The following is a 144,179-nucleotide window of genomic DNA, read 5'->3' as shown; positions in this document are numbered from 1 at the left end:
TATGAAGTGACTGCTGCAAAATCTGCTCTAGGCTTTGAAAAAGGCCTGTATTGGAAGCTGTGTTCCTTCAAGCTTTAAAAAAGCCTTGAGAGAAATGCTAAATGCTTCAAGTAGCATATATGATAATGAGGTTGGGAATGCCAGTTTACGTACTGACTATGAAGTAGGCTTTTATGATCCTGTTGTATCAATGCTTTTGTTCATTATTCCCCTGCAGTATTTTGCTGAAATGTCACCATAAACACAAGCATGACAACTCTGTTGGCTGTAGGAGGCTGTTTGGGATGCTTGACTCGCGAGCATCTGCAATTACTTAGAGTAGGCTACTTAATAGTCAAATTTTTCTGAGAACAGAAAATTGCATGAAAATTGTATTGATGGTACAAGAACATGAAGATGGTATATCTGTGTAACAGGAGCTGAATTGAAATGGCTTCCTTGCTCTGCACATCTCTTCAGAAAGATGCTGTTGCTGAACTGAGCTCACTAGGAAATTGGACTGGTAGACTAAACAGGGCTAGAGAAAACTCCTTGGCAGATTTTTTTTTATGGGGTTACACATTTAAAGTAGTCCCTGTCATCACTGTGATCCAGGTCAACTAGCATCTCCTTTCCAAATTTTCAGGCACATTTAGCAGGAACGTTCCCAACAGGATTACCCTGTTTTGAAGGCTCTCACAGTTAAATAATGGGGGTACATGCATTCCAGTTAGATTGCTAGAGGATGGTCCTGGGGACATTTCATGATTTTTTTGTTGATGTAATCTGACTGGAATAGTTTAATAAGTTCCATTTGTTTTGTTTTTATGTAAACATGTGCTGCCACTCCTTTAAAATTAAGGGCAGCTTAAATGTATGGATGACTATATCAGTGATAATTCTAGGCTGTTTTTTTCATATGAGCAGGTGTCTGACTCATTAAGCCCTTGGTGCATGTATTCATTATAATGCACACAGATGGACGTGGTAGGTACCCAGCAATTAGGGTAATGCATAATTAAATGAAGCTGTGCTTAACTGTTGAGAGTATTCAGAGATAAAAGATAGTCAAAAGCAAGTCTTTAGTGTCCTATTTTTAAATTTTTATTTCCATAAAGTACATCAAAGTATTTTATTTAGGAGACCTGGTACCTTTTCTTAGGAAAACCAAACATCTAACATTTTAATAATAAAGTTGAGTATAATGCATATCTTAAAAATGCTGTGCTTGTGTTAACCTGTTTAGTCCTACAAAGCTGCTGTGAGAAAGGGCAGTATTTCTAGATAGAGGTATCAAAGCTGAGAAAATCCAAAAGTCTTATAGGATTTAGAATAGGAATAGTGAAGTTAAAGCTGTGATGCTGAGACCACTAGAAAAGTAACCTTATTTAGTTTGCCAATCCCAATTCAGAACTTCTTCCCCAGCTTTGCAGGCTGGAAGATGACAATGTCTGCTCAGAGTTCCAATGAAGGTGGCTCAAGGTGGTATGAGTGCAGCAGCATGCATCTCTTTCCAGTCACAGCTTCAATGCTGAATTTTTCTTTTCTTTTTTCTTTTTTTTTTTTTAAATTTTTGGGTTTTTTTGTTTGTTTTGCATGATTCATTTTTAGAACCTGGTACATACAATAATAGATTTTCCAGTATGACTGGAGATGCAGCAAAAGCTCAAGATTTATATTATTAAAACTGTACTTTGAATTGAGAGCTGAGGAATAATGTGTATTCACGTAAATCTTAGTCAAATAAACCTTCTGACAAGGTTAAACAAAACCTGATTTTTGTTCTGGAAATAGATCATCTTCAAGAATTTTCACAGGTTCTTGTCATAGCATAAATTTCAGTCTTTGTGCTTGCCAAAAGACGTGTATCTTGTTTCAGGTTAAATTTGGCTAATATCCTCAAGGACATGCAGTCAGCACTAAGGAGAGTAGATTAACAAAGAGATAGATGGAGAGACATTTTAAAAGCTCCGTAATGATTTTTTTTCTGTGGGGTCTTGTATATCAGGCAATCATGACAGCTCTGGAAAGAGCTAGTTCTCTCCAGAGCACACGCACCTTGTGCAATTTCTTCACCCATCACCCTTGAGCTTCTTGCTCCTCCAAAGGCCTTGTGCATTCAGAGGGAGTAGGTGGACTATGGTAATTTTATCTGGGGGTATGCGCTGATTGCTACAAGCAATGTGTGTGCAAATTTCTCCTGCTTAATGAGTCCACTGCCTTTTTCTACTTTGGCAATGAAGAGAAGGTCATCAGTGGTGGGTCTATCCATCAGTGGACAGAGGAGATTGTTTGCAGTAGAAATAACAGAAAAAAGGAAGAAGAGGTCAAGGGGTTATAAACGTACCCAAGGCTGCCTGGGCCAAACCTGATCCTCAGAAACACCTTGAGACGTGTGCTGCAAATGTCTGGCTCTCATGCTGTCATTCTGGTAGGCTGCAGGAAGCCCCATCAGGCAGGTGCTGACCAAAGCCATCTTCTGATGCTCACTCAGGAGTGGTTGTGACCTACTGGAAGGTATTCCATTTCCTGGGCCTGGGGCACCTCATGGACACTAAGGAAGAGGGAAAGATTTGCACTAAGTTGTACATAGGCAGGTGTCCTTCCTTTTGAAACAGCGTGGCTACAGAGATTGTAGATATATCTTAAAAAAGCAGAACTTGAATCTCCTTCTTACAATACCAGGCCACATGCAGACACTTATGTACAGCAGCTAAATTTCTCCCATTTCAATTCCATCTGCAAAAAATATGAATTTCATTAAGTAATTTGTAGACATACAATATTCTCAATCCCAAAAACATTAATTTAAGGGCCTTGGTTTGGGTGGGATCTCCAGGCAAACCACATATGTTTTATTTATAATTAGGAGAGCATGCATTAAGATTTACCATGGCATTGTTGTCCATGGATTGCAGCACACATCCTAGAAAGGTCTTAACTAAGAACTTAAGGATGCAGTTTCCTCATTGATGGGGATTTCTCTGAGAATCTCTTTTTTTCTCATGAGTGCCCTTTCATTTCGGAACGTAGGCTGCAGAAGAGGAAGGACCCTTCTGTTTATTAAGCACAGGCCTCCACTTTAATGTGCAACTGCATCGTATAATACCATGACCAAAATTTAATCAAACTGTGTCCTAACGTTGCTTCTCATGCAAATAGCATTGAGTGCAGTTGGAAGGGACTATAGGAATATAGGATGAATCAGAGCCTCAGCGTTTCCATGATTGTTTAACATAACAAAAGCTAGCAGGTCAAGCAAGCTAATGGAGAGCCACATGTTTAGAAGGAGAAGGCAGACAAAGGATAAAGCCTTCTAGGATACAGTGAGATTCTGTGCCATGTGGTGGAATATCTCTGGTTTGATGAGAACAAAGCACCCCTTATTTTTACAGAGGTTAAAACTGATTTTAAAAGGGAATGAGTACAATAAACACTTGTATTACATCAAGAATGACTCTCATAGGTGTAGGGGAGATTGTTTGAAAGTGTATCTTCAAAGTGAAACTTCACACTCCACTGGGAAATGGAGCAATTTTTTTTTCTGACAAGCATTACCTTGAAAAGCCTGAAATAAGAGTTTCTGATGCAGATAGATTGCTCTTTGAAGAAATCCCTGAATGTACAGAGCAGTGAGATTGGAATTTGGAAAGCAAGGGGAGAGGGATTTTTCAGTTAATGTTCGCATCTTATTTATCTCCGAATATTGCATGTTGAGAAATACAAACCAATTACCACTGAATGACTCTGATAATGTATGAAAAGGAGAGACATTTTGAAAGTGCCTTGCCTATTTCTATTAGTAAAAGAAAATATTTGCAGAGCCTGTATTGTAAAATTAGTAAGCTGCTATTGGATGAAAATGGCAGTGAACTTGAGAGGCTTTCTAGTCTACTGGTTTAGCTGTGTATTTGTCTGCCACAGGAATTATAAATTAGATTCTCCTTGGCAGCGAGTTCTGGCTTTTGTTGGAATGCCTACCTAGCACAGGCACCTCTGTGAAACACTGCACCATGCCCTTTCAAGAAAGGTTGGTGCTTATTAGCCTGTGCAAAGCATTTGCTTCTGGCTCTAAGCTGGCTTCCTACACAACAGGTAAGGCATATCTGTCTTCTGCTAAATAAACATACACTGAGTGAAACTGAACAGAGTTAAAATACTTTAGAAAGCCATTTCATGCTGAGACCTACTTAGACCTATTTAGTTCATCTTAAGCTGTCTTCCCTCACTTCAGGATGTGTCATTTGCTGAGGTAAGCTAAAGTAATATGAAGTGGCTTTAAATCTATACACACATGCATGCACTCAGTTCTGCAATGGTTTAACTGAAGTGTTTTTCAAATCAATTTAATTGATCAGGTACAGCCTAAGTATCTTTCCAGGCAGTGAAATCCCACTGCTTTGAGATCAACTGGACTTCCACCAGGTTATCTGCAGATAACCCTGTTAGAATCTGTAGAATATTTATGCTTTGCCAGTGCTGAAAGTGCCATATAGAAAAAGTGTGTTATAGACACAGAAGCTTATCAGGAGGCAGGATCTGGATTAACATTATCAGTCATCAGCTTGTGTCTTAAGAGTAATTAAAACTGGTAATTTCCAAACTCATAACACCACTGAACTCTCCCGAGCCCTGCTTCCCTATGAATGTCTGAAAAAAATAGTCCACACTCCAAGAAAAGAATAAAGCCTTTAAACCTCATGTAAATAACAATGAAAATAAAGGCAATCAAACTTCACTGGGAAAAAAAAAAATGCCTTGAACTATACCATATGGCAGTAAATCATTGGTCTGGATATAGATAAACCACAGGGCAAGAATAAAATATTCATAGCAATTAGTGGTATAGGCAGAATAGAACCCCCCTCTTTGCACTTGCCGTTGTTATGGTGATTTCTTCTCCCAGCACTCACTCTTCTCACCCCCGATGCCATTGGCTCTCTCCATGGCTTTCCATCTGGCTCTTGCTTTCTTGTTTATCCCAATGAAATTAGCTCAACTGCTCATTTGTCACCTTGGAGGTGTAGTAGCTGTGAACATGTGCTGTGCAAGAGAGCAGGACAGGCAGATGGTGCTTGAGAATAGATAAACAGACAGATGCATTAAAGAGACAGCAAAATGGTTGGTATGAAATAGTGTCTGGAAGATGATGAATTGGGTTTGAGTGTGATGAGACATGGCCACCTAACATATGCAAAGAGTGGTGTTTTCTGATGCTTGTTTTCTTTTAGGCTGTGGGCACATGCTAGGGATTGCTGGAGCTCATGGATCAGAAAATCAAAGTTACCAAATTTCAGATAGTACGCTGAGACTTCATGTAGATTGCTGGAAAATGTGATATTTTCCTGGCTGCTTTTCCTTCGGAAAATGAAAAGTACAGATCCACAAATCAGCACCAATCACTTTGTTATTAATGCTTGCTCTTTGTTGTAGAAATGGCTTGACTCAGTGCACCATTTCTGAGGTCTGTGGTACCTTATTTTTGTGCATCAGAAAAATGATAGTTTCATTATACCCACATTTCTGCATCCAATGCACTGCTATCGGAACTCATGTCAGAATGATTGTGATCAAAATCTATTGTCCAGAAAGGAACAGTGAGATTTATCCTAGAAAACCACTGAGGAATTAAAGCCACAGGTACAGGAACAGCATAGATGGAGACAGCAGATATGAGTAGAGAAAGAAGAGTGACCATATATAATAATGTGACCTGTTTGGCCAAAAACAATCTTTTGGCCAAATCAGATTTTTAATACTAATGAAAATGACATGCATACGTGTATGGCACAAGAAAAGTACCTATTGAGAAAGGATACACAGAATCACACAGAATCACACAGAATCACACAGAATCACACAGAATCACACAGAATCACACAGAATCACACAGAATCACACAGAATCACACAGAATCACACAGAATCACACAGAATCACACAGAATCACACAGAATCACACAGAATCACACAGAATCACACAGAATCACACAGAATCACACAGAATCACACAGAATCACACCTGGTTGGAAACGACCTGCAAGATCATCTAGTCCAACCACCCTCCCATTCCTATTAGTACCACAAGCTACTAAACCACATCTCGTAGCTCCTCATCCAGGCACCTCTTGAACTCTGCCAGGGATGGTGACTCCACCACCTCCCTGGGCAGCCATTCCAGTGCCCTGACCACCCTTTGAGAGAAAAAGTTTCTCCTAGTGTCCAACCTAAACCTCCTCTGGTACAACTTCTGGCCATTTCCTTGGGTCCTACTATTTGCCTGGGAGAAGAGGCCAGACCCTTTTACACCACAACCTCCCTTCAGGAAGTTGTAAAGTGCAATGAGGTCTCCCCTGAGCCTCCTCTTCTCCAGACTGAACAATCCCAGCTCCCTCAGCCGCTCCTCATAAGACTTGTGCTCCAGACCCCTCACCAGTTTCGTTGCCCTTCTCTGGACACGTTCCAGGGCCTCAATGTCTTTCTTGTAGTGAGGGGCCCAAAACCAAGGCAAAAGCAGGGGATTATTTTTTTTCAGAAATTAACATCACGTTAGTCTTAGTTACTGAAGCCAAATTCCTGTTTCCTTAAACCTGAATGGGGAAGAATTAGATACTAATGTCCAATAGTTAACAAACTTTACTCCAAAAAAAATGTCAAAGCGAGATTGCCAAGTTGCAGCTGTCTAGACTCATGTACAAGCGGTCACACACACACACAGAGATTGGATTACTGAAAAGGCAACTGTTTAAAGAGGCCAGCAGTGGCACTTCCAGCCCCTGTGCACTGTTGGGAGAGAGGGATGGGCTGGAGCTGGAAGGTAGATAGAGAGGAAGAGCAAGCCCAAACCTGTGCACCTCATAATGGAGCAAAACAAGGATGTGGATGAGGAGAAGAAGGGATGATTTTCAATATCTATTAAAAAAACCTTCCATGTTTTCCATGAACTAGACTTATAAGAAGCAGTGATTATATTTGGTGCCATTTGTTGAACTGACTTTCCATTGCCCCATCCACTCTTGCAACCTAAACTATCAGTTTAAAACTTCAATTATCAATTATTTAATGTATTCCATTCTCAGCTGGTCACCCCAAAGGCTTATTTGTGCACAGATGAGTTTTCAAACAGCAGCTGGAATAGCTGAAGTAAAACCTGGAGCTACCTTGAAGCCTGATTCTCCCAAAACCAAAATGCGTTTCACAAAAATGAAAGCATACCTTGTTAGAGTCAGTAGCTGGCCATGAAGATAAAACTTATCCATATTTTTTATTAAAACAAGTTTTCTGCTCGTGCAGAGTGCCATAGTTCTAAGTGCTGTAAGAGCACCAAAAAGTTTGAGAGTCTCGGAAGTTACTGGGAACTCCAGATTGCACCCAGTGCCAGATGTGCTTCTTTCTCCATGGCTAACACAGATCTCTGCATGGGGACAGGCTCCATGCAAGTTTTCAGCCAATCTGGAACCATGGGCCTGAAAGTGAGGATGTTCCAGACTTGGTTTTGTTTAGCTCCTTAATGCTGCCAGAGCTGCAGGCTTTCCTTCCACTGAGCCAGAAGCACTAAGCCAACTTCCACAATGTTCAGTGTGCATTTCAGATCAGGGAACACTGGAGGAATTGTCTGGTGAATACCTTCATTTGATCTTCATTTGTCATCACAGGGATAAGCACACTGCTTCTCTGAACTCTCCACAGTGCACAAAGTGTAGGCTTAGGATTCCTGAAGTGTCTCTTCATTCCGTTCCACTGACTTCTTTGTCTTTGTTTCGAGTTTCAGGGAAGCAAGATGGATCTGTCCATGTTTGAGCCATGCTGGTTCTTCTTTCCTTGAAGCAAAATATCTCTCTAACACAAATAATGGATGTATGTGGGGAATTAGACTCGATGTAAGGCCAATCTATTGTCTCAGAAACAGTACCTTGATATATTGTGTACCTTGAACCCCAGATGAATTATTTTTGTCCTTGGATTAGTTTTGAATTATGTACACTTCTATCAAATCTCAGTTGAAGATGAAACAAGTGAACACATTCAACACACTTGACACACCTCAGTCAGCCAGGCTCCAGACATCTCGCTGCTACACCAGAAGTTCCCAGTGAAGGGCAAAGCTTAGCCACATTCCTTGAGGTGATGGATCAGACACTGCTCCCCCCACCTCAGCTCTGTGCTTGGAAAAATAAGCTTGAAAGCTTCTGCTTCTGTGAGATGCACCCTTTTACACTGTATCTAGTGTTATACGAGGTGAATTCTCCTAGCTCTGTCTAATTTTGCTGAGAAATTCTGTTTATGCCAAACATTTGAGGACATAAGTTAAGAGCTGCTGGGCTACCTACTTAATTCTGCTTCAGCTGACAGACACATCAGCAGAACCATACCTCTGAGCAGCTTAGAAAGGTAAGTTTAAGATTTAGAGACTGCAGCTGAACTGTTTGGAGACACTGTGTTGAAGTGATGGGAGGCTGTATAACCGGTGAACGTAGAGCTCTTATAGTTACGAAATATACCAGAGAGTTTGGCTAAGCAGCTATTAAACCAAAAGAGAACAAATAGAATGCTTACCCATAACCTGGACTTGTCATAAAACTCCAGAGGAGGGATTTCCAGAAGAAACCCTTCCCTAGTGGCAGTCAGCTCTTAAATGGGTCTAGGAGAGGTGCAGCCAGGTTCCACCCCTTTGGCAGCACAGCTGAATTGCCTTCACCTGTGCTCCCGTGGCTGACTCATTGCTCTCTCAGGTGATCAATCAGAGGTTCAGGCCATGATTCAGCAGTTCCCATACAGAGGCCAACAGGCTTCAGATATCTAGTGCACAAAAGGGAAAAAAAAAAAGGTAACTTGGTACCTTAAATCCAAAGTTTGTTTTAAAATAAGAACATGGTCAATTTCTCTTGAAATTTCAGTTTGTCCCTTTCTATAAAGGGAGTGACATACTGATAACATTTTCATACATAACATGATTTCCTCTGTAAAACATATTTAAGAATTAGGAAATGGAGAGGAGAACGCTGTATACTAAAGGGATTTGCATAGATCATAGCTTTATTAGTGGGTTTCCTGGTTCACAAATAGCAAATAAGATTCCCTAGCACTCAGGCAATGAGAAGCACCCACTGGTGGAGCTACAATAGTATCATTATGTTGATGCATTTCATTCTCAAAATGAAATGATTGGCTTTTAGCTTTAGGGTCATTTTTTTCTAAGGAATTTCAAGGACATATTAAATGGGATGGAGAAAGGGAAGAAACGGTCAGGAAGAACACACCCTCCAGCACAATTTTCTTCAGGGCTGAACATGAAATCCAGGGTTTCCAATATTGCTTCAGATCTTGCAGGACAAATAGATTTCATTTTTATAATGAAATTCCATATTTCTAGATAAGTATGTACTTCATGTTAATGCTCTTGGCTATGACCAACAGCCAGAGCACACAAAAGAGATTTCAGTAAGAATTTTTAAATTAACCTGTCTGAACAAATGATAAAACATATGCTGGGGGGCCATGTCCTGCTACTCTTTTATGCTCACTGATACATGGCAGATTGATCTGTACTTCAAAGTGCTATGAAACTCAACGGCATCTGAAAAAATATTCATTTCTAAATCCTGACTTTCCTGAGGTACAAGCTCATTCTCATACTGGTATGTTACTTCTCTGTAAATTACATGCCAAGCTGAATTTGTTCTATGAGTGTGAAAACCAGGAGGATGTGTCATTAGGCCCTGTGGAGAGCAGTGTACTGAGGATGGCAAAGGCATGGGAGCAGCCTAATATCAACTGTCAGGCCCAAGGGTTGTAGTCGCATCCTCTTATCATCTATGATTTATGTATCTTCTTAGCCCTTTCATCTTCTGAAGAGAGAACTGACAACATCTGGCAAGTGCTGAAGAGTACTCGGGAGCATGGATACTGTCACACTGAATAAGGCAGTTTGTCTGTTCGTGACCAGCCATTCTCTCTGCAACGCATGCATCTGTTCTCTGAAAGCATGCCATACCACACGCATCAGGAGTTGGAAATCTTCTATAAGGTCTCTGTGGGATCTGAGCATAATTGTGAAATCTTTACTAGCATAGATGAGTAGTGACTGACTCGTGTGAATCACTGCAGTTACTGCAGCTGTTCACCATTACGAGTAACAGCTTCCCAGTTTGACATTTTTTAGCTGATCACTGCTTGTTTTTCTTGCAGTATGTTAAATCTTCCAGGTGAATTTGTTACCTGGGTAATGTTATGACAGCTCTTCATGGAATATACCAGAACGGACAAAAAAACCAATATGGAAGTATAAGAATATTTTTTGTTTGATCAAGGGCTTACAGCAGCAGTTCCTTTTAGCGCTGTCATGTCATTTGAAAGATAGGAATATTGTGCTAAATTAGAGGTTACTTAGTCACAGTCTTTACGTCTGCAGAAGACAATTTTAATATGATTGCTCTTTTTAATGAGTAGGTGTGATGCTATAGCCTGAAGGTATGGCAAGATTTAAATGATGGCAATTAGTCCAGAGGAGAAAAATCAAAGTAGGAGAATATGAGATGGGAGGTTTCATTTCACAGAATCCCAGAATTGCAGCATGGCTTGTGTCTCTCTGACCTACCCTCTGCTCCAGCAGGGCTACCCAGAGCAGGGTACCCAGGCCCATGTACTGGTAACTTCTGAAGGTCTCCAAGGAGGAGACATCACAGCCTCTCTATTCTGCTGTGCCAAGGCCTTTTTCCTGCATAGAGAGTGAAAAGATAAAATGAGACCAAGGACTGTCTAGCCTGAAATTTGTGTGTGGAGTATCCTCATCTTTAGCCTTTTCACTATTTCTGTTCAGTGTGCCAGTGGTTTGAAGAGATGCATTTTATGCCTTTTTTTCATCCAGTCAGCAGAGCTGGAATGAACTTGGTGCCAACTAAGTGACAACTGATAACTGTGATTCTATGAGTGACCAAACTGGATCCTTACCAAAATTCTTACTTTGACCCTGTTCATGGTAGATTGCCATAATGTAGTCCTAGAAACATATCTGAAGCTTGTAGTAGTATTTTTGCATCTGCTGATTTATTAGAACAAACAAAAGATGGGTCACACACTTTGTGGTCTTGGAGAGGAGTAAGTCTTATCAACATAGCAGAAGCACGTGCTTACTGGTTACCATCTAACTTTCCATTGATAGCTTTTAGGTATAACAACCTATTAGGTACTTTTTCCATCTAGCTCTTCCAGGGAGTACTCTCTCCTAGAGCAGTTCCACCAAGGCAAACTACCTAGAGTACTTAATTGTTCTAATAAAAGGTGTACCTTTCTTTCAAACTCTTACATTCCACTAAGTTTGATATTTCACATTACCAGGCATGACAATTACTTTGCACTTTCCTACAATTGGAGAGTAAAACAGGTCAATTTGAGAGTAGCCTGGAACATGGAGTAGGTAAAATACCGTGAGACAACAACAGTCTCATTAACTGCATGTGTGCCCTTCAGCAAGAGAAAAGGTTTTTAAAACACTCATAAAAGACAAATCTGAAAACTCAAAAATGCTTTGGATGCCTACAACTGCAGTCCGATGACTCAATATTAACAAATAATTCATGGTGAAATCAGATCGACTCACTTTGTCTTTTTATTAAATAAATTTTCCTTTTCAGTGTATCTACACTGAAAAATTCTGCTTAAATGGGATGATTCAAATGAAAAATATGTACTCTGTTCCATTCTATTGCTTATATATTATTGTTGCTGTGTCTTTACTAGGTGAATCACTGGCATTTATGAGATTTGGATTAAGCATAATTTAGAATTCATAATTATAAGCCTGCTCTGTTAATGATTACCAGTTTAATTCTGGAGAGTAGTCAGACACTGTTCAAATACTTGTGCCAAGATTTATAATATATTAAGATTTTGTACAAAAGAACTCTCACTTCTTTACCTAGATGTACTAAATAAATAGAAAGGCAAAATAAATCCTAATAACCGAGAGCCTTAAAGAAATGCAAAATTGGATTAGAGGTGTTCTCCTGGAAAAAATTCCTTACAGGACAGTTATGCCTTCAAAGTAAGTTTGTTTGTCCCTATGAAAGAGTATCTGAACTATATCACCTCACTTCTCAACTGCTGTAGAGATAATAAAAGTGAAATAGCTTTTGGGAATCTTAGGCAAAAGTACCCATTAGTTTAGTCTAGCATGTTTCTAAATAAGAAAGGTGGAGCTGTCTGCAGACCAGTCCAGAATGTGGTAAACATGTCACCTGGAATGAAAGAAGAATGAAACTCACCCTGAGTCACCCATGCTGCCAACCTCACGCTAAAAGGGAAAGAGAAAGACCTTACCATGTTTCATGGGGTGTGTGGGGGGAAGAACTGCACTGAGAAATCAGCAATGATTAACAAACATTATTTAAGCACAGGGTAGGAAAATGAGCAGCTTTCCAAATAACTCCCTTTACTACAATAGCCAAGTGGAAAGCAAGCCAACTCCTTTAATTAGGATATGATATCTTGTTCGCTTGTTACCTCATCAGCCAGCTGCAACTTATCATAACCTTGTTGATGAGCTCCCAAAGTAGAGCATATTTTATATGAGGCTGATGCAGTACTTACTACTACGGAGCCTGCTCTATAACCGACATTGTTAACACTAGTACTGCCACTAATCCCAACAAAAGTTTTGTATTGGAGACAATATTACCCCCAGGAAAACACGTACACACAGAGCTAACAAATAAGCCTGGTTATATATTAACTTAATAATAAATCCTAACGCAGTTGGAATCCAGAAGAAAATGTATTTTCTTTCATCTCATGTTGTATATGGGGGAATGGTCAGATGACGTGGAGAAAACCTTATGCAAGGTCAGGCTTACCCACGTAGCTAACGTTGAGAAAAAAATAACAAAAACCACAGTAAGAGTGCCTTCTGGAATCAAAATTTTGTGTACATTGCAGAGAGGTGCACTTCCCTTGCCTTTGAGACATGTTATACATTATTTATTGCCCATGAATAATTTGCTGGAACAGTCCCTGTGCACCTTCTGTTATACAGGCAGCGCTGATGCCGAGAACATTTCATCACGTAATGTTCACCTCATGGATGTTTCTGGAAATAAGTAGGTACTTCAGTCTGTTACAGAGCTGCGGTTTTTTCCTTCCTCTCAACAGAGCAAAATGGATAGAACCTTAAATGAGGTTTAATTGAAGATAAATATAGCTGCACACAAATTTCCTGGTCTTTTGAGATGATCTCTTTGCTCTGTGTGTCAGTTTAGGATTCTTGCTTCCTCTTTTCTTCTCTCCATTTTCAAATAGATTTAGTTTTCACGATTGCATGAGGGCAGTTTGGTGCAGTGAATCACTCTTGCATTCCTGGTAAAAAGAGTATTTGTCTTCATTCTGCAGGAAATAGGAAGATCAAATAAACGTTTCTTCAGCTCTTCACAGCTCAAGGTACTTCCTTCCAGGGTTGGTTTCATCTTTTCTCCCTTTCTTTCCTTCTGTTTCACCACTCAAGAACTTGAAATACTCAGGACCTCAAAGCCTGCCCAGTCCCACCCCGTGCCATGGGCAGGGCTGCCCCTCAGCAGCTCAGCTGCCCAGGGCCCCATCCAACCTGGCCTTGAGTGCCTGCAGGGATGGGGCACCACAGCTTCACTGGGAAGCTGTGACAGCGCCTCACTGCCCTCTGATTGAAAAATCTCTTTTATTTTAAAGCCATTCTCCTTGTCCTTTCACTGTCACACAGTGTAAAAAGTTGGCCTCCTTCCTGTTTATAAGCTCCCTTTAAGTACAGGAGTACCATTCAATCTTCCTGATCAAATATTGGTTTTGGGTGCAAGAATGATGACTAACTTGGGAAAACAAGTCAACTACATAGCACCTTTTGGAGACAGACATCTGCCTAACACATGGGCTTAGGTTTGAAAACATCATATTTTGAAGTCCATGCAATAACATTAAGAATTGACTTGACTATATGACATTTCATATCCGATTTCAGTTGACCCAAAGCAAATAATCTGATCTCTACTAATGATGTTGCTCTGAAATCCAAGTGTTGTTGGGTTTTTTGTTGGTTGTGGATTTTTGTTTTGTTTTTGTTTTGTTTCTGATGTTGAATATTGTAAGTATTTAAGCTCTCAAGGGCGAATTAGGAGAATACTAAGAAAACATGTTAGAGCAATAATGCACCAAGAGCTACTATGTGGGTAGTATCCATAATAAGTAAGATCAACAATATCTTTTACAACAGAAAGAGAACAGAACCAAAGTAGGCAAGTATTTGCCCCTCAAGATAATGTTCCTAAGCCATCCTTCTTTTTTTTTTTTTTTTCTGGGAACCTTCTCAGTGATGGGGTGAACAAAAGAAGAAAAATATCAAATAATTTGCAGAGTAAGCATCATGCAATAAAGCAAAATATTCCTCTAAGGGATAACCTTCCCTCTTTTATTTAAAAACACCTGTTTCTCTGCTTCTGAACTTTTACCTTGTGTTGGAGGAGAAATGCCTTCCAAGAATAGTGCCTGAAGTCAAGCATCACAGTAACAAAAACTGCCAAGCACAAGGCACGATATACTGATACTACGTGTTTGATGTGAGAAGCTGGCTACAAGTTCTGCAAAGAAAACTTTCCCCCTGAAATATGGAAGCATTCCTAGTCTGACTTCATGCAGAAAGACTTGTGAAGTCTTCAGCTTTGTTCTTGTACTTAAGGCAAGAGGTAGAAGGGAAGAAACAGCATCTCTTTTCCCAAGACATGGCCCTTGCCCACTCTTGACCCAAAGCATGTCTTAAAACTTGCAGCAAGCCATTCTAAGAGTCTGTTAGAAGCTACCTTCAAAGAGAGCCAATATCCTTTGTAATAAGGTGGCCCAGATGTTTGGCATCTGGTGGACAAATTTGCCTTTCATTCTCACAGGAGCCGATGTTTGGGGTTCAGCCTCTCACCAACCTTTGTAGATAACTTTTAGAAGTGCTTCAGAAAGGAGAACGTTGATATTCTGTATTTCTGCATGAAAATGTGAACTATCTCTACTGTCTGCTACTTCCAAGAATAGCTACAATGCCTGCTCCTTCATACAAGTACCTTTTGTCTAAAATTACATGCATCCATGACCTTCTGTTCACACCTGTCATCCTTGTCTATGCCCTTAGATGTCAGTTGCTCGCTTCTGGCTGGGCATACCGCAACCTGCTTCAGGAAGACATTGCTCCATTAGTCCATGGAGTTTCTTTATCATTCACATCTTCCCTCACTCCAAACATCATGTGCAAACCAAACAAAACTTATATTAACAAGACTCAGAGACAAGGTTACAAGTAACATAGGAGTTTAACATAAGCCAATCCTATCCACAGTGAAAGTTCTTTCTATTTGCCTTGACAACTCACACCCAGAGACCCTGAAGCATCTTTTAGCTTTGTGTAGCCAAGGTGTTGAGGTCATTAAAGTGTTTTTCTTGTGTTGCTACTCAGTGCAGCTGGAGCTACTAAAACACATTGTTTTAGTAGATAGCAGTTGTACATGTGTTCTGTACAGCTCACAATCTCAGTCTGTCTGACCAGCTTTCTATAGACCACACAAGATGTTATTAACTTGAGAATGGGTTGTGCTACTTTTCTGTGTTACAAGTTTATTAATGCCAACAGAACTGAGGTCTCTTCTTACCTTTGTTTATGATAACTCAGACACTACAAATTAGTTTAAGACAGAAAGAGAGAAACTGAAACTGCTGAAGGACTGAAGCATGACTGCTATTACATAAATCAGCACAATCAATGTGTAAACAAGCATGCAGTCTATCGAGGCTTCCTTTCTAAAGATTTGGAATGAACTCATTTAACATCTAGTGTCTGACAAATGTTTATAGAACTTATGTTGTATACTGAGGATTTGAAACAAAGCCTAAAGAAAATAGCTACACAATAAACAATTTATTTTTATAATGGTGCTGGTGCTTATTTTTATGAGAGCATATGGTGAATGTTTAGAAGACAAATCTATGCAATACTATTTCATCTCCAATATGCACATTTTCCAGTGAGTGGCTCAAGGCCAAACAGAATAATATCCCTTGTGGGGTCTCTCAATTGATTCAAGACAACAAATTTAATGTGAGCTGCCAGTCATTCAGTGGATTCTATAAGTTGAGCGCTTTCCCAGATGTTAACCTCCATGGGACTAAGCACTCCCCTCTCTCTGGTTCATGGGGGAGAGCTCCTGTGATACCTAGATGTATTATTTCTGATATTATGCTTATTTACAGTTAGGATATTCTCAGAGCACAGAGCCTCCGTGACATCTCTGTATTTAAGAAATCCCTTAAAACAGTGCATTTGCTCTTATCAAGAGTTAACAAAAATCAAAGCCTGTTTGTCTGTAATGGCATTTTCCACCTTAATTCCGCCTTATTCCTTTTTGAAACCAGAATCCTGCAACAGGATCAGGATGAGTGGGTGCCCATGAAAACCCTTCCTTGGCAAAGCTAACTGAAGAAACAGGATTGCACTACCACTGTTTAAAAGGTTTGGAACTTCAACTGGTCTTCAAAGCATTTTTCTTGACTATCCTTGACTACAGGGAACACTTTGAACCTTTCTTTTTCTCTTTCTTTCTTCCTTTCTTTAATTCTTTTCTTTTTTTTCCAGTGCAAGCCCCTCCTCCCCCGACAGAGTGTCTGTCATGCCCAAGGCACCATATTTTTTGGGCTAATGACACAACTATAGAAAAGCATTTGTTGTCATATTGAATTATCACAAATTTAGTATAACACAGCTGAAATAATGCAAGACTGATAGATATTTAACAGTCTAGGAGGCAGTTCCTGGAACAAAAATCCCTGCAAATCAGATACAGATTTCCTTTGTTTCTAAAATACCTCTCACCAAAACTTAACCTTTTAATCATGATGAAAATGGGGAAGATTTGTCCCTCTGGCTATGTTTGGAAATTGAATGGAAGGGAACAGAGCTTTAGATAAACCCTGTTCTCTGCATTGCAAGTCCTGCAGATGTGGCTGACTGTGCCCCATTCTATGCTGCTTTCTTTCCCCCACTGCTCAAGAAGCACAGAGTTCATACTGAATTGAAGTGCCTGGACTGAACTCTCTTCCTGAGTCACTTCAGTGGAATGAGCAAAAACATTCTACAAAGAATTTTGCCCATGGGCTTTTTGCATGGATGTAAATGCTTTCAGGAGCTGCCAGGAGAATCAAGCCTTGCAATATACTCTTTTGCCAAAGTTTTAAGATCAGGAAGAATGTCTGGAATGATCCAGAGTCTTAGGGTAAATCTGAAAGGTTTGCATTCTGGTGAAGAATGGGAAGTGGATGAGCATTAGATTTTGACTGTGAGTAAACCTGAGCTTCTGGCCTGGACTTACAATTGAATTAGAACTATGTGTAAATTAGTCCTAATGCTGAGTGGACTTTTAACAATGGCAAGGCTTGTCCTCACAATGGGGCTTAATGTTGCTTCTGGAAAAGTAAGATGAAAGTTAATATTGGGCACTTTCTTGTCCTAGGTTGGATAAAGGGTCATAGAATCATAGAATTATAGAATGGCTTGAATTGGAAGGGACCTCAGAGCCCACCCCAGCCATAGGCATTGTTGCTACCCAGCAGCTCAGCTGCTTGGGGTCCCATCCAACCTGGCCTTGAGTGCCTCCAGGGATGGGGCACCACAGCTTCTCTGGGCAGCTGTGCCAGCACCTCACCAGTCTGAGTGAAAAAGTTCCATCTAATATCTAATTTAATTTAGGGAGCTGATGAAGATTGTCCTAGAAATAGAGCATCAGCTCAAACTTGAGCTGGAAATAGAAGCATAGAATCATAGGCTCATTTAGTCTCCAAGGTCTTCATGCCCTGCCTTTAACCTGACTGTAGAGTCCAGTCACCAAATCATGTCCCTTAGTGCCTTAGGGAACTGCTTAGGGTGAAAGTTGTGGGATGGCTGTAGTCAGCATGTGGGATGTGTACACCCATGGAGGGACCAGAGGGTTGCACTTGGGAGGAGGAACAGCAGCAGATAAAGGCATCTGCTAGGGTCCTAGTTTCATCACCACAGCTTTCAGAGGCACAGTTAAATCCTCCGCCACTCCATTTCTTATGAAGTGATGAAGGTTTCAGATGTGCCAAGTCAGTTATGTTTCTTTTCAGCGGAGCGTATGTAGTCTTTGTTCTTTTAAAATGCGGTGCAAAATGAATTAGGACACCAATAATGAGTAGCCTGGGTGCAAACCTCATAGGCTGAGAAGTGTCTCTCAGACCCGTGTGACTTTGTGCCCTGCTCTCGTGCCACTGCTGTCCTGCAGCAGACATGGATCCTGCTGCCAGAGCAGCTGCAAATGCCTGCAGCTGCTGGCTGAGTGGAAAGCGGCTTTCTACATGTCATGCTCCGTCCCTGGCCATCATCCTGTATTGTCCACTTGGCCAAATCCCTCAAGTGTCTCAGCTGTACATCGGCTGGAGAGCTGGTGTGTAAGAGCAAGGAAGAAAAAAAATCCTATTTCTATAAAGAAATGACTGAATTGCCAGCAATTCTGGATCCCAAACAGTGCAACTGAGAAAAGCTATTGAATCGCAAGAGGAAGAGGCAATCTGTAATATTCAGTGTCTGCTTTCTTCCTATTTCTAATTTGTATGTTTAAAACTTCAGTGAAGCATTATGAAGAAATACAGAGGTGACTTTTGAGAAGAATAGGGAGGATTCATTTTTTAATAAATCAAGCAAAATTAGATAACAGGACTCTCAGAGTATGATTTTTTTACTCTCCTCATTCTTCTGGGCAGAATTTATCCTCCTGGTGTAGATGTTGGAGGAGAGTATGATTGCAATGGCACAGCTGCTCAGTCATAACCAGATCAGTATTACTTAGAAACATCTCTTTTAAAATTAAAGTTTTGATCTCATGAGGCAGGCATGTGTTGTGGGTTAACCCAGCAGGTAGCTAAGCACCCCACAGTCGTTTGCTTAACACTCCCTCCACTCCAGTGGGACTGGGAGAGAAGTGGGGGAAAGAAAAGAAAGTAGAACTCATGTGCAGAGATAAAATCTATTTTCTAAAACAGAAAAGGAAGAGAAAAAAAAAAAAAAACACAAGATAATAATAATGATAGTTATATATACAAAACAAGTGATGCATGAGCAGTTCCTCACTACTCACTGGCTAATGCCCAGCCAGTCCCCAAACAAAAGCTGCCCATCAGGCCAACTCCCCGCCATTTTCAAGATTTTTCCTCATGATGTCACATGGTATGGAATATCCGTTTGGCCAGTTTAGGTCAGTTGTCCTTCTTCTGTCCCTTCCAGCTCCTTGTGATTCCCTCAATCTGCCTCCCTGCTGGCAGGACAGTATAAGAAGCCGAGAAACTGAAATATCCTTGGCTCCATATAGCACTGTTCTGCAAAAGCTAAAATGCTGGTGTGCTATAAACATTGTTTTTTTCCTAAAGCCCATCGCATCATACTGGACTCTAGGAAGAGAAAAACCAACTCTGTCCTGACTAAAATCAGGACAGCATGAAAGAATCATTCTATGCACAAAGTCACCCTCAGGTATTGCTATAGCCAGCATCCTCATTTCTGAGGACAACCCTCATTTTGCAGGAGTATCTTGGCCGCTGTTTCCCCCAGAGGAAAGCAAAGCCCAGCTGATTTTAGGACAAGAAATAATGACATTAAGCTGTACCAGGGAAGGTTCAGGTGGGATATTAGGAAAATCTTCTCAGAAAGAGTGGTGAAGAATTGGAACAGCCTGCTAAGGGTGGTGGTGGAATCACTGGCGGTGTGCAAGAGCCATGTGAATGTGGCACTGAGGAATGTGGTTGAGTATGGTGGGAATGAGTTCATGGTGGACAAGATGAACATAGCGATCTTTTGCAGCCTTAATGATTTCATGATTCTTTGAAGAAGCAGGGAACACAAATACAGGCAGATCACCAATACTCCTACTCCTGCTGCCCTACTCATCTTGCTCTACTCTGCTTCCATGCTGATCCCACTGTGCAGCAGTGTGATTGAAGTGAATCTGGGCACCAGGGAGCTGCAGCTGGGTCAGTAGTGTTGGTTATGACTTGTCTCCTTGGGAGTTGAACTGCTTTTTTTGGGACCTCTGCCCCAGTGTCTTCTCCTTGACCAGGAGCAGAGTCCCCTTACAGAGGCTGGAGGTGACACCAAGGCCACAGTGCCTTGCTCTCAATTTTAGGTTGTAAAAGACAAGTTTCAGTAACATTTCTTAACACACTTAACAGCTAAAGTGCTCTGCAACATCAAGAGATCTGCTTAGTTCCAGGGGAATGCTTTCCTCATGCAGACTGGTTGGTCTTCTCTAGCCTGATGGCCCCTTTGTACTTCATGGGAAAACACACAGACTCTGGAATTTGTTCTTAAACCTTGCCGTTGGTCCATTGTAAGAGCAAAGGCAGCCTAGCGAGATCAGCTCAGCACAGGAAGGAGCAGGAAGGTGCTGTTTTCCAAGCCTTGCCACACCTCATTAAATACAGCATTTAACTTCTAAACCCCTCCATTTCCCAGCTGGCCAAACAGCAGCCATCACCACCCAAGAAGCAAATGACAGTGTAAGCATTGTCTGGGCTCATGCAGCATCCAAACAGGGAAAACAGTTTCAAAATTCCAACAGTTACTGAGAAAAAAAAAAGACTTAAAGTCAGATGCAGACCTTCTGGTTGTTCTGGCCTGTTCTGGAGATGGGACATGAGACTGTAGTTTCATATGTCAGCAATTCTTTTTTTCACCTGGGGTGCTTCCGACTCCTCCTGCTCCAATCTGCTGGGCCACTCTGGCCCTGTGGGTCAGCAGCTTTCCCACTTCTCAGTTCCCACTCAAATTTAAAAATTGTAAAGATGTCTTGACAGCGAGCACATACCTCTGAAAATGGTCAAGATGCAGCCAATTACAGGGCATCCAGACCGCATTATGAGAACAACTGTTAAGTTGTTCATTTCTTGAAATGGACAGATAGAAATGGATAGAAATGGAGAGACAAAGAAATACCCTTTTCCTGCCTGTGCTTGCTCAAATATAATTACAGTGGCAGCATCTTCCTATGCCAAGGAAACAACTCCTTTTTCTGTTGGTAGCACAGCATTGAACAGAGGTTCCTGCATTCATGTAAATACGAGATCCCAGTAAAAAAATCTTGTTAAATGAAGTGAACTCACAGAGGTGCCTGTGCAGAACTGGACCATTCTGGGGCACTCCTGGCTCCACTGCCTCATTCCCACAGGAAACAAGGGCCAGTTCAGACCTCAGCATGCCCTCATCTGAGGTGGAGACACCTTGCCTTTCATCTTTCCCTCTCCAAAAAACCTATATTGACATGTCTGTACTTGTATAATTATTTTTTGTGTATATTCATAATAAACAGTCTCCACTTCACACAGGTCTTCCCCGAGGGAGAGGATGAGCACATGAGTTATGGGACAGATGTTAGTCATGTTGCACATTAGCCCATGGGAGGGTGGTGTTCAAATACTCATGTGGTTAGTGTGGCAGGACTAAATGGAAGAGAGAAATACTTTCGGAGGTGTCTGTTTTTGTATAACCACATCTTCAGGGGAGATGAGCAAACAAAGCCTTCTTCATTTCACTTGGGACAGAGGTCTTCATTTCCATTTCTCACCTGGAAAATATGGGGCTAACTACTTCAAGAGATACATCCTCCCCCAGAGCATTTGCTTCAACCAGATTGCCTCTGGGCTTTCCAAAATCTCAGAGAACACCACTATCTTTTGCCCGATACAATTTTTATCCTCCTGCTCAAGCTGTTTCCCAGCAAATCCAATTGATGAACTAAACCCCATTTCACTGTATTTAAATTGAGATACCTGCATGTTTTCTCTGAATTTCAATTTGGTGTAAAGCATCTGGAGGACTAATTACTGTTCCCTATGTCTTCTGAATATTACTGCTGAGGATATAGGTGTCTCAGAGGTTTTACAGAACGTATCTTCTCTTACTGGCATAAGGGCTGTTTTTAGCTGCCATAGCTCTTCAGCATTAAGCAGATGTTTTGTGTTTTTACAATCTAGTGGCACACTATAAACCGATTCTTCAGTGGGAAGGATTTGCATGCTGTTTGATGTACGTGCCAGCTCGTGGCCTGCTGCTCCCTAAAGCTAAGACTTGCATAAAGCCTGCATCAAAAGCAGCTTTACATATGTGGTAGCACGCTCAGATGCTGGCTGGAAAAGGGTAAGGCTGTGATGAAGGTTGAAAGCCAATGCACGTATCTTTTGATAGTGTCTGTATGCTTCATCTGACCAGATACGGAAAAGGAATTGGAATTTATCAGTGCAAATGATTTTAAAACAGAAGCGACAACAAAATAAAAAAGCCATGACTTCTGTGCTATTTCCTAGACATTTCTTCAGTCACCACTTTGACCACTCCTTCAGCAGCACAGAAAGAAATACTAGACTTTAATCACAAAGACCTACTAAGTAGATTAAAGGGCAATTTTCACTGTTCATTTAACTTATCTGTAAAGCTCTGCATTGTATTTATCTTCTTAATCTGAGCTGAGCTTTTATGCACAAATGCTGTTTAAAAGGGAACAAGCGCTGTGTAATGACTCAGCTCTTTAATTTTTGAAGAACAGCTTTGTACTAGTCTGCAATTAAAAGTTGAACGATACTGACATGGGATAGGAAGCGAGGCTAGGAGCTACGGAGAAGTCCAGCTGGTCTTCTTCAGCACTGGTCTGAAGCACACCTCCTCTGCCCTGTTTTGGAGAAGGATATGCCATAGACCATGCAAAGACTCCGCTTTTACTCCTGTATGTATGCATAAACAGAACATTTCTGTAAGGAGGTGTAAAAAGATAAAATGGACTTTCTGTTTTAAAGACAGACAGACAGGTAGATAAATAGATAGATACAAAGATAGATGGGTGGATAGATAGATGGATAGGTAGGCAGACATATATATATTTATCTGTCTTTTTTAGAACCTTGCTTTCGAAATATACATTTAATTGTGTTCTCTTCTGTGGCTGAATCGGCTGTTTATAAATGGCTGCTCTTTAACTTATGTACTTTAAGAAAGATTGAAGTCCCAGTGTGTTGCCTGATGTGTTTTATTTCTGAGCAGTAGCTGTGGAGGTCCTGCCTCCAGGCGGCTGGCAACGAATTTTCTGCATGTAATGCATTATTTTCTGTTTAAACTATCATTTCTAGGCTGTAATTACTGTCTGCACTGCAATATGTACCAAGGCTAATCAGTTCATCTGTCAGTGCTGTCTGCTGCCCTGACAAGAGACTCAAATCATTGCAGGGCCGACCTGATAGATGTCAAGGTTAAAAATGTCTCATTGCTTTTTCAAATTGGCCGTTCTTTGCTTTAAGCCTGACACAGGCTTCAGAGAAATGCATGTGAATTTTTAATCTAGATTTTACTGTGTGACCTGACTCCCACAGAAAGAAGTATTTCCAAATATCTAATGCTTTCTGGTATGTAGGTCACAGTCAACTTAGTTAACTTGTTAAGTAGCTCAACTGATAATTTAATTTTGGGGCAGGTTTAATTTTTTTAAATTGCATTCAGGTCAGAAGTGGCCTCAGGTGACAGCGGGCTCATTCCTTACCCATCCCGCTTCATTGGGGAGCTGCCTCCGCCTAACCTGAAGAACCAGCATGGAGGGATCCTCTGCACGGCTTTGGGGTGGTTTCTGGGTAACTTGCCCAGCTGGGAGGAACCAGATGGTTTGGGCCATCTACACAAACCAGTCCGGCCACTGAGAGCCAGCCTTGGCTGATCAGGGCCTTACAGGAGGGGGTCCACAGCGGGTGGAGGCTTTCCAGTTCTTCAGGAAGGATTAAATTGACTCATAGGGCTGCTAATCACTTATCCCTGAGCTCTTCCGACAGAGAGCTCAGGCAGATTCTGCTAAGCAGGGAAACATTGCTGCTAAATAATTTAGCTCTGTGCTGGGAAGATACACTATTTGCTGAGCAAAAGGGAGATGGTAATACCGATGTAGGACCATTATCACAGAATTGGTTGGAAGGTACCCTTAAAGGCCATCTGGTCCAACTCCCCTGCAATGAACAGAATGCCTACAGCAGATTAGGTTGCACATGAACAAGTTATACCATCATGCTGCAGCTTCTGAAAACGATTCTGCTAGTTGATGTGAAAAGGCTGTGTAATTCAGGAATGGCGTCCCACTCCCACCCTCCAGAGGAAATCATCTCCAGGACCATCGCCATTCCAGGATGTCACCCTTGGCAGGACAAGCTCTGGCTGTGCAAACTCAAGGCTGTTTAACAAGTCCAGTAGAGAATGGCTCTGTCAGTGTTGGGTTTCCTGCCAACCAAAGGGGCTGATTCTGACAGATGCTGTCAGTACTATTGCAGTTGAGGCCCATGCCTCATGAGTCTCACGTACTGCAGCACAGCTCACAGTTTACTTCCACTGAGCCATGGTTGCAGGCTTGATCTCAGGGAAACCACCATCATGCCTGTTACTCGCTAAACACAGCCTGGGTGCTGGTTCCCACGTTAGTGCTGCTGTTCTTCAGTTCTTATTGCTCCTTTTCTCTTAGCTACTGCATTGCTCTATTACTTTATAGAAAATGCCTTTAATAAGTTTTTTTTTGCCAATATAACTGCACATCAATTCCTATTTGTAAAACATTTAAGAAACCTGTAGAACCTGATGTATTGCATTTTATGTGCAAGTTGTGAAGTTCTGATGTTGTCAGAAGCATCACAGACTGAGGGAAACACAGACATTTGTGAAGGCAGGGCTTTGGTTTTGCCTAAGATGTGATTTCCATGACAAAATACAATGACATTGTACTAAGAAAAGACCCTCTCAGAAGTCTTTGGTTTTGTCATGGAAATAGATGTGACAAAATCATGGCCTTCATTGTTCTTCCTCTCATTCATATATGCAAAGTGGATTTTTTCCTGTCCTACCATTGCAGTCTGTGGAAAATCTAGCAAAGAACAATACAATGCATGTCTTCTCTAAGACAATATCAGGAATCGAGTCCATGTTTTAAACACTAACAGTCTGGAACCATAGTCAGAATAATAAAACAATAGAATAATAGAATCACAGACTGCTTTGGGTTGGAAGGAACCTCAAAGCCCACCCAGTCCCACCCCGCACCACGGGCACGGCTGCCCTCCAGCAGCTCTGCTGCCCAGGGCCCCATCCAACCTGGCCTTGAGTGCCTCCAGGGATGAGGCACCACGGCTTACATGGGCAGCTGTGCCAGCATCTCACACCCCGCTGAGTAGAGAATTTCCTCCTAACATCTAACCTAGATCTCCCCTCTTTTAGCTTAAAGTCATTCCCCCTTGTCCCACCACTCTCAGACCATGTAAATATGTTGGTTCCCTCCTGCTTCTAAACTCCCTGCGGGTCAGGTACTGGAAGGACACTTGTGATAAAAATTCCCCATTCATCTAAGTTACCTAAGCCACTTACACGAGAAAGAAATCAGTGAGACTTATATTCTTAATTGCCTAAGCACTTAGCATTGCATTTCTTGGGAGATAAAATGGTGGCTCCTCTCCTATGTATCACCAGTTCCAACTTTTTCAGCATCCAAAAATGGTGCCTACTTGCAGAGCATGATATCTTGGGTCCAGTTTGGTTCCAACCAAAACCACAAGAAGGCCAAGCCAGTTGAGCAGTGCCTTTGGGATGAGCTTGTCCACTTGCAATCAGCTCTGTGTGCTGCAGCCTGACCCAGAGGGATTACAGCAGGGAGAGAAGCAGCTGCAGAGTGAGCAATGTACTCACGTCCATGACAATTTGTGTGTAAACCTCATCTAAAGTTTTACTGTAGGGATTAAAAAATCCCATTATAGTACATTAAAAAAAAATTAGGATTTAGCAAGACAAAACAAAATGTACTGGTCCTGGCATTTATTAAAATTCACATTGCACAGCCTAGCTGCGCTCTTCCCCTAGTGTGGTATCTGCTTACATTGCTCGGCCAGACTTACTGCCAGCAAGAGACGTGTAAAAGTCAATATCCAAACAACTTTTTTTTCTTCCTGTTAACATATCCATCTATTTGCAGTTTTTTTTCCCTTCTCAGATCTCAGTCCACCACCTGCAGACCAGCCTTGGGATATGGCGGGCCTGTGCCCAGTTGAGAACCAGGGGCGTTTGTGCCACCTACTCCGTGACCTCCTGCAGCTCCAGCCCACATCTGGTGGTTGCCAGAGCAGGGATGTCTGAGGGGCTTCTTGAGTCTGTGCAACCCCAGCCCTTCCTCTGCCTCAGGGAGCAGTGCCTTCCTTTGTGCCAGCTTCAAGTGGAGAGGTCCTGCTGGATTTGTGCCATCCCTCACCCAAAAAATCTTGCCCTGATCACTGAGTGTTCTCAGGATTTCTGTTGCCAATTTTTCAGGTGATGCTGATATTGGTTGGCGCCTCCAGAAGGTGTTTGTGCACCAGAAAAGAATGAGTAATGAAAGGCAAGGTCCTATCTCTGCTCTGCTAAGGAAAAAAAAAGGTCATTCTGAGCAACAGATGTTGATTTTTTTAATTCAAAGACACCAATAGCAGGACAGTAATCTCCCTCACCCAGACCTGAGGGCAGTGTGTCTCATCCTCCTGCAAGATGGATTAGAAGATGATAAACAGGGAAGAGAAGCAGACTTTGCTCAAAGCCATTAAGCTTCTCCCGAAAGCAGGCTGGGGTATGTGGAGACTGAAAAGACATTAGCTGTCATTTCATATGAAAATTATATGTACTCAGCTGCTTAATAGTACTCTGTGAGGTTGCAGTGATTTACTTCAAAGGAAGTCAAAGCAGGTGAATAGGGATCAAACAGGAGATGTGGTACCTCCAAAGGGAGCACGAGGCAGCTTGGGGGCTCCAGATATTTGGGAGAGTAAGGGGGGAAGATTCACACCTTGTACACATGGGGGTTCCTCTGCAAAGATGGAAGTGCTGCTGGGATGGGTAGTGCATACTTGCTCCTACCAGGCTGAGGGAGCTGGGCATGTTCAGCTTGGAGAAGAGAAGGCTTTGGGGAGACATCACTGTGGCCTTCCAGTTCTTGAAGGAAGCTAACAAACAGAAGGGGGTTCAACATTTTACACAGTTTGAGTATGATAAGACAAGGAGGAAAGGTTTTAAAACAAAAGAGGAGAAATTTAAATTAGGCACTAAGAAGAAATTCTTTACTCAGAGGATGGTGAGGCGCTGGCACAGCTGCCCAGTGAAGCTGTGGTGCCCCATCCCTGAAGGCATTCAAGGCCAGGTTGGATGGGGCCCTGGGCAGCTGAGCTGCTGGGGGGCAGCCCTGCCCATGGCACGGGGTGGGACTGGGTGGGCTTTGAGGCCCTTTCCAGTACAAAACATTCTATAATTCTATGATTTCTATCTCTGTCAGCCTTGTCAGGAGAATCTATAGCAGAGGCATCTGCATCCCCTTAAACTAATTTGTGTGGCAATTTTCAAGGCTTCTACTGCCCTGATTATTCATGAGGCAATAATTCAGCTACCATACAGACATGGAGTGAGCCACAGACCTTCTGAAAAGGCTTTCTATTTTGTCTTAGAATCGTTTAAAATAACCTCAGAAGGACTATAGACCCATTATTTATGTTATGATTTATGTTAGTAATTACAGAATGTGATGGAGTAATGGGAGAGGAAAAAAATCCCCCCACCTCAGCAGCAGCAGTATGGGAAGATAAAAGCCCTGGTGTTTCCAAAGAGCCAGTTGAAACATGAGACATTTTTTATGTCACTGAAGTTGCTAATTAGACTAGAAAGGAACCTATGTTTAATTAATGTGATTCTTTTTAAGGTCACACACAGAATTTCTATGTGTGCTTAACCTCCTCCTTCCTGCTCTGCTATGCAACCGCTGCTGTCCCGTAAGCAGTTTACCTGACAAACCACAGGTAGCTGCTTATTCCCATATCCCTTCCTATTTCAGACTGGCAAGTAGCTAATTCTCCAGGCTGGCACATCCTTGATTTGAAAGGCAAATGTCATTTCCTGGTCTTAAAGCTACTCATCAGCCACCTGAATCATTAAAAAAATTTACAGCTGTCACAAGAAGCAGAGCAGCATTTCTGCTCACTGGTGTCTAGCATTGCTTGTTGATTTGCAACTTCCAACTTGCTTCATGTAGGAAAAACAGCTTTAAAGGGAGCAGTGAATCCTCCCCCTCTGCCTTCAAAGCTACTGCTGGTAATTAAGATTTTGGAAATAAACAAGGATCTTTCATTTGTGGTTTAAGCCTTCTATAATAACCACTGTGACTCTACTTTGACCTTCTGAGCAGCTCTTGTGCACGCTCTTCTTTCCCTACCCAAACTGAAATTTTGGCAGCAAGTCATGAAAGTGCTGTAGCCACAAGATTTTCAAGCACTGGAAAAATAAGTGAGGTGGACTCTGTGTATGATTTTAAGGATTCAGACTTCTGGGGAGGCCAATGAACAATGTTAACAGCAAGGGTTTGCAATATCTGTGAAGATAATTTGCACACAATAGAAGCACTGCTACCCATGAGCAGCACTGGACACCGCTTCATTTGGTGGGGGCACCAGACAATAGGACTTTTCAGTCACTATGGGTCCCAGTAAGCAGCAATTTTCATAATGATAACCCTGAGGTGGCCATCTCAATTTTGACTTAATGGCCACAGACCTAACTTGTGGCAGAAAGAAGACCTTGAGCAGGTGGAGCTTGGGAGCTGACCTAAGAGTTGGGGTTTGCTCTCATTCAACAGCTGAATTAAAGTTCCTAGAAAGCCAGCAGCAGGACAGGATGAGAGGGACTTAACGCTCAGCAGAGCTAATGAGGAAGGCTTCTAGGGATCCCAGATGGTGCTTTTAAGTAAACGAGCATCAGAAAGCCTTGGCAAGGGAAATCAAGCGGGCCCCTTCAGCCCTGAGATAACTAGTCAGAGCAGACCTGAGGCTCCCAGAGAAAGTGTGTGGCCAAACAGATGGTGCCAGGCAGAACTGACAGGAAGGTTCCCCCTCTTAGGAGGGCACTTAGTTCCCAGTGCTAGCCACCTGTTTTATTCAAGCCCAATGTGGACATGACACAAATTTGCACTAAGATTTGACAGAGGTTTTTGATACTTCATTAAGGTGGCTGTTTCTCCTTCACATGAATGACAGAAAGCAACAAGCAATATCACCTCAAAAGGGATTGAGGAGACAAGTCCTGCTATCTCAGTGAGCAAGCTATTGTGCAGAGTTCAGTGAGGAAATATGGAGACCTTCCCATGGCCCAATCCAGTACTCGCATGAATCTCTGGAGCACAGGATATTTGGCTTTGCCATGGCTTATTTCCTGTCATAGAACCATTAAGGTTGGAACAGCCCTCAGCGCCATATCCACACAGTTCTTGAACACTTCCAGGAACCCCACCACTTCCCTGAGCAGTCTGTGCCACTCTTTCTGACAAGAATTTTTTCCTGATATCCAGCCTGAACCTCATCTGGTGCAACTTGAAGCCATTACCTGTCATCCTGACTGGAACAGGATAAAGACACATTTTCTTCCCCTGTGAAGGCAGGGGTTTGGGAGCTGCTTCTCCTAAGTAAAATGAACTTGGGAAGTACCATCAGAAATAATCACCATGAAGCACTCAACCAACTTGTAAATACTGAGGGTTTTATTTCCACTTCACATGGTCTCCGACAGACTCCTAAACAAGGCCAGTTACAAGTTGGTATGCCCAGAGTTCTCAGTGGTTTTCCCAAAATGAAAGAAGTTCTCAGTAAACACTGTACATAGCCAGTTGAACTGCTAACAATAATTTAAAAACTCCTTTTGTATAGTCAATGCAAGAATATCAACAATAAAAGTACAGTACAGGTAAATTCACGACAATATTACAGTGGAACAGATGGACTCACGTTTATGTGACGGCAGAAGTACAGTAGCAGTATGTACATGCACTAAAGTGCGAGGACCCAGAGGCATGCAAGTCAAGTATCGTAGGTGTATTTTACAGCTAACGCCATACGACTTTCTGAGGCATTCTTTTTTTTTACACTTTTTCTTGTGTATACCTGTATTCTCCTCCATTTCAGCTAATGCAATTCTAGTGAACTAGCTTAATGGCTTTCTTCACTACTTAAAAGGTATTGCTTCAGACAGTTGAAGCACCTTTAAGAAACTTACATTTAAAAACTGATAACACTGACATTAAAATAGAATAAAATTAACTTAAGACTCTAGTTTCACATGACGAAAACAAAAACAAAAACAACCCAAAAAACCCAAACTGAAACTGAAAAAATAACAGTGCAAATATAACCGAAAGGCAGTCATTATTTGGAGAGAGCGTGAGCACGTATTCAAATTCCCTTAAAACTTAATTTACATTTTATTTTAAATCTTACTTTATATCATTTTTACTTTTTTTTTTTTTTTTTTGTTAATATACTGTATGTAGAAAAGATGGAGACAAAAATAGTTTTCTCAGCTATGAAAAAAAATTAAGTTATTACAGGCACATTAACTGTTTCATTCTAGAAACACCTCGATTTCACGGGTCGGACATTCAGCAGCTGCGTTTGAGAACATTCTTTGACCTCCACTACGGGACTCCTCCGTCAGGCCCCCTGCAGAGGCCAGCCCTGGCGCGGTGCCTGCAGCCGCTCACGCCAACTGGTCTCCCTGGCTCACAGCCTCCGCTGGCGGCTCCTTGCCTCCACTTTCCTTTGAGGAAGTCAGGTCTCCGGTTGACTGTGACTGTGAGGCAGTAGGGGAATGTGAAGCCCATCGGGATGGTGGGCGCCGGTTCGCTGGTCTCTCTGGCCGGGAGAAGCAGGGTTCAAGGGATGGGGCTAGTGCAGAACAAGGCAGTTCCTTGGCAGCCAAAAGAGCAAAACAGTGGTTAGTGACTAGCATTAGAAGCCACCTGCATGTGTAAATAATTAAAAAATAAGTAGAATTCAAGCTAAAGCTAAGCATCTGTCATGACCCAGGACAAAAACAAGCAGTGAACATCTTTCTGTGTATGGGCTCCGATATTTGTGTACATGTCTGTGATTTATGGATCAGATAAGGAGAGAATGAAAGAAAGAGGTCTGGGATGAACTGAAGTAGCTGACAAGCTTCCATTTACTAATTCTTTTCGAGCTAGAAAAATACATTTGCATGATAATATCACGATACTGCATTATACTCATTGCATTGCTCCAAGTGTAGGCCAGGTCTGGCATTTGGAAGTAAGGTGAAAATCAACTACTGATTCCTGCCTGCCTCAGATTTCAGACTCACATGCAGGAAACACCTCTTAACACAAGAATAACGACTGTAGGGCCAGCTGTGACCACCCTCAGCTGGATTAAGGATGAGGCTTACCTCTAGATTTCAACTTCTGGAACATCACTCCTCACTGCCAGCTGGTTTTGCTTGAATTACAGGAATCAGTGTTACTGTACATTAAAGATGACATTTACAGAAATGGAGGAAAACTGAAATTATATTTCTCCACCAGTTTTCCACCATTCAGACTACCTGTCCTACTAGAAATCATATGCACTTGTCATTTTTAACCCTGGCACTAGGTTGATAATTGCTTCTTGTATTTATGGGCTCTGCTAACTGCACAGCCAGGCTTCTTGCCTGACTCTCTGTTCTCACTGCATCAAGGTGACTGACTGTAGGAGCAAGCTTGGCTTGTAAAGTAAAAATTCTGAATTTCTCTGCATACTTCTGCATTTATCAAAACAAGTCAGAGGAGTCTAAACAAGTCAATCTATAGATCTGCATACATTGAAGAGAGTGAAATAAATACCAGTCTATACAACAGAATACAAGCTGGTGGTAAATGAAGAGAGAGATCAGGAGTGACACAATGCAAAAGACAAGCTCTGGCACAGTAAGCCAAAGGGAAGCCAAGGGAGGAGTAAAACAACACAGTTGGAAGCAGCAGACTCAGTGCAGAGTTTCAAACAGAGAAGATAATGGAGAATATTGGGTTAGGTAACATGATGTGATGGGCAGTGAACAAACACGGTGATATGCCATCGAACGTCTCGGTTGGGTTGGGATGTTACATGACAGAGAGACTGATTTCAAAGACATGGAGCAGTAGTACTGGAAATGGAGCCCGTGCAGGTGTGTGCAGTCTGTGGAAAGTGCCTCAGAGGGTTGGGGCAGGGAAGCCTTGTGAAGGGCCAGAGCTCAGTGTCTTTGAGCAATACGCAACCAGCTCAGCTGCAGCCCATTCCCAGGCAGAGCCGTGCCTGTCAGCCCTCAGTGCTGGGCAGCAGGAGCACTGGGTGGGTGCTTGGCCATGGCTTCAGGCCTACACATGCACCATCACTGCACATCCTCTCCCCCCACCCCTGTGCTGCAAGCGCAGATGTGGCCCTCGCTGAAACATAAACCAGTGCTAAGGAGAAATCTGACTCCGTGTCCTTACTTCACCCTATCCCATCACTCCTGGGGTCTGAGAGCTGCCACTCATTTTTGGAATCTTTGTGCATAGCTGTACCTACCAGCCATGCAACATGATGAATCCAGGCTGTGTAATTTGTGGGCTTTGCTTTTGACTCCCTCTAACAAGAAGCTTAAAATGGCATCTTCATAGTGCTGCTTGCTTCTGGCTGCTTTATCCTGGTTTCACAGCAGTAAATGAGAGTCACCAGTGTATAACAAATATTTATTTCCACTGCTGCCACCCAGTTGGTAAGTGTCTTTGTGTACGGAATGGTTTGGGTTGGAAGGGACCTTAGGGACCACCCAGTCCCAACCCCCTGCATGGGCAGGGGCACCTCCCACTAGATCAGGCTGCAGAAAGCCCCAGCCAACCTGGCGTTGGCCAGGTTGGAGCATACCCACAGATGTAGGCCAGCTTGTTCAGAATGGCAGGTTTAGGCTCATCCTATCTCATTGGTGCCAGGCACTTGCCCAGCGTAACACCATGCTACACTGCCATCTTGCAGAGGAGGGAGCGGCAGCCCAATGCTGTAGGTATCATGTTGGATGCAAAGGCAGATGCTAACTTTCTCAGAGAGTATTAAGGAAATCAAGCCATCTAAAGGGAACTGCCAGGAGTGGTTTTTGAGATCCCAAGTGTCCTCCCTTAACATGTGCAGCTGCAAAAGCTAGTCATGTTGAAAAAATCTGACATCCTAGGGGTGATTTACTTTGATGGTTACTTGAGGAGTGGGTGGAGAAGCAGCACCTCTTTTAGCCTGGATTTGTGAAAGAAGGTTTCAGTTTTAGTTTATAGCTATTTCCTAGGTCAGGCTGCCAGCCACTGTGGCTATGCCTACATGAATAAATACATAAAACAGGCAATTTTCTGGCTCTGAGGCTGAGTGAATGGTCCAGCCAGCCAGCTGGCACTGGCCAAAACTGGAAGCAGCTTAATGATGAAATGTGACTGTCAGCCACAGGCTGGTGCTTGAGACCCCCTCCCCAGCCCTCTCCACCTGCTGCTACAGATACAGCCTAAGGGAACATAGCAGCCAGAAGCCCCACACAGGAGTGTAAAGTGATAAAAAAAAATGTTAAAGATCTGAATATCCCCCCAACATTTTTGGATACTGTAAACTGGTCTTCAGAAGAAAAGAAGAAAAAAAAAACTAAAACAAAAAACCCAACCACACAAATTCTGACCTGTGTCACTTCTCCATGACCATGCACGTTCCCTGCTCATGCTACCACAGGAGGTAGCAGCTTGGGTTTCTATTCTGAGCACCCCCAGACCATTCTGTACAAAGGACTACACGGAGATGTCAGGTGAGCACCACTGTGGCTGGGGTCATTTATTTCCTTTCAATACCGCACTTGTTCAAAGTGACCACTTTCAGAAAGTTGTGGAAACAAGGTAGAAAGGACTTACAGCAGTGAGGCAGGCAGGGTTAGAGTCCCCAGGGGGCAGTTAATAAGACAGTTTGGTTCTGGACAGAACAGACAGAAAAGAAAAAGAAAGCAAGTAGGTTGGAAAGAACTGTTTTAATCAATATATTTTTTTTCTTAAAGAGAGGGTTTCGTGCCAGCAAAGAAGTCTCCAGATGTTACCACCCATCCAGATCATGTTACCGCTGTACCAGAGGGAAACTAATAATGAAAGTAAAAGATAAGCCACCAGCAGAAAAAGATTCAGAAAGAAAGGAAGCGAACACACCAATCCTTTACAGTCTTGGCACAGTCTAGAAGGAAAACAATCCAAACATTTCTACTCAGCAGAGAAAGACATCCATTATCCTTTGCCAACCTTGATTAAGGCTATGGGGAAAATGATGTTACCATGAAATAGGAATAAAGCTGTGTCTTTTTTTCTTTTGTCTGATTTTGAGAGAGAATTTCTGCTTAGAAAATCTTTAAAAAGCATAAAACCCACTTATGTTTATGTTGCTCAGAAGCCTCTGAAGGTTTCATGACAACTCTTTGCCTCAGACTTCTTTCCTGTTCCTATTTAACAGCGACTCTGGGAGAGAGACTCAAACAGAGCAAAAGCTCTTTAATCCTGGCATCACCTCCCCTTCTCTGCAACATTCCCCCTCCAATGCTGAGCCGTTCAGTAGCAAGTGTGCAACCACTGCTCCGCCCTCTACGTGGATCCTTGGGGACGGTCCTTCTGCAGCGCTGTCTTCAGAAATGGGTCTGAGCCATTCTGTCCCTCTGACTGGGACAGGTATGTCACCTCTGTCATTTATGCCCTCGGTAGTCAGAGGAGAAGAACACTCATGCTGCTTCTATGTTGTTAGTTAGGGAAAATTATTCTGCATTTTTTAATGGTAATATTTGTAAATCCCATGATATGCAAGTAAGATGGTGGTTTGATGAATTAGCATGGTAAGAGACTTCTAGGCTAGGCTTGATATGAATTTATTTGTAAGCAGCTCTGGGCAAGTCAGAAAATACACTTATTGTTATGTATGCATATACACTCACATGCATACATACATACGTATGTGAATGTATAAATATACATATGAACTAGACTTCACATTGCAGCAGTAATATAAAAGTTAATTGCGTAACTAAAGCACCCCGAAGCTCAAATTAAGAAAAAATCACCAAGAGGTGCTCCATGTAAGTTTAAAAGTCATCAATATACCATGCTATGACTGCATGAAAAAGAAGAAAAAAAGAAGGCGCCCTGTGGTGAGGTCACTTGTCTTGGCCAGAAGCAAACAGGTGATGGAGAAGCTGTGCAGGGATCTTAGGAGGGTGTCAAGGGCAGCACTGACATTGGGTCTGCCCCAAGCACAGCCTGCCTCCTCCTTGATCATCATGTGCTATGTGCAATTTTTTGTAAAGTATGATTTATGTGGCCAGGATCATACAGAAGTAACCCAAGGTATGTGCAAAGTCTAAAGGCAATCGTGGTATTGTTTGCAGCAGTGAACCCACACTTCATTAAGGGTATATTGTAAAGCATCAACTCACATAGGAAAAGATAAGCCTATCTTGGTGTGACTGCCCACCACCTTCCTTTTCAATGCACCTGTGCATCCAGACAGCAGTCATAACAACTGGGTAAGAGTTGCAACTAAGAGCAAAGCTTAGCTCTGAGGCTTGGAACTCAAAAAATGAGGCAGAAGATACTGAGAATTCACAAACAAGGGCAAATCTTTGCCAGGCTGATGGTCAATGAGATTTTACTAAACAGCATTGACGTAAATCTCTCCATGCATCAAACTCAGGTACTGACGCTGGTTGTATTTTGCCAGCAGCAATTTGTGGTGGTGTGGGATGGCATCCATTTATTTATATTTGAGATCTGCTGAGACATTTAAAAGATGCAGGAGGAAATCAAGAGTTTTCAGCGATGCCTGGAAGGCAAAGCTGAGTTGAATCTGTAAGAGTAAAGCATGTACTTTCTAATAAGGAGTTGTATGTTCTTGGTATTTCAAACAGAAAACAAAATACATACATAGTGAGAAAGAGTGAAATAAATTAGGCTTTAGTTTATTCTGAGGTTTGTGCACAAAGCTTACTTTCGTTCACCATTACTTAAAATGTGCACATGGTTTTTTTTTAAATGTACAAAATTCCTTATTGACATCTGTTTAGACAAAGGGAATATATCCTCAGCTTTGGATGCTCTGTTAGGCAAAAAAGATTGTGTTCCCTCAACGGCACTTACAAATGATCTGTTGATCATGTCCATTACAAGGAAGTTGCTTGTACAAGGCAAAATGCAGAACAAAAGCCTCAGCACTCAAGTTTCCACAAATCCTCCATCTCAAATGTTGATACTGGAAATGGGGTCTGTACCTTCCCTTGAGGCTACCTGAGGCAGGAGTGATAGGGAGCAGACCCAGCAAGGTCCAGTCAGCATTCTGGGACACCACCAGGGTCAAGAAGGAGCTGTCCCAAAAAACCACTGGGATGCTAAAGGGATGGCATGGAGCTGAGAGGATGAATTCTCCTGCACGTGTTCTGGTGAACACACTGACCAGCAGGACATGTGCCATTCTGATGCTGTACTACCAGCAAGAGCTGGGCCTAACTCAGCTTCTGCAGTGTTTCTCAGGGCAAAACTCTCTCACACACAAGGTTTGCCAGAAACAGACTTAAACTTGGTAACTGAAAGAGCTTTGTCCATCATTACACCCTCTGTTTTGGTTGATTGCTTCAGCACATTACTGGAAATGAGGATCTGACCCCAGTACTTGGGCATACCTGCTGAGACAGACGATGGCTGTTGCACTTGTGACAGTACAACAAAATACCAATAAAAAAAAGTTCCTAAGCACTAAGTAGGTTTGTGCTTAGACTAGTTGATTATCTTTCTTTTTTCTTTTTCTTTTTCTTTTTTTAATATGACGAGGCAGCAACAGTCAATACCAAATGCTATTTAATCACATTCATTCATGCCATTTAATCACATTCACAGACCAGAGCCAAACTTACTCAGATATATCCAGAAAAGGTATGCTGAAGGACCTGAAGTTTTGGTTCGGGGTACTGAAGTAACTATTTTTCATGCAAACTTGCTATCACCCAATGTTCTGAAGGAAAAAGAGCCTACCTTTCCATCCAGCATAAAAAAGAAATTTTCTCAGACCTAGAGACCCTAGAACATCTGTAATGCATGGTGTGTTTTGTAACAGAAACCCCTTATCCCAGTCATTCAGGGGAGAACCATCTTTATCCTGTAAAGGATAAAGCTCTACTGACATTTTCAAGCCTGATAAGCTGTCAGGATAGACAGTCAATTCTTTAACCAGTTCTTCAGAGACTAATCCAATAGTTTCACGACTGGGATTTGTTGGTGGTATCATGCAGGACTAAGATATTCACTGAAAACAATTGGCAGGACTGTAAGACACTTCATAATGCATTTGATCAAAGGAGAGTGCATTTAGCTATAGGAGGAAAAACAAACAAATTCATTACCTCTATGGACCCTGGATCTACTTTGACAATTTCTCCTGTGCTGTTGTCATTGCTAAGATTTGGTGGGCTGTGTGAAGGTAGCCTTCTCTCTTCTTTTAAGGCATGCTCCAAAAGTTTCTTATTCAAGATCCTGGCAGCATTTTCTGTAAGTGTATACCCTGGAGGAGCAGATAAGTCCTGCCTGATACTTGTCACCTCAGTCCCATCTTCCTTTTGTGTCTCTGTACCCAAACGGAGAGGACTGGGTGATCTGCCACGGGCATTAGTACAAGGTTCCTGCAACGGGCCCAGCTCTGGTCTGGGTTCTGCTGACCTGGATCGGCTGCTAGACCTGGGACATTTTTGGAAGGTCTCATGAAAGATGGGGCTATGGTCAATGATGTTGAACAAACTGGAGAGGCCATCATTGATGGTGGTATGGACAGGACTCTCCCTTGTAGTAGTTGATCGAGCCCAAGCAGACTCGCTGAATCCTTTCTGAGGTGTGCCAGGCAAAGTCCTGTTATTTGGCTGGTCTGATTTGGGTAGAATTTTTCTTTGCAGCTTTGGAGAGCCATATTTGGGGGAGCAACATGTGCGTTCAAACTTAGCCTGGACCTTTTCAATGACGGGGGTCACTTGCCTGCTTCTCAGGCTTCTGGATGGTGAAGAGACAGGCGTGGACCCCCCCTTTGGCGTCAGACACTTGTGTGGACTGCTGGTGATATTGCGCAGGGTTTCTGTCTGCAAGCCAACACTGATGGTCTGGGTGGTCTGCGTCCCTGTTGTTCTCATGCCATTGGTTTGACACGCGGTGTCCTTAAACTGAGGCTCTCCTGAATTAGAGTTAGAGCGTATTGCATTTCGGACAGAGAAAGCAACCTCCTTCATATCATCGCTCATGTTTTTGGACATCTCCAAGCTGTGCAAGGGTGAGGCAAAGCCCACAGTAGTGCAAATAGGATGTTCAATGGGATGAAGACCATTCTCCAGAAAATCCTTATGGTGTTTGGTCAGGTCACAAGACCATCTTCCAAACATGTCGGAGGAAGGACCTTTTGTGTCAGCAACGTTCCCCATAGCTTTGGTCATAGAAAACAGGAAATCTGGCTCCACTTGGTTTTTCCCTTCACTGCCAGTTATCACTGAGTTATCAAACCTACGGACCACTGGTGGGCTGTGGAAGATCCGAACTCCCATTTTTTCAGTTACACCATGACTCCTTGTGGGCTGCTTCTGGCAGTGCTCAGGGCTGGTCATGGTGTTGGTTGTCATTGTGACACTGGTGGTGAGGTACCACGATGAGGCCTGGAAGGGATCTGGAGTAGGGTCATTCCCAGCTTTCCCAGATTCTGTCCTTTCTGTCCACCCTTCTGCAGGCTTCTCGGTGCCCCCCCCATGATTCCTGGTGCTACTGTAATCCCAGTTTTTGTTGAACTCCTCGATGTATTTCAGATCATCAGGAGACAAAGGAGGGGTTATGTCATCTTTGCTGCTGGATAAAGGCAAGTTTTTTTCTGGTAGAAATGGAGAAATATCCATTAAGCGTTGGAATTCTGACATGGAAGAAACGGACATTGCCCTGCAGAGAGGAACACAAGAGTACCACTCATAGCCTTGAAAATTCTCACAGAGCTACTATTTTCAAGAGAAAACTGACTGAGAAAATCCAACTTTTACTATCTGCTTCTATACAAAACCACTTTAGTTTTCATTTAGACCCACTTTTCTTGTTTGTTTGTTTTTTTTTTTTTTTAAATAGCTGTGAAATGAAAGCATTCCTGATGGGTTATTAAAAGTACTGAACAGTTTATTAATGCTTCTTAATTTACTGCCTTCTCATGGATTACTGCTTGGCAAATGTCTGAAATATGAAGCAGTACGGTGCATTTCAGAAATACATTACCTACAGAAAACTAGTCTTTATGACAATATGAGGCAGACTTTTCAAAGCAAATACAGAGCATTTCCGACTTGCTGTGAAATCAGCAAGTCCACCCCCACTCCTGAGATTGCTCAGGATGCAGGACACACAGCTGAGATGCAGTTACATTTAACAGGCATGCTGTACTTTGAGAGAAGGGAGTCTCTACATGATAACAGTGGATTTTTGGCTTTCCCACACGTCATCAGTTCCTGCAAATCACAGACTGACTTGCCTTACTGCTTCGCTATAAGGAAAAATCAAACAACAAAACAATCTTTCTCAATGGGACTTCTTAAAAAACATAAACGAGTATAGTTATGAGAGTCAGTTCAATGATGTCTCTAAATTTGGATAAGGTCTCTTTGGATGAGTGCACTTTTGAAGTAAATCTCCTACTCAGATGCTCTAGTTTGCATGTGGGGATAAAAACGATCTGGAAGATACTCTCCAGAAGCACAGGAAGGCACTCTAGGGCCAGATGGGCATTCAGCCCATGAGATCAGACCAGAACTAATTCAAAGCAAAACATCCTGGACATGCAGGAGTATGTCAGGTCCTTTTCACCAATGGTTTTCCTCTATATATCTACGTCTACAGGTCTGTACTACCTGCTAACAAAGCAGCAGCACTGTGAACTTTCAGACAGTTTGATCTTTGTGCACCACAGCTGAATGTGGCCCAAGTTAATCGGAGCAGAACAGAAGCATATTGAGACAAATTAATCCCTGGCTAAATCCATTAATCTGGATTGCTGGCTGATTAGGAGGTGGCACAGCTATGCCTGGAGCCTGTGCTTTAGGCACAAGAGTGCCAAAACTCTGGTTATCTGACTGTTTGCTGTTTTTTTTTTTCTGCAAGTTTTATTCACCTTTGAAGATTTCCTTTGTGTGTTTCTTCCTCCTGAAGAAAAACAAAAACAAACAGTGTAAGTCATTTCTGAACCTATTTGTGGCATTAACTTGTGGATGTTCTGTCATTCACTTCTAGGTGGTTCCACCAGGTATGTCTGACTTTAAAAAGCAGCTTTCTCTCAGATAGGGAATCTTAAATTGCCTCTGAGAATACTCTTCTCTTTGCACATAGGCAGCAAAATGGTCAATCCCATTAGGATGACAGCCTGCACACAGAAAGCCTGTATGCTACATCTAGAACAGCCTTGAACCTGTACCTATGGAAAAAAACACAGCATTTGTAGCTTCCTTCCATTTGCAATTCCCCTGCCCCTGCTTGGCACTGAAATAGAAGTAAGCTGCAAATGGCTTTTTTTTCCGCATGTACAATGTATTGTTTTGGACTACTTATTTGTAAGCGAATGTGTTCATGGAATGAATCTGCTTCATGTCAGAGGCCTTGATGTGCTGAAATAAGAGATAAAATGTGATCCTTTGACATAAGATTTCAATATATGTTATTTAGGAACCATCAAAAGGCACCATATGAAACCCATTAAGATAGCTATATTAAATGCATGGGAAGACTATTACTTGCTTCATAAGGGGAATACCTACAGTTTGCTAGTGGCATTAAGATGTTTTTATGGCAATTACTTCTCTGTGACAATTAGTTGTTGCTTTTTTTTTTTTTTTTTTAAATAGATACTGCTGAAGCAACTTCTTTGCAGTCATTTTTTTAATTGTTTACATTTCTAACATAACAGGAAATACAAAATACGATCAGGAATAAAAAAGAGTATTAGTGCTTATTATTTTTATACACACTCATGAATTCAAGTACACTGCCAACACAGAAGTGTATTTCTCATTATAATTATCCAAACAGAGCACTGTTTCACTCAGCAAATACCCTTTCGGTATTTATCCAGAGTCAGAGAAAAAAATAAGAGTTTTACTCTGGTGTAAGTCTGGAATAAATTTGCTGGCTTCAGTGCAGCTATTACAGAGTGAATTTGATCTAAATGAATGGAGAATCAGGCTGAAGGCTGGATTGACTTTGCTACAATTTGTACCACAAAGAAACACAGTGGCAAGGAACACTCAGCAGCCTGCAATTGCCTCTGTGCATCCTTAGTAAAGCTACTCATTAAACTCCAATCAGCTTTGCTTGAACAAACCCACTGAGGCAAAATCACTTTGCACAGGTTTCACTAAAGTATGCTTTGAAAGGAAGAAGCTATGCAAATATCACCAAGGACCTAGTTTTGCTGCCAACACTTTTGTCAGTAGTGGTAACATCTGAAAATGGAAATCATCTGAAGGGGTTTCTGCTCTTAACTACCAGGCTGAATTGAAAGTAAAGAAAATGGCAATCAGAATGAAACACAAAATGGCAATGGTATCAACATTTTACACAGAGCACTTGAATGTATATGAAATAATCAGCTGAGAGATAATAAATACAGAATCCCACGCTGCTCCCCAAAATTTTATGCTACTGGAGGGAGGAAAATCTAATTGGAATGCATATGCAGCACCAGCTACCCAAAATGTAAGAACTGCAGCCACACTTCTTGCTGTTCTTTATCTTTTTTGTTTTGTTTTGTTTTTCTCTCAGAGAACCTGATGTCCCAATCCTTTAGCTAAGGAACAATGCTATACATCTCAAATAAATGCTTTGGTCAAGTTTTTGTAGGTTTACATGGTCTAGTCAAGACACACTGGTGAAACTTTGTCAGCCTTGCAGGAAGTCTGATATCTGACCTGCTGACAGACTTTTTTCCAAAGTGGTCAACTTTTCAAGCCTCAGTAGAGGCTTGTAGATGTATTTTTTATTGGAAAGCTTCTGCTTCCTGTTAGCTCTAAATGTGTCCAACTCAAGCTCTGACATGCTCAGAGCACAGGCTGAATATCTAACAAAACTATGAAGACCTGAATCTAGTGAGAGTAAGAATGCTGTGGAGTAGATTTTAGCAGGACACAGACTACATTCCGTTTAGATGTTGTCCTAACGGACATAGTTTAGTGAGGAAATATTGGTGGTAGGTGGATGGCTGGACTGGATGATCTTGGAGGTCTTTTCCAGATGATTTGATGATTCTATGGTTCTCTGACACATTCCCTATGGTCCAACAGCATCTCTTAGCACGGTGTTTTGGATTTCTGCAGCTTTATGGTGCAATCTGAGGTCAGATACTTTACTGATGGTGAATACTTCTATTTTTACAACATCTCATCTCACTTCCTCCCACTAACCTATTTAGGAGGCAGCCACAATGGAGGAGCCTGAAGTAGCTCTCTGTAGCTTCAAGTTTTACTAGCAATGTATACCCATGCTTCTTCCTATTTATACATGCATTTACAACTGGATGAGATGATTTAAGACCTTCTGGGCCAACATGTTGCATCTGATTTGTTATCGTACATAATATGAATGGCCACCAGATGACGTAATCTTTGGGGCCTTCAGATCGGCTCCCCGTTTCTCACATTATATACACCGTTCTGATCGGCTCCTAACAAGGAACAAACCCCATTCGTTACAAGTTCCCTACTGAGTAACTGCAAGCAGTGACTGAGACACAGCATTTCATTTTTGAGAGCAGGAGTGTGGTACTAATTCTGACACAAGACAACAGGCAGGCTTGACAAAAGTTAGAAGTGCGCGTACTTCTGTTAATCCGGTCACAAATTTCTCTCGCTCCAGCTGCCGGGAGCGATGTTCCTCCGACTCGTCGGGGGAATCTAGAGACAGTGACTCCAGGAAGAGGTTCTCTGTGGCGCTGCACCGATCGCTTTCCTTCAGCTTGGACAGTGACCGGTCATCAAACTGAATGGCATCTGAGTCAGAGTAGGATCTTGACCCCATCGGACGGGGCATGTGAAGGTTCCCCTGGGTCGTAAATGGACGAAGGTTACTCTCCTTCTGGTCACATAGAAAGCCCCCTCCTCTTCGCGGGCTCACTTCTTTCTGAAGCTGGGAACAAAGCAGATTGGAAGGAACAGCAATTATTCATGCAACGTATGACACTCTGCATTTCTTATCCTTCCCCAGGAGCAAGGCAATGCAGAGAGCTGGAGGGCTGGCTGAGATCACTGCATGGCTCCAGGCATGCTGGCTTTGCTCCCTCGGTCTTTTTCCAATGGGAAATGGACTTAAGACTTGGATGCTATTACTCACAAATGATTAAATACATATTTACTTTTGATTATTTACACGCATCTTGCTTTACCTATATACATATATATATATATACACACACTGCATAAATGCACACAAAATCATGCATCTACCTGTAATCCAATTTTTAAAGGATCAACTCAACATTGTTATTTAAAAGCAATCCTGACATGAGATCGTACCGCAGAACAAGTAGAACCTAAATAAGAGTGAGTGACTTTGAATGTCATGAAAACAAAAACAAATTCTCCTCTCATAAGCAATATAAGACTTGCACTTTCATGTACACCACTCATCTTCTTTACAGACGTGGAAAATTTCTCTTTACAAAAGGCAAAAGCTTTGTTTTAGAGATGGTTTACTCCTAATGCACAACTAGAAAGTTGACTATTTCTATGAATAACAAATTTTTAAAGGGATGAATTAGGCATGTAAAACGTTTTTAAGAAAACACATATATATAGAAGGACCATCGAAGTTATTCACTCTACAATTTGCAAAAACTGGATGAAGAGAGGACCAATCACTATTGACATTGAACTAGCATCAATGTTAGAATTAGGTTATACGATCAACTTTTGCTCTAATTGTAAATACAATTTACAGTAGGTGAGGTGAATGATACATTCAGACACAGTGAATAACAGCAGGAATCTGATACATAATTCCCATGAGTTGCTAGAGCAATCTGCTAAGGTTACTGAGAATAACCTGCAAAAGCAACTCATTTCCTAGGTTCCTGGGGACTGAAGATCTACAGAACAGTCTTCTAACGTTGTATTCATATAGAAAAATAAACCAGCACCACACTGCCTAATGTAGATCAAATGCAGATTTTAGTCCAGGTCCCAAATTGCAGAACTCGCACAAAAATGTAAGTGTATCTTCAGTGTTTTGTTTATTATTCACAAAATCTGAAAGTGTTTTATTAAAAGGAGCTAACTTAAGATGTCCTATAAAGGTAGGGTCTGGAGGGTGTATCTCAAGAGATCCTGGAGTAAAGCACTATCCTTGTAGTTTTAAATATTTATTGGTGAGAACTGTGCAGAATTAGGTTTAGGAGCACAGTGGAGGGAGATTCACTAAGGGAAAACAAATGACAGCGAACTTGAAAATATAAAAATAAACCTCTGAGCTCAGAAAGAAGTAGGTCATAATGTTTTTTTATGTGCAAGTGGTATTCCTGTAACCATCCAGGGTAAAGTGTTTGATATATTTTATACATTGATGTGAGCTTCCCTCTCACATCATACTTGCATTATTCAACAGCTATGTTAAAGCAGGCAGGCATAAAGCATTAGTAGGAAATTTGGCACACATGCTTCAGTTATCTCTTAGACTCTGTTCAAATATACACACTGGTGTAGTCTCCTCATCCTCCAAGTATCGCCATACATGGAATACACACAGAAAAACACTGAGAAGGACTTCAGAGAAATACTAATTGCTCCCACACAAAGCAGGGCATGACTGCAATCTGAGAGGATATTCAGAAAAAGCCTGCAAATATTTGGAAGCTTCCTGTCACACAAGGAAATGTTTGATTATAAGCAAAGATGGGATTATGAAGTTTTGCAGGCAGATAGCCAAGATCTCAAGTGCTATTTCTGGTCATCTCATCCTCTGAAACTAGCTTGACATAATATTTTTTATTTTTCTTACCTATTGCTAATACTGTGTACCACTCTTGCACGGTAAATATATAGTGGGACTTTAGAAGATTCAGAATAGTAAAAGAAGAAATCAGCTCCAGGGTTTTTTGCATCAATTTTGCAGACTCTCTCAAGATGACACTGAGATGTTATGTCAGGTTTGAAGAAAATTAAAGGCTAGGTACCATTAGCAGGGATTTCTCTTCTCCCTTCAATGTGCCTCATTCCCAGGGAATAGACTAGGCAATCTTGAACAAGGCTAACTCCCTCAGGCTACGGAGGAGACACTGAAGAGGATAATATTAAAAAATACACTTCACAGAGACAGCAGGATAAACATTCAAAGAGGTACGAGTGACTCTAAGCAAAAGCGTATACCCATGCCCTTAGTATACTGGGAAATTTTTTAACAATCACTTAGTTCTCATTTTGCATGAAGCATCCACAGAAATTCAACAGTTAGAAATCAGCCTAGTTAAACAGGGAGATCTCAGCCAGTGAAATATGGGAACAAGATGACTGATGAAGAGCTCAGCTACACCCCTTCTTAGCTCATGCACATCTGTTATTTTATCTTAAGAGACATACTAAAGTTCTGCATCATAAGGCATTGTAAGGGCTAGTTCATAAAGCAACATGAAGTATTCTCAAAAACTCTCTCGGATGAACAGCATATCACTTATTGATATTTTGAAGAAACAACAATAATCTTTCTTGGTTTCTAAAGCTTTCATGTTGGTCACCACCTACTCAGATCTGTAAAATACCTGTGGAATACAACATTCACTTAAATGCTTCTCTGAGGATTTAACAGCCATCTTAACTTACAATGAATTTTAGTTCTGTACTCGTAATATTTATAGCCTGGTGGCTTTTCTCTTCTTGTTGCAGCCCAAGGCTGAGACCATGAGACATAGACAAAGAACCCTTTTCAGAAATCAGTCATGAAGTTACACAACACTTTCATCAGCTTAACATGAGAAGGTACTTTGTAGTTCATTCAGACAGCACTGCTCCCTACACAGCATGCACAAATGTGATGCAGTTCCATTTTTGATGTCCTAAAGACAGGAAGCATTCAGTTAACTGAGCACCCACAATTTCAGTTGTTTTTCTTACTCTTCCTGGAATGCATGACTCAGAGATGAGCATAGTTCAGTCAAAAGTGGCGTATTATTTCTCCATCATTAAACTTGATTTTCCATTTTTAATTTTTTTATTTTTTTTTGGTGTGGCTTCCAGCCAGATAATAAATCCATTAAGCATAATTTAGATCAACAGTTTCAAATCAAGCTCTAATACTACGCAGATGAAAGTGCAGACAGGCGTGAAAAACAAGGGCATAGGTATGTAATTATCAGATCTGCAAATGATAACAGAGGTGTGCACAAAATTCATGTGACCAAGGTCAGAAATGTCTTCTGAATACTTAGCATTGCAAACTGCTTATTTGTTATCAGTCAGAGCTCTTCACAAATAGTTACAGTAGCTGTATCTTTGGTGGCAAATTCACAGATGAACAGACTTTTCTGGCAGGAAGCTGTATATCCAACCTTGAATAACCCTGCGCGTGGGATTGAGTGTTTAAGCACGAAGGGATGCACAAAAGCTTTCAAACAGAATGAATCAATGTGACCGTGCCTGTCCAGGGTAATGGAAATGAAGCAGGAAATGGCCTTTAACCTGGAGCTGATTTCTCATAGGCTTTATAGGGATTATGAGCATTTCCCCTTTGCTCCCTCGTGTATGTGAATTGTTTTGTATCTTGGGAAACACTGATGTATCTAAGGAACCAAAATTGCTCCTATGCTGTTCCTTAAAATATTTTTCCTTTGAACTGTTCCTTGACCTTGGTCTGAGTGCAGTAATAATGTAATACCTCATACTAGCAGCCAACCATTGCCCACCCCAATTCCAAAGCCGACTCCTCACCTGCTCTATTCGCCTGAGCAGCTCTTTCTTTTGGCGTTCCCATTCTCGCCGGTCTCTATCAAGCCTGTCCAGGAGTTCCACCTTTTCTCGGTTCCAGTTCTTCTCATTGTGCTGGATTTGCCAGCGGAGGTCCATCACCACACCATGAGTCTCAGCCAGAAGCTTCTTATGTTCCTCTCTTTCCCGTTTAAAAGCTCCCTTTGCATCAGAAGTTAGGCCTGTTTCTCCTGAGCTGCTCTCATTCTTCCCTTCCAGCTGCCATTAAAACAAAATGTTATTAGGACATCAAACTTTCTCAGGTAAAACCCTGTCTCAGGAAAGGAATTTGTGTTAGAGACTTTCTGCCCACAGCAGCCTTCAGCAGTGTGTTTCTGTATACCTCCTCATACCTTCCAGCAGGGACCAGCACAGAGAGATATACTGAGATCATGTCCCCTCATCTCTGCAGATCACAGTAACTAAAATCATTTATATGACTGTTAGCTGATGATACCTTCTATTCCTTCTCCTTTACTTCATGCTGGGGGATCAGCTCAATTAGACCAGGATAGCTCGCTCAAAACGATAGGATCATTGGAAAATGTAGTCGTGATGTCCTGGAAAGTGGTTTTCCAACCCAACCCCATGCTTCTAGCTGACCACTGCTAGACTGTGGTCAGAGTGAAAAAGGTGCTCAATGTCACTGTGTTAGCTCAAGAGAGGAAAGAATTTATCCCTGAAACTTGACCTTTTGTTTATAACTGAGTAGATGGGTAAATGAGTCAGGATGGGTCTGGCTATGCAAGCAGCCAAGAGAGAAGAGCACTAAAAACTCATTTCTGCCTCTGAAGTTGTCTTCAAAAGGAAGAGGTAGCAGGTTTCCTAGGAAACGTGCTCCTTTAGCAAGAAGGGAGGACAGCACTTTCAAATTGTGCGAAGCAGAATGTAAGCTCAAACTCTGTGATCAAAAAGAAGTTCAGACTGGATTAGGGAGTGGAGCATATTTGCCTTTGGAACATCCTTCCCAAATAAATGGCAGGGAGGCCATCGCTTGAGTTGTTTGCTGGGCTGCAGAGAACAGCTTATTACAATCACACGCATTACAGGGAGATCTTAAATACTTGCAACTCCTACCACTTCCAAATTCCTACCAAAATACTACCAATTTCCAAAGTCAGTTATTTTCAAACCAAGCAAGTAACCATAAAAATCAATTACAAAAGAGCAGCACCCTATGGACAGGTTGGATGGGGCTTTGGGAAGCCTAATTTAGTGAGAGATGTCCCTGCCCATGGTGAGGGAGTTAAAACTAGATGATCTTTAAAGTCCCTCCCAATCAAAACCATTCTGTGACTCTATGGATGCTGACATACCATCTTCTGACCCTTAACCTGTTTATGCAGTGTAAATTTGTGGAGCCAGAACGGTGCTGAAAACATTTGACTCAAGTGTGTGATATTTTGTACAGGCACAGATGCTAGATGCTGATGGGCCTCCGTCTGCAACTGTTCACACCTGTAAAACCTTCCTGAAGGTAAATTTGACAGCAGCAAAGCATTTCACTCAGTATTAACTCCAGAACTCAAGCTTCAGTAAACAAACCAAAAGGTAGGTACCAGAGTTAAAGCAGAAGAAATAACATCAACTATGTGGAAAATCTTTTTAAAAAAAGCAGAAGAATTAAGAGTATTGTAAAGATGGAATTCAGCTGGAAAGATTAACAGGATAATTAATTATATATTATTGAAATATTTTTTTTCTTTCCTTGAGTTCATTGTTCTACTGATGCTCCACTCAGTTAGTGGTAAAAATCCCATTGACATTGGTGGCACTGGTGAGCAGGTGGGTGCAGAAGAATTGACCAGCAGATAAGGGCATGGAGGCTGCCCACAGCAGTCCCAAAGTTATTCTGCTGCCAACCACAATGCTTTCCTCCTGCCCTTTGGAATTAGTGGTGTATACCCTACTTCTACAATCCTTGTCTGTAAAGCAAAGGCAATAATTACTTACCATAATATATTATGTGATAAAATCCAAAATAGTCAGAGACTCTAAAATGACATAAACTATACTGTTCTCTTACATCTAAGCCTGACAAAGAGCTACTTAGGACTTGTTTATTCACCTTTCAAGGACCGTTAATGCCCCTGCAGACTTTGTGTCTTGCAGTAGGAACTCTTAGCAGGTGTTGCTGGAGTGCCTGGAGTAAATTCAACCAGGCTGGAGTGCCTGGTCTCCACCAAATAACTCTGCAATCTCCTAGGGAATAATGCCACTTACAGTAGTAACTATGGTTAACATGCTAAGTTGCCAGACATACAAATGTCTGCAATAAATTCTTTAGCCAGCATGAAGCTCAAAAATACTAAAAGCAAACCCATACGTAAAAAAAATGCTCTGTTGCAACAGAGCTTGTGTGATTACCCTATAAAGCAAATTCCTTCTTCCATTTTTTTTTAATTTAGAAGAAAAATAAATAGCAAAACGTTGAACTCCACTTATATTCTTTCTCCCCTTATACCACTGACTTCTTCACCACCACTGAGCAAATTCTCAGCCTTTCAGCTAGCAAACAAGAAAGGCAGTGCTCCTGAGGCCATGCTGCCTGCAAAGAGCAGGAAAGCCAATAAAGGCAAGGAAGTGAAAAAATGTGCTTCAGAACAGCAATACCAAGAATGCCTGGCTGTACCGGACTGCCTTGCCCAAGCTACCAAAACACTGTCAGTTATCCTGTGTCAGACCACTCATCTAGACCAGAGCCTTGCTGCCTGCTCCATTTGAGAAGAATATGGTAAAGACAAAGGTAAGTCCAAAACCAAGGCAAACAAGAACAATTTCCTGCTGTTCTATGATTTGGGACACAAAATATTTCCCAGTTAGAGGTGATGCCTTTACACTCAGAAGGCAGTTCTCAGTGTCTGGAGAAGGCAGAACAATGCTCCTGGGGAGTCCTGTCTCTGTGTTTATGACAGGGCTCACATCATAGAGGAAGGGTTCATCAGTGGCTTCTTGGCATGAAAATCTAAGTCCTAAACCTGCTGACTGGTAAGGTGGCTGGACGCCTCTCCAAATAACTCCATAGCTTATGTTCCCCCTCAAGGATCCCCAAGCTTGATTATTGGTTGAAATCCTAGTGAGGGTCCATGTCCTTATGTGCCAGTTCTCAATACATGGGCTGGGTTTGCTCATAGTTCCCAGAACACTGGGATTTTTCACTTCCACCAGCTGGGGGCTGACAATTGTTGCGGCTCTTTATTGCTCAGACTCACCAAGATTCCATACTTAGGAGCAACCTCATTATTTATCTTATTTATTTATCTTATCTTAAAAACAATGCCTAAAAAGCCTTCTGCCAAATAAGATGTACGTTCATTTCTGAGAGCCAAGACTTTTATTTTAATAATATGCAGTGCTAAAGCACAAAAGCAGCAGGGAGCAGTACATTATCAACTCGTGTATGCGGTGCTTTTGTAACAAAGGAGTTTTCTTCCTTCCTTTTGCTCTTTCTTTCCTGTACAGAGTTCAAGCATTAATATGCAAAATCATTGTCAGTAACCATTAATTAGGAGGTGACTCTTGAGGAAAACGCTCTTGCTGACTGACCTACTGCTTCACAAAAAGGGTGGAAAACAGTGGCAGTGCATACAAAAGTGAAGACTAGAAAGGCCATGATTCTCTATGGGTTTGTTAGGGGCTGGACAGCCCTATAGCCCCCTGTGGTGGGAGTGCTGCACAGCCTGCTGCTTCATCACTGCCAATCAAAGTGACAAAACAACATCCTGCAAAGCCCTCCTATACGCACACCATGGCAAGCCTGGCTGCTCAGCTAAAGCTATTAGTCCACATGTTGGCATAGAACAGAAAAGTCTGTTAATGTGACTATATGGAATGCTGATAATTTAGGTGTTCTTTACTAGCTCTTCCCATCTCAAATATAACCAAGAGCAAAACCCCCATATTTTGAATCATTAGCTTGAGTCAATTCCATACTTATAATATTTGTATTTCATGTTTATAATATTACTATTTTTATGTTTAGTTTTTTAATTGCTTCCTTGTAATTGTGAGCAAATACAACAGACCTCAGCAGGACATGAGCACTGTTAGCACTATCCCAACTGACATTCTTATGATTTACGTGCTCTCTCTTTGCTGCTTCATAAGGAATCTCTTTTTACTGTGAAATATAAATGCAGTTTGGGGAATCTGCTGAGGAAATTAGTTTTATGTCTTAAATATTGATCAGTTTTACTCTTTTCATTTGCTTGAAAAAAAAATGCAAAAAGTAACACCCACAGCTCAGTAATTAGCATACATTAGAGATTATTGCCAGTAGAGCAGTGGGGATGGCAAAGAGCCTGACAAAGCCCCCAGAAGGAATGGTGTAAATCTATCTTGCCCCTGGGCAGGGAGAACAGCACTGTGCAACAACCAAAATGGCAGCCCTGAAGTAAATCACTCATGCAAACACGGAACATGCGAGCTTCAAATTGGCAGTTAATTCTCAAAGTAACTTTCTCTAGGTTTTGTTCTTCATTGCCATCTCTAGTTTAAGGTAAAACTGTCATCCAGGGTTTATTCTGGGAGGAACAAAAATGGCGATCGATTTTGTTTCTCTTTTCAAGTGACCTCCTCTCTGGAAATTTGCATGCACTAAGAAGCAGCTGATCTGAACTAAGAATTTGAATCCACTGAGAGAAAACTGCTAAAATGAAAGCTTCTTTCTTCATTCTGGGGAACAAGTTTACAGTACCTGTACAGAAAAATAAGTGCTCACATTTCAGCTCTGTGCGTCAGAGTGAGTCTCCAGACAGTGCTGCAATGTTCAGTAAATCCTCCTAAATACATCACCCTCTCAGCAGCAAATATTTTTATTATATCTGTCTTCTGCAGAGAAGCTCTGCAATTGCAAATCTTTTTCTCAAGATCTGAACTTACTCTTTCCCCCACTCCTCCCTTTTTCAGTATGGTAAATTAGAGCTCTTAAGCCATCAGCTTTAGAAATGAACCCCCGTGGACTTCTTGCTGATTTTTGTTTGTTTGTTTGTTTCAGAAATTGTACATCTTCACTGCACTGCAGCACCCAGCCCAGATTTTATATACGTAGTTCTAATAGTAACTCAGAGCTAGAGCTTTCTCTTCAGCAGGGTCCCACCCCTCACTAACAGGAGATTTGACTGGCTGGCTCAACACTACAAAGCTGATCTAATGCTTCAGAATTGTTAAGTCACTCTTTTCTCCCATGCATCAAATACTGCAGTTCTTATGTGCCAAGGCACAGTGATGAGATAGTTGTCAGTATGCCAACACCAAGACATTCTCTCTCCTATAAATGCCAATAAGAACAGGCACCTGCAAGTCTCATTACTGTAGCCGATACATCACCAGCCAGCTGTGCTGAGAACATATAGCTAGAAGAGGCTCAGTCCTTACATTTTTACTTACATTACATGGTATCTACTAACAAACACTCATACTGGGACAACTAGAACCCAAGAGGCAACTCATGACTCAAAGCATTGCCCAGGCTTCAGGGGGGCTTTCAGGCAACAGGCTAAAATGAATAAATATAGCAGCTCTTCTGACTCTCAGAGAGTCATTAAGTGACTCCACCATCCTTCCAGGGTGCTGGACGTGAGAAAGTACCTGTTCCAGATGGCACTTCAGCTCAGTCATTTCCACCTCCCAAGCTGCCTTGTCCAGGGCATACTGTTGCTGGAGCCCCTGGCGCTCGCGCTCATCGTCCCGCAGCTCGGAGCGGAAGTCATCCAGCAGGCCCTTCACAGCACTCAGCAGCTTCCGATTCTCACTTGCCTACCAGAACAAAGCAAAATATATGTTGTCACCAGATGCCTTCAGCCTCCAGTTTCACCTGTAAGAGGAAAAAATGCCTGCACATCCATTGCCGTAACAATGCCTTTTGTGCCTATATTTTCTTGCTAGCCCTAATTCTGAAATACCCATGCAAAGATATGAGTCACACTGAAAAAGGCACTCTGTACCTTTCTGGATTGAGGCCATCTCTAATAAAGTTCTTTTAATACAGTAGTGCTTGTCTCATATATACACTCATAGCTCAGCATCAAATCTCAAGCGTTTGCAAACTACAGATTGCGAAAAAGTGACTCACTTGTAAAGCTTTTTGTATTATCAGACAAAATTACACAGGGAAAAACGTGAGGTTTCGATTTGAGTATCTTTGCTAAGGTGTTTTGCTAGTCTGCACCTCACACTTATCCTCAGTTCCAGGCAGCTACACACAGGTTAGCTCTGCAACAGTACCCTCTTTGGTACCAAAGTCACAAATGCCAGGTAGGCTTCTTTCCCTCCTGCAGAACAGGATCAAAGCACAGATCCCATTCATGCTTTGTTGAGAATGCCTTGGTCATATTGAAAATGGTCTCTGTGCTGTTGCACTAGCCAGAAGCAAAGAACAGAGCCAAATTAAAAGTCTAGCCTAGCAATGACATCTGATCTTGGCAAAAATACCAAAAGACACAGATGTATATGCATCTAAAATCTCTGAATTTTTTTTTCCTTAGTTTTGGCATAAAACTTCTGCAAATTCTGTGAAGATTTACAAAAACTGTCATTTTGATGTTTTTAAAAAAGATCATTCTGGATCATTATATATATATCTCTGGAGATTCTCAAGTCTAGCCTGGACGCTTACCTGTGCGACCTGGTGTAGGGAACCTGCTTTGGCAGGGGGGTTGGTCTTGATGATCTCTAGAGGTTCCTTCCAACCCCTACAATTCTGTGATTCTGTGATTAAACAAAAGGTATCCTCCAATATATATATATTTTTTTCAACAGTTGAATTTGGGAACAGAAATATGTAACATGACTTATTTACCCAAGATTCTAATCAAACGCTCCCAACAAGCCTCTCAAAGATCAAGGAGCAGCCAGAGATTGTATCTGACAAGTTATTCTGAATAGAAAAGACTTTTAAGAAAATTATTATTGATTAGCAGGCAGGCACAACGTGTGCAAAAAAATGGGAAAGCTTACTGAACAAACTCAGCATTTGATCACCTAGTCCTTATGAACACACTAGTTTCCTTGGAAAGGAAAGGAAGTGGAAAAATCTAACTCAAATTAGCTGTCTCAATTCTTGCATGATAATCTAATTCATTCTATTATTTATTTATTTTGTTCAAGTGGAGGCTTCCTGCAATTCCTCTTTTCTGGTGTCTCATGAAGTATATACACAGGGACTTCATTGCAGGCAAATCCAATAAACACGTACAAAAAAAATCGGAATAGTTTTTAAAGCTTTTTTTTTCCCCCCTCACAACAACACATACAACATATTGTGCATACAACTAAGTTGATCTCATGTGCTGACCAGATTTTTGACACCACTGACCCCTGTAATCACTAGTGAGACATGCTGCGGAACCTTTTTTTGTTCTTTAAGAAACAAACAAGTGTGCTCTACTTTTTCCAAGCCATTTGGTTCATCAGAAAAAAAAAAAAAAAAAAAAAAAAAAAAAAAAAAGAGACACAGGGAAATGACTGCAGGTGCTCACTGACTGACGTACAATTTGTTTGGGCTAATGAAATGTGATGTTGTATAATGTGGGGTTTTATAAGAAACAAACTCACAGAAGCAGAATTAATTCCATTAACATTTAATGCCAATTAGCAGTTTGCTACTATACAGCAGCAGTCTTCATCATGCATATAAGATTTCCTACTTTGCAATATGTAATGAGATTTTATGTTTTCACCATGAATTCCCATTCTGATAACCAATTAAGGCTAGATTCTCCAAACAGCTTAAGCCCGTTGTGTAGTAATCAGAATAAGAGCTCTTTTGAAGATTTGTCCTTAGCGTCACAGTGGGAGCTGCTGGGTACTATAAGTGCTTCAAATTCCGGCCTCACTCACTTCTGAATACCCTGACCCCACATGTTTACAAAGTACTTTTATTCAGGAGCCACATTCTGTGCTTTTCGTATGCTTTACTTGGCAAAGTAATCAAAAGGCTGCACAAGGGAAACGAGGCAGAAGAAAAATAAACCCAAATACAACTGAAGCAAACTACATCCCTCATTCCCATGCATATATTTTTTAGCTTTGGAGTACTGCAAAATTAGGTTTTGTGAGGAAAGTAGTGACAGACTAGTACAGAGAGGTGCCAAGAGAGCCTCATTACAGGTTTATAGCCTACTGGGATGAGGACACACATTATTTCCAGAGATATTACATCAATGTCTCTGTTATGAAGACAAGTACCCCAGGTGCCCCCTGGGCTTGCTGGGATTTTAATTAATTTGCCAATATATATCCAATTTTGGTTGCATACGCCTAATTCCTGCAGAGATGTCTCCTTTGCATGGCTTTGTATTTACAGTTTGAATTTGGAGAGTTCTGTGAGGCTATTTTTCTGTTTTGCCAATCTGAGAGAACAGATGAAGTACTTCTGAGACAATGTGTTCTGAACTACAACACTTACATCTAGACATGTCTGAGATTTCTGCTGGTGAAACTGCCAAACAGTTTCTGCATAAGTCCCATAGATACCAAACAAAGATTGTTACAGTTTTCCTGTTCCTCCCAGAGATGTCATGCAGGCAGAAGAAACGGGGCATGACTGTAATTTCCTGGGCAAGCTACCCTGCAAGGATCTGCCTCTGTAGTACTGACCAATTGGAACAGAAACAGGAAGGTGTCCAGGCAGGTTTTGAATATCTCCAGAGAAGGAGACTCCACAACCTCTCCTGGCGGCTGTTTCAGCACTCTGTCACCCTTGTAGTGAAGAAGGCCGTTCTCAGACGGAACTTTTGTGCTCTTTGCCCCTTGTTCTGTCACTGCGCACCACCAAAAAGAGCCTGGCCCCAACCAGTTGACTCCTGTCCATTAGATATTCATAAGCATAGATATAAGCAAAAGTGAAGCCACATCTTGATGCAAATCATTTTAGTATACTTAGGTCTTTCTTACTATTCCTCTGGGCTTTTCCTTTACTGTACTTTGAAAACAAATACTGCATGAGCAAAAACAAAGGATATAATCAGGGATTTTCTTGACCTCCCCCCACCATCACCAATATATATGAGCATATTGCTTTTTAATGCTTTTTCCACTGAAACACAAATGTATAAACTCTTCTTCTTACTTCCCTTATCTTACACATCCAACAGACTTTTCAATCCTTCTACTCAGCTGTACCAAAGCACTTCCTTTTCTGTAGCTAATTCTCCCTCATCTCTTACTACACACATTGAAATGCTCATTTATAGCAAGCCCGTAACAAACCCCAATTAGCCTGCTTGTCTTCTGACCTTCACCAGGCTTCCTTCGTGGCTCCTGAACCTTGCCATTTTCTTGCCTAACACTTCCTGCAATGTGCCCCTGCTAGCAGCTAAGGGACAACACCACCTCCATGGAGAGCCACATAAATGTCCTAGACAAGTGAGGCAAGTATTTTCCATCAAGTTGAGTACCACAAATCACAATGATATAAAATCAGAGACTGCTTTTTTAAGGTCTTGGGGTTTACAGTTTTTCTCAGAGCAATTTCACTCTCCACAAGAAAGAAAGAAGCAACAGAAATGTAGACTGAAAATACAAGCTATTAAATATTAACATTAAATATTAAAAATAAGAATGGATTACCTCAAGTTACAGGAAGCCTTTTCTTTTTTCTGACCTAGTCCTCTCAACTACTCCTAGGCTATTTGAAGACTTTCTTCCTAATGTGAAACAAACACTGATGCATTTCATCTTGAAACTCATCAGGCAGAAGCAGCAACTTACGGCTCTCCTGAGCAGTGGCAGACCTTGGAGACTTCTAGCTTCACCACTCACCCTGATTTCCCCATATAAACAGTGCTTGCTTCCAGCTGAGAGTTTAAGGGACCTACGGAAGACCTCCATACCCCTGGGTAGTTTTTTTTAATTGCAGTCTGACCAGACAGTGTTGTACTGGGAAGTGAGTGCTGCTGAGTCCACCCTTCAGAAAGGGTGTGCTCTGGGTCAACTGATACTCTCAGAGCTTTTGGACCTTAGATTACACAGGTGAAGTGATTTTTCTCTAGTTTTCTCTAGTTTTGTTCAGTTAATAGATGCATTAACAAGCTTGCATTTTGGGGTCACATGTGAATTAAGTGGAGCTGCCAGTTTTAAGAGAAAGCCTGTAATGGTGTAAAGCAAAGTCCAGGTTTCTGAGATTGCTGAGTGAGGGGAAGGAAGTTTGCAGGACCAAACTATCCACTACAAGTGGACAGACAATTCAAGTCCAAATGGTACTGAGGTGCTTGAGGAGAGCCTTGAGGGCATGGGAGGTGCATGCTTTTTTTGCTCTCTAGTGCTTTTAATTCAGACAGAAATTGTACATGAAGTTACACCTCAGATTAGTGAGGTTGGTTGCAGTGCAGTTTATGCATCTCCAAGGCACCAATCTAACCGTACTAAAGAATGGATATTCTTTCTATCTTGCTTTGTATCTGTTAGACCACAGACAATAAGTAAACAAATCGTATGTCATCCTGAGGGTCCTGAGAACTGAAACATAAAGACACCATCCCCAGAGCCTGTAGTGAGACCAGCAAAGTAACACAGTCACAGGAAAACAAGTGTCTGAGTGCTCTTGCTGTGGAGTGGGCTCCCACGTCAGGGGCTGGGCAGACATTGAGCATAACGAATAAACCTTCAAAACTTTTTTCATTAGATTTGTGTTTTGCACAGAGTTCTTGTTCCATTCGCCTTCTGACTGCACAAATATAAAGTGCATATGAAGAACAGATAGAAGCCTTAACTTTGTCTCCTTTGTATGTGTACTGCTATTGATAGGACTGCTGGTATACTCAATGCAAAAAGCTGGCATATATGGCACACGTAGGCAGGGCACCGGGGATGTCAAGGAAAAGTCAGCATGATTTGCTTTTAGGTATCTAAAAACAAGTCCAGTGACAGGAAGGAACTTTTGCATTGCTTTCTCATCATCTCTAAGGAAAACATTAAGTATATGTACTAGTTTCTTAAATAATTTAAAGGAAATAAAATCACCTCTACTCACTAAAAGCTTGACAGTAGAATAGAATAGATGTGCTCAGAAAGACGAGCATGTGAATTCTGCAAACCATCACATACTGATAGATGTTTCTGGGCAAACAGCCACAGGAGGAAATAGGATTTTTCACTGATAGCATCTGCCAACAGGAGAACAGTAATCACATGACTCCTGATTAAATATAAATATAATGGACAAAGTCCATTGTAATTGCTGTGCAGCTAGCAGGATTTTTGCAAGTGTGATTTTAGGTGACTTAGCACAGCAGCAGAAAAAAAAAATGAATTTCCTTGGAACATCCAGTTTCCATTCCTACAACACGTTATACAAATGGTACGGTACCTGCTTCTGCTGCTGCAGTAACTCTGCAGTCTGCAGCTGTGGTCCGTGATCTGTACTTTCTGTAGTGGGACGCTGGGAGAAATCTGTCAGTGCAAACACAACATCCTCTTCCTCCTCCTCTCGCTCCACATCATCCGCCTTCTGCTCAGACTGAATGCCAAATTCTGGGAGGGCTTCAAGATGCTCGATCTGAAATGCAGGAGATGAGACACAGCAACACTCTCTTTGCCAGTTACTTAGGTAGAGAGAAATGCAGTATGGTGGGTCTAGTCTGCCATGCATCAATGAAAAACCATACAGGACACTGGTGGTATTGTGTAATGAAAATATAGAGATCAGAGAGTATCCCAGTCTAGCACTTCATATTCTCTACTGTGTTAGCAGATCATTTGCTACCAGTGATGAGTAGAGATGGATTGATTGTAAATTACCCAGTCAAAAATCCAAACAATTAAAAAAAAAAAAAATGAAAGCTCTTCTGATACTAGACAATGAGCTATTTTATACACAAGCAAATTAGTACTGCTGAAATAAAGCAGAATGGAATTATTTCTAAATAGATACTCAGCCCTTGTTTCTGACTCATTATACCACAGCACCCTTTATACAGAATACATAACAGTGGAGCTACTTCTACTAGACCTTTTCTGCCAAACATAGAAAAAGACTGAAAGACACTTGGTATATAAATATCTGAAACACTGAAAAAATTACTTAGCTGCCTTAGCAAAATGTTTCAGAACTGCAGGATAATTCTATGATCCCCAGAATTCTGGTTAAAATGTCAGAATGGGTAAGTGCATTTTTCTTATTATGTTTCCTTTACGTAGGATATCTGAAGCAAACTGTAGTTCTGGGTATGCAGCTTGACACAATACAGCAGCACCTTTTCTACAGTGCACTTTCTGCCATCACATCCCTGCTAAGACGTGTCAGCTTTGGGATTCCAGGTTGTTAGTGTGCTCTTGAAATTCCTTATCTTAATTTAGTTGCTACTTGGAAAATTACTTTGATGACTACTAGTGTACTGCTCCTGCCTGGTGATAGACGTGTGTATGAAGAAAAGGAAAAAACAAGAATGATTCACTGTGAGTTCCCACAAGACTGTATAATTCTCTTGCCAACGTGAAAACAGAGCTTCCCTCCATCTGTATTACTGAAGGCTTTATAAGGAACACATTGCACACAATTACAAAAGCACTCAACCCATCTAAACAGATTTGACTCCATCAGCTCACTAAGATATTTTTCTTTCCAAAAATTATTCAGGGTTATTATCTTAGAGACTTAATTAAGTCTTCATTTACTATGGGAGATTTTTTAAGGCCAAATGCTTGTACTAGTTAAGGGTTTAGATTTAAAGATAGGTGATGCGTAACATGAAGACAGAATGCAAAACATCCTTTAGCACAAACCAATAATAAGAAAAAGTTTTGTGTTTTATTTGAACCCTCTTAAAATCTAAGTTTACTTACAGTTGGTGATGCTACATCATATTCAAAATCTACAGTTAAAGAAAGAACATCCGATGCAGTTTCATTGGGTTAGTGGAGGTGGGCCAGTTACCTCTAGTATGTCCTCCCCATCATCCTCCATTTGCTTGCCTTGCCGCCAGTGTTTCAGCAGCCACTTCAGTTTGACATACACGAGGAAAGTATCCTGCTTGAAATGCCTGAGTTCTTGCTGCAGCAAACTTTTCTCCTGGCTCCAAGTCTTTTCTTCCAGTTTGTTCTGCAAAGTCAAGCTCTGCACTTCCAAATCTTTCCTCCTCAGGGTCTGCATATGCTCCTCTTCCAGCTTTAATGGAACAACAGACACTGTGTCAAAGTGCTGGTGTGCTGGTGGTCTCCAGAATTTGGATTTTGTTGGCTGAGACAAATTGAAAGATCTAATTTTCATCAGTTGTGAATAGGTACCCAGTTTGGCTCAACAAGTTCCTCAGCAGTTATAACTGTCACGTTGAGGAAATTCAGGGACAGCAGCCAATAAACTTAGCTTAATAACCATATCTAAGTAATGTGCCGTGGAATTGGACAGTATGTTTACTCTATGGATGCAAGAGAATTCTACTTTTGCTTAAATGTTTTATACTCAAATTTTCTTCCCTCTCTTGATTGTATCCCTGCAGTATATTCCTGGAATAGGTACCACTCTAAGTGCTACACACATCACATCTGCTAAATGTATTTGAAACTATTTCTAGGAGATGGGACTGCAATTGCCCTTCAGACAACCTGAAATATTATCCTAATCTCCTTGGCTACAGACTCATCCCTTCCTCTGTGAATATACCTCCTTCTCCTTCTAGAAGGGCAGTGCTTCACACAGACCTGCATCATACTCAGACGTCTCTGAACCTAGAAAACAAATACTTCTAGGTCAGGGACACAGGCAGAATCTGAAGAGACAGAAATAGGCTGCACCTTGGCCTTCAATATGTCTCAGTTTCAGTACCAGAAGCACCAGAAAAAAATCACTGTTCAAAGCTAAGACACCATTACATCCCTTTCAACACAAGCCAACCTGAAACAATATTCTTTAAATGCGACTTCTCCCTCAATATGTCAAAATCAAACCACTACACGTCACTGGCCCCATAACACTTGTATAAGTTTGTTGTACAGGATCTCTTCTTCTACATGGATGAGATAGCATTTCCCCTTCAACCAAGCTGTTGAGAAAGGTCAAGAAAGGTCAGAAAAGGAGTACAGAGCCACTGCTTACAGATGCCAGTTTCTACAAGTTTCCTTTTTATAGAAGAGCTTTTCCCTTGCCTGACCAGCTCCACAATGAAGAAAGCCAAAGTAAACTAATGACCATAATGATTTAAGGAGCATACCCTGCAAGAAACAACACACGAGGATGAAGAATGCTTCATGGATTTTTCTTCTGCAACCCTAGCACTTAGTACTGCTAACAAATATATGCTTGGTTTTCATGGCAACCTTCAGGTTACTACTAACAGGTTACTGTTCCATACTAGACTGTTTACTAAGGACTCTCCTGCCCTTTAAACGATGTGCTCTGGCATAACACAAATTTACAACATCTGTGCAACTATGCATTAATACATCCATAACATTGATCTAAATGATTTGGAAGATTTTTATAATAAAAATTGATAAATAAATAATTCTTTAAGGAAATGTAAGGCTTGTAAAATATTCCTGATTAAATTATTCACAGCAGTTGCTAAATCATATGGGTTTAAAATGCATCTTAAAAGTACTCTGAAACAGTATCAGATAAATGGCCCAAAAACACACAAGCAACTCCTGATGACACTCACAGAGACTATACAGTGCTACCACACACCAGTGTAATGTCATTAAGTATTGCAAAAAAATTTGAGTAAAAAAGGAGTTCTTTTATATTTAAATTTTAAGGAAATAAATGAACAGATTTTGAGTTGATGCAAATTCTTCCATCAAATGAAGCTATGGTTAAATACAGCAAAGACTTATGAGTCATTTCCACCAGAAGTCCTGGAAGACGATAAAAAAAAAGGAATAATATCAACAGGATGGCCATAATCTGGAAAAAAAATAAAGAATCCAGGAGACAGTTTTATTATTCAATTTCTGCTAGCTGAAAGCATGAATGAAAGCTTTGATTTTGCTGCATTTCTCACTGTTTTAATAGCCGTTATGATCACAGATTCTTGCAGAAAGTCCAGGTGGAGATAGCAGAATATTTTTGTGCTTTTTCAATGGATAGCTACTGCAAAAGAAAATAACTTTGAGGCGGGCATAACATCCAAAAAGCATTCATGGCCAAGGCAACTGGGAAAGAAATCAATTTACGGGTTTCCTTCAAAAGCAAAACCTCCATGAGAAAGCTCCTATTGAGATCAACCAAACATTAAAGCTACTTATGAAAAATGAGAGATACCACTTGGGCAAAATGCAATTAGCTGGCACAAGCATAAATACTTAACATTATGCAGTAATTGTGCTTAATTTAGTCTGAGAATAAATTTAAAAACAAAACTTCTTTTAAGAGCCAAACAGCCTGCAAAAATAAGTAACGTTTGTTTTGCTTTAGGAGCTAGAGATCACAAAAGGATTAGCTCATATGTTCTAGCCTTCAAAAAAGCAGGGAAACCCATATAACAAAATGTGATTTGTTCACCAATTACAAACAAGAGGTTAGAAACACGGGGCACTGAGGGATACAAAAGATCCTGTTTGGTGTCTCAGTTACTAAAGTACAACTCCTCCAGCTTCAGAGAAAAGCTGGGTTTTCTTTGGGCTAAGAGGGGTCTGGAATAGGGCACAGAACCCAACATGCCCTCAGAGATCAAATGTACCCTTCCTGTCCTCACAGAGGGCTGACAGGGCTGATATACTCTTCTCTGCACTATTCCTTATCCCTGCCTCAATTTCCACTCCTCTGTTGAGGTGGCCATCTGGCAATGTGCCCCCCCTACAGCTCAGTTTTGTCCAGTACCATGGACTCTTTCTAACACAGTCTACACACCAGAAGACAAAACTGCTCTCCAACAATTGGAGAAAACAGATTCAAATTAGCAAAACAGGTTTTATGTGCTTGCATTTCCCCAGCCTCCAAGCTCTCCCAGGGAGCTCAACAAGGCTCCACCAGGACAGTATGGTCCACGCCACGAGTCATGGCCACATGTCTCCCAGCAGTCGGGTTTCGTATTTACCTGAATGATCTTTTCTGTAAACTTTTCTTGCTCCTCCTGGTGAAGTCTTGCCTCCTGCTCAAGCTGAGCCTGAAGCTCCTGTATCGATACACTCTGTACAGGTAAAACATGGGAATCCCTCAGCTGATCAGCATGACAAAAGGATGGGCTTAGCAGAAAATGGGTTTTGGTTGTGGAAAAAAAGGGAAAAAGAGAAGAACCGCAGGACAGACATCTATACAACTCATGGTTATCAACAGTTAAAACCAAAGCACAGTGTGCAAATAAGGAGCAATGTCCTAAGCATGTGTGGAAATGTCCTGTGTAGCTTCTTATGAAGGCTAAAGCTGTGATGCTGGTGCTGCCTGTAGCATTCCTTCCTTCGGGCCTCTGCTCCAGGACGGCACAAGGAAGTGAAACAGCTCACCATGAATGCCATCTGCCAGATCAGCTCCTGTTTGCAGGATTCCATATTTGGTAGCATATATTACTATGGTAATCAGAGCTATTGAATTTTAACATCTCTGCAGAAGATGTATCTGATGTACACATTTTGCACCTTATTATTTATTCATTTGCAATACTTCTGATTAGACAGTTAATGGGACAGCATTTATTAAAACAATTAAGCATGTAAAGTTCTTTTCTTCAGACACAGAGCAGCTCTCTGCACAAGTTGACTTAATTCTGCAATTTCGACTCAAAAAAAATTGCTCCACAAATGTCACGATGACGAATTAGGTGCGCCTGAGATCTGACCGTTATGCTTAAGGATCTCTCCTTTAGGTCAACCGCTTTTTTAATCTTAATAATTTCAATTTTACTTTGAATATAAATTTGCACCCCATCCACTTTGCTCCTGACAGTTACTTAATTCAAAAATAGAGACCCAAGAAGGTAGAGTCACAGACCTTGCTATTTATGCTGCACTAATTAATCTTGTGGCACTTAGATTCCCGATCAGCACTTTCTGTGTCCTCCATTTTGTCTCTCTTGCTTTGGATGCTTTGCCTGCACAGGCATGCTGCTCAGCCAGGCTCTCTGCACACACCAGCAGTGCCACCACAGAAAACACTCTGCCACCAAACACCTGCTTCTCTGAGTAAAGACACACTCAGAGAAGAGATCCTCTCAGGCTTCAAAGTTCCTTCTCCACTGGATGCTGATGTAGTGCCTGATCTAGTGGTTGGTAACCTCACCCAAGGCAGGGAGCTGGAACTGGATGATCTCCGAGCTTACTTCCAACCTAAGCCATTCTACGATTCTGATACCCTCACTGACTTGTGCATATCTGTGTTGTGTGTGAAGAAGTGACGCCTTCAGCATTCCAAAAGGCATCAGAAGGTGACCAAGAGCGAGCTGACACATTCACTGTCTCACCCACTTTTTAGGTATGTGGTAAACAAGAACCAGTGTACCTAGTTAATTCTGGTGTAATTTTAAAAATGTGTGTTTCCGTGAATTCAAAATCACTCAGAATTGTGCCAAGCCTATCTGGCAAAAACAGTTACACATGGCAACTCCCTCCCATGGGTAATAATCATGTAAAAATATCTTGTAGTTTGCCTCAAGAAATGAAAATAGCACAATTCTCGTAAAAATTCATATGTTGTTAATTTAAAATATACATGAAGTATAACTGATCTTAGCGTGACTCTCTACAATCATAGAGCTACGTATTTTGGCAGTTAGAAAGGTAATTTGTCTTTGGACTCCTGAAACTAGAAACTGAATCAGAGCAGCAAAAGCTTCAACCAGGAAGGTAAGGTTTGGACTTTTTCACTATTCACTTCACATTTACGTTTTCTAACAATTTGCTACAAGATCACATGTTGCAATTTAGACTAATGCTAATTGTGATTACACAGTTACATATACACTGGGAATATCTTTTGTCTGCAAAATTAGAACATGAAAATGATAAACCGGTGCAGTTTTTTTTAAAAGCATGCAGCCCATGCAAAGCCAAGTTCCAGGAAACTTGGACGCTAGGATTGCGTGATAGCTTCTGAAATTACTAGGAAGAGATTAAATGCATCATAAAGGCAAACATACTATTACATGCACACTTAAGAGTGTAAATCCTTTTACAATTGCTTTGCCTGTTTAAGTGTGATATATTTTTATAAGTGGTAAATGTGTTGAAAAGCAGTTAATGCATGACTGCAGAGCTATACAACATTCTACTTCCAGCACAACCTGAGGGCTCTTCATAGCCTATCATTTCACATAATACCATGTCTATTAGGAGCAGTGGGATTAGTACTGCTCAAATCAAGGGAGATAAGGCTGCTTAAGGGCCTAATGGATTACTGCTAAATGTCTGGATAATAAATGAAGAATACATAAAAATGTACCAAGTGATATTTGTATATGCAGCTCAGGCACCTGACAGTGCATTGGTGAATGTTTGTATGCTCCGTATAATCAGCTGGATTCAGTCTGTGGCACAACTGTGGTTTTGTTTTGGAAAACAACACTGCTACAAAATTAACACAGAAGTTGATATCCTGCTGACTTCCATTCTTTGTCTCCTTTTTCTCAGTAACAGGTGTGCTACAGGAGGAATAGAAAATGCCCTGAATGTGAGGGCCATCACACAACACACTGACACCACAGTAACAGACACGAACTCACTAGAGACACAGAAACACACTACAATAGGAACTACAGGCTAATGCTACTCCATCAAAACATCATAGAAACATTTGAACTTCATCTGCAGCTCCACAACAACCAAAAGTTTTCCAATAAAACCCAGTTAGCACTTTTCCACGCCTATTTCCACCCTTGTCATCCCAGACAGATGGAACTAAGTCCTTCTGCTAAGCCATTTTGTCTCATCTGGTATCTCTCCAGAACAAGCTAATCGATGCCGCTGTCTTTACCACACAAGGATAGTCAATGTCATCCACAGTTTGGGGGTCATCGCCACAGCTCATTCCACCAACATCTTTCTGACTTTCTTGCCAAGTTGAAGGCTTTTCAAGCTACTTTCTGGCTCATACATTCCACATTTCTGCTGACTGTTTTAGTACGATTACCATGAGGTATGGCTTGGTTTTGTTTGTATGATTTTACCATAGCTAATTCAAACCTCTGTTTGTCTCTGAATTGAATTGTATACAACAACCATGAACATTAGATTCCACAAAATCATTCTTTGCAGCCTTTTTTCAAAATGGATGGAGCACCTTAAGGCCTGGGGGGGCAAGGTGGAAAGATGCTCTCCTGTGTTTGTGTATGATTGCAAGGAAGACTAAAGAACATTTTATGCTGCTCACCTGCTGCAATCTTAAAATGCCTTAGACCACACACTCTAAAAATGACTACTTTTTTGCACTTTATACCTGATTATTGCTTACATACAATAAAGCAGATTGATAGGAACTTCCAGTGCCTTTTATATTACTTTTGACATGCAATACACATCTAACTGGATCCTCAGAGGCTACTTCCGAAGATGTACTTTTATCCTCCCCCATTTAAAAATATATGATCTATATTCCATTTACAAGTGCACAACAGGTACTGTGTGGTTATTTCCCTGTGCTTATATGAAGAGTCTCCGGCTCTATGAAAACACAAAAACACTTTGCTCCCAGTCTTTGTAAATCCATCTCGCTGAATGGATACTATACAGACTTCAGTTAGGGCTGAGATATCCAGATTTACATCATAAAGGGTCTTTTAAGTCATTATATGGTCAACCTTTAGGGAACATTGCATAGCAAGAAAGAACACAATTCATCAAAGTAAATTATTCTTGCTGCCCCTAATCTTGGTGGGAAGAAGTACAGTTCAGCTCATGCTTGTCTTTCTTCTTCCCACAACTTTAAATTGGAGGCACAGTGCACACTAAGTTATGCAACTTTTTATGTCATGCCTATATATATTTTTTTTTTTTCTTCTTTTTTTTTTTTTTTTCCTTTCTTCTTCCTCTTTTTATTTATTTATTTAAAAATAAAGAAAAATCACAGTGTAGAAAACATCCACTATTTCCTTTCTGGGAAAACAAAATCTTAAATTAGGGCAGAAGAAAAGGATGTGCAAATTTTCAGTGCACGGCTGGAGCTGCTGCGAAAGCCACCCAGCTGAAAAGCTCTCAAGGGGAATTACTCCTGCACAGCAGGAGTACAGACTCTAAAACTATCTAAAAATAGAATATCCAAGATACAGATCAAAATTCTGACGTGTCCAAAATGGATCCATACTGAAGATTTGATTCAAAGCAGGTGGTAAAGAGACTTGCCTAACTTGAACATCACTGTATCTATTGGTTCACACTTAACCCAGAAATTAATTCACAGTAATACAGCTGCTTCATATTTCTTATGGGCACAATATGTAAGAAAAATGGATAAGCAGATTAAGAATGGCCTAGAAGAAATTATTGCTCAGTATGAATTCTTCTCATCTACTACTAGATCTATCTTATGGAAAACTTTCTTCTGAAGACATGCTCTCATCTTTCCTGCCATACCTGCTTTTATTCTAATTCTCTGGTGACAAATCAAACCTTTTAAGTTAACTCAAAACAATGATTTTTTTTTCATAAAATTCGAGGAACTGAAATTTCGTGGCATTTTTGTACATACAAACAAATTTGTGAGCTTTTAAAGGTTGTGCATGAAAATAATCACAGTACCCAAATGTAAAATGCAAAGATGAGTACTTTTGCCTCAGGTGATACACACACAGTAAGTGCAGAAACGATACCCTGTCACTGAACAATCAGAATCTGCTAGGAAATACGGCTATATTTTAGAACATCTGGATCAAACACTGCAATAAGATGTATTCAGTCCTTTGAAAGAGTGATTTTTTTTCTTCTCTAGAATGTCTTATTATCTCTGAATAAACATGAAAGACTCTGCAGCCCTGCTTTAAAGAAGCTGCATTTTGTTTATGGCCATTCCACTGGTTGAAATTCACCAGATGAAAAATTATTTATTGCATTTTGCACTGGCTTCCATTCACTGCCATATTAATCATTTGATTATACCTGGCATTTACTCTACAAAGCACTATGTTACCCTTTTTAGTTCCTCCATGCCTTTCAGTTGTGGCATCTCTCGCCTGATCACTCGCCTTTCTTTGGGTGGTGAAAAATGGTTTCCCCCTCCCACCATAACCCCGCTCTGCTAAAGTCATGAATAATGGATTGAACATCCACCACAATGGTCTCCAGCCTCCTGCAGCAGCAGCTGAACAGCTTGTTTCAGCAAGAAAACAAAGCCCTGCTCTTAAGTCAATTTCAAGACATAATTTCCCTTGGACTATGACTCTAACCCACCTCTTTAATACGCAAATACATTCTAATAATACTGTTGCACTAACAACTGCAGTGCAAAGACCAAACAAAGGCAGATGTTTACAGTTAGGCTACAGGGTAGTTTCAAGCAGAAGTCAGTTTGCATTCATTGTTCTTAATCAAACAATTAGGCTCCTGTGATGCTTATTTTTAAAAACAGAAAATAGCTAAATGGAAGCTGCTCAGCATTGCTTGGGACATTTTCAACTTAAAATTCACTTTGGAAAAGAAGGTTTTGCTTGCTTATAATGAAATCGTTTGCCTAACTGAAATGAAATGTCTTCTCACGTTGAAAGTCCACGCACAGTGAGAAGACCGTCAATCAATACGACTCACTGAACAGTGCGATCATTTCATAAACTGAAGCAGATAGTAGCTTATATGTGGGAATGGAAAGATTTCCATTTGAAATGTCTGTGGTAATTAAAAAAAAAAAACCTTTAGTATTTGAAAATTATTTTTTTCCTTTTGTCTGGCATAAAGGAATAGTAGACTTTTTTTTTCTTTTTGCTAATGCAGTGCATGATATTAGAAAAGGATTAAACTGATAATATTCAAAATTATTTGGAGGAATCTTCTGCTTCAGATAGCATTAACTGTTAAAGACTATAGGATTTCTACCGGCTGTCCACCCACTGAAAAGTTTCAGTATAAAGCAATGCAGTGTTCTTTGTTGTTTAAGTAAACCTGACTGAATCAAGCACATTGTTTTTAAAGATTTTCACATTTGGGACATTTAAACTCCATCCTCGCTCACCTTTTGAGCACATACCCACGCCAACTGGATAGTCTCTACCTTTGATTATACTTACTGGGCTCATTCCCGTCAGGCAGTGGTCAAACCTACTCAACCTGTGTTTAAACAGTTTTCTGTGCACAGTTTACATACCATCTCATCTCAGGAAAGTAAAGAGATTGTGCCCAAACTACCCAAATCTCTAATCTTAACAGAGGACTCACATATGCATGGCAATATAATAATGTGCCCGATCTAAGGCAAGAGGGAATTAACAAAAATGACAGAATTTAAACAGAAATATTGCAAACATTTCCTTTCATCATTTTCTGACCTAATCTAGCATGACTACAGACCAACACAATTGCAAAAGGGTCCACACTCAACTGCGCTCTACCTCATCTTCCCCTTTTGCAGCTGAAGAAAAACTTCACCTTTCAGCCAGAGACTTACAGTGTCCTGGATTGAACAGATATCCTTTCTGAGGCTTGTTATGGCTGGTAAATGTGAGAAGTTGACAATCTCCTAAACAAATTAATTATTCAGTGCTACCAAAATGCTACACTATCAGGGTAGTTTAAAACACACAAAACAAAAACCAGCAAAGAATTACCTGCGTTAAGATGAAGAGCCACTCTCTCTTTGGCATTCAGTACAACATGTTGCTGTTTGGCTACCAGCCACCCTGACGCTCCTTCTTCCTACCCCTGCTTTGTGGTGCTTATTATCACTTACTGACAAACACAGCTGTGCCAGTTAGCATTCTCCTTTTTTCCAGATTTAATCAGGGGCTTCAGACTTACTAAGGCCTCTTTGCATGTGTCTTTAGCACTAAAAACATGTTAAAAATCCTCCCTCGCTAGCAACTACTTTACCCACCACAGTTTCGAGGTGGATTTGGCCTGCTGGTGGCTTGCAGAAAAAGTTTCCAAACTTGCTTCTACAAGGACAGGCTGGAAATTGTCTTTTTCAAGATGAGTTGTCTGGACAATCTATGTTCATGAGCAACTAGCTAAAGAGATACTCACTGAGGTTGATATGACCTCTGCATGGATGACGATTTAAATAAAAACTGATCAATGTCTTTGATGAATGGAAAAGTACTCAACAACCAAAACAATGGAGAATTCTGCTTTAAATAAGATTTTTCTTGTAAGCTGAAAATTGCTGTGCTCCCATGCACGCCAGCACCAAACCCTTTCCTGCACAGAATACTGCTATACAAAATGCAAAGTGCTCGCTATCTGTAGGCTTTCCGGATTGAAAAAGATCCAACAAGGTGAAATCTGGAGTCACAGAAGCACAATTTGATGTTAGAGACTAAAATCTCTAACAGAGGCTTTTTGTTACTATACTAAATTGCGCTTAGTCCCTGAGCCACATTTTCTCACTTTGCAGAACTACTGGGAGCAGGTTGACCAGTCCACAGTCAGAAACATTGTGCTTCTCTGAAATTATGTTAGGGAGAATAGACGTCACCAAAACTTCCACAACACTAGTGCTGTGTCTTGCCCAATTTACTTCCCCAACCCCTGGCTTCTATTCCTTATATCTTGGCTAAGGCAGCAGGAGGCAGTGAGCAAGGGGGCTGCTTTGCTGACCTCTAGACTGAAACAGCCCTTGTCTCCTGGCCTGTAGAGTTTTATGTCTCCATCAGCTCTGCGGTGTGGGTCGGTGATGACTCGCTGGTGGTGAATTTCTCGCTCCTCTCCACGATCTTGTTTGAGCTGCCACTCCTTCTGATCCCTCAGTTTGGACTGTTAGGTGCATGGGCAGTTTGTAATAAAAGAACAAAAGGACAGGAGGGAATAAAGAAAACAAAAATGGGTAAGGTAGACGACTGAAAAACTACAAGACAAAGAAAAGCGTGAACAGAAAAAACAACTTAAACACAGTGGCATAAGAAAGTGAAGAGAACAAAACTAAAATGAGGATGAGCAAAATGATGGGCTGAAACATCTGAAAAGCAAAAAAGAGAAAGAGAGGAAAAAAGAATGCAAACACTGGTTATGAGGCGCATGCAATGAGGATGCATGAGTCAAACCAACAGCAAGCATACAAGTCATGAAGGATACGGGATACAAAGCTCTTCCTTCCTTACTTGTGCTGTGCAGAAAAGCCATATCCAGTGTGGCAGCTGTGGCAGTTTAGACATGCGCCCATAGGCAAGGCTTTAGGCAAGGCAGTCCTTCGCTGGCTACAGTGCTTCTCACCCGCTGCTCGGTTAGGGGAGTGAGCTGTAAGCAGGCTTTTCAAAACATATCACTTAGAAAATGGTGGTTGGGTTGGGTTCTTTTGGCAAGGCTTTTGAGAACATGCCTGACCCTTTTACCGGAGAGCACAATAAAGACCTCCACGCATTTCTTAGAAAGGCTGCTAAATTACTTTCATTAGGATTTTTTTTCTTTAAATTAATCTCCTCTTTCACAGGGAAACACTGCTGTTACACACAAAAAGAACACAGACCTCCATAGTACCAGTGGATTAGCTTTTTTTTTTTTTTTTTTTTTTTTGCCATGAGGAACCGCCTCTAAATCAAAAGAGTTGTGCAAACAAACAAAAGAAAAATCCTATAAAAGTGTCTGTTTAATATTACACACTTTAATATATTGCAGGTCTAAAATCATAACAAAGCAGCTGTGAGGAAAATTAGCTCTAGGGTAGCAATGCCAGCAAGAAACAGAAAGGATAAATAGAAAGAGGACAAACAAGGGGCTGACCTACCTGAAAGTCTGTGATTAACTCCTTCCCCAGGTTACCAATGGGAGAGTCTCGTGACATAGACGTCATCGTGGATAGGAAACTGGAAGACTCTGTGAGATGGGGAAGAGGTGAGAGGTCCTCCACCTGCTCCTTAAGGCCCTCCCCTATGTGATCAACCTTCTCCAGGAAGGTCTGTAGCTCTTTCCGGAAAGATTTCATCCTCGCATTGATAGCATCCAGAAGCTCTGGTTCATGCTTATCTTCTTCCTTTCGCTCATCACTTTTGAAATCCTGCTCAGTGGATGGGCTGCTGGTTATATGCACCTTTGCATCATAAATCAAGCTGTCTGTGTCAGTGATAAGACGATCTACGGTCCTTTCGAGGCGTTCGGCCTCACGTTTGATGTTAATTAAGGACTCGGTGTCCTCTTTTGCTCGCATGAAGTCGGTGGAGCACAGGTCACTGACTTCTGATGGCTTCCCACTCCCAAAACCTGATGTCTTCTCATAAATCTCCTCGGAGTCACTCTCACCCCCGATCGGCCCCTCTCTCTTTGGCTGGAGCGGGCGACCTTCTTCGCTGTCGCTCTCCTTCTTACCCGCATCGCTGTCAGCATCGCTGTCCCTGGGGCTGGAAGTGCGCAAGCCCAGGTGGGAAGCAAGGTCATACCGCTGCACATTGGACATCAGGACCCTGTTCTCGTACTGCAGCTTCATCACTTTCCCGCTCAGCTCATTGATCTGCAACCTGGCAGACTTCAGCTCCTCCTGCAATGGCCCGCCGCACTTGGACGCTGCATCCTCCAGCCAGCCCGGCTCCTGGCCTGGCTCAAACTTGAATTTGTTCAGCTCATTGGTTAGCTGTTTGTTGTGATCCTCAATTTCGGAAATTGACCGCCTCAGCAGTTCTGCTTCCTCTTCCACAAACTGCAGGTGTCGGCGCAGTTCCGTGGCCGACTCCACAGAGTCGCCGTAGGGTGAGGTAGGAATGCTTGAAATGTGGTCCCTGCTGAGACACTCTTTCTCATACTGGCACCTCATATCCTCCATCTCAGCTTTAATCCCCCTGTTCTCCACCTCCAGTTCCACTATTTTCCTGCCCAGTATGTTGGCCTCCTCCTCCACCAGCTTCAGCCGAAGCTTCAGCTCAGCCTCTCTGGTACTGGGTGGGCCTCCAGCCTCTCCTGTAGGTAGAGGACTGTCCACATCTCCATAGATGGATTTGTATTTCTGGAGCTCCTGCTCCAGCTCGTCCTTCTCTCTCCCCAGCTTGGCCATCTTCTTACGCATCAGCGCTGCTTCCTCTTTGGCAAACTGAAGCTGACACTTCAAATCAGCACTGTCCTCCTGCCAAGAACAAGTCCCGCACCAAAACAACATTAGAAGAGAAGCACAAGCAGTTGCTCGCTTTCCAAAATCTTTCCTTCCCACCCTCTGAGCCATGTCTGCTAGGAAGACAAACATTACAGAGACAGCGCCACACAAACCACACAGTTGACACGTTTCATGGTTTGGTCCTGGTTAAATTTGCAAAGCAGCTTGACCAGAGTTAAATAGAGAAATAAAAATCAGGTGCAAGTGTTCAGTGATGCAGAAGTGCCAGTGCAAAGGTGCTCATTGGTGCTCAGTGTTTAATTTTTCTCAAATCCTGAGCAAATTTTGTGGAAAACAAGAATGACTACATTGGAAAGGTGTAGAGATTTGTTGGCACTTGATTTTTCACACTACATTTGCTCACTTTTATCATGAAATTAATCATGAAATTAAAACTACTCTAACAAATTTCCCTGTCATAATCCCAAACCTTGGGCTTCTTCAGCTTGTGAAGCACAAAAACACGTGCTAAGCTGCACAGTTGTCCTGCAAAGTGAAGAAGCACTTCACTGTGTTCTTTAACTGGATCTCACAGCACTGTGAGAAAAAGATGGAATACCTAGCTCCCTTTCAGCATAGGAAGCACTACTGTTGTCACTGCTGTTGTTATTATTAGGATGGAACACTCTTCCTGCTACAGACAACTACTCACAAGGGAAAAGGGGAAAAAAAAAAAAAAAAGGAAAAAAAAATCATTAAATCACAGTCATGTTCAAACCCATCCCATGCGAAAATCTGCACTATTTTCTAGAAGAACCAATGTATTAAATAAGAGTTTAATTTTTTTTTTTTTTTTTTTTAGTTGGGCATTTTGAAGTCCTAAATGTCACTCTGATGAAAACTCCAGTGTGCACTGTGCTGTAATTGTGCTGAAATAAGAGATGAGGATAAATAAATTCTAAGCTGATGAACAATTTCTTTGCATGAATCACTTTCATGAATTGTCATGGAGATACAGGCACTTGGCCTTATAAGAGACACATTTATCAGCATTAGCAGCATAATGGAAGGCAGGCTTTGAAAGACGATCTCTGGAGACAGCAGATTTCATCATTGTTGTTAGGCCATGTGGACATATGTGCAATTATCTATGGAAACTTCGATTCAGTCTCTGTGGCACTGTTGTCTTTCACAATCACCATTTTGTTACAATTCCTAATAATGACAACCAAATCCAGAAGATTACAAGACTGATGTTAATTGTTCACCCAGATCAGCCTATTAGAAGCAAAAAAATAACAAAACTAATTATGGTTCAGCAATCTGAGGAAATAATTTAATTTCTAAAGTACACAGTCTTTGCACATTGGTAATGGTGTCTTTTATGTTACCTCAATTAATTTCTCCTCATCCTATTTAAATATATACTAATTATGAATTATGTTGTAATTTTAGCTGTTCATACTGTGTCTGTTAATACAGACACAGAAGTAATCAATTGCATATTTCTAAATTCATCATATTTCCTACTGATTTTGCTTCAAGCTTCATGTGATTTTAAAATACTAAATAGTGGGGAAAAAAAAAAACAACAAACCCAACTTATATGCTAATTCCATCATATGGTTAAGCAACAGTCAAAGTTCCTATTCATGTGTGGTTTTCTGTGATAAGCCGAAGTCTGCTTATCAGAAAGCTGACATCAGCTGACTAGCTAAAACTCTGGTTGTGTTTCTGGCCACTTTCTGGCACTAGTAATGTGAGTTCTATATGAATGAAGGCAAGATGCATATAACCAACTACAAGTAGAGTCCAGGAGATGTTTTTTTTCCCATTCTCTCTTTTCGCATATACACATCTCCTTGCCATGCTGACACATATGTGCAAACTGCTTTCCTCTTGATGAATCTGAATTGCAAATTAAGTATCCCATAAAAGATTACAAGGAAAAGTACATACAGAGCACTGCTGTAAACATCTCTCAAATATTTCCTTACTTGTCTGTTAAAAGCTTGGAAATAATTATATCTGGCATTTTCCTCACTCTGTGATTCAGTGTCCTTCTCCATGCTTGCTGTCCAATTTGGCTGCAGGAGCCCAGTGGGCAGAGCGACTGCCTATAGCAGCTGCAACCATGCCCAAGGTGATGAGCAGTCCATGTGCACATCCTACCCAGGGCTCTGAGGGGTACAGGCAGCTCCTCCAGCAGCTGGATGGATTGACTGCAAGCAGTACCAATAGCACTCACTGCCTCATACTTGACACAACGCACTGTGCATTCTGAAGCTTTTGATGCAAAGGGAAGAGCTTCAGTGGATCTGGGATCAGGCCCATCACTGCAGCACAGCTCAAACTCAAGGCTTTCATGGTGGTAGCATGTTATTACAGCAGGACAAAAACAGTTATAAGTATTCTTCTAATGACATTATTTAATTGCTAGGTTTTGTCTACAGAAAAAAATAAATACCACATTTGTATTTTTTTTTGAAAGAGATGAAACAAACAATATATTTTTCATTAAACAAACACAAGCCTCACACTGAACAACAGAGCTGATGGATGTTAATCTCGCCTACTAAATATGGATCCCATCTGAAAAGGTGAGAAAGCTCTAGATCATCCACGCTTCCCAACCAGGGAATGTGACTACTGAAAATCCCATTCCCCAGACAGCTTTTTTTTTTTTCCTCCCAAAAGAAAAGAATGGCCAGGAGAGATTATCAGCGAGATCTAAACATGCCAGAAGGGTAGGATCCCAACCTTCATGCATCTGTCCCTCTGAAACTTTGTGTACAGAAATATCAGCAATTTCTTGATCAGTTGAAACCAAGCGGAAGGAGGAAGAGGGCAAGTCACCCACACAGGCAGGTAGAGTTTTGAAATGCAAGGCAAACCATAGTAAGGCCAAATCACAGAAATTACTGTTTGTTACAAGTTAAAAAACAAATACAACGAAAGCCAAAAATATAATTAAAAAAATATAAAAAGAAGGAGAATATAGTCTTTCCATTGTTCTGGAGGAACAAGAAGTTTAAGTCCCAAGGGTTGAAAGCTGGGCTATGGCTCAGCCTGAATGTATTTCTGTATTTCACATCCAGCATGTGGACACTTTCCTAAAAAATGTAGGGCAGACTGCTTTTAAAAAAAAAAAAAAAAAAGACAAATGACAATGCAAAAATGTAGAGTCATTAATGGTGCTCATCACTGGTTTTAGGGATTATTAAGGATAAACGGGAATTGATGATTGCTGATAGTGCATATTTGCATGCTATTGAACCACACCTCTTTACAGCACTACAGAGAGATGCTAATGAAAAAAAATAAGTCAAAAGGAGAAAGCCCAGATGTGCCCCTAAAGAGTCTGCAGTCTAATTTAGGCAAATGGAGAGCATGGAGATAAAGAAATGAAACTTAAATGAAAAAAAGGAACTTAAATTCATTATGCAATGTAAATGATGTGATGAGAACAAGGATCTGATCAAAAACTCCCAAACATGATATTTCTTTTCTGGCAAGAAGACACAAAGATAGATAGAGACCAACACCATCTCCTCTACCACCACCGGCTCACAGGAGCTGCCAGGCAGAAGATGGGGAAGCGTGTCAGGGTTGTGGATCCGACGACAGGGCGGTATAACCAGCACCCAAGCACCTGGTGAGCACCAGACTCCTACCTTGCGCTGGAGAACCACTTTTCTCTGTGTTTTGCCTGGTGCCTGGTACTTCCCAGGAAGCTCCACTTTGCAATTCTGCTGAATAAAAACTTTTTTCTTCAGTACTGCTAGAGGCAGGTAAGCATGACTAACAACTCTGCTTTTACATGACTTCTAGACAATCAGTTTAACATGTATTTCAGCTGTGCCCTGATGTGGACGTGATGTTGCCACTCATTTTTATGATGAGCTCCCAGTAACTAATAATACCATATCTGCTCTACGTTATACATATCTGTAGGTATGCAGGTGCACAAATTTACACAGTCTAAGTCTGTGGCCACTTTTCAGTCACTAAATATGTAGTAGGGACAAAGAGAAAGACAAAAAGGTTCATAATGCGGGCTTAAGTAAGCCAAGCCTTCAACTCCAAAGCTGTTTTGTGTCCAGCCTGAGGTATCTCAGTTTAGGTGTGTGAAACTATTTTAGCTATTTAGGGTGGCTACCCTTGAAGAGTAGTGCTACGAACTTGCCTGGCTGTGTCTGCACTTTCCCCTATGAGCCATGCCTCAGGACCCAGAGGCTGTTGGACCAGGTTGGGCACTTGGTGTGGTGTGCTCTTGTTTCAAACAGCACATTCCTCTGAACCAATACCCAGGTTCGCAGACTGCTCTGGGTAATTCCCTAGAGCTGGGAGACTGCTAGGACATGCCCTGACTGGATAAAGCATGTCACTATATAAGATTCTTTCTCTATCTTTCTTGCCCTAAAGAATTGCTTGGAAAAAAAAAAGTGGCTACTTTGTACAGTGCTATCACAGTGGTTCTCATTTTCAAATAAAAATCCTTTGCTTACATGGTGTACACACACGTGTATACAGTGTAAAGTCTTCTTCCCTGGGTGGTTTCTGGAATCATATTTTTGTGGTGCAGAGCTGACTCTGGGTTACTCCATTAATTTTGTGAAGCCCTTTAAAAGGCTTTCAGAGGCAAACTCCTGAGCTCCAGTGTCTGGATTTGGGCAGAGGAAGCAAGCACATGAATTCATTCTCTCTGCATTTTTCTGTATTTCCAGGAATGAGGGAGGGAAGGAAGGACAGTGCCTCCCACATACCCCAAATGACTCAACTGTGCCTTCATTTGTAATTTCCACGTGCGCACACATATATGTACATGTATCTTACATTTGCAGGAAAACAAATTTCTTCTGATCTCACTGATGACTTAACTCCCTGTAACAGGAGATGTAGGAAGAAAGCCCGTGCCCCATTTTAAGGTTCAATTAAGCTGTATTTGTACACACTCCACAGGGATGCTACCCCTGCTCTACCCTACAGGCAGAGACTACAGTTCCCGGACTGCCCACCACACCCCTTCAGCCGCACATGGAGCCCATTTCAAGTGCAGCATGTTCTAATTTATTACAGCTATTATTACAAATCAATGGGATTTTAAGGCTCCATTGGCTCCAAGGAAAACCATACGTCTCGGATGTGTGTACTGAGCCTGTCAAAGGGACAGCAGGGGAGGCTCAACCTTTCTCTAGTGAAGATAATGATGCCACTCTTGGCTCCCTCTGCAGCTAGGGGAAATGCTATCCGCATCCCTCTATCTATAAACAGTAACCGTATGGCTGCTGGGAAAGGCTTCAACTCCCACTGTCAGCACAAAAAACAAAGGAAACACAGCCCTGAGGAGGACCAGCCCAGGGGACAACAGAAAAAAAAAACAGTGTCCGGATGCAGATAAAGGGTCCAGCTCAGGCTCTGCCCTTTACCTGAGCTAGGGGAAGCAGTAAAATTGAACAGTTGCTGCCTGCCAAGTGCTGTCTGCCAAGCCACTCCTTAGTGCAATGACTTTTGCACCACGTATAAATTTAGCCGTTCCCTAAGCTGCGATCCAATTACTATGTGAGGCAAGGTGATTTTCTCTTCCTGTAGGAAACCTTCAGCCTGGCTCTGCTGATGAATGTACAGCAAACCAGAACGCTCCATGGTTTCGGGATCGTACTCCTGTCCTAAATTGCTTCTACATTATCTCTGGGAAGTCTCAATAGATTAAGTCCTAATTGCACTGTAGTTAATGCGTCTGATGGCCCTGTCAACACCCATAAAAAGACATGTTGAGTTCTATCATGTGATTTAGATCTAGATTGCACATTCTCAAAAACCTTACCTGGGTAAATGGTTTTTTTTCTTTGTGCATTTCTCTGCTGCCTCTTCTCTTCAGGGAACTCTGAAACAGAAGATTGCTGGGTTATTGATAAGCCAAGCACTGAGTCTGCAAGTTTGGCAGAGCCCACCATCATAAAACTAAATGAAGGGAAAGCAGGGATATTCTCCCGAGCAGCGGGGGTTTAATTTTTGGTATTAATCACTAAGAAAGCAAAATTATCAGGGCCTTGTCAGTGGGTTTTCTAATGCACAATATTTCACTCACATACACAAAAAAGAAAGGAATAAAATCAGTTAAAAGTTCACAGGTGAGAAAACCTCTTTTTCTTCTCCTCTGGACCACCACAATTTTTGTCAAAACTTTCTTTTGGTATGAAGCAATGATTTATGTTTGATTAATCCAGGGCAGAAGTCCAAGAATGTTACTCACAGTGGATGTGAAACACATTGTGGAAACCTCAGAGGAAAGCAAAACAGAAAAATGGAAAGTCAAGCACATTTAAGCTATATGGCATAATGTTGCTCATGAAGCCTCTCACCTCCAAAGCACAGCTATTCTCAGGAGGAGAAGGTGAAGCTCAGCCTAGTGTTTCACCAATCCTGCCAACCTTATGTTTCAGCACCAAGTTCAAACTGCTTTAAGACAGATTTATTTAGAAACCTCAAAAATTTGACTTTTGTTGGTTGAAGTATGTTAGTGTTACAGTAGTACAATAGATGTTAGGTAGGAAAGCAGCAACCTGGAAACCACAGAGTTGCCTGATTCAAAGCTGGCTACACCACTCTGCTGGCACCCAGAGTTTCAGCTTCTCTAGAAGCTGCTCCATGCACACAGGAGATGCAAATACGGGGCTCTCTGGCTTGCAGTGCTTCCCTTCAGGTACTTCAAGATCCCTTCATAGCGGCCTATGCCTCTAACATGGCCTTCAGCAGCTTGTAACACCTTCGCGATCAGAAAGTGCTCTGCTTGCTTGTCCCTCCAACAAGCAGCACAGCAAGCTTTGACACAGCTCAAGAGAAAATAGGATTCTTTCAGTCAATAAAAGTAGAGAAGGCTTGAAGGATGATGCTTCCTAACAATCAGCCCAACACTGTGTCCTCTTCCACTGACTACTTCACTCCACAAGGGGCAACGCTGAGACAAACCTTTGGCTGTCATGAGCTTGCTTGCACCAGTGCAGCTCCTGTATCCAAGGGGCAGAATACCCAACTCCATACCCAATGTTAACCCAGGGCAGGACTGCACATTTTTGGGGTGTATTTGAAGTTTACAGGTGCATAAGTGAGGATGCAAACTTCAAATGGGCTGCCTAAAGAAGCAGTTGTGCACCATCACGGGAGGCACTCAAGGCCAGGTTCGACGGGGGCCCTGAGCAGCTGAGCTGCTGGGGGGCAGCCCTGCCCATGGCACAGGGTGGGACTGGATGGGTTTTGAGGTCCCTTCCAACCCAAGATATTCTGTAATTCTGATTCCAGAGCTCAGCTAGGCTCAGTACAAGGTCTGCAAAACACAAGCCCAGCAAAGAGGAATAAGGAGGAGGGAGAGGCATCCTGCTAATTAGTTAATGTCCATTTTATTCCTGTCATCAGCTGACTGAGAACACAGTGTGAGCTTGGGGATACACACCGTGCAAATGCAAGCAAAAGCTTTCCGTGGCTTTGTGGCTTCTGACTGTTAAGCTAGGCAGCTACTACAAATTCTGCTCTTTGTTATACACAGTTAAGTAGTTAACGCTCATTCATATGCAGCACCATATGCCCAAGACATATTACAGTTTGGTTTTGCTAATCTGCTCTCTACTTTAATCTCAGGAAGTCCTATAACTAATGAAGCTGTGTTAGAGAAATGTTCTTTTTTTTTTTTTTGTAGATACTGAAACAGATTAAGGAAAAAAGACATTAAACACTACAAACATATGAAAACCTGCTACACAAGCTTAGCCAGGATAAACTGTTACTGCTTTTCCTTTTTCTATTTTCAGTGTGGCATTATTCTGAAAACAGAGATGTAACTGCAAGCGGCTGCCAGCCACTGTGCCTGCCCCAGCCCCCAGGTCAGTGGGGCTGGTCAGTGTGGCTGAAGAGCCATGGGGGCAGCCCTACTCTCATAACCTTTGCTCTTTGCGACTTCAGGCAAGAGTAGCATAAGCAGCAAGCAAGAGGATGCTGTCTGGTTGCTCATTCAGTTTGTAAGTTCTTGGAGTCAGAAAGGAGTTTGTGCAGAAGCCTCTGTTCACAAGAACCAACAATACTGGAGATGCAAAACCTTGTGCTCGATCCTAGAAACATCCTGCTCCAACCAAAGCAAAGAGCCATGGTTAGATACATCCAACCTGAGAAGCTGGATGGGTTGTGGTATACAGCGGGCAATGATGGACCCACTGCTCGGTTGTAAGGAGTAATGCATGGAAAGTAAAGGGAAGGGAAGTAAAATATAGGTAGGAGAATTGGATCACATGATAAGAAACACGCAGGTAGCAACCTGGCCTTGGGAGCTTCACTCTTCACTGAACAAAATGGATTTCACAGATCCAGAGTAACAAGCTTTTAACATTATGCCATAGACAGGACCTCGCCTCCAGCATTTTCACACCAATCTGCTGGATTTGCATGAAAACCTTCTGATCAGTGCTGGATTGGCAGAGTGCTTTGTATTTCCATCACGCAGGGGCTCAACTCTAGCTTGTATTAGAGTCTCTGTGGGCTATCGGGGGAAGAAAACCCACCTGTCAGTACAGGATTACAAACACAGGGATGGCATGAAGGACTACTCAGACCAAAGTCCCCTAAATCCCCTTATGGGAGCAATGAAAGGTTTCCAGTGTGCTGCTGTGAATCTTGGCTGCGTGCGTGCAACACCAACCTACAGCGCTGACGTTTTTGTAGGACTGAGGGCAGGGGATGCCACTGAAAAAAGAAATAGGTGGAACACACTATGAGCCAAGTGATTTAAAATGGTACAATAAAGGCGTCTTTCTCTTTGAAGTGCAGGAAATCGGCAATAGAAGCTGATATGAATTAACACTGGAAGGAACATTTCTATACTACTTTTTATACTCAAGAGACTAACCAGAACTGGCTGTCTACCAAAATGTTTCTCCATTCCACTCTTAAACAAGACTTTATTAGTCATCTGGATAACATAACCTCTCAGGAAAGAGGTTACTCAATGGAAATTTTCTGCCACCACAGTTTCACTGCAGTTTGATTTTCACCACACCTCACAGCTACTAAGGAGACTTACACAGGGTTAATAAATTGCCTGGTGTTTCAGAAGTTAAACTTTCCCATAAGATCATTGGATGTAGTGACTGCAGTACTAAAAGCAGGAAGAGATACAATTATTTGCACTTCTCCTAGGAGCACTGAGAGAACAGGAAGAGATGATTTACATCTTTCATCTTTCAGCACAGATCTAGGAAAAGTTGCAAACCGAGCAATGAGAGCAAGAAGGGAGAGAAAAACTGCCCATGTGGGGAACAGCAAGCAGTAAATCAATGGACTTTAATGAGAGGTTCAGCAAGACACTGGAATAAGGTGTGAATTAACAGAAATCATAAATGTCGCACATTATATACTATGAGTTATAACACTGAGCCAGGATCTGGGAAGGCTGGGAATAGAGCTGTGGACAGGAGGCAGTAAAGAAGGACTTGGAAAAAAGAGAGAATCAAGAGCTTCTTGGAGCTGTCAGTCTGTCATTTTATTTGCTGCTATTAAAAGGAGTGAGGCATTTTGGGTGCAGCCTGGCATCAGCAGGCAGATGCTATTGTATGTGCATCAAACTGAACCTGCAAAATCAAGTAGTCAGCCACTGAAGTGACAATGTCTGCAACTTAAAAACAGAGAGGCTGCCTCGGAAATTCTGGCCCTGAAGGCAATTTCTGTCACTGTGATATGTGAGGAATTATGCACAGGCATCATGGTGGTTTATGAGTTGTATAAATAATGTTCTCTGCACAACGATGGCTTGCTCCCAATTGCTTTGAAATGGATTATCACAGATTTCATTTGCATTTATTAGAAATAACTGCCAGTGAGAGATCTCAAAAAAAAAAAAAACCAAAAAAAAAACCAAACAAACACCAAAAAAAACACCCCCCCCCCCCCCCCCCAAAAAAAAAAAAAAACAACCAAAAACCTGCACGAGTGACCAAACTCACTTTCTCTAAATGCCCCAGAAGCTTATACAGGCTGCTTTCAATTGACTGTTTTCTGTAAGGTAAAAGCTTTAGGGCTGCACATCGGCATTTCCCAGTGAGAGCTACTTTTGGTTAGATGCTGAGCCCCCTCAGGTCTAGCAATGAGCAAAACACTCAGCATCACAGCACATGGTTGGCTCTAAAACCCCATCATTGCACTGACCCCTCCACCGCAGAAGTCTAGCTGAAGACAACGCTGCTCAGCAGGAATGTGAATCAAGAAAAAGCCAGTTTCAGTTCCAACAGGCAGTCAGAAGGTGGATTTATTCCCAAGTGATGTGAAGCAGTGTTTGTTAACTGCAGCACTAATCACTGCTTGGGAATGACTCACCACTGGTGGTACCACTGGTGTTATTTGGGCACTGTGCTGGACCACATGAAAAGGTTACTAAAGGATGACAAAACCCTTCTCCAGAAATCCCCATCCAGCTCCTCTGGCCACTGCAGACAGCTCCATTTTTTTGGCAGTTTCTGACTTGCCAGCCCCGGCATTCATGGGTGCAAGATTTTCCCTCTATCCCACTGCTTTGGAGCTACCCTGGTCTTGCCCAGTTTGGTAGATAAAAGACAGAAACTGTGCAGAGGACTGACACTCAAAACATCTGAGATTTTGTTTTGCTTCTGTACTTCAGTACTACACTGGTCACTCAGTGAGGATATCGTGGCAGATCTTCCACATGGACTTTCATTTCTATCTATGGTATGGCTAATGGAATGGGAAAACACAACAAAATCCTAATCACTTTTCAATTGCTGTAAGCCCTTGCAAAGGATATCTCACCAAGCTGTGATAATACTGGGTTTGACGCAAGTGATCTGTATCTGCATTCCTCCCCACGTGTGTTTCATTTACTGGAAACCTCCAAATACTGTGATATCCATCATTCACATGACCTAGCAAAGCAAGCCATGTCTGAAATATCATAAGCATTACAGTTCAGAATAAAAGCCATCCCTTGAGTAAAAAAGCAGCAAAGCAGAGCAGCTTTCAGCACCGGCTTAAATTTCCTTAACCATTGTTTCCCCTATTGTGCTGAGCTTATGAATAGGGGGCTTTGGAAGAGCCTCTTTCTTTTGCTCCTTTTACCAGCACACAGCATCAGTTGTCTCCCACGGATTCCTGGTGCCTTCTGCATGCGGACTGATCCCCCAGCTATAGCAGCCAGACCGGTGCTTACAGATAATTTGACACAATTGATCAGGAAGAAGCAGCAGGATTTTGCTGGCAGCCTGGAGCCCTGTGCTGAGCAGGTAGTACATGGGCATGGGAAGACAGCCAGGCTGGCTCACAACAGGCTACTTCCCCTATTATTTACTCCATGGGGTCTGAAGAGAGAATCATTTCAGTTGGAAGGGACCCTTCAACATCATCTACTCCAACTTCTCTGCAATGAATAGGGACACCTACAGCTACACCAGGTTGCTCAGAGCCCTGTCCAGACTGACTTATCCTGTAGAATAGCTACATGATAATCATTATAGGAACAGTTAGTGAACAGTTACAGCACAGTGATGTGATAGTTGTTATTAACACAGTAACTGAAATCCCAGGACAGAAAGGTGAGATCCCAAATTCTGACAGATATTGCTGCCTGATGCACTGCTGCTGCCCCTGTGCCGGCTGGACCACAGCCACTGATCATCCCACAAATGGACCATGAGCCACATCAGCTCATGCCTCTTTTGGGAAGAGGTCATGCAAGAGCTGGGGCATAATCCCAGAGTATGCACTGGGCGCTGCATGCATGCAAACACAGTTGCCCCAAAGCTGCCTGCTAACACATAATTCATTCTCTGCCATAAGATCATACACAGTGATGCAAGTCTGGTGCCTGTAGTTCAGGACAAGCCACAGAACACTGAGAAAGAAAAGATGTCCCTGGCCAAGAAGTGAAGGGCTGCTCTCTACTCCTGTGTTCCCTGAGAAATGCCTTACAACTCACACAGGGACAGACACCTACTCTCCAAATGCTTGAATACAGAGCTTTTCCTTTCCCTGTGACTGACAGAATTTAAAAACAGTGATATGTTGCTGATGGTCCCAGTTTTTAAATAGGTCTCAGTGCACTGAGAGAAACAAACTGCAGTTTCTCAGTGGTGGAATGAGCAGAGCTGTGCCTCAGAGATCATTCTCCTATAGGAAAGGAGAGGAGCACTATGAAGCTCCAAGTTCTTATTGGGTCAGGCGGTTACAGCAGCGATTCACAGCACAAGGAGAGGAGAAAACACACAGCTCTGAAATCCCTGTAGTGCCCAGGGCACAGGGATAGAAAGTAAAAAAAAAAAAAAAAAAGAAGTTATATTTTTGGAACTCTTAGCAGAGAAAAATACACAGAGCTGCACAGCATCTGCACTTTCTGTACTAATTTATTGACACTATGGGATTGTTTATCTCATTGGGGAAGGAAAGAAATTTTTTCCACGAGTAGACAACTGTAAGTACAACTATATTCAATCACCCTTGGATTAGAGCAACTTGCTGTTTCTATTAAGTTTTAAACAAAATTCTAAAGAAATAGAGAGATTAAAGGCCAGTGAGATGATCTCCAGTGAACATGTCCCAGATAGGCTCTGTAATCCTCAGTCACTCATTTGTTCTTTCAACATTTTAGGGACACTGCACTCTAACAGAAGGTTTCTATTTTTCATCTAGATGCTAAATTCACACTCCGATACTTGGTGACATTTTTGACCCACAGGTAATTGCTAACTGTAACATACATTCCTATGTATCACTCAATGCACATAGCAGTTTACTGACAGGTGATGTGTCACCCCAAAGACATACATATCCATCAAGCTATGGGAGTCACAGTTCAAGCACAAATAAAGTTAGTTCTCAAACAATGAACAAGGCCACCAATTATACAGTTAAAACTCAAGCTAGAGTTACTACCACGGGACAAAAGTGCTAGGCTACTGAGGATTCATCTGGAAATGGCCAGTAGGCAAATAAATTATTTGACAATATGACACCCTCATTCCCTTAGTAAAATCAGTCTACATAATTGTGCCATGAGCAGCCCTGAAAATACCAGATGAGAAACTCTATGTGATGAATTAAAAAGATGCACTTGGAAAGAAGTGCTGTACAAGGGGAGGTTCAGGTTGGATATTAAGGAACATTTCAGGAAGAGTGGTGAGGTACTGGCATAGGCTGCCCTGGGAGGTGGTAGAGTCACCAACCCTGGAGGTGTTCATGCAAAGTGTAAATGCGGCACTGAGGGACATGGTTAGTAGGCATGGTGGTGATGGGCTGATGGTTGGACTAAATGACCTTAGTGGCCTTTTCCAACCTTAATGATTCTGTGATTCCATGATTCCAAGTGTAGGAAGCCCACGCAGGAACATAGAGCATTAAACACATGAAGTGCACAGAAAAATTATAAAGATGGCCACAGATATCATCAGCAAATCATTCCAGTGTGAACTGCATTTCTGAGGGCACCTGAATCTAGGCTGGTACTTAAGCTACTCCAAACTATTACTCCTGCTCCTGGAGCTATGACTGCCAGGACTTCATTGCCATTACTGTAGCTTTGAGGCCCAAACAGGCTTGCCTCAGCTCCTCACCAGGATTTGAGGCAATACAAAGGTACAAAGGGTTGCTCTGGCCCCAAGTGCTGTGGCACAAAATTAAAGGCATGCCACGCATCACCACTACAGTGTACATTGGGAAGGAAGAGCCAGCTCTTTGCACTCTCTCACTTCCCACCGTGACACCCAGGATAATGCTCCTCTGTCCATCCTGTACATCCTACCCTCAACACCCAGCCTTTCATTCTTCCCCAGCATGTGGAGAGCAGATCTCTGGGGCAACAGCTCCTGCCCGAGGAATTTGCTGCTTCAACTTTGTTCTTAATTGCACCCTACTTGGGGCCTAGCTTCTACACTTCCTTGCAACACAGACTTCCTTATGAAATCTGACACATTACCTCCAGCACACAACTGGAGCTAATTTTTAATCAGCTTCTCCCACTGAAGAAACCCAAAGAACCCACCAGAGCATCCCAGGGAAGACAGCATAGCCAGGAGCAGCCCCGGTCCAAGGCAGAAGGCAGCAAGTGACAGCATCAGCACTACGTAGCATCAGCACCTGTACTACGACACTTCGCTTCTCTCATTTCCTAACCTTTCAATGACTGTATGTAGATACTAGTCATATTTTACATGGTATTTTTATTATTAGGATAATAAAGGAAAACCAACAGCACTTGGTTTTGACAGCTTTCTCTTAAAGGCAATAAAATGATGGCCTTTTCTTTCTACTTCACATACCTGCCATAAAATGTGGATTTTGCTAAGAATATACCCATTTCATCAATGAAGAGGAATATATAAGTAACTAAATATCTGATGCTACTGTGGACTACAGTGTGCCAAAATGACACCAACATCTGCTTTTTAACTTTTTTTCCCCCCCCCCAGAAATCCTCCTCATTTTCATTAACTCCAGTGAATCTTGGACTAGGGCCTCTGGCAGAATGAGGTACTGGCCACCTTCTTTGAAAAGGAGGCATTCAGGAGCCTGGACAGCACACTGTGGACACTGCAGACAGATATTAATTGCCACTGATCCACAACTACTGCTGTGCTGCTGTGATTAAAAGCAAGACAGCAGGAATGCCTAATAAGAGGATGCGAACAAGACACATCGTGACAGCAAGTATGCCAGCTGAAGACTGTATTGCCAACCTTGAAGAAAAAGCAAATGCAGACTTTCTGGGGGACCTGATAACATTCCCCCTTATCCCGAACCAGGCACAGGCCTTTGTGCTGCTGTGGGGATGCTGTGCTGGATGCTGCCCGAGCACTGCTCCTCCCTCAGGTTTACCTTCACCGAGATCCCTGGGCAGTACTGGGCTGGCAGCAGCAAAGTGACAAGACGCAGGGTATCTGAGCCCATCAGGGGATCAGCTCCTGACCTGAAACGTGACAGCTCACAGAGAATAGGATGTCTTGGGTGCAGAAGATTAACGATGATGAATAATGTGTATGCATTAGAGTGAATAATGGCAGCCCAGTGGATGGACTGCCAGAAATGCCGCTGGTTTTTTTAGACCATTATTTCTCAGATGGCAGAAAATACTACAGTGGTACATTCACTTTTCATTTTCCTTTGTTAAAATACAAAAACTGTTTCTCTCTACCATTTCAGTGCAGGTTACTCATTTCATTCTGCATCCTCACCCATCTGGAAAAGGCAGATCCTTACCCTATCCCAAAGGGTGGCATAGTGTCACTGCTTAAAATAGAGGCACAAACAGCTCCCTAAATGACACTCACAAAGAGCTGTGTAATTAGCAGCCTCACAATGGCCAAGCTGTGACATTTGAAAGAAAGTGGCTTTTGCAAATCTGACCTTCTCCAGGTATGTTGTGCAGGGCAGTCAGAACATGCCAACATATGGCCACAAGACAACTGCCTTGTACCATTCTTGCTCAGTGGCAGCAGTGAAAAGCAACAGCATCACACACATACTTGGACAAACCTGCCTTCAAAATCATTGCAGGCTCTGAATAAGCAGCCAGGCATTGCCCAGTCTCAAGCACACACACCCCCACGTGCTCTGGGACTCACCAGTGGCAATGCCAGAAAAGCTTTAGTGACCACACCAAACACCCTGGCCAACATTCAGTTTCCCAGTTTGGTGTCATTTTTGTCTTTTTACTTTGCATCTAACAAGGATGAATTTCCAATGCATTTACATAGAGAAACCTGGGAATGTTGTTTGGACAGTGTTCTCATTGTTTGAATTTTGGATAGTCCTGTGTTGGACTCAGTGATCCTCATGGGTCCCTTCCAACTTGGGATACTTTATGATTCTTTGTTTATGACTTGTTTTCTGTCCTGTACAGCACTACATATCTGTATCATTCTATCACTTGGTGCTGTGATTCCAGTAGTGAGTTGCATGTGCTGTGAATTAAGTAGGCTCTACATTCCTTTGAAACAATTCAGCAAGGATTCTTTTTGAAAACTAAATATTTTAGAATACCCTGAACGCTACTGAGACAAAAAAAACCTCACTACCTCTGACTTAGACAATAGTAACAATAAATCCAAATTTTTATTTCTACAGAACAAGTTGACTCTGTAATATTCACAGCTCTTCAGGCTTAGCAAAGCTGTGCTGCACGTCCTGATGCAAGTGGTTCATTGTTAGTCACGCAAGGCCTCCGTTCAGTGGGAGAATCACAGCCCTATTATGGCCAGGACCAATATTTATGCACACTGTCAGATTTCACACAGCCTGTCTGAATGGCATGCCCTCCTCTGGCCCTGCTTTTCTCCTCTTTAGGCGCTTCTTTCTTTCCTCTGCATTCTGACTTCAATGTTGCTTTTCATAATAAGTGGGAATTTAACCAGGGAGCCTCTCAGCAAACTCGCATATACTATTTTTCAGTTTTCACAGGGAATCCCAGACACATTCATTAAGACCCCGGGCTGAAACGTTTGGTTGCACAATGAACCTGCATGGAAAGACACTTGCTGGCAAGAGCTCAAGAGCTGAGCCCTGGGTAAGAGCCGAAGGAATAGAGGAGGTTTTTAAAACTTTGTAGTTACTGCAAAGAATAATCTGAAAATACTCCAAGCTGATCACTCTTCTACGAAATACTTCAGAAAGCCGATTTGAAAAGTTTAACTCTGAACCAACTGATATTCCCCCCAATTTTTCCTTCAAAAACCATTCTCTATAACAAGCCCAGAGAGCCCTTACAACATCTAGGGCTTTGCTCCCTAAGGCTCTGGACAGGGTGCCAGGTATCCCCCCAGGGCAGCACAAAGGGATGGCTGCCCCCAGCACCGCAGCTACACCAACATTCCCAGCACAGAGCAGTACTGTGGGATGCACTGCACACTGAGAAACTGCACAGGATCTAATGCGAGAATAATCTGCAGAAGCAGTGTTTTCCTTTTGGCTGGATTTTAACAATGAATGCAAATGCATATAGGCTTTTATAGGCTGAATGTTTCTATTCAAATCTTCGGATTCAAAAGCTTTTTTTTTTTTTTTTTTTTTTTTTCTTCTTCTCTCAACCACCGATCATGAAAACAGAATCTGAAAAACAACCCGTCCCCTTCGGAATCAATATCTCAGCTACAGCTGTGCAATAGTGTCACCTAAGGGGTTCCAATTTCTTAAATCATCTCTACATCTTATATTTTTACTTGACTATTTCATTCATCTTCAGTTGAAATTAGAATAACCTCAATGCAGAAATCCTGCAGTTTTGGGGTGTTAGTTAGGACACCAGCCTGAAAGCATCCTGTCAGATGGCTGTTCCAGATTAGAGATAGGCTGGCATTTTCAGCTCTCGGGCAAATTTTAAGTTTGCAGTTTTGTTTCCTGCTCTTGCTCTCCTATCTGGCAACGTGTTATGAGAGATCAGCTCAAATTTCACACCCCATTGAAGTCTCTTTGTCCTTTCCCACATGATGTGCTAGCTGCACATTGCAGTGCACTGAACAAAGAGGGATAACCAGCAACAAAGTGGCCCAGAGCCCACAGTGCTGATGCACATTTGTCCAAACCATGCAAGCTTTACACCACGCTATGCTTAAGTGCTAGTGCATACATGCTTGTGTCTTTATGTACAGTTGTAAAGAAAAGAAGAAAAGAAAGCTTTATTTTTCTCTTTTCCTTTGAAATTGGATATTTATGATTCAAACAACCCCTCAAATAAATAGGCTTTCTTGCATAGCCTTGAAGAGGCTGCACAGTCAGCAGAGTCTGAGAGTTCGGCTACAAAGGTCACCAGACAGATGGGAAAAAAAGGAAGAAAAATGTCCTGGAATCATCCCCATTTGGGGGTGGGAGAAGCAAATTATTTGTGAGATCACAAATTAGATTTTGTTACAGCTCTCTTCCCATCCCACAGATGGATGACTGAAGCAGTAGGTGCAGGCACGGAGCGGGTAGCAGGAATGCCAAGTTCTAGTTTTACACCAATTTTAGTAGAACTGCAGTTTCCCCACATATGTATTCACCTTACAGGATTTTTGCAAGGATTAAATCTTTGCAAGGACTAAACCTTTGAATCTGTCTTTGAAAAAAATCTGCATTTTATATGTAGGATAACAGCTATCATTAAGGTCACTTGATTATTCTCCAGGCAATAGAAATTAAAAGACCAGCTGAGAACTATCATGTAATTACCCTACATTGTGTTTAGGAAAACTCTATCATTCTTGGATAAAATCTATGCACAGTTTGGTGTAATTTAAAAAAAACAGACAGGTATTACAAATAAATGTACCTCAGATGATTTTGCAGTTACACAAATAGCAGTCATAATATATTCCTCATTTCTCTTTGATGTTCCCACACACTGCAAACACATATGTCATTTCACATTAAGGCAGCTATCCTGGAAAGGAGTCAAATGCAGCATTGGTGCTAATAGGTGCGATTTGGCATAAGCCAGCCATGACGCAGCTACATTTAACAGAGATGAAGTTGCTTTGCAGATCTGTCAGGTTGGGGATGTGTCAGTTTTACACCTGTATGGTAAATCTATGCAATTCTGCTCCTCTATTTAATTCTATACTACTGACTTCCTAAATGCAAAGCATTAAATCAAAGGAGGTTGCATACAAAAAAAGCAAAAAAAAAAAAGTATAGATAAGGAGGTTTCCCACAAAAGACAGTCATGTTTATAGCTCTAAGAAGCTGCTTATCAGCTGTAGTCCTGCAGACAGAGCCATTCAGATCTCCCTATTTTAAGGTTTGATGGAAGAATAGGTAGAAAGAGGTACTTCAGAAGGCTGGAGCACCTCTCCTATGGAAGAAACATTGACAGAACTATGCTTGTTTCGTTTGGAGAAGAGAAAGCCTCACTATAGCCTTTCAATACTTATCAGGAGCACATAAACAAGAGGGAGAATGATTGTTTATGAGAGTGGATAATGATAGATGTAAATTAACAAATGGACAGTTAGAAGAGTAGCATAGCTAGGATGGTATTTTACAGGTTTATAGTTTGAAAGATTATTGTGGTAGAAAGAGACAATCAAAAATTAAATGCTCACCTGTGTCCTAAGCTAGCAGTAGAAAACTCCAAAAAAAGGAATCTTCAGAAAAAGATCCTTTCTCAGTGGCAGTCAGCCCTAAAGTAGGGTCTAGAAGAGGTGCAGCCAGGCTCCACCCCTCCCAGTCACACAGTTGAATTGCCTTCACCTGTACTCCCATGGCTGACTCAGTCCTTGCCTCAGATGATCAATCAGTGGTTCAGGCTATGACTCAACAGTTGCCTTACAGATAGGACAAGAGGAAATAGTTTTAAGCTGAGGCAGAGGAGGCTTAGGTTAGATATTAGGAGTAAGTTTTTCACACAGAGGGTAGTGATACACTGGAACAGGTTGCCCAAGGAGGCTCTAGATACTCCATCCCTGGAGGCATTCAAAGCCAGGCTGGATGTGGCTCTGGGAAGCCTGGTCTGGTGGTTGGTGACCCTGCATATAACAGGGGGGTTGAAACCAGATGATTGTTGTGGTCTTTTTCAACCCAGGCCATTCTATGATTGCATGATTCTATGAAGACCATCAGGAAGAGGAACAGCATGTTGAGGTTGGTATAAGGGACTGCTGCTGGTATGAAGACTCATGCAGAGAAGCAAGTATGCCAACAGGGGAAAGGAGGATATCCCTCTGGGACGCTGGTCAGAGGATCTGCAAGGGTGCACAGCTGCAAAGAGAAGTGGATGCTGCAGACCCTGTGCCTGTGTAGCACATCCCTGCTGACTTCTGTCCCTGCACATCAAGATGATGAAGGCTGCTTTAAGAGGAGGAAATATATTCAAGTCATTATTAGTTGCTACAAGTGGTTTCCCAAGATCTAGAAGGGTCCATATCACAGTGGAACATGCCTCAAAAAGGGTCCTTCCCCTTTGTCTGGGAATGAACACATAGGGAAAACCTAATCTGGAAAAGAAAAGTTCTATGGTCTGAAAACCCATACTGTGGAGAGGAGATCGGCTGTAAGGTAAATCGAGCGACAAAGGCAAGAACAACCATGGATATGTGTAGGTAGAGTCTGGCTTAACTACAGTGAGAACTATCTGATAGTAAGAGATAATAAATACTTAAAACAGACTTATACTTGAAAATAACATTTTGACCAGCAACTAACTAGGCTACTTAGGTGCCCCATAACCAGACTTGCTCCCCCTGTCCTACCAGTACTTCCAAGCTCTTTGGGAGAAGCACATCTTGTGGCAGGGAAATGTCCCACCTCTGCTCTGCGAATGTGGATAAGAAGCCATGCTCTTGTGCACATCACAAGAACAGCAAAACACTTGTCTTATCCATGGCCCAAAACCTGCCAGTATGTCCCACTATGGGTTGAGCCCTCAGCTTCTGCTGGATTCCCACAGCAGGTTTTCTATGGATTGATTTTCACTTGCTTTGCAGGAGTACACCAGTAGCTCTGAGCTCTCCTGAATGCCACGCAATCACTGGATTCAATTTGAAGTCCCTAAAGAGCAGCAGTCAGCCCCCCAGACACAGATCTCCCAAGCAGTAGGGTGCTACAGAATAAAGAAAATGCTAGAGAGGGCATTTAAGAAGTCTACTGCTAATGAGTGAACCATCTGCCTGTCTTCTTTGTGAAAACTGGCTGTTTATTCTGACAGTTCTTTTTCCCCAGAGAGATTCTCTGCTGATGACCGTATTATTTTAAAGTAATATAATTTAATTTTAATGCTAGTGCTTGTCGGAATAATTTAAAAAAAAAAAAAAAAAAAAAAAAAAAAAAGAGCAATAAAGATATCCGTAACTCTCTTAGGAAATGGAAAAACAAAAATGTACAAGGTCAATGAGATACAAAAGGTGGAGGCTACCCAAGCTGTGAGGCCCCACCACAAAACAAACCTAGTTGGGGATAATTACACCTACTCAAAGAGAACTATGGCCACAGCTGTTAAATGAGTGACTGATACTGAATTCTTCATATGGGATCATTCTTCAATCCCAAATGAAAAAAGATGCAGAATACAAATTAAAAAAATCAAAGAAGAAGCTCACTGTTGGTAAAAGCTTATCATCAATACATAAACTGGGATGGAGCCTCCTTGGTCTGTCTTACCCAATTTATATCTCCCAGAGGAATGGGTCCATTTCAGGACAGCAGACTGTCCTTGAATGCCTGTAAATGTGATCATTTCAGTGGAAATGTAAGACGAGGATACAGGCACTAATCAGGTTGTCCAACCATCTTCCGGTATCATATCCCCAGTGCAGACAACACCAGCTGTTTCAGAGGAATGGGTAAGAAGCCTGATGGAAAGTCAATAAGAATAGCCAAGTAAGGAAGTCTCCTCCTTGTTCTTAACAGCTATAGATTAGTTTCAGTCCTCAAATATAAAGATTTGTAGCCCTTTCAGGACTTCAGATTTTTTGTCTGTTTTCAAGCACTGTTGTTACAATCTCAAATAACAGCAGAGAGGTGATGCCTATGTTCCTTTGGCAAATGTGAATATGCTATTTTTTTTTTGTTTTTATTTTTAAGAGTATACTGAATGGCACAATGTGGACTGAGCACACATGAGTGGTTATTTTGGATCCTCATTCCTTCTGACCTGTTGTCTGAAATCAGCAGGCATGGGACAACTCAAAAATGAAGTCAAGGAAGGCTGTTCCTTTTTTGGGGGGGATGGTAAAATTAGGATGCATCTCTCCAACCTGTTTCTGATATTCATTTTCCTATCAGCTGAGCCTGGATCTTTGTGCATGGTTTTCTGCTAGCTAGTAAATAAAGGACACTGCAATTGCACTCACATTTGAACTTCAGCGAGGCACGCATTTACCTGAAGCAGACTTTGCTAAGGAGCTTTGTCAACAGCAGCATGAACTGAAGTTCATTTTGTAAGACTTACGGAATCACAGGAGAGACTTGTGGCAAAAGAACTGACATCCTGTGGCCAGAAACAGAGGCTCACAAGAACATAAAACTCATAGCTATGTGCAGCTATTTCTTCAGCCCCTATTCCTTCAGCCTTGACAACTTCCAATCAGCCTCAGAGATGCCTGCGACACGCAGCTCTGGGACAGCAGCAGTAAATCATGTGTAAGTGTAGAAACCAATGGGACACAAGAGCTACGTCTCTTTAAATAACTTCTTAAAAAGAGAAATCACACACCCCAGGAAGCTGCATCAGATGACTGTATTAATGGGAAGAAGCTGCTCACCCCTGTTTTACATAGTGTGCTAAGCAGCGTACTAAAACACTGCATAAAGCTAACAGTTACCAAATACTTTCTTTGATCAAGAGGCATAAGATACCTGAACAGAAACTGCTAAGAGCAACCAAACTGGCACAAACTTTTCTTCTGATGAATAAAGTTTAATAGGCTCTTGCTTATCTTGCTGCTAATCCAAAGCATCTTGAATATGTCCTGTAAAGGCACTGTGGACAACCGCTCCAACCAAAAGAGGACTTCAGAAAACATTTTCATCTGTTCCTCATTACTGCAACTGAATGCTAAGTCTGAAAAGATCTGGAAAAATGTACTTCCCACACAGACATATTTCCCCTTATTATTGTCTCTGTAAGTACTGAAAATGCAGCTGAAGGCGTGAACAGCTGCAATAATGGAAACTACAATATACTGCTTATGCAGTAGTGATGCTGGAATAACTGGAGCAGTGTGCAACATTTATTCCAAAAGGAGGAGTTTCAAGAGAACTGAAAGAGCAGATTTTCCTGCTCCTCTAAGAAAAGACAGTACTCCAGGGGCATGTGTTCTTCAAACGATAGGACAAATACTTCTGGTTTTACAATCTAGTGGAAGAGAATAAAAGCCTAACAAAACCTCAACAATAGCCCAGAGTATGTCTCAGCAGCTCTATTCTAAGTTTTTCCCTTCTGGGAACATTAAACTACATGCCAATTTAATTTTTTTTCATTTAGAGATGAGCTCTAATGGTACCAACGGCACTATGACCTAGGAGGGAGAAGGATTAAAGGCAGCCCAGTTACACACACTGGCACCCTCCAGCAGAGAGATACTTTTATTGGGTTTGAGAGTGGCTGACCAGGAGTGCCAAGGCTATTGTAATAAAAAGCTAGGCTTCATAAAAATGGAAATACTGTAAAAAAATATGGGTGAAATGTTATCTGACTAAAGGCAATATTATAGTAAACACGAAGGCCCTCAGAGGATCAGAAGAGCTATGACAGGTGGAGAAACCTATCTAACACAATTAGTGAAAACAAAGCTCAGCAAACACTTCTAAAGAGAAGATTAAATTTTTGTCCAGGGAGGGGAACTTACAAAAGACTGAGTAGAAACTTTTTTTCTAGACTGCCATGAAAACTATGGGGATTACTGCCTAAAATGGCATTTTTATGGGATGCAGGGGGGAAGCAAATCTGGGATTTGTGTAAAATTGATCTGATTGGCAGTTCAACAGTTTGACAAGATTACTACCAAATTTTTCAGACTTGCCTGCTTAAAGTGGGCAGAAAAATAAGTACAGGGAGAGAGATGGTGCCACTACACCACTGTTACTTTTATCTTTTTCCATTTGATATTGCTAACATATCTCCATGGATGTTTCCATAATAGCGCAAAGTGCACTACAACACTATATGCTACATGCCCAACATCTATGTATTTTATTTACAGGGCTGACTAAGACAGCATAGATACTTTTACTTACCCATTACAGCCTTTACTAGCTATGCAATTTCACTTGAGCATCTCATCAAAATTGAGGCTCCTATTGCATACAATGAATGGAAAGCATGTGTCTGTCTGTTTCCAAAACATTGGGCTGAAAATTCAGTGCTGAATTTTCTGTGTTCCAGATGGGAATCAAACACAATCCTCAATGATTACTTCAGGTTATAAATGTCAGCTTACAGACAGTCTGTGAAGAATTTTTCCAGAGGGTTAAGAAGGTACATAACTTGAGTTAAGAAGGTACATAACTTGAAAGGACTACTTTAACTTGAAAGGCCTAATTGATCCTCTCTCTGTATAATTCATCACTATAGTCAAAATATGACAAATCACAATGACTTTACCCCGTCTAGCCTGATTTCAAGTTTTCAGTACAGAGAACACAGAATGAATGGAGACATAATCTGAAGACCTTTCTCTACATCTGTGTACAATGACCAAGTAGAAGTGACTTGCTCTTCAGTGACATCCCTGGTATCAACAGGTGCCCTAAGAATAGCCATTAGCAGTCCACAGGCTCCTCAGCAGCAACGTGGCACTTTACTGGCCACACACAGTGCTACAGTTAAAATTTCAGACCACATTCAATTTTAAGTCTTACATAAAATGCAATAAAATTATCTTTGAATTCTGCTGCTTAGGTAAAGAGAGTTGACATACTTTGCAGAGCTGACTGAAATGTTCGTAGAATCATAGAAAGGTTTGGATTGCAAGAGACCTTAACAAGTATCCACTTCCAACTCCCTACTATGGGTAAGGACACCTTCCTCGGCCCAGGGCCCCATCCAAGCTGGCTTTGAACACCGCCAGGGATGGGGCACCCACAATTCTTTGGGCAGCAGTGCCAGTGCTTCACTGCCCTATGAGTAAAAACTTTCTTTCTAACATCTAATCTAAATCTCCTGTCTTTTCTGTTTAAAGCCGTCACCTCTTGTCCTATCACTTCATTCCATGAGTCCCTCTCCTTCTTTCCCATAGGCCCTTTTAGGAGCTGGAAGGCTTCTGTAAGGTCTTCCATGAGCCTCCTCTTCACTCCTTGGTAAAATCCTGCTTCAAGTAATTGAGAGACTCCTGGAGGCGACTGTCCCTGCTGTCATCCATAGTGCCTTACTCCAGTGCCCACAGAGAAATGCACTTTCTGCTTTCTAGCTGGGCCTTCTCACAATCACTATCCATGCTTCTGACTTAGATTTGCCTGTTTCTGTTCTTTTTGGACAAGGATCTCCTTGAGTTAACCATAAATTTTAGAAACAGAGAAAAAATTATCTAAATCACAGCCACATGGTGCAAATGTTAACAAGTTTGGTACACACACCTTTCCGGAAAACAGCTAGAGCAATGTCTAACAGAATGCAAAAAGCAAATGAATCCAAGATAGGAACTGATTTTTTTTCCACTATCATTGCCACATGCTGGAGACTGGTATGAAAATTCTTGGTTTACAGAAGTAATTTATGAACACTCATTTGACAAAGAGAATATCTTGGAGAGAACAAGGCAGCAGCCACGTTACAGGAGAATCATTGGAAGATGGAGATTTGCAGCTGTTGCTCACCTTTTCACAGTTGGCAGTGTGTTCCCCTGACTCTCACTCATAGGTAGGAGACCTGCCCACAGTATCAGTTTATGCCACAGATTTGAGCAAGACTTTATTTCAATCTTACAATGGTCTCTCTGATAGAAAAAGTTTTTCTGAAGAATTTGGGTGTATATATTACTAACTGGAAGTTTTAGTTAGAATCAAAAAACATTTCCGCCTTGCCAGGTCTTGGTTTTATCCCTTTCTACTTTTAAGCAGGTTTTCATTTCTCCTTTGAATGATACTTTTGCAGGAACAATAGGCTTCAAGTTTAAATCTCTTTATTCCTTGCTTTCATCCTTTCCTTATGAAAAAAGTACCATAGAAGTAATGCAAATGCAGGCCTTCTTGCTATAGGTCACCACCAGAAAAATCTGAAAGTATTAGCTTTTTGTATAATACTCCTTCTGTCTGCTAGATACATTAACATTTGCAATGGAAAATGTTGAAGACCTCCCACCTCCAGCTGTTCAAGAATTTCTTGTTTAACATCCACTGCAAATTATAACAGATTTGCTTGAATATACACTAATTTAATCCCTGCATCCTCAGATGAATGCTCTCAGTGTTCTCAAAGGGCTAAGGAATGGGCATTGTAGAACAAGAAGTTTGTTAACTGCTCTGGAAAGTTCTCACTCGAGTTTCTCTGTACTTTATGCTTCTCGGTATTCACTCAGAGAAGGCCATGCAGAATTTCTCTGCATAAAGATAGTAAGCGCTCCTGCATTTTCTTGTTTTCCACTCTCTCTGAGCAGAATTTATCCCAGCTGATGCTAGGTGTCACATGCACAGCACAGGAAGGATTTACCTGTGTTTAAGAAAGCCATGTCCTAGAAGAACATACAGGTAAAATAAAAACACTTTCAAACTTCAAAAAATTTTCAAGCACTTTTTTCAAGCCATGAGTAGTGAGCAGGGAGTCAAAAGAGCCTTGGTGTTGACATCAGTAACTCCCTGCTATTCCATGTCTTTGAATGTTGGCTGAAAGAAATAGCCTGCAAGCAAGTTCAAACCTTCCCATTTTCTGCCTTTTTCAGCTTCTTGGTAAAGCCTTCCCCATATCACCCTTCCCATCTGCCATTTGAAGTCCCATTGAACAGAAAGAACATGAGTCAGAAGTAGATATATCAAGCATACCAGATTCCTGAAAAACAAAACTGCATTTCACTACTGAAGAATAAGGTTACTTGCAATTAAGTGTTTAATTCCTAATTGTCTGAATCAATTCAAAACAAGTGGTCTGATGGGAAGAGAATACTTCCATTTCAGGTAGCCTTCAATTCCTAGATCCTCCATGTCACTACCTACTGTTTCACAAATGTGAGCAAGGACTTCTAAATCAACCCTACCTACAAAGTGGGCAAAGAGTCTCATTTCAAGATTGTCATTATTTCCAAGCTAGTGCAGGGAAAACTGATTCTAGCCTGGGCTTGGAGCCATTTTGTATGCATATATCAACACTGCTCCATCTTTCTGTACAACAGATCTGGGGTGACAGAAGAAGCCCAGTGGGGAGCCCTCTCAATGGAGCAATGTTTCAGGGAGGGCAGCATTAGGAAGACACATCAGATGTCAGTTTTGTGGGAATGGATGCAGTTCTCAGAAGTGTAGTACCCTGGTTCTAATAGCACCACCCTATCAGGCATGCAGACCCCTGTTCAAACCATTCTGGTGAGGCTGGTGGGCAATGCTAGTGTCTGATGGAGTGACAACCAAGGCATTGGCTGACAAAGCTGCCTACTTCTGCAGGGTGGAGAGGAAAGGGCAGGCAAGGAGCTTTTGTTATGAAGCTCTGCCTGGAGACTTGAATCTTGTGGGAAGCAGATAGACACTATTTTATGTGTTAGTCTTAGATAAATGTCATTCAGTCCTTCCTGCTCAACTAGCCTAAGGAGAATATACAGTAATATCCCCATTCCTTTCCCCAGTGACAGAGGACAGAATGAATAACAATAAAGATGTAACAAAATTCTAGAATCTTCCCAGTTGTGTTTTCCAAGCAGTACTGAGGTGGCATGGCATTACCTCTTGTCCTCATTTGCACAACAGTGTCACAGCCTATACGCCTAGCATCTGTTTTGTTTCATTCTTTCTTTCCACTTTCCACCCATATGAGAATGATTTTTATGCTCTGGTCATACTTATTCCTTTCTTTCTTTTTCCTACATTAAATCTCGTGAGTCCAGTGAGGGTATCAATAGACTTTATATAATCCCTGCCCAGCTAAGTTAAAAACTCAGTCACTTTTTAACCCCAGTCAGTGATCAAAGAAAAGGCTAGGCTGAGCTCTGGCCACAGGCATGGGTGCTGAGTAGTTCTGCCACTAAATGGAGCCCGGACCCAAATCCTCCCATGATGCTGCAGCCCAAAAGCAACTGCAGATATGTTTTGCAGCTGTTCCTTTCAGATACCTACCCACACAAATCCTGTTTACTCCAACTCTGCTGGGTAGGTATAGAGCAGCACTAAATCCTATTTTACTATTGGCAGGATTAAGATTATACAACAGTGACGGTAGCCTAAACCTTGCTAAAAAGCCTTGCTAAAACCATGCATCAGCTAAAAACTGGACCCTATGACTTGCGAGAAATTCCATAATATTACCTTCATTTAATTCACCATTGGCAGAAAAAAATTTAAAGACCTTGGTTTGTTTGAATTACAGATGGTATGCTCATCTAGTGGTTTCCATTAAAAAAAATAATAATGATCCATCAGTAAGCAGCTAAATGATACAGCCTACTTAAATTTATTTTACCAGGGAAAAATTATACAAGCAACTGAATTACTAGGATGTACTATTTTTAATTAAAGTTCCCGAGGAGATGAAAAGCTTCAACGAGTGAAGCTAGATATGTCTGGAAGCTGTACTGAGAATAAAAAAAATCTGTTGCCAGAACACATTACAGAGATAGCCTTTTGACATTTGAACGAGGATTTCCAGTAACTCAGATGGAGGAAGATGATGAACCTGGGCTTTCGGTCTATGGCCAGTTCAGATGTACAGTATCTTCTACTGGGAATTTGGGGCTGGGAAGCTTTTCATCTTCAATGAGCCTGTTTTCAAGTAAGGTTATGCATATCAGACTGAGAGACATCCACACGTTCCCTATGGGAAAGAAGCTGGGGATGATCACTGATAGTACCTCAAAGAAAAAACATAAGAAAATCTTGCAGGAAATCCCTTCAAGCTAATGGTATCCTGGGTAAATCTCCAAATTCAGTGTTCACAGAAACCCTAAATCCAGTGTTGTCTTCATTTCTGAAAGTGGTGGTATTATTTTGACTTGCATTACAGGTCTGGTTACTTGTTATATGTAGATAGATGCGTGCCTCGTCTCTTTTGAGTCTTCCTAAATCCCTGCCCTTGGGTGACAATCATGCAGCAGTGAGTTTCACAGGCTGGTGACTTGTTTACACTGTCTACCAAACAAGTTATTTTGTAATAGATTCTGCCTCTGGCAACCCTCTGCACCAGTAGAAAAGTCACTTGGTCTTGGAAGGAGGCAGAAACATAAACAAGCAGCAAAAACACTTTTTCTGTAGTAAATACTGAAGAGAAATGATGGGGGTTTAAAGATTGTTTTAAAAGCTGTGATTTGGTACCCCAAAATGGCAGAAATTCTTTGGCCACACACTGCAAGATGAAAACCAATACAGTACTTAAAGATATTTTCAGAGCTATTCCTAGACTAACTTAGTGGTTGAGAGGTTGCCCTGAGAGCATAAGAATTCATTGCATATTAGCTGGGCCTCAAATCTCCATGCCTATCCCTACTGAAGAGATTAGGAACACCGTCGACAACTGAACAGTGTTTGTTTAAAATAATTATATGTCCCACTCTTAACCCATCAGTAAGCCTGGAATAAATCACACCAAAAACTGCATGTCATGATTTATTAAGTACCGTGAATTATAGCAAGAGTCTCCAAATGAGCCAAATTGGTAGCCCCAAATATAACACTGAATGTCAATAACCACCCTGACATCCCTCTTTTTCAATTTTGTGAGTATGAAAGAGCTAGTCATACACTAAGCAGTGGTACTGTCATACAAGACAGCCCTGTGCACTCCCAATCTTTTCTCAGTAACTCTTTTATTTGTAGTAGCTGTAACAAATAGTAGTTTATTTTCAACGTGCTCTTTCTTCTTCATGCATGAATCTTTTCCTGCTACTATTTAAACCCCCCTGAAATTCAGAGAGATTGTCATTGAGAGCAACAGCATTAGCAGAGGATCTACCTTGTGTCTGAAGTGCATCTCACTCTGCCATTAGATAGGGCTCCCTGGATGTAGCTGAGTAGTGATTTGAATGTGGCTATTCCCTAACACACCCAAATATGAAAGCAAGGCATCAATCTCTGTTTATGCCATCACAAGGAATGCTGTCAACATCATGAGATCATCACAGGAAATTCACATAGCAAAAAAGTAGGGGATGAATAACACAGATACATGAAGGCTTCTATGCAAATAATCTTCATAATGAAAAAGGGGATGTCTCTTCCAACCTATGCTGCACCAAAGAAGAAATAGCAATTGCAAATGAAATACAGAGTACTTGTATTTCATTAAAATAAGGAAGGAAATTCTGTCTGCCCTCTGATAGCTGTGCCAACTGAAAGTGAATTTATGGCATAATTGAAATTACATTCCTTGTCTGCTACTCACTTGCTTTTGCTGAGCGTCATTACAGTGAAGCAATTTATCAAGTTTTATATCTAAAAGAGCTGTTCTGTTTCCACAATCCCACCCTTTGTACCATTGGCCTATGAAAATCTGGGCATTATAATCTTCTTCCCCCTCCTGGTTCCCTTTCACAAAAAAACCGCAGTAAGAACTGTGATGGAAAATGCAGACAGCGCCTACAATCCCAGCAGTTATTAAATCTTCTCAGAATTAAGACATACTTTTGCTGCTACCGCTAAATTTTCACTTTGAGCATGGCTCCAGCATCCCTTACTTTAGCAGCGTTTAGTAAATCCTCCCAAAATACCAAAGAGCAGAAGCGGCCAGAAGAAGATAGGCAGCAACATGCAGCAACATGCAACAAATAGGAAGGCAACCTGCAAATGGCCAGGGCATGGGCACTGGGATGGCTGCAAGGCATTCTGCAGGGGAGCACTGGGTGCTTAGTTCCCCCTGATGTCCAGCAAGCAGCGGCAAGGACATATATTCCCTTCCATGCCTCGTGGCAGACAAATGATTTACACAGCTGCCACCACAGGCAGAAGTTGGCGGGTTGGATGGTGTCCTTGGATGTATTATTGCAAGAACAGGCTAACTGCGCTGATTACAGTGGAGAGTGGCAGGTCTGTGCCAAGGAATACAGTCTGCTCATCACAGCACTTTTTCTACAGCTGTTTATGAACAAAACTGATACCATACTGAGGTTTTGGGACCAGCAATCAAGAAGAAAACTAAACAGACTGACTTTGAAGGCCTGCTTGTTCAGTGAACCCCAGACGCTGCTTTACATACAAGTTTCAAGAACAGAAATACTCTTCTAAACTAGCATGCTCAACCTCACCAAATCGAAGCTGTAATTGGTTACCTGTTGCCACGCAGCTGAATTGACAGTCTGAGCAGACAGAACAGTTCTGTAGATGGGGAAATGGGACTGCGCAGTTGCTAGCCCCTGCACCATGGGGGCAGGAGTGAGAACTCCACCAGAAGGTGCTAATGGAAGGTTTTTAAATCATGTAAACCCAATGCTTCAGTGTACACACAGTTGCAAGATACTGAAAACTTGACATTTTATTTGGCTGCATTCAAATTACCTTAGCAAACCTCATGGAATTTTTTTTTGCTATTGAATGCCCAATTAAAGCAACTGGTTTAAAGTAACTAGGCTTGGATGCCTACTAGTAGTTAGATTTCCCTAGACCTGTAAGAATAATGAATTGGGACAAAAAAAACCCTTTTCATTACACGATCTGCCTCCAGAGATTGCCACTGTTACCTGGGAAGGTTTGACATGCCATCGTTGCAGAGCCAGCTTCCCTTACAAGCTCCAAAGAGGCAGCGATCTGACCTTTGACAGCTCCAGGGATCCAATTCCCTCATCTCCAATCCTTTGGAAGCATATAGGAACTGTCATCAAGTCTCTCCCATATTTTAACACTCACATGATTTGAATGCTAAAGTCCATTAAGCTTAACATAGAATGATTTTCCTTGCTTGCAAGGTAATGTCGTATTTCAGTGTGCGTATCTTCATCATATCACTACCCAGTGCTGCCTTTTTAACATCCAGCCATGGAAAAAACCTTATGTCTGCAATTAAGGAAATAAAACAGAGTGGAAAGACAAGGAGCTATTTTACCACCTTTAAAAGACCTGTGGGTATTGATGACTAAATGGACATCTGCACATTACTGGTCAAATTCTGCACCTCCTAGTAAAGGTGGAAAGATAAACTGTTCCCAGTATGCATACTATAAAAGCCCAGTTGTAATAGCCATAACTGCTGTCAAGAACATGTAAATGTACAGTCACTAATGATTTCATTGTTAAATCTTTCATTTGAAAATAATAGTCTGTACTTTAATGGAGAAAATAGAAACTCCATAAATCCTTAATGATGCCTTGTCTCTTTTATGCTGGCAGTGTCAGATGGTAAAAACAATCTTTCTTACAACTGTCAAACTGGCGACCTGGTTTAAGGTTTTAACCCTTTGCAAAAGAATTCAAAGGGAGAGTAGAAATGTTATTATCAATGCCGTTGTTTGAAATAGCTTGATTACAGATAATCAGCTATGAGGCACTGTGACACAAGAAGCCCTGACAAGCAAATTAAGACTAAATCAGAAGTATTCCAAGAATTTCAACTTCTCCTCCTCCTCTACAAGCCCCACACTGGTTATTATTGCATCTCCCTTTCCTTGCAACCTTTCCTTGTTAGACAAGAGTAAAATGAGACTTTGGTGGTGGGAGATGTATCCAAGCTATTTCCTTTCACAATTGCTCCAGCGTTTCCGGAAATCTCATATTATTTCCATTCTCCTCTCTGAGCAACTGAGCCTGACCCAATTGCAGGGCCTCAGGGCAAGGGGTAGGATGGCCATGTGATCACCAAAAAAAGCTTCAGAACAGGAAAGGAATGGAAAAGCTGGCCTCAGATTTAAAGATCAGACTGCAATATGATAAGAATGACAACCTTTGCATTGTAATTAGTGCTCCTGTCCCCATCAATTACGTTAGCTGATGACCTGGAATAAAGGTGCCAAGATCCAATCAACAGTCGCAGTTAAAGCCTGTTAACAGGCTGTCAGCTTCAGTTGCCAGAATGCCTTTATTAGTAACTAGTCCCACTGAAACATGGAAAGCATTGACAATCTTCATATACTGTGAATTACATGCTGATTGCTTTAAGAAACTTATCATAATGTACAGAGCAACTGAGCGACTTTTTTTTTAAATCTTTTTTGATTTATTGTTTGCTAAGAAAACTCATGCAATTGTGCTTCTGAGATCTTCCTATTCATATTACTTGAAGAAGTGTTGTATGTCATGTGCAGTATTACACTCTGAATACTTGTGGAGCATTACTTGTGGATTACCATGTCCACAGCCTTTCTGTTACTGCTGGTTCTAAGAAAGCTGAGTGAGGACATGAAGCATGCATGAAATGCCCATGCAGCAATACTTGTCACAAGGCTCTCCTCTTTGCTTGGAAAATGCCTTCCCTTGGAGCAAGACTCTGACAAATTTTCTCCTCATCTTCTTGAAGTAAAGAAACTACAGTGCTGAAAATCTCCACAGCACATATGCACACCGACAACATCCTGGTTAGTAATGTAGGACCTACTTCCCAGTCCCTCTCCAGACTATTATTAGAACCTACCCCTAGAATAGCCCAGTTTGTGACACCTGCAGTGAAGTGCACTGTGTCTCCTAGCTTTGGAGAATCTGTTGATCTGCTAATCAACAGATTAATAAAAGACAACATAAAAGACACATGACCAAGGCACTGGGAAAGCAGAAGGACCAGACTCATTACAACTGAAAGAGGAAATGAAAAATTATCCTCAATTATTTTTGGCAGAAAACTGCATTATATGTGACCACAAACATTAAGGAAAGAAGTAAGTAAAGAATAAAATCTTATCTTTTCAGACTAAACTCTGCCCTACAAGTGTTTTTTATGTCTTAATTGGTTTGTTCACTCCTTGGTCGCTATAAAATCTGCTCCTCTGGCACCAGCAGAATCAAGGGTGAGGTTTTTTTCTGAATGCTGAGCAAAGTATTGTTGAGATGAGCTGCATTTGCCCATCTCCACCTAAGCTCCAGTTTCTACCAGCACAGAGGACTGTAGCAAAAGCCTGCTGAAGAGATTGAGCTGAACTATTTTGGAATGATCCCTGAGAAAGAGTCTTTAAATAAACCAATACGTACATTTGGCAGACTCAGATGGATCATTGTGCTCCCTCTGCCCACATAGACATTATGCTGACATCCCTAAATATCAACCCACTTTACCTTCTTCAGCTAATATAACTAGTGCAAAACCTAAAACATTCATATTCAGACAAGAATATATTAAACCCTTTCCTCAATATTAAAAGCTTTTTCTTTATATATTAAAACCTTTGCTCTACTTGCTTGACTGACTCTGCTTTTCCACTGTGCTTACTGCAGGCAGCAGAGTGAGAAAGGAAGAAACAGCCTCAGTACTGCCATTCAGTCCCAGTATCTAGGAGTTGACTGGGGCTTATTCATAGAATCATAAAATGGCCTGGGTTGAAAAGACCACAATGATCACCTAGTTTCAACCCCCCTGCTATGCGCAGGGTTGCCACCCACCAGACCAGGCTGCCCAGAGCCACATCCAGCCTGGCCTTGCATGCCTCCAGGGATGGGGCATCCACAACCTCCTTGGGCAACCTGTTCCAGTGTCACCACACTCTGCATGAAAATCGTCCTCTTAATATCTAACCTAAATCTCTCCTGTCTTAGTATGAAACCATTCCCCCTTGCCCTATCACTTTCAACCCATTTGAACAGTCATTCCCCCTCCTGTTTATACTGTTCCTTCAAACACTGGAAGGTTTTTTCAGTACAATTCAGTCCTTTTCAGTGGCTTCTGCCCAACCTATGGCTGTCTGAATGTCAGATGGGTGTCCAAGGAGAAACACTGGGCTTTGGTGGTAGCACCAGGCATAGGTAAGCAGGATAGCCCAGTGCTGTAGTGTGTGGCAATGTGTGACAATGTGAAACTTGGCAAGGCAGCCAGGTCTTGTCCCCTCATTCATCCTCTGACAGCTTGAGTAGTGTGATGTTAATAATTCATAAGTTATCTGTGCAATAAGTTATATTTTCCTTTTTAAAATGGAGCTAGAGAAGCAAGTGTAAATAATTAATCTGAGAAGAGAAATAATCCATTAACCCTTTCAAAGAAGGACAAAAATCAATACCTCTGGCATTCCAGAGCAGCACAGACATTTGCAAGCAGTGCTGCCCCAGGGCTGCCAGCACTGTGTGCCAAGGCCCACTCCTATGTGGAGCACCACCACTGCAACGCCCACAGCAACACTGATACGAAAGCACCTTTCCCAACATTCCTGTTCTCACCGTGCCAGACTGTCTCTTTTTCTTTTCCACCCAGCTCCCCAGAGCTCCAGACGTGTGGATAAAATTACTGGGGATGTGATAGGAAAGCAGTTGGCGGTCACTCCCCACCAGGCAGCCAAAACGCAGCACGGCAGCTGTGTGTTGCAGGAGCAGCATCTCCGAGCTCACCCAGCAAATCACCGGTGCTTCTTGACAACTTTAGACTCCCTTTTTCACTCAGATGGAGCTCCCTGCTGTGCGTGGTCCAGGCTGGTTCCTCTGAGCCTGATGTCAGATAGGCGCAAGACAGCCAGAGCTTTCTGGATATCACCAGAAAGTGGAAAGGTGAGAAATAGTCTTCATCAGCTCTGCAGTATGCTCACTGTGAATATTCCATCTTTAAATCCCAGCTTGCGCTCACCCAATAACGATGAAAATACACTTGCCCTGGGACAAAGCCTTGCCTACACTTTGGCCAGCACAAATGGTGCCGTCTTCATCAGTTGGAACGGGATTCAGAATTTGAAGAGCACGCCATATTTTCTCCCCAAAAAACAGCACTTGAGGACTCGCTACTCAATTTTTACAAGACCTTGCTAAGGATATGTTGACAGAATAAGGGAAAATATCAAAACCAAGCCCATATTTTCCCCATGAATGTTTTATACCGATGTCACACAGGCTATGCTTTGTTTGCACTGTCACTGCTGAAGCACACACGACACACAGCGGGATTATTTTTGGTAACCGGGTAGAGGATGGGGAAGGATGTACAGCCTGAGCTTCGTGGAGGTTATCTCCATGCCAGCTCCTGCAAGAACAGCAGTTTTCAGTGACTGAAAGCTTTCTGCTATATACTAAGAAAAATACATGACTAATGGGGCATAGAGGAATTTAGTCATTGTACAAAGGTTCTCTTATAGCTATGCAGTATCAGGGCAGTCCTCCAGCTATGGCAGATTTGAAGGATATTTCTCCATACCCAAAGGCCAAGAGAGGCCGAGCAGAGTACAGAGGAGCAGAGATGGGGTGATCTGCAGGAAGGCCACCTGCGGAGGCTCTGCTCCATCTGAGTAACAGGAGGCCGCGTTATCTGGGTGATGTAAAACTGGATCTGATAATCAGCATTACTATTGAAATTCCTGACTTCAAATATTATAGTAGGACTGGGAAGCAACATCAGATGATTGCCTGCAAGTGTGGTCAAATAACAAACAGCTATAATATAGCTAGAGCTTGATGGCAGTTTATTTGGCAAATCAGAAATTCAGGTGCAGATACTGCTCTGTGTGCATGCAGTGTTTATGAGAGGCACTAAACATTTTGGCATAAGAGACTGGCACTAGACATTCTGAAAACTGTGGTTTTGTTGAAATGTATGTTTACATTTTCTAAGAAGGAAATACAGGCAGTAAATTAGAAGATATAGTGTTCTTCCTTGAAAAAAAAGCTTCTGTTCACTGAGAGTGCTTCCTGTCTGCTATGCATTTTGAGTAGAGGCAGATCCATACCCTTGCCTTCCACCAACTCTCAATGCGGGCATCAGCACTGAGCAGAGCATTTAACTACTTCTACAGCTCCTGAAATGCCATAATGATAATAAATCATTCACTATGGTTTAAGTACTAATTCATTATTTATCATAGAAGAACAAAAAAAAAAAAAAAAAGAAAAAAAAACACAAGACAGTGATGCTACAGTAAAATTTTCAGGCAGTTAATGGGTTTTGTTATGATTATTGCAGAAGACTTCATTACTTAGAACTGTCACAAGCAGCAACTTCTAAGCAGAGGGGTTACTAAGTCAAGATGATGATTTTGCTCAGCCTTCTTAATGTTATTTGAATTTGTGGCTTGCAGGTCTTCTCTTTGTCCATTTCTCAGAAAATTGCCACCATTTAAAATCACTGCCAACTAAGAAAATGTATACACCATAGAAATCAGACACTTTGTGGCAGAATCCTATTTCACCCTTTTCAGGACAGTTTCATTTAGGAAACGATTGCAGAACTATGTGCTATCTTAGTAAATGCACATGAACTCCCAGCTAATGAAAATGTGGGCAGTATTTTCTATAGACAAGTATTCTTTTTACCAAAAATAATGTCTCTGCTTCTTGTACATTACTTTGCACTATGCTTGTGTGTTAATACAGTTGAGAAAAGAGACTTCAGACTGAAATAATTTAATCATATGCTGTATGGATTGTGTGCTACTTAAAATGTTCAAGGTGATGAAAATCAGGCCATCACACTGAGTTCTAGAAAGCAGTCTGCAGATTTCATTTTGCTATACTATAATGAGAGAGCTATAGTACATTCTTTTATCACAAACACACTCTCTACCTTCAGTGATGTTAAACAGAGCAGTGCATACATATTCTGGAGCAAAACTATTCATAAATAATATACTCAAAATATATTTCGTTTCAGGTATTTATACCATTTTTGAAAGTATCAAAAGCAGCTTTTCACTCTGTTGAAAGGAATATGCATTTTAGCAAAAAATGACTTTGTCTTGAAAACAACGGTTCTCAAACTGGGCCTCCAACACCGAGTACTGCAGGGGTGGAGAAGAGGGTAGGCTCAGGTGCAACAGCATCCCCATCAGCAAGTGATCCTCAGATGAGAGAATCTTGGGAGAAGGCATTGTATTAGAATGTCCAAGGGCAACCTGGAAAGTCCCACTTATTGCATGCACTGCTTCTCATCTCTGTTTGTATCCTAGGGAAATGTTAGAGATTACTAACGGCCAATGGATTTCCACTTCTCTCCTCTCATGTGGAAATAAGCGGAAATGTTTTTTCTTGCTCTCTCATGTTGCTTCTGCCTTTCCCTGTAACACCACCAGTGGATATGAGCAGCAGCAATGGTTCTGCACCAAGTGGCAGTGATTCCCCAAGTGACAAGGGCACCTGGCCTGCATCATGACAGCCTGGAAGGCTGGAGGCAGGGATGGTGCTCCCTTCTGCCCCTGCTGCTTCAGTGGCAATACACACAGATAGTCACCTGCTCAGCATGGCTGTCCCCCAGCAATAAATGCCCCTTTCTTCCCAGTGATACAGTTCTCATTCATTTCTTGCTAAACCACAGCACTCATGTCAGATCTTCTGCAGCTGCTCCCCTAATCCTCCCAAGCCTTTGTCTGCCCATCCCAAGCAGCTCATGATCCCGTGGCACAGCTTCTTTCTCTTCCCCAGCTTGCAGCCCAAACCCAGACAAAGGACAGGCAAAAATACACAATTAGCAGCTGCAAGTAAGAGAACAGCTCACTCCCAGAGAAGCCAGAAGCAGGTCCTGTGCCTTTTGAGCTCATTTCTACTGTAAATAGCAGAGGTGGTTCATTCTTCCCCAGGTACAGAGGTTTAGAGAGAGCGTTATCCTGGGAGATACTACTTGCAAGGGAATTTGTTATCACCTGACACTTTACAAACATGATTTCACACTTGTTTAAACTTCCAGATCATCTTACTTGTGAAACATCTTAGTTGAGAGACTGCCTCAAGCTGGGGACAGACGGCAAGAACTGTTTAAGCACTTTCCAGAGTGGGGCCAAAGAAATAAAGGGAAAATGTTCCCTAGAGGTGCCCTCCTGACTCCAAGGAAGTGACAATTAGGATGGGTTAGCTGCAGAGGGAAGGATGTTCACATCTCAAAGGAAACCCATGTGCTGTTGTCAAAGTTGAGCTTTTGAGAAAGTTTAGCATCTTTGTAGATGCTCAGGAGAGAGCTGCTACAAGTTTTGCATCAATGTTTTAGAGCCTCTGATTAAGGGAATGTTTTCTGCCATGATTTAAATAGATCTTAAAATTAGTAAAACTAAGTTTAAGTGTACAGAAAAATAAGCTACTGCCTTATTCAAATTAATAGAATTAATACTCAGCAATGCATGAGCTCACATGAATGTAAAAGAATTCAGTTTACTGAACTGGTGGAAATCACTGCAGATTTAAAGCAACACTGGCCTCTCCTTCTGGTGCATGGAGAATATATTTCTCACATCGTTTTTTAATATAGCTTGTTCAGAGTTAGAAGATGAACCAGTTGCAGGACAAGAAAGCTTATCTTTTATTAACATGTGAGTAGAAACCATTCAGCAGAAATGAGCCATACGTACTCTGCAAGAGGCAAGGGTACAGCAGAAAAAAACATTGGATGATACAATTAAAAAGTGTATGCTAATGAATACAGACGAAAATTTGTAATTACAGTTATATAAGCAACCAGTTCAGATTTGTCCTAACTTTTAAAAAATTGATTTTGCATCCCTCTATATATTTACTTCTGGAATTTCCATCATTTTGTCAAAGAAAGGAATGTTTGGAAAGAGTTTTCTGAATGCTTCGTGGTCAAGTTAAATGATCAACTTACAGCAGCATTTCCCATGAGCTGAATTAGGAAACAAGGAAGGAAAAAATGACAGTTGAAGGGATGCTGCTGAATTGATGTGCCAGTGACAGAGTCATTTGTTTTTTAACTCTACTGGCTCTCTATTTCCTCAACTGCTCCTGTTAATAACCTAGACACACCTAGATAACAAAAGAAAAAAGCATGCAAACCGTGGCAGTGATGCACATACTTATTTCACATTGTGATGGAACACGGCCTTTGCTTTTAAAGCTCTAAGGAAGCAGCAGCTTTGATAAGTCACAGAAGATCCTAGCAAATTCCTAGAAGGGGCAGCTCTCAGGGACATGGCAATTTTGCAAAGGATGTACTACAAAGAAGCATTCACAGCAGTAGGAAAACTCTGAAGCTCTGGAGAAAGTAATAAGCAGCTGCCGCAAAAAAAAAAAAAAAAAAAAAAAAAGCATCAAAGGGAGGCCCCAAACCAGCTGAAAAGACTGGAGTAGTAATAATAAAAAAAGGAAAACTGAAAACGTAGGTGAATGTAATTGTGGGAAAAGAATTCAATGAACCACTTGGAGTACTGCAGCACTTGGAAGCAGACGGAAGGAGAACAACTTGGCACCACCGGTAAAGTTAGGAAATATTCAGAGAAACACTATTATCCAGTAAAAGAAATAGTTTCAAAAGAACCAGTGGAAGTATTTCAGGAAAGAGTGATTAAACTTCACAGTGGGAAAAAAAAAACACACCATCAAAATTGGGGGACGGAGAGAAAGAAGAAAGGAGAAAAAAAAGAATAATTAGGGGAAAGGAAAGCTCCATAATATCTTTTGGCTAAGAAAACTGAAAAAAATGAAGTGGCACGATTTAACACAGTGAATGCCAGACTGCTGATGAACACAATTAGAGAATAATGGTTTCTAATTAGCAAACCTAAAAACCAGATAAAATCCAAAACTGCTGCTGAAAAGACTCATCCATACCTCAGCTCAAAACACATCTATGGGAAATGCTGAGAAAGGCTGCTGGGACACAGACGCCTAGGGAAAAATGAGAAAGAGAGGTGGTGTTTCACCTGTGATCAGGAGGCTCTTAATTGGAATTGTCAGTGGAAAACAGAATATTTTGATGATGACAAGGTGCCAGCACAAAACAAAAGAATCTAGATGTATTTTTTGATAGATCTTGCAAAAGCTTAAGAGAGCGCATTGTGAACTGCGAATCCGAAAGCATCTGGGAAGGAAACTGCATTAGCTGCAACGCAGCAGCAGAGCAGGAGATGAGAACACAGCACGGGCCATGACAGATGACTTCTTGTCAACCTTCCTCTTTGTTGTAATGTTGCTCCCATTTATTGCAAAGCTGAGAACTGTTATTTAGTGACTAAGCAGGAAAGCTTATCTCCTATCTACTGAAATTATGCAGTTGGGATAAGGCAAAAATTAATACCCCAGCTAAAACTGCAGGGCTTTCTTGAAGGAGATTAAGAATTTTATCTAGATTGAGTAAATCTGTATTTATTTCACACAGAAAAGTCCAGCTGAAAGTATCACACAAGATAGAAATAGGCACTGGGATGAAAGAATACATACCTCCTCTGAACCTCATAACTGTTTAGGAATTCTTCAAAAGAACATTATAGAAATGAAGGCAGCTTTAAAGAAAGATTGCTTTCAGAGATGTGTACAATTCTGATATGAAAAGGCAATCAATATATATGCTATTTGCTGCAGAAAGAAATTAGACCTGAGGGAGTTGTATAGCAGGACAAAGCAGAAGTTAGCACTGAATTAAACAGAGAACATGAACATAGACATGACAAAATCTTTCTATAGATCAGAAGACAGATGAAATGGGCTGCAAGCAGTCAAGGATATTATGGAAAATTAGCATATGGAGACAGTAAGCTGCATCAGGGAGTGAACGCTACCTAATGGGGTCTTGGGCAATGCTCCAGGGCTGAGCAGAAAGGATACTCCTCTGAAGTGCCAGCCTGTGGATAGACAAGATGCACAGGCAGAGTGAAATGGGAAGAAGCTACATGGCCTTTGGGTCACTTTTCTCCTGGCATATAAAGAACTGATTTTACTACTGGCATGACCTTAATACATTCTTTCAGAGCTTTGTACATATTAAATGTAAATGTAAAGAGGAGTCTCTTCCAGTAGTTATTTGAACACATTTTTTGGGACAAGAGAACTGGGATTTTGTTGTTGTTGTTGTTGTTTTAATTTGTATTTTTCAGCCATATGTAAACTGCTTTGCAAATATTCTAATATCTGGCACAAATGTCACTGTGTTTTCCAACTTCTGGCTCATCTGTCCTCATGTGACCCATGGAGGATTTAAACCTCCCTCTTCTAACCCACGGTGACCTTGTGACATTTTTTCTGCCTTTCTGATATAACACCAGTCATGGTATGAAAACCCATCTACTGTGACTACTACACCTTATGCTTTACTGTGCACCCAGATCACAACGAATACATCCCATCATTGCACCACTCCTCTTTTCCTAGTTCTCCACTAGTCTTTGCCTCTAAGTGGGGGCAATTCTGCTTCCAAAGTGAGGATATCTCACTTCTACTTGCACAGAAGAAGACAGCTGAGTTTTTTGATCTTCCCTGCTCTGCTTAGTCATCTAAGGAGTAAATTCAGCCTGGTTAGAGTTAGTTTGAGAATCCACAATTCACAACCTAGTTTCTCGAGCTGTTTATAATCCCAAAGATCATCAAGCAGTATCTAGCAAACTGCTAGTTGATCAACAACAAACAAGACATTAGGTATTGTGGTGACGTGGCATTTTTGTGTGAAATATACACTGAGTACCCTGTAACATGCTATCATGTCCGTTAAGCACAGCGTTCACAAACAACCTTGAGAAAGAAGAAAAGATAAAATATCATTCAGTCTTTCCTTTTGTGTCCTCCTTAGAGGATGCTATCATAGCAATGCTGATGTTTACAACTGCTGATAATCTGCTCCATTATGTACAAAATGCTTCAAAACTCTTATTCTGGATTGCTTCATCCTCGGAACTCAAAACACACAGAGAAATTTGTTCTTAGGAAACTGAAACAGGCCTTACGCCAGTTGACTTGCAAACATTGTTTGAAAGATTAAAATAACACATAATTGCACCAGCTCTCTAAATCTGACTAGGGCTCAGAGGATAAATGCCTTACCTCATTAAGTTTGAACGTTCTATCTCAATCTGGTTCAGAACTGAGCAGCGGCTGAGAGCTGCCAATCTGCTGTACAAACAAGAGAACAGGAATACTGCTACAGGCCGGGATATGGACATATTTAGTATTTGGCTCTCCTTTACTGTCTCCTGCTCCTAGCTCACTTGCACCAAGGATCATCACTTCACCCAGTACAACTACATGTCAGCTCAAATTGAGATGATCCCTCTTCTCAACAGTGTTTCTGTGCTTGAAGTGCAATGTTATTTATATATTACAGACCACATTCCTGCTGCCTAACTCATGCTGGTGGCTCCCACTGTCACCACTGAAGAGCAGCAGCCAAGGCAGCAGCTTGCCTATCCAAGTTAACCTCTCAGGGATGAGTCACGCACACTTCATTTGACTCTAAAATAGGTGGAAGTCCCGGTCTGGGTAAAGGGGAGTCAGATAGCTGGCAGCAAATCAAAGGCAGCTTTGCTCCAATAGGAAGAGGCTGACAGGAGCTGGTTTTAAAATGAGACAGAAGCCCTGTGAGGAGCCCAGGACAAGGCACACAACACCACTCACCTACCTCTCTGCCATTTGTAAATTACCAACACACCTGAGATGCACAACAAAAGGAATGAGACCTTTCAGACAGTTGCACAAGCAATATCTGCATGCATGTCACACAAGAATTAGTCCTGTGTTCCAAATTTTCCATCTTAGCTACCAACACTCTTCTATACAATTTTCCCGATTATCGCTTACCTCTTTTAGCTTGTCCAGCTCATTTTGCAGCGTCTGCTTGGATACCTCCACCTCAATGATTTGCTGCCGCAGGGCTTCATTCTCATCTTCTGCTTTAACACGTTTCTCCTCCACACTCTCCAGCTCATGGTGCAGTCTGACAGAAACATCTTTGGCTACCTGGTCAGAAAAACACAAACACGTGAAGAGGATCCACGAGGAACAACACCTATAGAATGTTTCCTGCAGAAGAAAGGATCCAAAAGACAGACAACAGATTTTCAATTCAATTACGAGACTGCCAATTAAAGGCTCCAAGACTTCTGAATACCAAAATGAATATTCATTTCTAATCCAAGATGAACACACATTTGATTATCCATCCTCTTTACATTATGATAAGGCAGTGTCATGGACAGCAGGAGGAAACAAGCAGATATGAAGGCTACACATCAAAGTCCCAACATATCACATGGATAAAATGAAAGATAGAGTGCTTTATAGTTGACAGGTCATCCATCAAAGCCACATCCATGCAACAGTCTCATCTACCCAGATTAGCTTCTCTAGCAGCAATCATACCTTGGCAGGAGCGATAAGAAAACAGAAATATATTCTAGCTTAGGTTTTATGAGTCCAGACTAACATGAAAGAATATTTATTACCAAACAATTCAGAACATTGATTCATTGCAAAATGATGAATTACTGAATTACAAAAATTCAGCAAAAACAAAGCAAGCAAATTAAGAAACTCATTATCAGGGTTGGAACTTGATCCTTGGGGTTCTTCCAACTTGAACCATTCTATAATTCTATGATGATCTCTTTCATTTGGATCTATGGACAAGATCAGGCATGTCCAACCTGTGACCCACCCTGGCCCCAGGTGCACAACTTTCGCTCAGCAACGACAAAACATCGGTGCACTACTAACCTCATCTGGGCTGAAACCAAGGCATGGGGAGGGTGCAGTGCCGTGCCAACTCAAGCTACGGCAAATAAGTTTATGGATTTTGATATGCTGGCTAAACAGTTCTGTAAACAGTGAAAACAGTGTTGTGTAGCTGAGAATTTGCTCTAATAGTGTTACTGTGCTCTCAGTATTGATTGTAGTTTCCATGGAAACTCAGTGTGGCCTAGGCAAGCCAAGACACTGGATACCCATGGCCAAGATTTTTGCTGAATAATCTGTCACTTCTATTATGATACAGTTATCATTTGGTTCCTGCCATAAAAGAGAGAATTGAGTCAGACATTTTGAAAGGTCTGATCACTTGATACGTCATTCAGATTTCTACTGCTGGGAACCAACAAATCCAACTTCAGAAGGTTTTATGTTTTGCATTTTCAAGCACCAAATGCTTACTACTTCCAGCCATTAACCGTTTTCAAAACAGCTACATGATGGCGATAGCTGGAAAGATAACAAGTAAAGCTAGATAAGCATCATGCTTACATAAAGCTTAGCCATGATGGAAACATTTCTGAAAAATGTGAAAATTGTTTTAGTATGAACACTATTTCTACTTTTTTTTTTTTTTTTTTTTTTTTTTTTTTTTTTTTTAAACAGGAATTGGTTTATATGGGAATAGCATTTCTATTCTCTGTCTGTTCCTCTAAGACATTGTAACAGTCTGTTCCTGTATGAGAATAGCTTGTTAGGCAAGAAGAAATGAAATGGTGACTTTTTTTTTTCCCAGTTATTGACTTAAGCAAGAAGTGAAAGGAAGGAAACAATATGAATTGGGAGAAGCATATCAGGGTTTGTTTGTACAGTTTTGGAAATCTAAGGTTTTGAGTAAAGCCAGTGAAACAGAACCCTCTAAATCTTTCAAGTGCAGCAATATAATTTCGACAGCCTTTCTTTCATTTGAGGCTAAGCACATGTTTTTTACTTGCTAACACATCTTCTTATGATGAGAAGATGAACATTTGTTTTCCACTGCCGAGGAAGAAAATTGGTGCTGACATTTTGAGAACTTCTGCCTGTTTCATGTGTCACCCTCACTTCCTTTACAGGGAGCCAAACCCCGTTCTGCTCCCTTTCACTGTGAATACAAATCTCTCACCTACCTTTAAATCTTGTTCCAAGCTCCTAATGAGCTCTCCATCCACATGGCCTGTTTGTGCAACTTTCAGGCTTTTCTGTTCTGCTTTCCTGAGACGATATTGCAGAATGCGGCAATTCTTGTTTGCCCGGTCCAGCTCTCGCCGGAGCTCCTGCAGCTGGTAAACATCTTCCTCCAAATAACTGTCGCGCATTTCTTCCATTTCAGCCCGCAGTTCATCCAGCTCATCCTGGGAAAAAAGCAAAACAGTGCTCCATCATACCTCTAGATCTCACCCATGGGAGGAAATAGGAAATGTGGTCACTAGGATACCACTAATAAGGTGATACAGATTGCAGTGAGCAGCTTCAGAACTCATAGGAACTGAAGTTTCATCCCGACATTGAATAATTAGGCTGAACTAATGAATACTTGTTACTTTTCTTGCAATTGCTTTAATAATTAAAGCCAGACCAGATGCTTACCTGTCTCCTGAAACTGGTAACACCTTTGTTTTACTATCTCTAATTAAAATAACAAACATGTGATACTTTGCTACTACACGAACCAAGGCCTCGACTTTAGATTAGAGTAAATCTATCTAATAAAGAACCTCAGCCTCTCTGTGTGAAGTGTATTTTTAACAATCTGTGACTCCTAAAAACAAGATTGTCCCCTACCTTATGCCAAGTGTAAAACAACTCTGTATGATGATGCTTTCCCACCTGAGCCTAGCACCATGGGCATGTTCAGTGACAGATAGTGGAGTGCAAGAGAGAATGGTTTTTGGTTGTGTGTGTAACAGGACCACAAAATAAAACTGAGGCCATGGGAATATGGCCTGGTCAGCCCTTTCTGGGCATCTTGAGTTGCCCCAGTTTCACACTGTTCCATGAGAAGCTCATGCTCTCTCAAGTCAGATTTAAAGATTTGTGGCTGAATAGGATAAGCTCTATCATTCTCATTTGTTTAATCTCTGCAAGGCTGAAGATCCTGGGCTAAAACTCTTACAAGGGTCTTCCAAGCTCAGGGGTACGAACCATTCAGCTACTGTGTGGGAGGAAACCTCTACTAGCTTTGAACTAATTTTGAGGAAAAAAATAAAGAGCGAGGAGAAGGACTTATGAAATGAAGTACCAATTTTAAAATTGTTTTCTTTATGTTGCATTTGATATTATAAAAACCACATTTTCTGCAAAAAACATAACTTGAATAAGTTTCAAGCAAAAATTGCACCTGAGCTGGCAGAACTGCTATTTCAGTTCAGACTTCTAACTGGCACCTGAAACACCAGGGCCACCTGGAGCTTATTTCTCATTCATCTCACTCCACTTGACCTTTACCAGTAGACCAAAAGAAGACACGTCCAGCTTCTGTATCCTTATTAGCATAGTTATGTTGAAATTGGAGCGCTACTCCCACAAAAATCCCAGCCACATACAAAAACTCGAATATTTCACAATGATCTTTTAACTCAAATTAGCTGAACTAGCATAAATCACATCTTGGGAAAGCCCAAAGCTTGTTGTTTCTGAAATGCCCACTCCGAGCTCAGCAGCAAGGCTCTGCTCCCACGAGCATGGCCCTCCAAGGTCTCCACACAATTCTCCATAAATGCTCAGAAAGTACAGACAGCTTTTCTCCCAATCCCACCATATTCCTATGCATTCTCAGCATATTCAGATTTCTGCAGAGTTAAAGCTAAGGAACACCCAACCCTGGCTGTGACCTGCCTGGGGCAGCTGCAGGAGAAGGGCATTTGTGCAGGTGGAGGAGCCTTTGGGTGACTCCCAAATGAGCTTCATCAAGCTGGAGCCATACCCGGACTGCGGAGTAAAAGCACAGCAACAGAAGTGAGCTCTGCAGCAGTGACATATTCGGAAGCCCTGCAATACCACATGGTACTCAATACAGATGGAGATGCAGAAGAAAATGCCAAGGTTTTAGAAATTGGTTAGAGAATAACAGTAACTGTTGAACATAAGAAAAAGAGTACATTTTTGTGTTAGCAGTATATTAGCCAGGTGTTTTGGCTTAGGAGATGGTGCCAAGAGTGCAGTCTGCAGCTGTCAGAGCTAATACAGCCCTCTGGCATGAATAGGACCAGAGTTGTTGCTTAAGGCTGTCTGCAGACTCAGGAAATGAATCAAGTACAACCAGATTTAAGCTCAATTAACTTTTAAAATCATCTTCAGAACTCTAATGTTAGATAAATAATTTGGTTGCAAATTGAGATTTGTTTTTTTTCAACACAATTCTGTAATGAAGGAAAATATCTGTTACCACTAAATCCATGGGATCTAGTTTATAATCCTACATTTATACTTCAAGAACGAAGCAATGGTTTTAGTGTATCAAGTGGCCTGCAAACTGTAATTTTATTACCTATCTCTTAAAGTTATTTCTTGTCTATGTACCAGTTTCTGGAATTAATAAATCTGGTCCGTTTCTAACAACAAGTAATCCACTATGTTTGTACTCTCAAAGTATTTATTAACACCAAATTTGGAAACAGAAACCATCATCATTTCAAACAAGCCAACCCCTGCAATCAGCATCCCATTGAAACTGGCGAGTCACAAACCCTCTGTGTGGGCACAGGAGCTCTCCCTGCCTTCAGGTCACCCTGTGCATTAATTCAGTGTCCTTCTGCCTCAAAAAATTCTCCAAAAACTTGCAAGCGTTTTTTTTTTTTCCATTCCCCAAACTTTTATATAGAAATCATAACATGTTCTAACCTTCATATTCAGCAATGCAGAAACCTTTGGAGGAGTTTTAAAATGCAGCAATACACATTCAAATTCAAGGAGGGAAAAAATGAATCTGTGTAGGGAGCAGAAAACTGGCTGTGCAGGCTGCAGCCAACAGCCACTCCTGCTGCACTTCCCAGGGCCAGTACCTGAGGGCACTGCCAGCCAGGGGAGGAAAACTCATGGAATAGACTGGGCCTCTTGGGGCAGCAAGATGAAGTCCTGTTTTTGTGTATTAAACATACAGGTATGGGAGCAAGTCCAAATATATCATCTCTTGAAGTATCAGAAATAATCATTCTTTGAAATGCAGAGCAACTGCATGTCCTTCAGATATTGTATGGCAGCACAGAAATATGGATCCTGGGGTAGACTTTTACTAGCTGCAGAACAGACATGAGCTTGTTCTCAGAATATGACAACAAAACCCACAGCACTGAACTCAGGCATCGAAACCTCGTGTCAGCACCTGCTAAGTCATAGCTGTAACAACTGTACCTATGAAACCAGGACAGCTTCCAGTCCTGCTCTGAAGCAATGTGTGCACAGAAAAGAGAGGAAGCAAAGTTCATTTGTCCACGCTGTTGGTGTGGAGTGATGCTGCAGGCCCAGATTAGCATGGTAGGGGTTAGAGGGCATGGTGGTGATGGGTTTACAGTTGGACTAGATGGCCTTACTGGTCTTTTCCAACCTTAATGATTCTATGCTGGAGACATCAGGCATGGTAATGCAATCCTCCAAGAGCCAGCAAGAGCAAGAAGCCTTTTCCCTGTCCTTAGCAGACATCTGGGTGGGAATTCCATTGACACATTCCATTGACACAAATGTGAGGCTGACTAGAAGTTTGGCCAAAGCTTCTGATAATTCCAATTCCTGACTTCATTCAAATATATTGTTATTACTGTTATTATTGTGAGTGAGAACTAAAGCTTTCTCTCAAGAGGCGTTGAGTTTCATACTGTGGACTTTAATTTTGTAGAACTGAAAAGAGAGACCAGAATAAGCACTTAAGACTAATTAAAATAAACAAATAAGGAAGCCAGCATCAGTCTTTGTGCATCTAACAAGTGGGGAGCCTGCTCCCTGCCTTAAACAGGGAGGACCTGCTCCAAGATCCCAAACCTGTAATTGAAGTTCCAAGGTTAAGAGCAGGTAGAAGCTTCACTTCTCTGTATGCTCCCATAGGGAATGAGAACCTCCTCTTGATCCCCTTTAATTATATGGTAATAAAGTTATAGACTTCAGAAAGAACAGCAGCAAGCAAAGAGTCCCACAAGAAAACACATCGTTTAGGAAAAAGCTCAACTGCTTTTCTTTCCAGATGTCATGCTGGTTTTAAGAAAGGGAGAACGGAAATGTGGGAAATAAAGACACTTCAGCTGGCAGCAAACTAAATTTGCAGTAGAAATCCAAGTTGATTGTGCTCCTAGCTCCTGAGTCTTGCTGCTTACTTGCTATGAACGACTTCTTAGAGGCCAGCTGTCTGGAGTCTAAAAGGGGTCACCCACCTGAGGTCACAGGGCGGCTCTTCAGCACAGGGACATGTGTACATAGCCACTCTACTTGTGGGATTCCCCCAGACTTCAGAGGACAAGAAAAAGAATGAGGATGCACTGTTGTCATGTCCACCTACTGAGTCAAGGTGTATTAGCTAAAAGGTGAAAGCGTGGGTGCAGTTTACATTACATAGCCCAAATGAACACTGATGATGCTGTTGCATACCTGTACCATGCGAACTGAAGGCTTGCCTGTCAGAAGAGAAGCCATTGCCCCATTAAGACCTTTATTGATGTCATACATTTTTAATATTGATTTAATTCACAATGAAGTATAATTAAGGGTAAATTGCAGGAATCTGCTTTGTTTGGGATTCTTAAAAAAAAAAAATAGATATTAGAGTCAGCTATTACACTGAGTAACTCATGCTCATAGCTGAGTCATTCCTCCTCAAAGAAACAGAAATACTTGCACAACTGACTGCCTGCATCTACCTAGCCAGACTGGCTGAGATCCGCAATGAGGGCTGAAAGCACATTTCCCAGCCATGCCCACCAACCATGCCCTTGCACTGCCCATGGAGTACATATGGAATTATACAAGCAGAGAGCCATGGCACCAGAGGTGCTCCAGATATGCTTCATTGCTGCTGAGCCCTCTGGAAAATCTGAAAGCACAGGAGTAATGGATACGCCAGTGGACAAAGAAATAACAAAACCTTAGGTTTCCTTAAGGATACAGTGCAAAGTAGACCCCTCAACTACATACTAAAATGGGATAGGGGCCTCAGCAGCTGAGCTCAGGTCAGCCCGCTGGCCCACTTGCAATGAGCCGAGCTGCTGGCTGAAAGAGGAAAAGCTCTTAATTCAGAGCACAAATACAGATTTAAAACTGGAATGCAACCTTAAGTCCAAGCAAACAAAATCTTGGAAACAACTGTCAGGGAGAAATCACACACAGAAAATAGCATGAGAGAAATATAAGTACTGAGTGCTTTAGTATGCATCTGCAATTATGTATACTATCAAACTGAAAGTTTGGACGATCTGTTGAGTAAAAATGAATCAGTGTCCAGATGGTAACATCTGCAAACCAGGAATGTATCAGTGTCCAGGAGCCACATAGTAACTAAGTAACATCTGCAAAAAGGAGAGATTGAAACATGCAAAACCAACCCACTGTACAGTATTTAAAGCAAATGAAGGTTGAAATTCAATTATCTATGTAAAAAAAACCCTATTTTTCAATTTAGCTAGGAGTCACACTTACAGCTTATGCCAGTACCTCTTCTTAAAGAAGAGGTTATTTTAATAAACTCTAAGTCAAATGAGATGACAGTGAGGAGAAATGGAAATTACAGTGGGCAATTGCTATGGTACCGGCACAACCAGGAGTTCTAGAAAGTCCTTGGGAAATCTAAGATTCATCCATTGTGATTTTATGTAATATTCGTTTATATGTTTTAAACATCTTGAACCATCTTTACGTAGGAGACGGTGTTACTGCTAGGGAATAAACACCTTCCTCTTAGCGCTTCACCAACTGCAGCAGGGATAAACGCTCTAAAAGGCTTTAGCTGCAAATAAAGCAGCAGCCTGCAAAACAAGTTCAGGAAGCCCTGGAGCCTCTGGCCACGTTGGCTCTCACACTGACCTGCTCTGTTTGGGCACCGCTGCTGTTCCCATCCCAGAACCTCCTCCGCTGTTTGCCTCTGTCACGCAGATGGGGGCAGCCCCCTTTTTGGGAACTCCTGTGATGCTTGCTAGGTGAAACATTTGGTCCCAGTGCTTTGCATTATTTTGCTCTGCACAGATCCCTGAGATCCACAGGCGAAGGTGAAGTTCACCTCGAGAAGATCTACTGTTTCAACGGAGCTGGGAAAAGTAGGATAGCCTCATATGACACACACTATGCATTGAAACAAAAATGAGCATCCTGGAGATGTATCTGAGAACAGTAAGGTGCCAGGAGTGGCCACTTAATCACTTTATATCCACTACATGTCACAGATAAAAGTGAACGTAGAAAGAATAAAGACTAACCAAGATAAACCATATTATATCTATGAAAGAGAGTTTAGAATATATTTTTGTGCAGGTGCACACTGCAGCAGCACTCAGGGCAAGTTGAACTTGTACCAGCACAGTCACAAACAGCGCTGCAAAGTGACATGGGGCATTTTCAGGACAGTGAGGAGTGCTGTGCCTCATAGAGAAGACTTTTTCAGATACTGGCTATGAAGGGCGTAAACAGAGAAGAGGCACATGTCAAATTTATATTTCATGACTAAAATATCATTGCCGTTTCTGCTAGCAAGCTTATTTAATCAGAACAGCCTGAAACAAACTTTTGCCAAGATGAAGCAAGAACATTCTTAATTGCCAGAACTCAGTCCTTCTTCCTCAGGATCCCTGATCCTTCACAGGGACTGACAACATGCAGAAACTCTATCTGTATCCCCCAGGATTTAAACAGAGCAGGATGGCTCTCCAAATGCTGAGCCCTCAGCGCTGAAGGACAGCCTCTTGTGAGGGCACTGTTTGCTCTTACGAACAGCACTGCCTGGTGGTCATCAAGCCTGCACTTTCCCTAGCATCTGCCAACAACCTTCAGGCTCCACAGAGGCAGCCGCCACAATAAAACTTCACTCTTGCCTCAGCAAATAAGTGACACCTTTTACACACTGCTGTAACATTACAGCTTTCCTGCACAGGTAGCTGCAGTAAGGTTATGCAAGAAGTCCATGAAACTGAAATCTGAGATGAAATTTAACAGACTAGAAGAGAGTCTTCACAATGCAATCCTGAGCCAATCTGTGCAAGTGCCTTGCTTTGCAGCCAGCTGGCATGAAGCCACGATGGGAGGGTCAGGGTGGCAGTTAGAAAAAGGTTCTTTAGCAGTAGGTGGTGAACATGGAAGCGGCTGTCAGGGCCTCAAGTAGAAGAACTGTCTGGACACTATTCTCAGATACAGGGTTTGAATTTTGGGTGGTGCTGTATGGAGTCAGGAGTTGGACTCCATGATCCCTATGGGTCCTTTCCAATTCGGGATATTCTGTGATTCCACCTCTAGAGCCAGATCCTCCTCTCCAGTAAAAGCACAGTGTCTGGAAACACACAAGGTGCCAAATTTCAGCATTAAGTAAATCTTTGTGTATATTTACACTTATGTACACACATTACATTCTTAACGTGCTGCAGATATGAGAAAGATAAGTGAGAGTCCTTCCTAAGTGAAACATAAATTCCCCTGAAATAGGCTTTAAAATCATGTGCACTTACTGTTGCATTCCAGATGTGGGGAAGGAAAAGGAGGAGTGAAAAGTACAAAATTTGGCATATGGACACGTTCAGGAAATTAACATGTTCTTCAGGGATTTATCTAATCATTTGTCTCCTCTGGGCTGACAGCTTCCCCATTATTCCGTCACCCCCTCCACTTAGACAAGAAACAAAGCCCACTTTTTTACCAGGCGAGAGAGCTGCCTTGTAAGAGACACAAGGAACAAACCCACAAATCAACAGCTTGTGCAGTGCTATGGTTTTAATTTGCAGAAGACTAGAGGAGTGCTTTCATAGACTTCCTTAGCAAGGGAAAGGAAAGTTTGGGAATTCTCCTGGTAACTTCTGAGCCACTGAGCCAATTCCAAACAACCCAAGAAAGGAGCAACGCTTCCAAGAGTTCATGCACCCAGGCAGCCATGAGAAGAGATGGACCACACAACCATTTCATAGTATCATTAAGGTTGGAAAAGACCACGACCACTAAGATCACCTAGCCCAACCATCAGCCCAACACCACCATGCCCACAAACTACGTCCCTCAGCGCCACGTCCACACGGTTCTTGAACACCTCCAGGGATGGTGACTCCACCACCCCCCTGAGCAGCCTGTGCCACTGCTCACCTCTCCTTCTGAAAAGACATTTTTCCTAATATCCAAACAGCAAACATCCACTGGAAATCAGCTAGGACACAGATCCCCAAGAAAGCAGCCTGCGTTGTTTTACCAGACTCTACAGTACTTGTGGCCTGAGGTTGAGCAGGGTTGGGTCCCTGCTACAGATGATAAAGGCATCAAGGGGAAAGACCTGAAGCCACATGGAGTGAGAAGCTTGAAACACTATGAAATTAAGTTCTTCATCTAAGTTTCATCACCGCCAAACCCTCAGTCACTGGACTATCCCTTTTTTTCCGCACCTTTGAACTGTTACAAATTGTCTTACAAATTGTAAGAGAGTGGCTTCTCTTACAATTGTAAGAAACAGGTGGACTGACACATTCTTCTCAAGAGGTGAAAGTCTTAGTGCAGTACTTAGGGAGATCCTACAAGGCAAAGAGATGTTCCACTGCTTTCCTGAGCTCTCGTGGGCTCTGGGCTCCTTGACTTCTGCCAGCAGCACCAATTTGCCTACTCCTAACAGCAGTTCCTGTTATCAGCCCAGATCTCATCCCTTCTCCTCTTGTTTCTGAGCTGCCAATTAAAACAGAGCCTCTGACGAAGGCTCTCTGTGCAACTCATCGTTTTACAGACTGCTATCACACTTCCATGATACAGCCCAGTGTTTTTCATCCAGTGAGTGTTATGAAAGCTCTGCTATGTCCCAGTTATTTTATCAGTTAAGCTCTGTGTTATCCTTTCCTAGATGACCAACGGTGCCCCACAGTATTTCAGGCATACCTACAGACCCACACAGCAGCTGCGGATCTATACATTATAATGCCTATAGTGGTTTTGTTTATTCAGTTCTCAAGGAAACCAAACCCATTCTGCCCACAATTCCACACAGACCAGAGATTTGCATGCTCCCGCTCTCAGAACACTCCTGAGCTACTGCAATGCATTTGAAACCTACACCCTACTTCTCTCCAAACACTTTGTATTTCCAGTACTGAGATTTATTCCATGACCTCAGCCTTCATTTCTTCTGTCATTCCCAAGGGCCAAGCCTCTGTTTACATCAACTCTGGCAAAGACTGGACAGAACTTCAGGTTTAATAAAAGAAACAAACAACTTCGTGCCACCTGAAAATTTTGCTGCATCATTGCTCACTCCTTTTTCCATCTCAGTAAGCATCACCAGCTCCGGGGACCAACCCTGCAGCATCACTCGCACCGTTCACCTTCTGCTGCGCCGAGCATCGTCCCTTGGCCCAAAGCCCTCAACGAGAGCGGTGCGCACCGCCGCCCTCCTTCTTCTCCCTCCCGTGGCTGCACCTCATCTGAGCAGAACTCGTGGAGCCAACGCCGTGCCCACCAGCAGCAGGCTCACACCGTAGGGTAGTTGCGGTTACGGGATGATGCGAGTTTATTTATTTATAGATCTTCATGGACGCGGCCTCCCGCCGTGCCAAAAGATCATGTTCTAAGCGAAAGGCTCCCTCGGGGCAGCGCGCTCGGGGCACGCCCGCGCTCGGCTGTCCCGGCCGGGGACCGGCGCTGCCCGCCGCACTCCCATACCCTCGGCGCTCGGCTCTGCCGGCGTTATCCCAGCAGCAGAGCGCAGCCGGCGGACTTTCAGCACTAAGTCACACAGAGCGCTGTAGTCCTCTCCCCATCAAAGGAGGAAACATCTTTCTCAAGTGTATTTTAAAGGGCGATATTGAGGAAAACAGTTCTTGGAAAGCCAGGGTTCGCTGACCACCGGAGCGTTTGACGGAGTCCGGGTAGCGCCGAGCCATCGCAACGACCAGCACAGCACTGGCGCAGTACGTGTTGCACCGGCGTTGCACCGGCCTTTCCCCACCTCCTTTACAGAGCGCCCCGAAACCGCCCCCAGCCCTCCTCTGCCCTTTGCACCGCGCCGCAGCCCCCCGCCCCAGACCGCTCCCCGCAGCGCGCTCACCTTGAGGTACTCGTTCTCCGAGCGCAGCTCCTCCACCTCCCGCTGCAGCTCCTCTGGGGCTGCCCGCTGCTCCCCGCGGCTCGGCGCTCTCCCCGCGCCCGAGGCCGTGAGTTCCCCGCGAGGACCGGGGAGCGGCAGCGGTGCTCCGCGTCCGGGGACGTGGACGGAGCGGGGCGGCTCGCGGTCGCTGGAGCCGGTGCCGGACTCAGCGTCGCTGCTGGCAGCCGGGACCTGGCGCTGTTCGTCGGACAACGGCTCGGAGGGGCAGTCGGAGAGGTCGGAGCTGCTGTCCGTGTGCCCGACGCGGGCCAGCGCCGCCGCCGCAGCCGCATGGCCTCCTCCTCCCGCCGCGCCGCCCCGCTTCGCTTTCCTGCCCTTGCCGGGCGACGGGGCCGCCTCGCCGCCGCCGGGCTGCCGTCCCCCGCCGCGGCCGCAGGGAGCCGGCTCCGGCCCGCGGGGCGCCCGCTTGGCGCAGGGGGCGGCCTTGACACCCGCTCTGCCGGCGGCGGCAGCGGCGGCGGGAGCGGCCTTGGCCCCCGGGGCGGCGGGGCGCCGGGAGAGGCGGCCCGGCGCGGAGAGCAGCCCCGCGGGCGGCGGGTGGGCACCGGGCTGCGGCGAGGGCGGCTGCGGCGGGGGACGGCCGGGCAGCGCGGGGGATTTGGGGGGCGCGGGCGGCGGCTTGGCGGCGGCGCGGGCGTGCAGGTCCTTGAGGAAGGGTCTGGCGGGCGACGGGGCGCGGTGCGGCCGCTTCTTCTCGGCGTGCGGGTGGAGATGGGCGGGCGGCGGGCGCAGCGCCTCACCGGCCCCGTTCAGCGCCTCCATGGGGGCTGCCGGCGGTGGGGGCTGCGCAGCGCGGCGGCGGCTCGGGCAGCCTCCTGCAGCCTCCCCGCTCGCTTTCTCATCACTTCTGCTGCTCCCTGCCACAGCCCTCACACTTTCCTCTCTCGATCCCCTTCTTCCTGCCCTCCCCCCCCCTACCTCCTCCTCCTCCTTTCTCCTCCTCCTCTTCGCCTCTCGCTCCCGAGCACTGATTTGTTTCTATGAAACGAACCCAAATCCCTCAGCAATAGCCGTCTCCTCCTCCTCCTCTCTCCCTCTCCAGCTCAGCCCGCCGCCGCCCGAACCCCTTTCCTCCAAGCGCAGCCCTGGCGCTGCCGCCCCCGCCCCGCTCCTGAAATAGCCGCGCGGAGCCGCGGCCGCTCGGGCAGAGCCGCTCCCCGCCCGCGCGCAGCGCCCGCCCGCTCCGCCCCCCGCCGCTGCCCTCCCGCGGGGCGCAGCGCTCCGCCCGGGGCGGTGTTTCCGGATGGCGCCGGGCGTCGCAGGCAAACGGGGTCCGGGCACCGGGGACTCCGAGGGTGGGGGTGCTCGGTGCTCCGAGCGGCCAGCCGCGCGGGTTTCCTGAGATAATTCCCGGTTTCTCCCGCTGGAGAGCGGCACCGCTGCTGCTGCGCACTACTGATGCAACAGGTATCGCTGGTCTGCAGCCAGCGGGGTACCGGGAGCGTTTCCTTGGGCAAAGTTCCTTAAAAATGTGCACGGAATGCCCTAGGGAGGAGAAAAGGCAGCGAACTCCCTCTGTACTCAGCTCTGGCGAGGCCGCACCTCGAGCGCTGTGTACAGTTTTGGGCCCCTCACAACAAGAAAGATATCGAGGCTTTGGAGCGTGTCCAGAAAAGGGCAATGAAGTTTAGAAGAGTCTGGAGCACAAGTCTTATGGGGAGCGGCTGAGGGAGCTGGGAGTGTTCAGTCTGGAGAAGAGGAAGCTCCAGGGGGAAGGGAGACCTTATTGCTCTCTACAATGACCTGAAAGGAGATTGTAGCATAGTGGGGGTCAGCCTCTTCTCCCAGGTAACAGCGATAGGATGAGAAGGAATGGCCTCAAGTTGCACCAGGGGGGGTTCAGGTTGGATATGAGGAAAAATTTCTTCTCAGAAGGAGAGGTGAGGCAGTGGCACAGGCTGCTCAGGGAGTTAGTGGTGGTGTCACCATCCCTGGAGGTGTTCAAGAAATGTATAGATGTACTAAGGGACACGGTTAGTGAGCATGGTGATGGGCTAACAGTTGGGCTAGATGATCTTACTATTCTTTTCCAACCTTAAAGATTCTAGACTCTAGGCTCCCAGAGGGAGAGATGACATTTGTATGTCATCCTAACACATATTACTGTGGAAATATTAATTATGGAAATATTAAAAATTATGGATGTTGCCCTAGATGATAGCTATCAGAAAGTTTTGCTCTTGTGTGCTGCCTCTCTCCCTTGGGATGTTACAACTTGTAGGAGCAGATCGTCACCCCAGCCTCCCCATTTAGCTCTGCAACGTGTTGTAGCCCTGTGATGAAAGAGGAACTGCACAGTAATAATTTACGGATACTGTGTTTTGACTTGGTTGCTCCATTACTGTAACACTTCAGTTCAAAAGGAAAATGAAAGGGAAAAGCATGGCTTGAGATAAGCCACTTTTCCACATACAATGGTTGAGAGACAGCGCCTGAATTATTTTCACTGGAGGGGAAAGAATTAGGGAGGTGGGGAAAGGCTTGGAATCAGCTGGGGAAGTAACCTGGGACGCCTGAATGCCAGATAGAGTCCTGTTTGCTTTGCTTACCCTGCAAAACTGCAAATACCTCAATGCTGTGTTGTGGTTGTTGTTAAGTTGTATATTAGGAAAAATTTCCTCTCCAAAATAGTGATCAGGCAGTGGCACAGGCTGCTCAGGGAGGTGGTGGGGTTACTATCCCTGAGGTGTTCAAGAACCATGTGGACGTGGCGCTGAGGGACGTGGTCAGTGGGCACGGTGGGGATGGGTCAATGGTTGGAATAGATGATTGTATGATTCTATAGGGAGAACAGATATCCCCATAAATGTCTGAGCAAAAATAGGACCCCATCTTGAAAGCTAAGTACATGCCACAGAAATCTGCACTGGGCTGGGCAAATGCCCAGTAAGGATTGCTGCTATCACATTTCACATTTATTTATATCAAATATTTTTTTTTTCGTTTACTTCAGACTCTCTAATGGTTCTCACAGGAACACGCAGGCACCGACTGCCCTGCTTACTCTCATTCTCCTCTCCTATTCTTTTTATTTGCCTGTAATGTCCAATTGTTGTCTCTTATCGTAAATTAGTCATACACTCCCTGGTGGGGGAACGGTTTCATACATGCTTGTGTGGCTCTCAGCATAATAGCACGCTGGGGTGTTGGTTGAATAACACATATAATCAGACATGACACTTTCACAATAAATTTATTTTGGCAGTGCCAATACTCTTTGTCTGATTAATGCAGACATTTGATAACCAAGTCGTATTTGCACAAATAATTATGAAAAGTAGATGCTAAGCCTGACTGCCTAGATTAGGTATCACATGTTTTACAAAGTGCAAGGCACAGTTTGGCAGCACGGAGCTCCTGAGGTTCCTTTCCAGGGCTGAAGCAGAGGAGAGTTTACAATTACTCTGAGAAGATCTGAAGAGGCTCAATCTAAATGTAAATGTGTCCCTCAGCCCGCCCAGCTTACAAAAAGCCAAAGCTGTCATTTTCTCCTATTTCAAATCCCTATTTCAGGGTACCTCAATGACACCCTCGGAACAGCCAACTGGCTGGACTCGGAGCTGTGAGGGAATGCTGATGTTTATAGAACCAACACAAATAGGAAACAAAGACACAAACGCGTCCGTGCAGCCTGTATGTATGGATAAAGCAGCACTCACCTGGCCGAGTCTGTCATTATTCCCCCTTTGTATATTGCGGATCACGAGCTGTAATTTCTTCTTGGCCACAGTGTGCTCTGTGATTATACATCCCAGAGGAATCCTCACCAGGGCCAGCAGGTGCTACCGTAACACATTCACAACAAACCCATGCATAGCTCTGATGTGTGACATTTAAACTTCACAATTATTATTATTATTATTTTTTTTCAGTCTCTTCTCTCAACTGCTCTCTCTCCTTGGGGGATTCAAAGCCCTGAAGACTTTTTCTGAAGCTTTGTTCCTGGTCCCTAGAGTCACATTGCACTTGTGACTGCTTGTTCCCTACTTGCAGAACATCCTGCTAATAAAGGCCTTAGCTCTTTACTGTTAAAATATTACTGATTGCCAGAATTCAATGGGGAATGGAAATAGCTGCTTGAGGAGCTCCTATAAGGGACTTCAGTACCAGAAAAAGGGCTTAGGCAGAATTTAAGCACCTCCATCCAACACTGATTCCCCTATAACCCATTGCCCAGCCCAGCTTCTAGCCTTGTTGGTCCATTTTGAACCATTTTGTTTGTAAAGCTCCAAGGACCACCACTGCTCTTCCCTCGTAGGTGCCCACTCCTGGTCCCATGGATGAAGCCCTCTTACCAGGGACATCTCTGAATCGCAAGCGTGAATAAGCCCATGTCCCATCTACAAGAGCATATGGAGTTCAGAACTAAGGAAATGAAATGTGCGCTTTTCACTCTTCACAGATGTGCTCTTTTTCCTTCTCACACACTGCCTGTGACCTCATCAAACATCCACACGGACACTTGAAAATTTGTCATCGACTCACCACTGCAGATACAAGCACCTAGGATCTGCACGGTTGGTAGCACAGCACTGCGTACCACTCATTTTCCAGCTTCTTAACTTTGAAAGAATGTTTTATTGCATTTCATCAAGTGTCTTTTTAATTGGAGTCGACAGCTTCTGCTATTTCTGGTCAACCCTTAAATACTTTGCTGCTTATTGGGGATTTTGTTTTTGCTACCTGTATTAGATCAAGACTTTCAATACAGAGAAGTCATATGCTTGTTACTTACTGAAGATAAACGCTTTTTGTGGGTTCTGTTTGTTGCAACTGATACGCATAACTGCATATGCTGTTTGTTAGTTGTAGTCTGATATTGCCTCAACACCAGAAATATTTCACAGAACTATGAAACATAATTTAAAATCTGAGTAGACAGACTAATAAGCCGACTATCGGCTGGCAATGTTATTAATTTGTATGTTCTGCAAGGAATGTGCCACCTTACAATGAGCACATCATCATTCTTAGAAAATTATGAATTATACATCCTGACAGTACAACTGGCTAAAGAAGGCTGCAGAAAAGACCATATTCTACACACACACACCTCTGATAACTAACCAATTTCCAAATATAGCAAACATCCAATAGGATTAGCTTCCTAAGATATATCTGTGCTGAATTTAGCAATTAAAACATCAGTATTTTTCCACAGAGCTTTGCTTCCACTGTCTCATTTCCTCCTACCCCAAGCATATCGTCAACTATTTCTTTTCTGAGGTTGTTCACAACAGAAGCAAAAAATATATATTTTTTCTATTGGCACTTTGATTCCTCCTAAGATGCTGTGGACAGATATGCTGCATTCTTTGTTTTGTCTCTTTGCAGTAATTCTAATTCATCCACCTACAATTGATCCTAAACCTTTAGGACCTCTGGCTGTAGTGTTAGTTCCTGCAAAGCAGGAGCCTTCTTTGGTTAATGAAATCTGCTTCCTTAGCAGGGCTTCCACACACCATTTCTATCCACCTAGTTCATCCAAGCTTGGGGCACTTCAGTGTGGGACAGCCAAGCTCTTGGCTGCATTGCACCTCTGAGGCAAGCACAAAGTCAGCTCCCACAGCTTACACTCATCTGAGCAGGCTCTGCAATGAGTTGTGCAGTCATTGAATTTGAAAGAACATGCACACACTCATCCACCTGTCAGTGCCTAGGGATCAAAACCAAAAGGCCTGGAAGGTAGAGAAGGCAATGAGTAGGAATGCATTATCTTGATACAGAGAGAAGTATAAACAAGTTAAGCTGATTTCCACATGCCAGAGGGATGCTTGGAAGGTAGACCACTGACTGCAGGACAAGGTGGAGGCACAGTCAAAGTATAAAGACATGGAGAAGTCACCACAAGTGAATTAGAATCGTAGAATTAGAATTAGAATCGTAGAATGGCTTGGGTTGAAAGAGACCTCAATGATCATCTAGTTCCTGTCCCCTGCCATGGCAAGGGCTGCCAGGCCCTAAATCAGGCACTAAATCAGACTGCCCAGGGCTCCATCCAATCTGGCCTTCAACACCTCCAGAGATGGGCAAGTAGTGGTATGTTCAGAATTCCAAGCTCTTTTATCAAGTCAGCCATTTTCTTTAAATTGTGCATTTAAATAAATACTGCTAGCACCTCCTATTCAGATGTCAAAGACAAGCTTTGCTTTCCTTGTTAACACATCCCACGGTTCATTACAGTTTCTATCTGATCAGCAGCACAACCAAAGGTGTTCAGTTTTTCCTGCATCTGTAACAAACAGCTCAGCAATAATGTGTTTCACTAAAATAGGGTGTTGATATTCACTGACAATATTTTTGTACCAGCAAACACATTTTCACAGATAAATATAAATAAAATAAATAGATAATTCTTTAGATATAAGGAAAAAAATCTTTTACAGTGAAGGTGGTGAGGCACTGCAACAGGTTGCCCAGAGATGTGGTGGATGCCCTGTCCCAGGATACTTTCAAGGCAAGGCTGGATCAGGCTCTGAGCAACCTGATCTAGCTTTGGTGTCCCTGTTCACTGTAGGGGAGTTGGACTCGATGACCTTCAGAGGTCCCTTCCAACTCTAAGGATTCTATGATTGTATAATGAAATACAAATAAATGCATTTTCAGATCAAAACCATACTTTTGGGTCTGTAATATATCTGGAAAGAAGCGTCCTTAACATGGAATGATTAGAATTCAGAAAAAAGGCTTGAAAATCAGACCATGTTGTATCTCTGTTGTGGCTTCACGATGCTTTGGCGATCTTTCATTTTTTTTCTGTTTTGAAGCAGTACTATATGTTGCTTAGTACAGAAACTGCCCACATTTTGTAGGTATAATCTGGTAACGAATTGAATTACTACATCTCAGTTTGGAGAGTTCAGCTCTGAATTATGCTGGAAAGTCAGTGCAGGAATAACAGGTGAGAAGAAGGAGTTTCCTGGTTGTCTCATCATATGAGAGCTTTTGGACTCTCTTCATGACTTCTGAAGGAAGAAATACCTTTTCAGTTCAATGTCTTGCTTGGTAATGGAAATAAAGCTCTAATATTCTGTGTCTAATAGCAATGCTAACATCTCAATATCTTATGTTAAATGCATTTGAATACATTTACCTCTGTATAATCCAATATTCATATGAAGATCTTTTTGCCTTAAAGACAAAACACGACAATACCTCAGATTCTTGGGCACGTAGCTCGGTCTGAGGGCACTTACATGTTCATTCTCTCACCTTTCTTACACCAGCACTGCAACTTCCTGAATTAACCCACCCTTACGCTCAGTTTGGAACAAGGACGTGTGAGGGACAGCAAGGAAATGGTGCAGGGCCATGATGGCTGTGGCAGCTGAGAGGATGATGCTCTCACCGCAGCCCCTCAGCTGGAGAAAGTTGTCACCAGAATTCACTTTTCTGGCCTCTCTCCCAGCCTTATGGGGCTCTCTAACCCCAGGTTTCATGTAGCCCTGCCCACCAAGGGGCTGAGGAGCTGAGTGCTTTGCTCATACCTCCCTGCCTGGCGGTAGGAATGAGGTGGAGTGCAGGCCTGGAGCCCTGCGGTGCAGGAAGCAGAGCAGGAAAGCACATTCAGTGCCTGGGGCTGCCAGGATCAGACTGGAGGAGCAGCAGAAAGGATGAAGAGGAATATCTCTGCCAGGCGGGGACATCTGCACAGAGATGGAATCACACACCAGCTGCCATGCCTGGAGAGTGCGAAGGGTGATACAGCACTGGCGTAGGCATTCATTAAAAATAATAAAATGAATTTGGTGACACTTTCACAGAACAACCAACCTTCTTCTAAACACCAAGAGGTTATGAAATACACAGCAAACAGCAGCTGCAATTTACTGGCTATTTTCTGATGAGTTTTGATAAAATCTGTCTTTGGAGTTGTTGACAATTCACAGAATGAATCAAAGAACCACAGAATGGTTTGGGTTGGAAGGGACCTCAAAGCCCTTGGGCAGGGCTGTCCCCCACCAGCTCAACTGCCCAGGGCCCCATCCAACCTGGCCTTGAGGACCTCTAGGGCAAATTCATCTTGCAACTGAAAACTCTTGAGCTGAAAACTCACCACAAGGTGAGAAGTATGTGGGAATAACTGGCAAAATGGAAAGCGGTTGATTGCTGAATTTGTCAAGGCTATCACAACATAATTGGCATTTGCAAACTATTTATTAACAATTTAGAAGAGGAAGTGAATGTCCCCATTCACCAAATTGGCTGATAGTAAAATGTTATTCTGGTGGCTCACAACTATGACAGGCTCTAGGAAGTTCTTAATAAAATTAGGTAATAGACAATTTTGTGGTAAATTAAATTTAGACCCATGCAAGACTGGGGACTAGAGCTGAGTGGATAATTATCTATAAAATGTACTCAGCATATTTTGCGTCTGTATATGTTTGCAAACTGCCTTAGATCTGTTTATGATTTTCCAAAATTCATTATTTGTTTTGTTTACTCCTAACACAATGATTATAAGTAATTCTCAATTTACAAATTGCTTATGGCAAGTTCTGTCCATTTCACTTCAAAACACAAAGCCCTAACTCCTAATTCCAGGTCAGTGGCATTTGGAAACAGCAACACAAACTGATTTCCATGCTCTCAACCCTAGAGCATCCTTCATTTATGCGTTAATTAAATAGGATAAAGAGAGATTTGTAAAGATACAGAGATAGTTGAATAAAGGAAAGTAAAAGAGAAATATGTGACTGAGTAGAACAAGTAATGACAAGACATAGAACATGGATCAGCCTTTCGTCTGCTGTTTTGTACAAGAGGGATCTCAACAGAATTTTTTAAATGTAAGGAAAGATCCATCCTCTGCACTGGAGCTTAGCAGTTCTCAAGAAGACTAAGCTAACAAATACAAAACAAAGCTTAGAAAATTATACACGAGTAAATGTGGAATGGTGAGGAACTGATCCTAGCAAAAAAAAGGATGCTTTTGAAAGAAATTCATAGAAAAGCCGAAAAGAAGCCCCAAAATAGGCAGTCCTTTATCACTTCTTTAGAACTGCCATTTTATCAGGATGGCCAAGAAAGATTCCCGAAGATAAGAAGGTAACTTCAGTTTGCTTTGAAAAGGAACAATTCTGTGGGCTAAAAGAAGGGAAACAGCTGATCAGGAGCATCTTAAAAGCCGGCCATTGAGGCTAATGAGCATGTTAACTGAGAACAGTCTGAAGAAGAGAACTTGCTCGACCTTTTCTCATTCCACTAGTAACATCAGTGTAGCTTTCCAATGACTTGTATTATCTCTCTACTTTTCCCAGTAGACTAAAAGGAGCCAGGAAGAGGGGAGGGAGGAGGAAGTAATGGCCCAAAACTTGAACATAGAAGTTCCATACAAACATGGAAGAACTTTACTGTAATGGTAATGGAGCACTGGAACAGGCTGCCCAGAGAGGTTGTGGAGTCTCCTTCTGTGCAGATATTTAAGTCCCATCTGGACACCTACCTGTGTGACCTACTGTAGGGAACCGGCCTTAGCCAAGGTGTTGGACTTGATGATCTCTGGAGGTCCCTTCCAATGCCTATGATTCTGTGAGACGCGTGGCCATGTGTGATATCTGCTGCCTGCCTCAGGTGTGCCAAATTCACACCACACGTCCCAGGAGGCCCTTCTGCTTCCTGTGTTAACCGGTGAAGAAGCCACTCACCCCTTCAGGGGCAAGCAACATTGTTCGGAGAACTGACAGCCTCATGTGGGAGTTAATGAGCAGCACTGCAGTGCAGTTTCATTTCAACAGCAAGCTTATTCCTCTCATTTTTAATTTACTGTCACGGACACACAAATGTATCATTTGTATCATAACTAGAGCCTTCCCTGTAGTGGAACTGCAAAGGTCTGTTATTTTTATCTTCTTTTCCCCTGTTCTGTTTCGGTCTTAGTCACTTCTGCCTTTTCTACAGGGATCGGTGTTACTTCTCAATAAAAGCCATGTGTGATTATTCAGCCCAAGTGCTCCTATTAAAAACTGGGGCCCTTCAGCAGCAGGCAGTGAACAATAATGCGTGGCACACCAGTATGACAGCCATCTCCGAGTGGAAACAATACACACCTGACTCATCCTTGCTATCCATCAGCAGCGATGTATTTGGATCTTGCAGTGCTTCTGCCACACAATAGGTTGTATCTTCTTTTGGACTTTTGTTACTGGGAATATGCAGTGGCACGCTCCAGAGATGTGCATCAATTTTTATAACACGTCTCCTCTGAAGCAGGAAGAAGATCTTTAACATCTATTAAATTGGTACTTGTCACTAATTATTTTTAAGCTTATCATCATTTGTAACTTTACAGCTCTCTTTAGTTGCTTTAATTATAGATTCTGTACCCCATACTTTCTCCATTCAAGAAAAGCATTCATCATCTCAAACTAGGCACTGTTTTAACAAGTTCCAGAAGAGATTATAAAGATACGAATGGATCCTGCAGTCTAAGCAAACACCCACTGTGCTTACGTGACTGCATGGCAGAAACCCACACCCAGAGCACAGAAAGGCAGGCTCACTTCTGGCATTACATTTCTCTTTTACTACTCTTTCCCTTAAGCATACCTGTGCCTTTCTTCATCTCCTGCTCATCCAGAGCATCAAAATCATCTTTGCCCTTTGGGCCAGCTCACTGCTCTCTTGAAACAGAAAGAACAAGAAAGGAGGGGGGAAATGGTAATTACTGCTCAGTGCACTTGTTGCCCCATGTTGGGTGAAGCAAGGTGTATGCCTTGGTATCCAGAGTGCCTGGACATGGGCTGGGCCCACCTCCTCCAGAGCAAGTCACACCCACCTGCTGCATGATAAATATTCCAAATACAGGATAAATTCATAGCATTTAACTTGCCATCATGGGATCACAAAATCACAGAAAGGCTTGGGTTGAAAGGGACTCCAAGGATCACCAAGTTCCAACCCCCCTGCCACCAACCTCCAGATCTGGTACTAGACCAGGCTGCCCAGGGCCCCATCCTACCTGATTATGAACACCTCCAGGGACGGAACATTCAGAGCCTCTCTGGTCAGCCTGTTGACTTTGTTCTATATGGTTTAGTATTTTTGTGAATTTGCCCATAAAACTGTATTACTACATATTTAATCTAGTAAGATATTAAATGATGGGTTGTTTGTTTCTTTTTTCATTTTTTCTTAATCAGAGTTCACTGTTTCTGAACTTTGTCTGGAATGAAGAAAATTATCCAAGCAAAACTGTCAAGTATAAAATCAAGAATTGAAATCTGTATTGTTATCTCAAGGCTACCACACTCTTTTTAATGGATAACGCCTTTTAAAGACTGCTGTACAACACATTACAGATCTAAGCTTTTCAAAGCAGGATATACAGGATTAAGGCTACATTTAAATCTGAACATGATAAAAGGAAAAAAATAAACAAGCAAAATGTGACTGCTTTATACTAATGTTATGTAAGAACATGCATGGGAAATAATTCATTCCTTATTTCCATCTTGTAATGATATCGGGAGGGAAAAAGATTAGAACATTAGATTTTAGAACATTAATCTCACCCTTTTATTTTTGGTGAGTCTTTATCTAATCTGATACCATAAATACTAAAACACTTTAAGCCAAACTGTATGGCTATTGTCACCACAGTGGTGAGCTCACTCCGTAAGCCCTGGTCACATCTCTTCTGCTCTAGCATACTCACATTTCACTCCTGTATCACTTCAGCTCTAATGTGCTGGGAGTTTATGGACACTGAAATACTTTCATGATGATTTTCAAGTAAACACAGCATTATCTGCACTACATTCTATGCTTAAGTTTGTGACAGACATCCTCAATACTGACTCAACCTTGAAGTTACTCATTTTCAGGCAAAACTGCTAAGATTACATTATCCTTAGGGACTAAGTACACTGTCTACATAATATATGTCTATTTTGTAAGCAGCTTAGGATAGGGACCACGTTTTTTATGAAACAGAGCTTATAACCAATGACCTTATTTAGCAATAAACCATGTTCTCAGCCCTTCTGCCTGCAGTGTCCAGCGGCAGACTGGGATTTATCTGAGAGAACAGCAGTGGCAGCACACTCAGTGTGGGAACAAGCAGCCACCTTCTGTGCACTCAACAACTGATATCTACAAGAGGTTCCCAGGTGCTCCACTCAGTTGTCTGCCTTCCCAGGAAGAGATGCTTAGACAAAAAGGCAGCAGCATCTGTAGGAGGGTACCACTGTCCCCAGCACTTCCAAGGCTGCCAGGGAGATGTGCTGCTTTTGGAACCTACACACCAGGATGTTGGTTTAAGATTTATGGTTCCTGATTCTTGCTGAGGTTCGCTTTGCTGCTTTGTTTACTTGGTAGGGAGAGAGAGAGAACTGGATTAGCCTCCTTGACAAAAGGCAGAAAACTCCATCTTAGGCATTTAATAATCTACATATCCAGAGAATTACTATGCATGCCTGAGTTATCTCCAGAAAAGTCAGCATACTTTAAAACAGCAATTTGTAGCACTTGTGAAGCATTTTGTATCAAAATAGTTTTATAATTAATGGGAGTTTTGTTCTGGTCTGGTGCCCACTGTGACCTACTGTAAGCAAGGAGAAACCAAAACACCACCTGGATACGAAATCACTGTAACTAATAACCATGTAAAGTCCATGAAACTCTTCTTCTACCTATTTTACCTTAAACACCACAAATGTTACACAGCTAAGATCAATAATTGGATCCACTGTGATGGGAATCTTGTGAAAAAGAGAGAGACAATTCAGGATTTCAGTCAAGGGAGTAATTACCTTTCCACTTGCACAGACCCTTAAAGCAGAGAACGTTCTGCAGTATGAATGCAGCATAAGGGAAAGTGATTGGGGTATTTTGCTGTAGCTAGTATTTCTATCAGAGAAAGTAAACCAGCTAGTCTTTTCCAATGACACTGGATAAATAGCACACAATGGATCCAAACTCTAATTTGCTTAATTGCATTAGCCCACTCCCCTCCTGTTATGGGAATTCAAGCTTCAATGGCAAATCCAACCTCCTAACGAGATTACTGTGACGTGCCCCATGTGAAGCTGTAGGACGGCCATGGGATGGGCAGGGGAGTCACTGTTCCCTTGGTGACCAGCCAAGTGGTTAACCCTGGTAAGGAAGGGTGTGGGGGGAAATCAGTTTGAGTGACAGCACTTCATCCTTTAAACTTCATCTCACTGCTGAACAAAGCAGAAACGGTGCCAAGCAACGACCATGGGGAAATTACCCTTGTTTTAATCTCCGTCTCTTCCAGCTGATGTCAGGAGAAGGGGACGAGACAAAAGGCCTCAAGCTGTGGTGAAGATCATTAAATCAGAAGAACATAAAGCCATGGACATCACTGTGCCATCCACTACATATTCAGTTGAATGCAAACATTTTTGTTATGCAGTTTGATATTATTATTACTATTATACCTTTAACCCATTTTGAGCAGCTTTATTCCTTTTCTAACCTCCTTCATAATGCCTTGCAGTCAACTCCACCAGCTGAGCAAATCGCTTCCTCTTCGTTATTCACAGAGAGCTGCTGGAGCCCGAAGCCTAAGCTAACTGCAATATATGGTCCCTATTTAAATTCTGTGGAAGAGCTGAAATTATGCCAGAACCACAGCACAGATATATTATTACTGCTGTCGTATCGAGAGCAGGTGATACGCTTCTGAATTAGGGATTATTTAATCACAAAGATGCCCAATTAGTACTTAGTGATAAAACTTGCATGCATGTTCATCATTCTTGGCCTTTACTGCAGACTGTAGTCTTTTTATGCCAATATCCAATATATCTAATATCAGCTTATGCAATAAATTGTTTTAAGAGAAATATAGGGCAACGTTAAAGACATGTCTGTGAATGGAGAATGAAAAGGATTATTTTTATATATTTTTTTCCCACGACAAAGATATTTTGAGTCAGAGAACATTGCCCACATACACTGGAGCAGTCCATAATCCACATAACCCCCAAGACTGCTTTAGTTCCCAGTATATCTGGAGGATTTCCACTGAAACCAGCCAAGTTAAAGCGCTGTGAAAGATGCTCGTAAAGACCAAGCAGTTCCCATTTCACAAGACCATGTAGGCAAGGAATGACAGGCCCATGGGTAAAAACAGGCCTAAAGGCTCCAGATGGTATATGAATGAAAAAGTGACAGAAAACTTACCCTGACCACCAGTGCCACAGGCAGGGAGACGGCAGCAGCGTCCTGCTGCAAGGACAAGAAGAAAAGGACACTTTGTTACTGGGTGACAAGAGAAGCAACCCCTAATTCCTCTGCGCTTTAATTTAGTTGAGAGCGTAATCAATTGCTGAAATTGTTTCACTATTTTTAAACCTAAGGGAGCAAATGGAAATCACATTGTGAAGACAGAAACTTAATTATGCTTCCTGAGAGCTAGCTATTTGCCAAAGCAGAAGCAGCCAGCACCACATTCCTTACCTCTGTCCTCATCAGTGGAGGTTTCTGATGCCTCCTGCCCACTTACCAAATGTGAGATTCCACCAGGCGATGCTTCCTTTACTACAGCTGAGGCTGCAGTGACTCCTGGAAAATGTTTTGACATAGCTGGTCATCAGGATTAAAACAGACTAATCAATGGGCTTTTCATTTTGTGTTTGTTTTTGTTTTCCTCCGTGCTTTTAGGAATGCCTGTAATTTGTATAAGCACATCCCGACCTCGGCTCTCGAGATCTTCTATTTTGCAAAATACCTATGCTGTAATCAAAGTTGCCATTATAGCACGGCTAGGTGTACTTGCTGGGGCTTTCATCTAGCTAGATACAGATTAAAGGTCTCTGTGACCTTTGGGTCGCTGAAGCCAGCAGCAAGGAAGCTCCATCAGCATAGGGTCCCTTACAAACCTGCTGGGAAGGGCCACAGGTACAGCTGTTTTGCCCGTGACAACACTGGCCTGCCTGGCTCTGCTGGAATCGTGCCTTTGCTCCATGAAATACACTGTTGGCTCCACAACCATTTAATTGCCTGTAGTTAGATCTTCAAAACCACACGTTCTTTGGTCCTTCAGCTCATTTATTAAATGCATGTATGGTTCCGTTCATAAAGGTCTCATAGTTCAGGTCAGGTGAGAGTTCAGGTCTCTTTTGGCTTTCTCAAAGTTCCTCTGTTGTTCATTGTTAGAGACCAATCAGCAGCATCAGTTTCTTTGCAGCTTAAGAAGTTGAAGCCCGGAAAGAAGGAGAGATATTTGCAGCAACTTAAAAGGTATTTGATATATAATCAAATGCAAATATTATGATACATAAATTCGGAGCACAGTTTCTCTTGACTTTCCTACCAGTGAAAGAGATGATGACTCCTGAGAGTGATGTGGTGTAGAAACCTAATTTAAGCATTCAGATTTCGATGATACAACAACTGCTTCTTACCCTTCTCATTTTTTATCTGCTCACATACTGGAAACTTAGACATATGTTACTATTTTTTTTAACCACATGATGTGACCTCTTACTGCTAATGAGATTAACCTTTCAAAATGTGAGGAAAAAATTACAGTCTCTTCAAGACTAGAATCATGAGTGAATATAATCAGAGGTAGCTTTGGAAAGAGCTCTGGGTACACCAGAGCCCTAGATCTGAAATTTGTGTCTATCACGAGAAAAAGAAAACCTTATTAAAAAGTTATGAAGCGGGTTCAAAATCACAATTCCAATCCATTCTGCTTTCGTCAAGAAGAGAGAACAGTTACCAAGGATGTGAACCCAGATCTCCACCCACAGCTTCAGTGGGTGTCAGCTGGCTCTTGGCTAATCAAGCAGCAACAAGCATTTGGATTCTCATGGAGAAGTCTAAGAACTTAAATGAGTTCTTAAAATGCAGCCCCAACACTGTTTGGAACTGAGTTTTGGGTGTGTCACATATACTCATGACAGTGTTTGGCTGTACTATGTTTTGGCCACAGCTGCAAGCACTCATGTAGTCATTCTCTTAGAAATGTCCATCTGGGCT

At 42.2% G+C, this 144,179-nt stretch overlaps 1 protein-coding gene across 1 annotated transcript; it reads right to left on the bottom strand.

Moving 5' to 3' along the window:
• Window positions 1–30,579: 30,579 nt before the first annotated feature.
• Window positions 30,580–128,984, bottom strand: MTCL1 (microtubule crosslinking factor 1; the record flags this gene model as incomplete). Its single annotated transcript, XM_079533618.1, has 16 exons — window positions 30,580–30,789; window positions 37,291–38,851; window positions 40,065–40,096; window positions 42,761–43,066; window positions 46,855–47,109; window positions 52,480–52,647; window positions 58,199–58,387; window positions 59,765–59,995; window positions 62,865–62,957; window positions 70,495–70,650; window positions 71,618–72,943; window positions 76,585–76,662; window positions 78,738–78,797; window positions 116,042–116,200; window positions 118,096–118,320; window positions 128,163–128,984. 16 exons carry the CDS (start codon window positions 128,982–128,984, stop codon window positions 30,580–30,582), a joined length of 5,871 nt encoding a protein of 1,956 aa, XP_079389744.1.
• Window positions 128,985–144,179: the final 15,195 nt, after the last annotated feature.

This window comes from Tetrao urogallus (assembly GCF_951394365.1).
Source record: "Tetrao urogallus genome assembly, chromosome: 3".
NCBI lineage: Eukaryota > Metazoa > Chordata > Aves > Galliformes > Phasianidae > Tetrao > Tetrao urogallus.
This window is presented reverse-complemented; position numbering and strand designations above follow the sequence as displayed.